Source organism: Megascapheus bottae, chromosome 9 (assembly GCF_031878675.1).
Source record: "Megascapheus bottae isolate mThoBot1 chromosome 9, mThoBot2.hap1, whole genome shotgun sequence".
Taxonomy (NCBI): Eukaryota; Metazoa; Chordata; class Mammalia; order Rodentia; family Geomyidae; genus Megascapheus; species Megascapheus bottae.
This window is the reverse complement of record NC_143517.1, coordinates 41,786,647-41,930,825: the sequence shown is the minus strand read 5'-3', so window position 1 is coordinate 41,930,825 and position 144,179 is coordinate 41,786,647. Positions and strand designations below refer to the sequence as shown.

The 144,179-nt window shown below is 39.6% G+C and overlaps 1 protein-coding gene across 6 annotated transcripts; it reads left to right on the top strand.

The window, feature by feature from the left end:
- Window positions 1–25,046: 25,046 nt before the first annotated feature.
- On the top strand, window positions 25,047–143,462 carry Ubr5 (ubiquitin protein ligase E3 component n-recognin 5). 6 transcript variants are annotated; one of them, XM_090339165.1, is made up of 60 exons: window positions 25,047–25,612; window positions 58,247–58,291; window positions 58,909–58,990; window positions 59,646–59,722; window positions 62,592–62,711; window positions 63,729–63,918; window positions 64,992–65,151; window positions 65,536–65,685; window positions 68,033–68,226; window positions 73,704–73,820; window positions 73,903–74,013; window positions 74,761–74,915; window positions 76,170–76,287; window positions 79,549–79,733; window positions 84,115–84,224; window positions 86,671–86,783; window positions 87,905–88,048; window positions 88,135–88,246; window positions 88,483–88,637; window positions 89,129–89,326; window positions 92,258–92,468; window positions 93,865–93,991; window positions 97,687–97,838; window positions 98,255–98,350; window positions 100,448–100,571; window positions 101,209–101,306; window positions 103,199–103,347; window positions 103,964–104,055; window positions 105,941–106,087; window positions 106,175–106,293; window positions 106,383–106,509; window positions 106,596–106,725; window positions 107,784–107,944; window positions 108,059–108,298; window positions 108,971–109,094; window positions 110,075–110,186; window positions 111,307–111,438; window positions 111,940–112,197; window positions 112,675–112,943; window positions 113,114–113,325; window positions 114,681–114,911; window positions 115,846–115,919; window positions 116,922–117,094; window positions 117,179–117,292; window positions 118,141–118,361; window positions 120,683–120,803; window positions 120,883–120,987; window positions 122,717–122,960; window positions 124,884–124,995; window positions 126,002–126,146; window positions 127,100–127,230; window positions 129,835–129,895; window positions 131,014–131,189; window positions 132,101–132,185; window positions 134,092–134,247; window positions 134,535–134,648; window positions 136,991–137,135; window positions 138,022–138,072; window positions 139,094–139,179; window positions 142,830–143,462. In XM_090339165.1, the coding sequence occupies exons 1-60, from the start codon at window positions 25,551–25,553 to the stop codon at window positions 143,040–143,042; spliced, it is 8,436 nt and encodes a 2,811-aa protein (XP_090195291.1). In that variant the 5' UTR covers window positions 25,047–25,550; the 3' UTR covers window positions 143,043–143,462. The 6 variants fall into 6 exon arrangements, with proteins under 6 accessions (XP_090195291.1, XP_090195289.1, XP_090195290.1 ...); XM_090339163.1 differs by having other exon boundaries at window positions 68,015–68,226; XM_090339164.1 differs by having other exon boundaries at window positions 25,048–25,612; window positions 68,015–68,226; window positions 120,883–120,981.
- The last annotated feature ends 717 nt before the right edge of the window (window positions 143,463–144,179 follow it).

The following is a 144,179-nucleotide window of genomic DNA, read 5'->3' as shown; positions in this document are numbered from 1 at the left end:
GTTAGGTGTTCCTTAACATATTTTGTAGTTCAGTTGTTGGTACATATACATTTTGTATATTTTTGTGTATTTCGGAAGAGGTGAAGGTAGGTAAGGTCTTGCTACATTACTCGAGATGACCTCAAACTCCTGAGCTTCAACCTTCTCCTCCTCCTCCTCCTCCTCCTCCTCCTCCTCCTCCTCTTCCTCTTCTTCCTCCTCCTCCTCTTTCTTGTCTGTTGTGAGGCTTGAACTTTGGGCCTGGGCACTGTTCCCGAGCTCTTCAACACTCTACCACTTGAACCACAGCAACACTTCTGTTTTTTTGGCAGTTAACTGGACATAAGAGTCTCACAGACTTTTGTGCCTGGGCTTGCTTTGAACCATGATCCTCAGAACTCAGCCTTCTGAGTAGCTAGAATTACAGGCATAATTCACCACCACCCAGCTCAAACCACCTTTTTGCATCAGCCCTCCACATAGCTGGGTCTACACAATACCCCCCCATGCCTAGATTTTGTATTTTTTTTTCCAAACTGAGATTTACATTCAGGGTCTTGTATTTCTTAGATAGGTATTTTGCCACAGTCTGCCACTTCATTTATCACCAACACTTTTTTTTTTTTAGTTGGTTTGGACCATGATCCTTTGATTTACACTTCCCATGTAGGTGGGGTGACAGGTGTAAACAACCATATCCAGCTTTTCATTGTTTTTGTTTGTTTTGTGTGGTTCTTTCTTTCTTTTTCTTTCTTTCTTTCTTTTTCTTTCTTTCTTTTCTTTCCTTTCTTTCTTTGTTTCTTTCTTTGTTTCTTTCTTTCTTTCTTTCCTTCTGCCAGTCATGGGGCTTGAACTCAGGGCCTAGGCACTGTCCCTGAACTTCTTTGGCTCAAGGCTAGCACTCTACCTTGAGCCACAGTGCCGCTTCCAGCTTTTTTCTGAGTAGTTTTTGTTGAAGGTAAGAGTCTCCTGGAGACTTTTCTCCCCAGGTTGGCTTCAAACCAGGATGATGAGATCTCAGCCTACAGGCATGAGCCACCAACATCCAGCTTATTATATATTTTTGATTGAACCTTTTATCATTATACTTTATTAATGTCTTTGGTTTCTGGGACTGGTCTTTGCTATATAATCTACTGATCTAGTATTAAAGCAGGTATTCTGCTTCCCTATGATTGATCTTTGGAATGTATCTTTTTCCTTTGTAGCCTTGTTGCTTCTGGACAGCAAGGAAACCCTCTGACACCACTTGTGTGGGAAGGAAGGGGTGTCTCATTACTATGAGTGTGGTGGGGGGGCGGAGGAATCCAGCTTCCCCTGTGTGGTCTCTGTTGTTTTCATAAAGAGGTCATTCCAAGACGAGGTCTATTCCTTCTTCCCAACTAAGACATTCCAGCTCCTTCTCTGCTGTCTTCTCTCATACCACTCGGGCAATAGATTTTCTATTGTACACCCACAGTTTACATCACAGCCTTATGAGGGTGGACCTCTCAGCTCTCATCCAGCCTTCACTCACACTGATGGTCCTTGATGGTACCTATGTGTCTACTATTGAACAGCTTCCAACTCAAAGTGTTCTTTTCTGGCTTGGCTGCCCCTTTTCACATCCTTTGGTGGCAAAAGCTTGTTTTTGTTGGGGCTTTTATTTATTTTTTTGTCTTTTCTTAGCTTGCTGGCATTTCTAGGTGGCTGGCTTGTTTCACTCCAAATCTGAGATATGTGAAGCTTTTTAGAAAGAAATCCCAGGGAACGTACCCAGCATGCCATTCTTGGGGTCACAGTGTTCCTCACTGATCTGCCTACCTCCAACCTCTCAGAGTGGCTTATGCTTTTGCATTTAATTTTTTTAATTTTTACCATAGTTTATTTAGTTTTTTTCATCATGGCGGGGATCAGACTCAGGGTCCTTCCACACGCTAGGTAAATGTTCTGTCACAGAGCTATTCCTAGCCCCATTATGTTTGATTCTATAGCGTGTTCTCAGATTTTAGTTGCATTTAATGAAAAAAACTAAAGGGGGGGTGGTGGTGAGGAGTGGCTATTCCTCTTCCTAGAAACAGAGATGGGGTTGTTGGGTATTTTGAGAAATAAACAACGTCTGCCTCCTGGGTCAACACAGAGAGCTAAGCCATGAGGTTCACACTGGTGGCCAGATTGCTGACCTGGTTGCAGGTCATTTGAGCTGACTGCTCTGGATGGCCCTTCTAGTAACTCTAGGGGTGGACAGAGGCTAGAATAGCCTAGAATCTCCTCCAGCCTCTTACTCAGCTTGAAGTTGTTGATCAGCTACTGAAAGTGGGTTTAAGCCCCAGGATCAGCACAAAGAAAGAAGAAATGAAAGAAAGGGAAAGAAAAGAGATGAAAGGAAGGAAAGGAACAGGAAGAGAAGAAAGGATGAAAGAAAGAAGGAAGGGAAGAAAGGGGGAAGAAGGGAGGGAGGAAAAGAGGGAAAAAGAAAGAGAGTTTTGTCTAATCTAAAGTATGAATTCTAATATGAGGAATTTGTTTTTAGGATTAGACTCAACCACAGTTCTGCTCCAGCAGAGCTCCAGGATCCTTCCAACTTCTTGCTCTTCTATCGTCAACATATGGTTTTTATGTTAAGTATAACATATCCTTTCTCCATGATGATACTTTTGAGACATTCTTAACATCTCATACTAAATCACAGGTTACAGCTTGTTGCTAGGAAGGTTGGAAAACACAGTACTTCTCAGTGGCTACGCTCAGGAAGAAAGCAAGAATGAAAGACTTGTATCTCAATGAAGAGCATATGAATGGGACACAGATACCTAGGTTCAATCCCTAGTACTAAAAATAAAAAAGTGTGTGTGGAAGTTGCGGGGAGCTGGGGGGGGGGAGATATTGAGACAGATAATTCTGGCATTCATGCCATTAATGCCTGTAATCCTAGCTACTCAGGAGGCTGAGATCTGAGGATCAAGGTTCAAAGCCAGCCTGGGCACAAAAGGACCTGAGAGTCTTATCTCCAATTAACCTCTAGAAAATGGGAAGTGGTGCTTGGCTCAAGGGAAGGTAGGTAGCCTTGAGCTGAAGAGCTCAAGGACAGTACCCAGGCTAAGTTCAAGCCCTCTGACCCACAAAATAATAATAATAATAATAATAATAATAATAATAATAATTCTGGCACAGAAACTGGCAATAAAAATGTATATGACTACGTATTGTTGGCTACCACAGCCCCAAATGACTTTCTCATATATCATCAATATATTAAGAATCTGTTTGCTAGATTACTAAACCTGCCTTTAAGAGAAGGGTAACCCAACCACCAGCAGGCTTAATGTTCAGCTCAGCTTCCAAGAATGATCAACTCTGCCATGCAATCTATGAAATAAATACTAAATAAATACCATGGCAAAGGCATCACAAGTCCAAGCAAATAGCATTGCCCTCAGTAGGAAAAATACAAATGTTAGCACAAATCAAATCCACTTTTCCAAGCTGCCGGATCAGACTGTAGGAAGCTCCCGACTACCTGAAATTAGCAGAGGTTTGAGGAACCAATCTACCCTTATTTTAATTTCTCCTCAAAAGATGGAGTTGTGATATGAGGAATGTGCTGAAGCCTAGATTCGCTGTAAACATTTAAAGTAATTACCCACTTTGAAAATCAACATTAAGTGGCCAGGAGTTGGGCCTAATGGTAGAGCACTTGCCTAACATACATGAAGACCAGGGTTTGGTTCCTCCATACCGCATACATAGAAAAACCAGTTCAAGTGGTAGAGCTCTATCTAGCCTTGAGAAAGCCCAAAAGGCACAATGTACAGGCCCACAAGCTCTGGGACTGGCAAAAAAATTAAGGGGCTGGGAATGTGGCTTATTGGTAGTGTGTATGAAGCCATGGGTTTAATTCCTCAGTACCACATAAACAGAAAAAAACAGAAGGGTTACTGTGTCTCAAGTGGTAGGGTGCTAGACTTGAGCAAAAGAAGCTCAAGGACAATGCCCAGGCCCTGAGTTCAAATCCCAGGACTAGTAGAAAGAAAGGAAGAAAGAAAGAAAGAAAGAAAGAAAGAAAGAAAGAAAGAAAGAAAGAAAGGTGTGGGGGGGAGATGGGGAGGGAGGGAGAAAGAGGAAGAGAGAGAGAGAGAGAAAGAAGAAAAGAAACATTAAAAATGTCAAGCTGGGGGGCTGGGAGTTTGGCCTAGTGGTAAGAGTGCTTGCCTAGCATGCCGGAAGACCCGGGTTCGATTCCTCAACACCCCACATACATAGAAAAAGCCAGAAGTGGTGCTGTGGCTCAAGTGGTAGAGTGCTAGCCTTGAGAAAGTCCAAGGACAATGCTCAGGCCCTGAGTTCAAGCCACAGAACTGGCAAAAAAAAAAATGTCAAGCTGGGCACCAGTGGTTCTCTCCTGGAATCCTAGGTGCTCAGGAGTATGAGATTTGAGGATTGAGATTTGAAGCCAGCCCCAGACAGGAAAGCCCAAGAGATTTTTTTTTTAAAGATTTTATTAACACTGATTTTCACATCATATTTCAAATGTCATGTTTAACAAATAAGTATTCAAGAAGGGATTCTCTATATGCAATCACTGGCACATAGATTTTGGAACATAATTAAAATTAAGCTGAGGGTTTATATGTCATAGATACATATTAATCTGTATAATAAAACATTATGTCTATAGAATATATTATATCCCATCATAGATTTTTATGTCTATGTAGTTATGTTTATATCTCCAAGACCATGTCTATAACCTTGGGTACACAAATATTAAGTCATCACTCTCATACTGTTTGGATCTAATATCCACATATCCAGGAGACTATGTGCCTTTTGTTCCTTTGGTCTTATCTCACTCAAAATGATTCACTCTAGTTTCATCCACTTCCCAGAGAATGCCATTATTTTATCTTGTCTGTTGGCTATGTAGAATTCCATTGTATATATATACCACATTTTTGTATCCATTCATCTGTAGTGGAGCATCTGGGTTGTTTCCTTCGGTTGGCTATTGTGAATAGTGCAGCGATGAACATGGCCGAGCAGATATCCTTATCATACCCTGGGTTATGACGTTCAGGATACTAAGAGACTTTTATCTCCATTAAAGCTACTCAGAAAAAAAGGCAGAGCTGGGGCTCAAGTGGTAGAGTACTAGCCTTAAGCAAAAAATTACTGCGACAGTGTCCAGGCCATAAGTTCAAGCCCCAGTACCAACACACACAGACATATACACACAGAGACACACACAGAGTTCATAATTTTAGAGTATTTACTTGCCAAGGCATTTGGGAACTGATAACTGTATCTGGAATTTACCAAACGCAAAAGTCATATGTTGATACTATTGTGTTTTAAATGAAAGTTTACCTATTTCCAACCTCTCCCTTCTCAGGAACTCAGCAACCTGTCCCTCTCAAGAACACAGTTAAGAAACAAAAATTAACCACATGTCTATGAGAAATGTTAGCATGTTTGAAGTGCTGGTTTAACCTGAAGTTTTGCAAGAAAACAAAGAACTGAAGAGAAAGTATCTATGTTGTGTGATTTAAAACAAAACAAAACAAGGGGCCAGGAGTTTGGCCTAGTTGTAGAGTGCTTGCCTAGCATTCACAAAGACCCAGGTTTGATTCCTCAGTATCACATACATAGGAAAAAAAAAAAAAAGCTGAAAGTGGTGCTGAGGCTCAAGTGGTAGAGCTCTAGCCTTGAGAAAGTCCAAGGACAGTGCTCAGGCCCTGAGCTCAAGCCCACGACTGGCAAAACAAAACAAAACAAAACAAACAAAAAAAACCCTCTTGGAAAGATGGTGACTGAGGGCCCTGACTGGGAGGAAGTTGAAGACATTCTCAGCAATCAGCAGGCTGTTGACAGGGTCTTTGGTCCCAAGACATGCTGGCAGACATGTAGAGATGCTTTCCTCTAAAGGCAGCGCAGCCAAATGGGTTGCCAAGTTTCACAGGGTGCCTCTTAGGTCTAAGCTGCAATTGTCCCTTGTTCCAAGTTTGCCTGGCAAAGACTTCATAGTTCTGAAGAAGTTACTGGATCTATCCTCCCTCCCTCCCTTCCTCCTTCCCTCGTTCCCCCCCCCCCGCCCAGAGTGTGTGTGTGTGTGTGTGTGTGTGTGTGTGTGTGTGTGTGTGTGTGTGTGTGTGTGTGTTGCTACGAGGGCTTGAACTTAGGATCAGAGCACTGTCCCTTAGCTTCTTTGCTCCAGGCTGGCACTGTGCAACTGTTCCATTTCCAGCTGTGATTAATTGGAGATAGGAGTCTCATAAACTTTCCTGCCTGGGCTGGCTTTGAACTGTGATTTTCAGATCTCAGTTTCCTGAGTTGCTAGGATTACATGCATGAGCCACCTGTGCCCAGCTCAGATAATCTTTTCTTGGTGCTAGTCCTGAGGCTTGAACTCAGGGCTGGGGCCTCATCCCTGAGCTTTATTTTATTGCTCAAGGCTAGCATTCTGCTACTTATGTCATAGCTTTGCTTCCAGCTGTTGGCTGGCTGGTTGGAGATAAGTCTCATGGAATTTCCTGCCCATGCTGGCTTTGAACCATGATGCTTAGACCTCAGTTGCCTGAGTAGTTAGGTTTATAGGCATGAGCTACTTACTTAGATAATTTTTTCTTCTCCTCCCTTCTTTCTCTTTTTCCTTCTCCATCTCCCTTCTTTCCCCTCTTCAGTGTGTGAGATAGAAACCAGTTCCTTGTATATGCTAGACAGATTCTGTACCTCTAAACAACCCCCACTCCCAGAAAATACTTTTAAGGTCTTGCTCAATATGCAAACTATATTCACATACCAGCATATCTCAGAAAAGAATTTGCAGTTTCTTTTCCATGTCAAAAGGAAAGGATATAGTTTCAATTAATTGTCAATCTGCTTCAAAATATAAGACGGAGCATACATTTTGGACTGGGTAAAATATTCTCAAGTGAAATATTCTGCCTCAGTCTCAAGTAGACCAGCGTCTTCACCAAGGCCTTGTCAATCACAGAGAGACTGTGGCAGGAAAAACATTACAAAAGGCTTCAAAGTAAGGTTTTGATTGATGAATCCATTAACAGTATCCTAACCTTTCCAAACTGAATTTCTTTCATGAATCTCCACTCTATGAGACATATTTTAGGATGCAGAAATGTCAAGTGCCCTTTACTTTTCTGGGCTCAGTTTCACATGGGCACCCGCCTGTCTCATCTCTGTACCAAGGCAAATCCTATCTCATTCAGCAATGCAAGTAAGCCAGGAAGCAAAAGATCTGCCTAATCACTATTAAACTGTGTGTGTATGTGTGTGTGCGTGCGTGCGTGTGTGTGTGTGTGTGTGTGTGTGTGTGTGTGTGTGTGTGTGTGCGCGCGCGCCAGTCCTGGGGCTTAAACTCTGGGCCTGGGTACTGTCCCTGAACTCTTTTTTACTCAAGGCTAGTTCTCTACCACTGGAGTCACAGCTCTACTTCTGGCTTTTCATTGTTAACTGGAGATAAGAGTCTCATGGACTTTCTTGCCCAGCTGGCTTTAAACCTTTATCCTCAGATTTCAGCCTCCTGAGTATCTAGGATGTGAGCAACTGGTGTCCAGAATGTTCCTAAGCTTTTTCACTTAAGCCTGGTACTCTACCACCCAAGTCATACTTCTTATTTATATTTTTGCCTATCTTGTGGCTTGAACTCAGGGCCTGTGTGCTATCCCTGAGTTCTTGTGCTCAAGGTTCAGGCTTTCTTTCTGGTTAACTGAACCTATGAGTATCACAGACTTTCATGACTGTGTTGGCTTTGAACTGTGATCTTCAGATTTCAGCTTTCTGAGTAGCTAGGATTGCAAGTGTGTACTATTGGTGCCTAGTCTGAGTCACACTTTTGGGTGGCTAACTGGAGATAAGAGGCTTATGGGCTTTCTTGCTCTGGCTGGCTTTGAACTGTGATCCTGATATTTTAGCTACCTGAGTACCTTATATTGGCATTGGCTAAACTCACTTGGTTCTCTTTCAGCCTCTTTCAACATTTTTGAAGTTAGGATAGACCTAACAAAAGAAAAGGTAGATATTTGTATTCATGTGCTCAAGTATATTCTATTTTATTCTCATTAATGATGAGCTATTTTAGAAATCTTAAAATGGCAACAATGACAAGAACACATGAAGAAAGTTCTGGCCTCTCTAATTTCCACATGACTCCAGCTCTGTCAGCTTGCCATCTCTGCAAGCATTAGAGACGTGACATAATCTTGCATGCTGTTCCTATTTGCTCTGGTTTTCTGCAAATGATTCTATTAACCATGGAGAGTGTCTTCTCTGTGCCTTTACCATCAATAAAACTTTCTTTCCTTCTTTCTCCCTCTCTCTCTCTCCCTCCCTCCCTCCCTCCCTCCCTCCCTCCCTCCCTCCTCCCTCTTTCTCTCTCCCTCTCTCTCTCCTTCCCTCTCCCTCTCCTTCTCTCTCTCTCTCTCTTTCTTCTCTCCCTCTCTCTCTCTTTTGCCAGTCCTGGGCTTAAGCTCAGGGCCTGAGGTCTTCATGCATGCTAGGCAAGCACTCTTCCACTAGGCCAAACTTGCCCCCACCCCCTCCTCCTCCATCTTCTCCCCCTCCTCCTACCTTTGCCTTTGCTAGTCATGGGGCTTGAACTTAGAACCTGGACACTGTCCCTGAGCTTCTTTTGATCAAGCCTAGTGCTTTATCACTTGAGCCACAATACCACATCTGGCTTTTTCTGTGTATGTGGTACTGAGGAGTCGCATCAGGGGCTTCATGCTTTGCTAGGCAAGCACTCTACCACAAAGCCACATTCCCAGCCTCATCAATAAAACGTTAAAAGAAGGTTTTGGTGGGCTGGAGATGTGGCCAGATGGTAGAGTGCACACTTAGCATGCATTTATTTCTGGGCTTTAATTTCTAGAATCAAATAAATAACACAAAACAAAGCCAAGTGAAGTGGAGCACACCTGTAGACCCAGCTACTTGGTAGGCTAAGGTGAGAGGATCATATGAATCTTGGCATTTGAGACCAGCAGGAACAATGTAGTTTCTTTAAAAACAAAACAAAAACAAAGGCATACTTTGAAGCTGGTTCTGCCTGTGATCTTAGATGCTCAGGAAGATGAGATTTGAGGACGGCAGCTCAAAGCGTTTGAAGCTAGACCAGGCAGGAAAGTCCGTGTGACTATCATCTCCAATGAACTACTCAGAAAAAAAATCAGACGTGGTGCTGTAGTTCAAGTGGTAGAGCCAGTGCTAGCCTTGGGCACAAAGAGGCTCAGGGAGAGTACTCAAGCCCTGAATTCGGGCTCCAGGACTAGGGAAAAAAAAATCAAGCTTTGATGTTTCCTGTGACTATTTTACACAAGTCAATAATATTTTTCTTTGTGCTATCAATCATCTTAAAAAGTAGTATTGATTAAGCTGAGGAAAATGATCTTGTTCATGGCATCGAATGATTCTCTTGTCTGTATTATTCCGATGACTATGAATTTGTATATTTAGGGAAATTAATTTGAGCACTCTAAAAATCACTTTCATATACAGATGAAATAAACTCTTAAAAGTAAAAGTTATTTTCTAAAAAAATACATTCACCTAATATCTCAGGAATATTTTATTCTTTTTCAGTTGTCTTGAATAAATGGCTCAATTACATTAGAGCATTAGCATGGATGTACTTTGAACATTTAAGTGTTAGCAGTTTTAGAATAAGGTTTCATTTTGTTCTACATAGCCTGCCAAACTCTGGCTGAAACAAAGCAAATAGTCCAGCAGTATAAAATTAGACCCAGTGACATGGCTTCTTTCATAAAACCTATTATAAGTAGAAAACTGTGAAAGAAAATTACTGTGTTGTAATGTTAAAAAGAGCTTAAATGAACTGACTATAATGCATCAAAACCAAAAGCCAGGAAACAGCCTTGCTTTATGGGTCAAGCAAACAATAACCTAAAGGTTAATTTCATGATTACATTGTATTTTAGAGTGTTACTGAAGTTATTGAAGATTAAGAATATTCAATGATAGCTGGTGCTGGTGGCTCCTGACTTTAATTCTTGCTACAAGGGAGGCTGAGATCTGAGTATCCTAGTTCAAAGCCAGCTAAGTAGACAAATCTGAGAGATTATTATCTCCAATTAACTAGCAAACATTTGGAAGTGGAGGGGTCCCTACCAGCCTTGAGCAAAAAAGCAAGACAGAGTGAAAGGCTCTGAGTTAAACTCCCAGTACACACATACACACACACACACACACACACACACACACACACATACACACACACACACATCAATTATAGGGAATGTCTTGTGATGTTTTGTAATTTGAAGGAGGATGTGATTAGGCGGTAACTTTTCACTACAGAAAACAGAGACAGGAGCATCTACAAAGAAAACAGAATTATTAATAAATCAATTATAATTTGTATAACTCAGGAGTTAATTATTAAGGATAGACATATTTGATAACCTAACCTGACAAGTAGATGAAAATGAAATGTGGTACATAGTAGTGATATTCAGTTTGTGACATTTTATGATCTATGGGTACTTGTACGAAAATATTTTGGTATGATTATTTATAGCAAGTACTTAGAAACTACTTTCACTACAAAACACTGCCCCTTAATAGTATTGGAGTTGTAATTTTATAAATCATTATAGTTATGAAATAATAATCATATATATTAATGTACAAATTAAAAAAAACAACAACAAAACAAAACAAACACTGCCCCTTGAGCAGGGCGCAGTGGCCCACATCTGTAATCCTAGCTACTCAGAAGGCTGAGTGAGATCTGAGGATCATGGTTCAAAGCCAGCCCAGGCAGGAAAGTCTTTGAGACTCTTATCTCCAATTAACCACCAGAAAACCAGAAGTGGGGCTGTGGCTCAAGGGGTAGGGCGGTAGCCTTGAGCTGAAGAGCTCAGGAATAGTGCCCAGGCCCAGAGTTCAAGTCCCATGACTGACCAAAACAAAAACACTGCCACCCCTCCTTGGGCCCATTTGGAGAAGAGCTTGGCATCCCTACCTCCATTTTGCATCTGTCTCCTTTTGATCTGAGTCCTCTGAAGTCACTTTGGATTAAGCATCCTCAGGACAGCAGATTGAAACCATCCTTGGGCTGGGAATGTGGCCTAGTGGTAGAGTGCTTGTCTGGCATGTATGAAGCTCTGAGTTCACTTCCTCAGTACTACATACACAGAAAAAGCCAGAAGTAGCACTGTAGCTCAAGTGGTAGAGTGTTAGTCTTGAACAAAAGAAGCTCAGGCTCTGAGTTTCAGGCCAAAAAAGAAAAGGCAATGCTTGCAAAACAGACCATGCCCCCTCATAAGGGAACAATCACGAGTAGTACTCACATCTTTAGTACCCAGCACAGACCCAGAACAGATAATGATCAACCAGGCTACACTTTGCCCAGGACTGCTTACTTATGTGGTTTGCATTAGAATAATGTTTTTCAAAATTCAAATGACCCCTATTGAGGTAAAAGTTCACCTGTACTGAGAGGCACTCTCTTTGGGGGGCATATAAAATGAATTGAAGAGCCTAGTTCACTAAGCTGCCTTTGACTCAACTGCTTTGATACACTTCACACCTATTTGGGTGAAATTTACTTTGTTTTTTCTTCTTTTCTTTTTTTTCTGGCAGTTTCAGAGCCTTATTAGCAGGCACTCCACTGCTGAGCCATGCCTTCAGCCCTTTTTTTTGGTTGGTCATGGGACTTGCCACTCTAGGCCTGGGCGCTATCCCTGAGCTCTTCAGCTCAAAGATAAAATTCTACCACTTGAACTACAGTGCTACTGTTTTCTGGTGGTTAATTGGAGATAAGAGTCTCATGGACTGTTGTGCCCAGGCTGGCTTTGAACATAGATCCTCAGATCTCAGCCTCCTGAGTAGCTAGGATTGCAGGTGTGAGCCACCAGTTTCCGGCTCTTATGTACTTTTATCTTCATCTTTCTGTTTATCTATCTATCTACACACACACACACTCAGAGAGAGAGGGGGGGGCGGGGAGATCTATATATTTTTGGTAGGGAATACTGAGTTTTGAATTCATAGCCTTCAGTTTGCACTCTACCCCGAGCTGTGTTCCCAGTCGGTTGTCTGTTAAACATTTTAGTGGAACTCAGGGCCTAGTCCCTGTTAGGAAAATGGAGGCGAGTGGGAAAGGAATAGGCTGGACCTGATTGTCAACAAGTAAGGACTGTTTATTGAGAAACAGCAAGGGGCACAGACCTATCTGTCGGATTAGAGGTTGTGCATCTGAGCTGGGACAGGACCTGGGGTTTTATGGGGTCTAAGCAAGTGGGGCAGAAGTTAATGCAAAAGCCATGGGGTCAAGAGAGGTAGGGGCTTCCTGGTTGGGCCCACACTGGGGTGTTTACAGCCAGGGCTAAGGTAGGTCACCCTGATGGAGACAGGCGGTCTCCACCTGATGGTGGCTTGCCTGGTATCTGTATGCACCTAGGGAAAACAGGATACCAGTCAAATCTTTCCTATCTTTAGCCTTTTTTTTTGCTTCAGGCTGACATGCTACCACTTGAGCCATACCTCCAGTTCTGACTTTTTGTTGGCTAATCAGAGATAAGAGTTTTCACAGACTTTTTCCCCTCAGGATGGTTTTGAAAGGTGATCCTGATATCTCAGCTTTCGAAGTAGATAGGATTACAGATGTGAACCACCAGTGCCCACAGTGCCACAGTGGCTTTCTGAGTGGTGAGTCTCCCTTCTGTTTCCTGTATGGTCAGATGCCCAAGATTTATGATTTCCTCATTCTTTTGTCCTTGTAGTCCCTCTTTGCTTTGTAGCCTCCAGTTTCCATTTCATGGTCTGGCTAGCTTGGGTTTATCAGCTTAACTTGCTACCTTCAAGGTTTATAGGTGAATTTCCCTGCTGGGCTCCTTGTTTCCTAACTCATATCATGGTTGACTAGGACAGTGGACTATAGGACAGTCCCATAGTTGTGGCCTCCAAAGGAATGCAATCCTTGTGAAATATTGATGCAGGAGAAAAGTAATTGGGAGGAAAAAGTCAGAACTCTGTCTCTCCCTACATCTACACATTAGCCTAATGAGACCAGAACCCAGAGTGGAAGGAACTCTCATTGCCCATCCACGCCATTCACAGAGGACGCCTTCTCAAGGAAAGAGCACTGTGGAGGGTGAGGATCTATCCAATACAGGTGGGGGCTGTTTGATCTGCCAAGAAAAACAGCCCCTCCCCCTTCCTCTTCATGTATCTGGAACTCGTAGTCACCTGACTTGGAGTCAGCAAAGGATGCTGAGTTCTGAGGTCACTTCCTCATCTGCTGAGATCATTTCCTGATCTGGTCTGGTCATGCCACCCTGGGGTAATGAGAGGCTCATTAGGCCCTGAGATCACTTCTGCATCTCTCTACCTTTCCCTATACACACACAAGTCTCACTTTTTCCCTTTCCTTCCCTTGGTTTCCCCTGGCCTCCATCTTACATGGGCCAGCACTTTGTTCTGTCCCCCAGTAAACTTTTTTCTGCCTGAACCATGTGGCAGGTTTCCTTTCTGGTGAACCTTACAGGGGCTGAGGGTTGGAATGTATGGGGGTTAATGGGATGTAGGGTAAACACACAAAATATCATTACTCTTTGACCTTTCCATTTGTCCCAGTCTTTGCTTCAATATGCTGCTGCTAATGACTTTGACTGTCCCCGCAGGACTTTAACGATTGTTTGGGAGATGACTTCAGAGGGTCTAAATGCTCCCTCACACACTCCTCCTGGATAAGCTCCTTATGGAAAAGTAACAAAAGCCAAACCTATCTCATGGCAGTTGTTGAGCATCATCTTCATGATCATCAGAGTGCCACTGAGCAAGAGGAGCAATGCCTCGCACTGTCCTCGGATGGGGTGAATTACCAGGGCAAATGTAGAACTATGCCAATTTCCTAAGGGAGTCTAGCCTTTTTCCAGACCACTCCTGTCTACTCTGCCCTCTCTAGGTTAGTCTCTTGGGTCCCCATTTAATCATTGATCTTTCCTCATTGGGTACTAGAAGAAAGGAAACATAAAGAGAAAGAAGCAAGGATGTGTGTGAAGCCTTTCCTTCTTCCTTTAGTAGTTGAAGTAACAGTATTACTCTTGGGACCTTGAAAACTTGAACCCCTTCAAAGGAGGGCACCCAAGCTGATCTTTAATCCTTTGTTGATTCAATAGTTAACTCTCTGTAATATTATTCTCAGCATTGTAAAGATGGCATTACTCATAATTATTGGTATCTTTTTGTGTGCACAGGGCTGACAAGTAGAGGCTAATGTTCCTTTTTAGACAGCACATATAAAAATCTATTTTCTAGTCTTTGGAAACAGCCATTTATTAAAGCATCTGATGCCATTTGTGAACCTGCCTTATTTATCTGATGGTAGGTAACTTGTCACCCTACTTCTAATCTGAAAGTACCAAGGCTAGTCTATCGTCCCTTGCCATTTTCCGGCAAATCATAAATCTAATGCATTGATTCTCGTAACAGGGCCAGCAAAGTCCTGAATGCAAAAATTATGAGCTCTTATCACAGCATAGGAAAGTCTTACCAATAGAAATTCAAAAACATCTGTTGAATAAACAAGTGTATAATCTAGAGAGTTACATTTACTACTCCAAGGTTTAAGAGCAGAGTGAGAGGGGCGGGGAGTGTGGCCTAGTGGTAGAGGGTTTGCCTACCACACATAAAGCCCTGGGTTTGATTCCTCGGTACCACATAAACAGAAAAGGCCAGAAGTGGTGCTGTGGCTCAAGTGGTAGAGTGCTAGCCTTGAGCAAAAGAAGCTCAGGGACAGTGCCCAGGCCCTGAGTTCAAGCCCCATGACTGGCAAAAAAAAAAGGAAAAAAAAAGAGCTGTAGCAGATTAAATGAACACATATATGTGGAAATGCCCGGTAAAACATTGCAGCATTATGTCATACTATTATCTTTATTATACAGAGCTAGTGTAGACATCTTTTTGGAAAGAGTGTAGATTTGGAGTTAGAAGATAACCTGTCAGCACCTCTTACTGGGAAAGTTGCTCAGAGTTGCTGAGACTTTTCTTTTTTGTGTCAGTCCAAGGACAGTACCCAGGACCTGAGATCAGTGCCCACGACTGGCAAAAAAAAAAAAAAAAGTTTATAGGGGCTGGTAATGTGGCTTAGTGGTAGAGCGCCATGTAGCATGCATGAAGCCCTGGAGATAGAGGTATACTTTAGGTCTGGTAAGCTAAGGAAGGCCGTGTGTTCCCTGTGTACCTTTTGCTCCACCCCCCAAACGATCATCCTAAGTTTATTCAATGTTACCAGTCTTACCCTGTATGACACCCCCCCCCCCCACACACACATAAGGTCTACAAGATGCCATCTGGGGGCTGGGAATGTGGTCTTGTGGTAGAGTACTTGCCTTGCTAGCATGTGTGAAGCCCCAGGCTTGATTCCTCAGTACCACATGCACAGAAAAGGCTGGAAATGGTGCTGTGGTTCAAGTGGTAAAGCTCTAGCCTTGAGCAAAAAGCAGATCAGGCACAGTGCCCAGGCCCTGAATTCATGCCCCAGGACTTGCAAATACATAATAAACAAACCAAACAAAGTGCCATCTGGCTGAGTTTATAACTAAGTGGGTCACATAGCTCTGCTCCACATCTCTTAAGTACAGAAATCTCCCAACCTATGGTCCAAACACCCTTCCTCTGGCCACCTCTGAGTAGTTTTCTGTGAAAATGGTACACAGCTATTTGCCAAATTCCCCACAGTCACCCTGTGTAGACTTGGAAAGTATTACTTTCCCTCCCATCCATCATTGTCTATAGAGCAAATAATCTCTTTGGCTTTCCTCACAGCCCCATTTTCTAGCCATTGAAGTGCCGTGAGGGCTTTATGTGAACAACCAGCTATGTCTGTATGATTCAGGAGCTAGTTCATCCAGTCTGCACATGTCCCAGACTCCTCTCCCCTTCCCACTCCCTCATTCTCTTCTTCTTACTGATATGTGAGGAAATTTCACTACTCAGTAAATTTCCTTTCATGTCTGGGAAGAATACTTATACATTTGGTTTAGTGCCTTGCAGTCTGCAAAATGACATTCTATATACAAGTTTATTTTAGCTTCCTCAAAGTCCTGACTTGCCAAAGAGATTTTTATTATTGTCTTTTCCTAGCTAAGTCATGATAAGTGACTTATCTGCTGTGACATGGTCACAAAGTACAACAATCCAATCTTGTAGCTAGCTCCAGGGTTGCTACTGTTAAACCCGTGGGGAAATGTAAATTTCCCCTAGTTTGCTACTCATTGAAGGCTGTTTGGGAGAATTGTTTCCTGTTGCTTACTATATGGAATTACTGACAAATTTAATTCTGTCAACCTCAAAGGCTAGAATATTCTAGCCTGGTAACTGGGATATGACATCCACTCTTGGGTGATCCACAGCTTCAACAACTATTTGTCTTGGCCTCAAATGGATACATTTTCTGAAAAGTGTATATTTTCTTTTTTCAATTTAATTTCACTTAATTTAACTGTAAAGGTAACATACAGAGGTGTTACAGTTACATAAGTAAAGCAATGAGTATGTTTCTGGTTGAACATTGTTACCTCTTCCTTCATTTTCTCCCCCACAACTCCCCTCCCCACCAAGATGTAAAATTCATTTCAAACATAATGTATTGTGAGCATCGTTGTTGCATTGGTTCACCTTAATAAAAACCTAAATATAGCATAAAAATTGGAAAAAGACTTTATTTATTTATTTATTTTGCTAGTCCTGGGCTTGAACTCAGAGCCTGGGCACTGACCTTGGGCTTTCTCAAAGCTAGTACTCTACCACTCGAGCCACAGCACTGCTTCTGGCTTTTTCTGTGAATGTGGTACCGAGGAATCGAATCCAGGGCTTCATGCATGCTAGCCAGGTACTCTACCACTAGGCCATGCTCCCAGCTTCATTCATTTTTTTTTTATTAACCAAGCTGGCATACATGATAATAAAACACTGATAGAAAAACTAGGTGAGCTTTCCCCCCACTCCCCTCCACCTTATACCTGTAATCCTAGAGGATTATGGTTCTAAGTCAAAAAGGTAGCCTAGGTAGAACTGTCCAAGAGACTAATTTCCAATTAAACAACAAAAAGGAGGAAGGTGTGGCCCAAGCAATAAAGCAGCAACTTTAAGGGAGGGAGGGAGAAGCAAGAGTTCCTAATCCCCAGTTCAAGCCTCCATAATGGTACCAAAAGCCAATCAACCAACCAAACAAACAAACAAAAAAAGACAGAGAGAGCGAGAGAGAAAGGGGGTGGAAGCCAAGATGAATATAACTAATTCTTTTTTTTTTTTTTTTGTGGTGCTGACACTGGGGCTTAAACTAGGGGCCTAGACCCTGTTTGTGAGCTTCTTTTGCTTAAGGCTAGTGTTTTACCACTTGACAGGGTCAGTTCTGAATTTTTCTGAGTATTTTTTGGGAGATAAGAGTCTCATGGACATTTTTGTGTAGGCTTTAAACCATGATCCTTAGGTCTCAGCCTCCTGAGTAGCTAGTATTATAGGCATGAGCCACAAGGACCTAGCAATTCTTATCTCTTTATTACTGTTTATTAATTGTACAAAGTAAAAAGTTTCAGTGTGGTATTCTACGAATGCATATAATGTACTTTAATCATACTTACACCTTTATGTTACTTTCTTATACCCTTTTAAGTATTGCTTATTGTATAGTAGTCATTTAATCAATTATTTTTACGTGAATTATAGAGACTTGCTAAAAACTGCAACAAGGAGCTAAGTGGTACTTAGTGGTAGAAAATATGCTTAGCATGTTCAATAACTAAGGTTCAATCTCTAGCATCAAAAGTCAATACATACCGTGAATTAAAAAAAAAGAAATGAAAATGTGATGCTAACTTAGTTGAGTAAAAAATGATATAGGGCAGGACCGGGAGTTTGGCCTAGTGGTAGAGTGCTTGTCTAGCATGCATGAAGACCTGGGTTCGATTCCTCAGTACCTCATACATAGAAAAGCCATAAGTGGTAGTGTTGCTCAAGTGGCTGAGCACTAGCCTTGAGGAAAGTCCAAGGACAGTGCCCAGGCCCTGAGATTAGTCCCACGACTGGCAAAAAAAAAAAATGTTTATAGGGGCTGGTAATGTGGATGAGTGGTAGAGTGCTCATGTAGCATGCATGAAGCCCTAGGTTCTATTCTTTAGTACCACATAAACAGAAAAAGCCAGAAGTAGTGCTCAAATGGTAGAGTGGGCCTTGAGCAAAAGAAACTCAGGGACAGGGCCCAGGCCCTGAGTTCAAGACCCAGGACTGGAAAAAAAAATAATACAAGCTGGGCACTGGTTGCTTATGCATGCAATCTTAGCTATTCAAGAGGCTGAGATCTGAAGCTTAGAGACAGGGCCCAGGCCCTGAGTTCAGGCCCCAAGACCATCACACACACACACACACACACACACACACACACACACACAAATTATATCAACCTAAAGTCAATATACTGCTAGTGAAAGTATTAAGTCATATGACCATTTTTCCTCTTTATAAATAAATATATATATATATATATTATTTTGTGCTGATACTAGGTCTCCAATTGAGTGCTTATTTACTCGACTGGTGCTCTACCATTCGAGCCACTGCTCCATTTCCAGCTTTTTGCTGGTTAATTAGATAAGAATCTTACACAATTTCTTGTTCAGGCAGACTTTGAACCACAATCCCCAGATTTCAGCCTCCTTTAGCTAGGATAACAGGTGTGAGTCATTGACACCAGCCCTTCTGCTTGGTTTGCATTCAACTGGCATTCTGTCACTTAAGCCATTACTGAGTAATGGAGATAATAGTTTATCAGATTATTCTGCTCTTGCTGACTTTGATGTAGACTCCTCAGATCTCAGCCTTCTGAGCTGAGCATCACACCACATAAACTACAGGTGCCCAGAAATTTCTCTGGAGGCTGAGAACCGAGAATCATGGTTCAAAGCAATCCAGGACAGTAAAGACCTTTATAAATCTAGGCAGCAAAAGAGTTAAAAGTGGAACCATGGCTCAAGTGGTAGAGCACTATCCTTGAGTGTAAAAACTAAGGAAGAATGCTAGATTCTGAATTCAAGCTTCAGTACCAGCACATACACACACACACACACACACACACACACACACACAAAGATGGAAAATAAGGGTTTGAGCATATGAGTTAATGGTACTGTGTTTGCCAAGCTTGTTAGGAGTGTCCACAAATTCCTCTCTCTCTCCCTCCCTGCCTTCCTTTCTACCATTCTTCCTTCTTTCTTTGTTTAATTTATATAGTTTTTGTTCTTGTACAGTTAATATAATGGCTACCTTTGCTTACCCTTCCTACTTTCAATCTTGTCCCTCCTCCTACTGCCCTGTTTCTGCTTCTTGGTATTTATTTTGCTGAACAGATCATTTAGCTGTTCATTTTACTAACAGTTTGTTAAACAGTTTACTTCTGTCTTTATCTCTAACCTTTCTCCGTTTCATTTAAGCACTATGTGACAAATTATTTATTATTATTATTATTATTAGCCAGTCATGGGGCTTGAGCTCTGGGCCTAGGTGCTGTCCCCGTGCTCTTCAGCTCAAGGCTAGCACTCTACCACTTGAGCCACAGCATCACTTCCTGTTAAACAGTTTATATATATATATATATATATATAATTTTTTTAAATTTTAACTCATATAATTGTCAGTCATCAGTCTTGAACTCAGGGACTGGGCACTGTCTTTGAACTTTTTTTTTTTTCTCAAGTATAGGGCTCTACCATTTTGAGCCACAGCTTCACTTCTGGTTTCCTGGTGGCTAATTGGAGGTAAGAATTTCAGTCCTCAGACCTCAGTCTCCTGAGTAGCTAGGATTATAGATGAGAGCCACCAGCATCCAGCCTATTTTTGTGAAATATATTCAGATTTTGAAAGACACTATAATTAATTGAAAGTTTTTGGTGTATGGTATTACATTGAATGTAAATACCATGGTAGTCCCATTTTTGATGGTTGTGATAGTTAATATTAGGTGTCAATGTGACTCAGATAAGAACACCAAGAAATCTAGTAGAGGGTTATTTTGGGTGAATCTATGAGAATGTTTCCAGAGGAGATTAGCATGTGAGTCTGAGAGTATTTGGTAGGGAAGATCTTCTTTCAAGTGAGCCCCTCTCCAGTGAGGGCAAGGAAGGATGATATGAAGAGAACAAACTGAGGACATGATGGTCTCCTCTCTGAGAACTGTGATATACTTTTCTAGTATACGGATATTGAAACTCCAGACTCAGCCAGGTACTGGTGCCTCAGGCCTATAATCCTAGTTACTCAAGAGGCTGAGATCTGAGGGTTACTGTTCAAATCCAGCCAGGCAAGAATGTTTGTAAGACTCCTATTTCTAGTAAGCACCCAAAAAAGCTGAGAGAAGGGCTGTGGCTCAAGTGGTAGAATACTAGCCTTGAGCAAAGAAAGCTCAGGACAGCACCTAGGCCCTGAGTTCAAGTTCTACTACCTGTACACACACACACACACACACACACACACACACACACACACACACACACCTGTCTCCGTCTCAGTGTCTCTGTCTTTCTCTCTGTTTCCCTCCCCGCCTCCAGACTCTGCAGCAACTATGCCTGTGACTGGGAGTTACACTGGTAGCTTCCCTAGTTCTAAGGGCTTTGAATTTGGACTGAGCCATGCATCCCAGAGTTTGTAGCATATAGATGGCACGTCATGGGAGTTTTCAGCTGCTATGATTTCATGAGCCAAGTCCTAACACCGCTCTCCTCCTTTATTGATTATGCTTCTCTGAAGACCCTTACTAATATAATCATCTGAATTATTTCCAGGCTTAGACTTTCACAAATAGTGATGCTATGAATAATTTTTCCCTTTATCTCTTACCTTAGAGTAGAATTTTTAGACTGGACTATCTTCACTTTAATAGGAAATGACCAGATGCTTTTTCAAAGTGATTGCTCTGATTTGTGTCTCATCAGCTCTAGAAGTTCTTGTTTGTTTGTTTGTTTGTTTTTGCCAGTTGGGGCTTGGACTCAGGGCCTGAGCACTGTCCTTGGGCTTTCTCAAGGCTAGAGCTCTACCACTTGCACCTCAGCACCACTTCTAGCTTTTTTTCTATTTATGTGGTACCAAGGAATCGAACCTGGGCCTTCGTGCATGCTAGGCAAGCACTCTACCACTAGGCCAAACTCCCAGCCCGAAGTTCTTGTTTTTTTAACCTCATTAAACACGTGTCATTTTTTCAGTATGGTTTCAGTTTGCTTTTCTCTGATGGAGATTAATCACTTTTTGTAATGTTTGCATACTTGTTTATGTTTTGATGGGGTACTTGGTAGACTAATACCTACTGAAATTCTTCTTTTTTTTTTTTTTTGCCAGTCCTGGGCTTGAGCTCAGGGCCTGAGCACTGTCCTTGGACTTTCTCAAGGCTAGAGCTCTACCACTTGAGCCTCAGCACCACTTCCGGCTTTTTTTTTCTATGTATGTGGTACCGAGGAATCGAACCCGGGTCTTCATGCATGCTAGGCAAACACTTTAACCACTAGGCCAAACTCCCGGCCCCCTACTGAAATTCTTTTAGTTTCCTTTTTCCTTTTTATTTATAGACATTTAAAAATATATGATCAGGGCTGGGAATGTGGGTTAGTGGTGCAGTGCTTGCATAGTATGCAGGAAGCCCTGTGCTCAATGCTTCAGTACCACATCAACAGAAAAAGCCAGAAGTGATTTTGTAGCTCAAGCGGTAGAATGCTAGCCTTGAGCAAAAGAAACTCAGGGACAGTATCTAGGCCCTATGTTTAAGTCCCAGGACTGGCAAAATAAATAAATAAAAAGTATGTATATAGATATGTATATCTATATATACATATATAGATATATATATTCTGGCCAAGCACTGTGGGCCATACCTGTAGCCTAGCCCTTTCTACTCAGTCCAAGATCTGAGGTTTATGGTTTGAAGCCAGGGAAATCCATTAGACCCTTTTCTCCAATTAACCACACACACAAAAAAAAAGCTAGAAGTGGAGCTCAAGTGATACAGCGCTAGCTTTGAGATAAAAAATTCAGGGAAGCACTCAGCCCCTGAGTTCAAGCCCCATCATCACCATCACCACAAAAAAAAAAAAAAAAAAAAAAAGCCAGGCATGGTGGCTCACACTGTAATCCTAGCTACTCAGGATGGGTATCTCCAATTAATCATTAGATAACAGGAAATGGGACTTGGCTCAAGGGATAGGGCGGTAGCCTTGAGCTAAAGAGCTCAGGGATAGTGCCCAGGCCAAAGTTCAAGCCCATGTGCCCCCACCCCCACCCATATATATATATATGTGTGTGTGTGTGTGTGTGTGTGTGTGTGTGTGTGTGTGTGTATACACACACACGTATATTCATATATATTCTAAATGAGTCTTAGAATCGCAAATATCTTTCTATTTTTGTCATATTTTTAAAATGTCTTAATATTGGTTTTGTTTTTTTTTGACTTTGAAGATTTTTTTTTTTTTTGCCAGGACCTGTGCACTGTCCTCTAGAGCTCTCCCACTTGAGCCACAGTACCACTTCTGACTTTTTTCTATGTATGTGGTACCGAGGAATCGAACCTGGGTCTTCCTGCATGCTAGGCAAACACTCTACCACTAGGCCAAACTCCCGGCTCCGACTTTGAAGTTTTAATCCTCATGAGCCTACCTCCAAAGTGCTGGCTGTTAATACAATTTGGGGGGGGGGGGGTAACCAGGGTTTGAGTTTGAATTGAGGGCTTCATGCTTGCCAGGCAGGCATTTTAACACTTGAGCCATGTTCCCAGACCTTAATGATGTGTTTTTGGTAATTAGAAATTGTTATTCATAGAACTTTTTTCTATTTAGGACGTTTTCTGTATGCTAAGGACCCTCTGTATTACCTTCTTAGAGATTTTATTATTTGTCTGTAATATCTATAATCCACCAGGATATTTTTACATGTCATAATTAAATGTTATGATTAATCTTTCAGGGCTGGGAATGTGGCTTAGTTGTAAAGTGTTTGCCTAGCATACATGGAGCCCTGGGTTTGATTCTGTAGTACCAAATAAACAGAAAAAGGTAGAAGTGGCTAAAGTGGTAGTATGCTAGACTTGAGCAAAAGAAGATGAATCTTTCAAGGCCTGGTGCTGGTGGCTCACATCTGTAATCCAATCAACTCAGGAGGCTGAGATCTGAGGACTTAGGTTAGAAGCCATCTCCGGTAAGATTTTTACCACTCAGTCTGAATAGTTTGAGAAGACTAACTTGCAACCTGGAGGCAGCTCTCAATTACAGGAAAGTAGAAGTGGGCAAATCAGACTGGAAGCAGGATGGAAGCTTGATGAAAAGATGAAGGGCAGAATTAGAAAAAAGAATTGTGGTAAGGTAATGCGAAGGAGTTGTCTGTTCAGGAGCAAATCTAAAAGGAAATAGCCAGGTACGTTATTTGCCTAGAATATTCTTGAAAGCTCAGCCTAAATGACTTCTTAATTCTCTTGGCTAGAACCACTTCCTCTTTTAATTTTTATAGCACTCTCATTGCATTTATTATATCATATTTTTCTATGGGTTGTGAATAGTTCCTCCTAAATTATTAACTACTTAGTTGGTAACTGTGATAAGATCGTAAGAGCAATGGAATAAGTCAAATCATGAAGGTTTTAGTCTCCGTTTCAGGACTTCTCTAAGGTGTTTGAACCACAGTATCTTCATTTGTTTGATAGGGACAATACTATTTATTCCACAGTGTGATTTGAGTATTTTGAGACATAAGGTATATAAAGTAGAATAGAGTGAGCTCATGAGTTGATTTTATGTATTTGATATACATAATATATGTTAGTTTGCTGGATGTACCACTTTATCTCTCACAAAAATTGTGTATGCTACTGTTATTCAGCAACAACAAAAGAAGCTATGATTGGGTAATCAAAGCCATACAGTTAAGTAGGAGCAACAAGGCTCAAATTCAGGTCCCTCTGGTTGTGAATCTAACAGTGTCCATTAGCCTACCCTGCTTCTTCAAGTGCTCATGTGAACTTGAACTCACCTTTTTGAAGCTAATCTGGGCCAATGTTGGAGACGTTGACCTACTAAAGTGCCCCATTATCTGTCTCAAGGGGTAGTTTATCCTGATTTATAATAAATTTTCATATATTTTACTCAAAAAAACTTCCTAGGTCACAGCATGTGTGCACTGCATTAACAAAGGAAAAATGTTCTAATATAACCTCTGATTTATGAACATACAAAAAGTCACTTAATTTTTAAAAAAAAAATCTATTGCAGAAATCCTTAAGAAGAAAGGTAGGAACCAATTCCAAAAAGGGGGGGTGGAGGGGACGGAGAAAGATTTACTCAGCAATCTGCCATTATGAAGTATGGAAGAACCTCTTTACAGAACAGGTCTATCATCTTCTATTTAGGTGTACACAAACAATACCTTAAACGTCTACATTTTGTCTTTGTATAGGATCATGATGGTGGGGCCGAAGTCGGAGACTGGGGTGACTGTAAAGTCACGCATTGGCTCCACCAGGCACTCTTTGATGAAGCCCTTACATAACTACCGTGCAAAGCAGTGCCCGTCCTTTCCATTAATTGATTTTACAGTTCCGCTTTACATACGACTGCGGAGAAAGGATGAGAAAAACAAAAACAAAATGCCCCTTAGGATCTGCAAAATAATTAGGGATGCCCCCAGGGAAATCAGACGGAGCCCGGAGCCCGCAGGAGCAACCTTATCCATCCCCCTCCCCCCTCCCCCCGCCTCCTCAGGGACGCAGGCGCACGCGCACGCCCTTCCGGATTCCCTAGCCAGGCCATCCCTCCCTCCCCACCTCTCCCTCCATCCCTCCGGCCTCTTCCCTCCCTCCCTAACACGTGCTCCCGAGAACACTCACTCGCAGGCGCCCCGCCCTCCGGGGGGCGGGCTCGAGGGCCGAACACGCCAATCGGCACGCGCCTTACAACGTCGTGGCTCGACAACGTTAAGCCGCCCAATGGCAAGGGCCTGGCCGCCCGTTTCCCGGAGCGCCGCCCCTCGCGGCCGTACCCCCGCCCGCCGGTCTCCTCCCTCTGCCTCTCCCGTCCGCCCCTCCCCCGCCGCTCCGGCGCGGCGCCTGCGAGACGGAGAAACTGGGGCAGAAGTGAAGATGGCGGCGGCCGCGCTGGCGGTCGCTCCTCGCCAGTGACGCGCGGTGCGGGCTCCTCTTCCTCCCCAGCCACCCCTTCCGTTCGACCCCGTCCGCCGTCCGGACCACTCCTGATCTCCGCTCCCTCCTTCGCCGCCCCCGTTCCCGACGACCGGCTGCCACTGGCCGCGGCGCGCCCCCGTCCTGGCCCCGGCCTCGCGCCCCGGCGCGCTGCGGCCGGGCGAGCGGGTGGCGCGTTGATCCGCCCTCCTGCCTGCCCCGCCGGACCGCCGGGCCGCGGACACACGCCCGGCAGGGAGGCGGCGGCGGCCCCTCAGCGTTCGCGTTCCTCTGTTTGGGGACCGGGAGGCGGTGGCCGTGGGCTTTGGGGAAGGGAAGGGACTCGGGGAGGGCGGCCGAGAGCGGGCGGGGGCCGTCCTCGGAGCGAGGGCGCGGAGGAAGCACCATGACGTCCATCCATTTCGTGGTTCACCCGCTGCCGGGGACCGAGGACCAGCTCAATGACAGGTAAATGGGCGGGCGGCGGGCGGGCCGGCGGGGGGGGGGGCGCTGCCCTCCCTCCCCACTCCCCCACCCCGGGCCCTGCTGCCCCCTCCCCCGGGCTGCGCCGCGCAGCGCCGCGCCGGTGTTTACGCGCCGGCCGGCCGGCCGGGCCGGACTGTGGGGGATCTTGCTGCCCCCCTGTAGACCCCGCTCGGGGGCAAACTTCTGCTCCGGGGAACCGGGGCGGGGGGCGGGCAGCGCGGGGCGGGCCGGAGACCCCGCGGCCACCCCCCCTCCCGCGCCCCCGGCGGCCGCGGTGAACTCGGCGGCGGCGGAGGGGGGGGGGCAGGCGGTAATTACCGCCCGGCCCCTGCCGGAGGAATCCATATTAGTCAAAGTTGAATTGAGACAGACAATGCGGATGGGGGATGGTGGAGGTAAAAAAAAAAATAGAAGGAAGCGGGGAAGCCGGGCCCGGGCCTCGGTTAGGTCGGGCCGACTTGGCCCAGAGTCCCCGCGAGCGCGGTCGGGTGGGGTGGTCCGGGCTGCGCCAGGCCTCGGGGGGGCGGGGGGCCGGCGCGATTCCCGGCAGAGCGCGGGGAGGGGCTGGAGAAGGGGTGGCAGCGCCATGATTATTATTGTTATTAAATTAAATTTCAGCCCCTGCAGTGAGGTCCGCCTGCCCCGCGACGGCGTGGGGGTGGGGGAGTGGATTGGATTCCCTTTGCTCTCGTGCCTTAGAAATGGCTCTGGCAGCTCCAGCTCCCCGTCCCTGTGGTGCAAGCTTTTTTTTTTTTTTTTTTTTTTTTTGGGTTCCTTTTTTTATTCTAACGATAGTGTTTTCCTGAGTTGTAATTTGACAGCTGAAAACCGTGCGTAGAGTGTCAAAGGAAAAAAAAAAAAAGAAAAACCTCTTACGTTTGCAGTTCGCAATGCTGCTTTTCTTCTTAACACGCTGTAAATTTCTGGGTTGGGCTTTTGGGCTTGCTATGGGCGGAGGAGGAATTTTGATTTACTTAAAAAAAATTTTTTTTTCCTTGGTCTTTTCATGAGGCTGTATTCGTTTTGGATTCCTACCCTCCTTCCAACTACTATTGCTTTTCAGTTTAAGATGTTGAATTGCTGGGCCTTGTGCTCTCTGGCAATTGAGATAATGCAGGAAAAGTTCCTTCCCTGTTGCAAAACAGACTTAAGAGGTGGAGGAAGCCTCCCTGAAAGCATGTTTCAGAATCTAGGACTCATCTAATGATGGGCCAGATTTTTACAGGTCAGAAAGAGGAATATTTTAAGCCTCCTCTCTCAATGCTTCCTTGCCCTTTATACTTCTTCTGAGTATGGAAAGCCATCTGGTTAACAGATTTAGAAATTAGGTGTAATTTTTGCTAAGTGGCTGGGTGACTTAAGTTGCATGACACCCTGTTTGTCATGTGCTTCCTGTGGAGAGGAAGAGATTTTACTTGCCAAGACACTGGCCTCTGTTTTAGCGTGTCTAACCCCCTCAGTGGGGGCAGATAGTTCTTAAATCCAAAGCTGGCATTGGGTTTGAACTTGCCTAATGTTTGCAGTAACCATATTGTTTAGTACATACTTGTGAAACTTGGAATAGGTTTTGAAAATATTTTTTGGAGTTATCTTATAGCTCCATTAAAATACAGAAATAGCCTTACCTTCAAGTTGACATTTTATATGTCAACTTTAACTTTTATTTCATTAGTGATCCCTCTAAAGACCTTCACATAATATGTTTCTGTAAATTTTAGAGCCAGGCTAGTTGGTGCCTCTTCTGTCAGTCATGAAAGCATATTGTAATGTCGTCTGTAACTTGTTTTGTGTCTTAGAAAACTGCATCAAAGAGGGAAATTGGGAATTTTTTTTTGTAATGGTTCGAACTTTATGTATCAAGAACCCTCGCTAATATATGCATACTGGCTTTGTATACCAAAACTTGTTTTGCAGTTGTTGAGGACACTTTGATTCACTTTTTAAGTTTTCTTTTTCTTCAAGTGTTTGAGAAAGTTACAGGTAATAATGTTTTTTAAAGTATTTTTTCTACTATAAATAAGTAATTTAGTTCTTGTAGTGTCACTATATCACTAACTAGAATTTTGAGACATATATAAGGATAAAGGCAACTGGATTACTATGTGTTGCATACAAATAGGTGAGAAAATAGAAGAGTGCTCTAGGTAATAGAGATTTATAGTTGTATCTGGTAAATTTGCCTGGTTTGTCGTAAAGTACCATTTGAGACAGTCAAGACATCCAAAGTTTTGAAGCTTTCTTTGTGACAGAAGCTGTTGTATCCACTCTCCCCCCCCCCCGCCCCCCATGGGGCTTGAACTCAGGGCCTAAGCACTGTCTTTAGACTTTTTTTTTTCAAGGCTAGCACTCTACCCTTGAGCCCCAGCACCACTTCCAGCTTTTTTTTCCTATGTATGTGGTGTCGAGGACTTGGTCGTTGTGCATACTAGACAAGCACTTTAGCACTTGGCCAAACTCCTGGCCCTGTATCCAGTCTTTAGGAGGAAGATCTTTATTGTATACCTGCTGAGACGAGAAATGGGATACATGGCTTGAGATTCCCCTCTCCTTCCAGTGACACAGAATTTGAACTCCGGATCTCTTTGTTTTCTGCTCAGCTGGCACTCTACTACTTGAGCCAGTCTCCCCTCCCCTTTCCCCCTCTCTTTTGCTGGTTAGATAGAGATTGAGTCTTATGGCCTTTGCCTGCCTGGGCTGGGTTTGAACTGTGATCCTCCAGATCTCATCCTCTTGAGTAGCTAGGATGATAGATAAAAGTGAGCCACTGACACCCAGCTTTTCTGTAACTTAACTGATTGAAACTGGAAGCCAAAATTTTTTTCCATTTACAGATAGAAACTTAACCAGGTTTTGGAGTTAGAAAAGAATGCCTTGGGGCCGGGAGTGTGATCTAGTGGTAGAGTTCTTGCCTAGTATGCATGAAGCCCTGGGTTCAATTCCTTGGTACCATATACACAGAAAGGGCCAGAAGTGGAGCTGTGGCTTAGGGGTAGAGTGCTAGCTTTGAGAGAGCCCAAGGACAGTGCCTAGGCCCTGAGTTCAAGCCCCAGGATTCCGTCCGTTCCCCCCCCCCCCAAAAAAAAGTCCTATTGTAGCTTTTTTTTTTTTTTTTTTTTTGCCAGGTGGTCCCAGGTCTTCATGCATGCTAGGCAATCACTAGGCTAAACTGCAGCTCAGTAGCTTTATTTTAATAAGGGTCATGTTTTAGTCTAGGACAGTCCAGGAGAATTACCGATCATTTTAAAGGAAAGAATATAAACACACTTTATTCTTTACACTAAAAGTTCAAAGGTTGGATATGTATGATACTTCAAATAGTGACTTGCTTAGCATGTATAGGGTTGCTGGGTCAGACCCCAGTCTTGTCAAAAAAGGGAGGGGAGGAGAAAGTTTGGGGTCTGAAAACATCAATATTTTCTTATTCAAATTTGCTTTTGTGAGATTCAACCTTTTTCTGGAGGTGGTGGTGGTGGTGGTGGTGGTGAATTTCTTCAGTTAGTGCTATCTTCCTGCTTAAATACTGTAAGAGAAATAGAACCATGCCAAGAACATAGAGCTGAATATTGAATTTGAAGGAAGTACTGGAGGTGTTTACTAATACCTGGGAAGATATATAGATCAGTCTTCTCCCCAGTGAGCTAAAGAAACCGACCCAGAGGTTTATGGAACCTCAGAGTATGAGTTACTGAGATTCTTGTGATACTCTTCTGATACCTCCCCTTCCCCCAGATCTCCCACTTAAAACCTTTTTAAAGTCTAGGAATCTTTGCAGTATTTCCTAGGGCTTATGATATTCCAGAATATTTTTAGCCCAGCCATTAAGCAGTCACCTGTCTTTAGAATTTTGATTGCCCTTTCTGCAACCTTTTCCAGGGCTCTAGATTCAAATTTGTTTTGTAGGGCTTACTCTGAAACCCTTGCCCAGTACTAGAAAAGAGAGACTGAACTCTTGGCCAATACTAGTTAAGGTGTGTGGTTTGGCATGGCTTATCCCCAAATTACTCTTTAGAATTCATGTTGGTTCTAATACAAACCAGTTCTCATTGTATGTGGAATTTTCTGTGGTCTTTTGCCTTTTGGTACTATAATGTCATGCAATTCTAAAGGTACTATACATAAGTACCAACACGCTTGTTGGAGGAAGGTCGCTCACTTAATCTTTCCCTTCCTGCTGCTCTCTGAATTAGGCATCGTACCCCCTCAAGGTCTGAGAATAACATACAAAATATTAAATAGAAAAACATAATGTGAATTCTGTGGAAAACATGAAGCGATAGTTACTTGTAACAACTTTTATGTAGTGCTTGGTTCCCAAGTAGAAAAGCAGGCATTCAAAGAATGTGTCGTACAGTTTTCTTGGTATTGAATGATGATGCCAGGCTCTTTAACACTAGTATTTCTTTTTTTCTTTTTCTTTTTCTTTTTTTTTTTGTGGGTCATGGGGCTTGAACTTGTCCTGGGCGCTGTCCCTGAGCTCTTCAGCTCAAGGCAACTGCCCTACCCTTGAGTCAAGCCTCACTTCTCATTTTCTAGAGGTTAATTGGAGATAAGAGTCTCAGGTCCTTTTGTGCCTGGGCTGGCTTTGAACCTTGATCCTCAGATCTCAGCCTCCGGAGTAGCTAGGATTATAGGCGTGGGCCACTGCCCCTCCCGGAGTGTTTCTGATTTTTAACTGATAGTAAATTTACTTCTCTAAGTGACTGTGTTTGTGTGTGGCTAGAACTCAGGGATTGGGCACTTTTTTTTTGCTTCAAGGCTTGCTCTTTGCCTCTTGAGCCACATCTCCACTTCTAGCTTTTTGATGGTAAGTTGGCAATAGACCTTCCCACCTGGACTGGCTTTGAACCTCAGTCCTTAGAAGTCAGCTTCCTGAATAGGATTACAGGTGTGAGCAGCTGCTACCTGGCTGCAGATGGTTATTTGGCTGTGTTCAGATGGACCTTAGGGCTTTAGACATGTAAAGTATGCATGTGCTGTACTACTTGAGCTATTTCTGTAACCTGGGTGGGCTCTTGTTTTGAAACAGGGTTTAATAACTTAGACTGGCCTTGAATTTGAAATGTTCCTGCCTCGGTTCCGGGATTAGAGGCCATGCCTCCTAGAACACATTTTTTGCTGCCACTGCTGGGACCTTGCTAGCTTTGTATTAGTCAGGGATGGACCAAAAGTCTTGTAACGCACAAGATCACCCTCAAAAATATAACTTTAAGCCCAAAGTGTTAGTTGAACTGAGGCTGAGAATCACTACTTAGATTTCTGTATGCATGTAGATATAAAAATAAATGGAAATGATTTTTTTTTTTTTTTTTTGCTAGTCCTGGGCTTGTAATTAGGGCCTGAACACTGTCCTTGGACTTTATCAAGGCTAGAGCTCTACCACTGGAGCCTCAGCACCACTTCCAGCTTTTTCTATGTATGTGGTACTGAGGAATTGAACTCTGGCCTTTGTGAATGCTAGGCAACCACTCTACCACTAGGCCAAACTCCCGGCCCCTGGAAATGATTTTTTATGAACAGTTTAAGCAACATTAAGTTCTTGTTCTCAATACATGACTGTTTAACGTTAATTAAAATTACATAAAAATTAAAGTCAGTTCTTTGGTGACTAGACATGCTTCAGGTGCCTTAAGGCCACATGTAGTTTTGTTTATTACCTTATTGCACAGTGTAGAGAAGATGCTGTTGGAGAGTGTTTACAGAAAAAAATAGGAGGGTAAGCCAGGCAATTGGCTCATGCCTGTAATCCTAGCTATTCAGGAGGCTGAGATCTGAGGATCACGGTTCAAAGCTAGCCTGGTCATAAAGTCTGTGAGACTCTTATCTGTAATTGACCTCCAGAAAACAGGAAGTGGTGCTGTGGTTCAAGGAGTAGGGTGGTAACCTTGAGCCAAAGAGCTCAGGGCCAATGCCCAGGCCCAGAGTTCAAGTCCCATGATGACCAAAAAAAAAAAAAGAAGGTTGTGGTACTATGGCTCAAGTAGTAGAAATCGTGCATTGGTCAAACAAAATTCAGGAGCAGTGCCCAGGCCCAGAGAATTCAAGCCCCAGGACAGGCATAGAGTAAGACATTTAGTAAATGCTTATTTTTCTTAGTTTTTCTTAGTCTTTAAGAATAAGATGTGATGTATCCTTGGCCTTTCGTTAGCAGCCAGAAAGTGTGCCAGGGAATTTACACTGAGCTGAAAAAAATCATGAGAAGTTATAATGAAAGCTGCTTGGAATTTCATTGTGCTGTACTAAAACCAGAAAGAACCACCAAACTCCTAAAACCAAATAAAACAGAAGTAAGCAAACAAAAAATCCCACCAAGAATATAGCCTAATCATTAGGTTGTGTGCCATAGAGCATCACATAATCAGTGAGAAATCTCATTGTTTAGACAGTTGAGATTGTTATCTGAAATCTGGACTAGGAAAGTGCAGTCATAGTTAGAAAGATTAAAATATAGGATATGAAATAAATAGCCAAACAAAAAATTAAAAGTAAAAACAAGCAGACCAATTTTATAAACCAAGTCAGTGATGAAATCATAGACCTAGGAAGTATACAAACACTAGTGAAGGAAATTACAGGTTACACAGAGTGCAGTTAAAAATAATCAGATGGAAGTGGCAAAGGATTCCCCCTCCCCCAACAACTCAGTTATTTAGAACATGGTTTCTAAAGACTAATAACTGAAGACTGTCAAATTAAATTAAGTACATCCTATAGGGTATATCGAAGGGAAGTTTTATGCTACTCAAGGATGTACATAATATCTTTATTCTATTTCATGTACATCTGGTTAAGAAAATGATAGCTGCTACCACCTGTATTTGTTATTTTGATACCTTAGCAGTCTGATCAATTTGATTCTTCTCCTAGCTTGCCATGATTATGAATTGTTGATTTATTTATGTTAAGTTTTTCTCTGAATTTTTTTTTTTTAGCTTTTTTACTATTGGTAATTGCAAACATCTGCAAAGGAGAATGATATAGTGAACATCCATAGATCCACCATCCAGTCCCAGCAATTATGAATTCCTGGCTAGTCTTATTTCAGTATTCTTTCCATTTATGCCTTAAAAAAAAAACTAAAAATACCTTAGTTTCAAAATTCAATCTTTTCAGATTTGCCTGTTGTCTCTTTACTCCTTTTTTTCGTTGCTGTTGCTGGTGGGGCTTGAACTCTGGGCCTGGGGGCTTCTCTGAGCTCTTCAATGGAAGGCCAGTCCTCTCTTATTAGAGCCACAACACTACTTTCAGTTTTCTGGAGGTTAATTGGAGATAAGAGTCTCAGGGACTTTAGTGCCCTGGCAATCTTTGCTGGCTTTGAACCCTGATCCTCAGATCTCACCCTCCTGAGTAGCTAGGATTATAGGCATGAGCCACCAACACCTGGCTCTTTACTGCTTTTTGATAGATAATTTTGGTAATTTTAATAAAGTTGAGTTCTAGCGTGTTATAAACTTGACCTTCTTTGGAGAAAACTTGTTCAGATTTTCATCTTAAAAGAAGCCTGGCACTAAGCTCATGGCTCTAACATGCTAGGCTCTACTGCGCTATACTCACGCCTCAGTCCTTCAACTTACTCTCTTCCAGAATGTCAACATTTTATTCACAGCCATTTGTAGTTATCTAATTACTGATGCTAACATAAGATTCTTGAAATCAAGTGATTTCCTCCCCCCCATGGTAGTATTTCGAAGTATAAGAGTAAGTCATGTGAAAAGTTAATTTGGAGATGATAGTAAGTACAATTTTGCTTTAAGATAGTCTCTAATGAAATATTTCCCACTTTTCCCCTCCCTGTCGTCGTGGGCGTTGTCCCTGAGCTCTTCAGCTCAAGGATATTGCCCTACTCCTTGAGCCCACAGCACCATTTCTGGTTTTCTAGTGGTTAGTTGGAGGTAAGAATCTCACAGACCGGGCTGACTTGAACTGAGATCCTCAGATCTCAGCCTCCTGAATAGCTAGGATTACAATTGTGAGCCACCATACCCGCCTTCCCACTTTCTTGACATAGTTTAAGGGTAGTATAATTCTTTCAAAAAGAAATATGGCAAGGGGCAGGAGTGTGGCCTAATGTTAGAATGCTTACCTAGAGTACATGAAGCCCTGGGTTTGACTTCTTGGTAACACATACACAGAAAAAGCCGGAAGTGGTGCTGTGGCTCAAGTGGTAGATCCCTAGCTTAGCTTTGAGAACAGAGCCCAGGCTCTGAGTTCAATCCCTAGAACTGGGAAAAGTAAAAAGAAATATGGTAAATTCTTACATTTTTATTTCTGCTATGATAGTAAAATGTTAACATTTAATGTTACCACATTTGTAAATGCAGTTTATCTTGTTTGCGTTGCAGAAAATATATTCACCTTAATAAAATATGTAACTTTGTTATCATCTTTGAATTATATTTTACATACAGAGCAGTTCATCCATCTCATGTATATGGTTTACATTTGAAGACTATATACAGTTGGGTAACGGATACCACAGTGCATATAAGGGTCATTTTATACCACCCAATGTTATCTTGCACTTTTGTTTGTTTGTTTGTTGTGGGGCTTGGACTCTGGGCCTGGGCGTTCTTCTTGAGCTCTTTAGCTCCTACCCTTTGAGTTTCAGCCCCACTTCCCATTTTCTAGTGATTAATTGGAGATAAGTCTCATGATCTTTAGTGCCCAGGCTGGCTTGGAACCAAGATTCTCAGATCTCAGCCTCCTGTGTACTAGGATGGCTGGCCCAGCTGGTATTCCTTTTTTTTTTTTTTTTTTAGAGTTTTATAAGCATGAAATCACAAGTCTATTTTGTTTTGTTTAAACATAGCACTTTTGGGATACATTGTGCTACAGCGCCATAGTGTTTCTTTTATATTAATGACTAGTAGGTATACTGCAGTTAAGTTACATTGTTTATTGTTTATATGATGTACATTGAATGTAAAGACTACTTTTGCTCACCCTTCCTTCAGTCCAACTTCTCAAAACATGTTTCTACTTTGGTTTGTTTTGATAAACATATATTAGTTGTTTTGGAGAGTTACTCCTTGGATTTCTCCCCTAAGTAATATCCCACCATTTTAAAGTCTAATCTGTTTTCTAGTTTATGTAAATTTTAGTGGTTTTCTGTTGACATGCATTCCCTTATTGCCTTTTTTTCCCCCTTGGTCTGGGCCTAGGCATTGTCCCTTATCTCTTCAGCTCAAGGCTAGGCTCTACCACTTGAGCCACAGTACCAGTTGGAGATAAAAGTCCAATTGGAGATGAGACTTCCTGTAGGCTGTCTTTAGATCTCAGCCTCCCAGGCCTTGTTTCTTTCTTTTGTTTTGTTTTTGCTAGTCTAGGGCTTTAACTCAGGGCCTGGGTCTTCAAGCTTTTTCAAGGCCTAGCACTCTACCACTTGAGCCATAGCACCACTTCCAGCTTTTTCTGTGTAGGTGGTATTGAGGAATTGAACCCAGGGTTTCTCATATGCTAGACGAGCACTCTACCACTACGCCACACTCCCAACTCCTATTCCCTAGTTTTTATTTCCTTGCTGGTGATCCTAGCTATTAGGAAATGGATTGGGAGGATTGAGGTTTGAGGTCAGTATGGCAAAAAGTTATTGGATCTTCTCAATCAGAACAAGAAAGTTGGACATAGTAGTGTGTCCCTGTCATTTCAACGCTGTGGAATTGTGAGTGGGAAGGTAATAGCGCTGAGCAAAAAACTTCTGTAGGAACTTTTCCTGAAAAATAAGGCAAAAAAGGGTTTGGAGTGTGGCTCACATGGTAGAGGTTTGGAGTCCTGTGTTCAAATTCTTACTGTCCCTGTCTCCAAATCTTTGTTATATTAAAAACAGGAGATTTGGAAAACCTAGGACCTAATTTTTGTAGTGTCACTGTTAAGATTTTGATGATTGCCCAGATTTTTTCTTTTTGGAGCAGAGATCAAATCCAGGATCTCATGCAAAATGTCTTTGTTGTGTTTGGTATGTATAGTTTATTATGACATAATTTTATAAACTTTACATTTTTTCTTGATTTTAACTTGTTATAATACTTTAATAAGAAAAAGTTAATCATAAGAATTACTTTGTTATTTTTATTTATTTTTTTGTCAGTCGTGGGGTTTGAACTCTGTGCCTAGGAACTGACCCTGAGCTCTTCAGCTCAAGGCTACTGCTCTACCACTTGAGCCACAATGCCACCTCAAGAATTACATTTTGACAGCAAATTTTCATATTAAAGTTATATATTAATTGTATATAGAGATTTTAAAATTTCATTAACTGTAAACTAGATTATAAAGATCACAGTAGCATCCAATCTATAGAGCAACATGATGAATAAGTAGATTTTTTATTCTGCTTTCCATTAAATCAAGCTATGTGGTGCAAGAGAAAAAGTGTTGAGAATGTACAGTTTCAAGATATTGGCTGTGTTCCAGGGTAAATCTCTTTTCAGAATTCAGGTTTCAAGATATTGGCTGTGTAAATCTGCTCTTTTCAGAATTCAGGTGACTGTTTTAGCTGTCCACCTGAACTCAAAAAAAATGTCTACTTCAGCTCAAGGCTACTGCCTTACCCTTGAGCCAAGCCCCACTTCCCATTTTCTATAGGTTAATTGGAGATAAGAATCTCAAGTCCTTTTGTGCCTGGGCTGGCTTTGAACCTTGATCCTCAGATCAAGTTAAGAAAGTTAAGAAAGCAGAGATAATTTAATAGGGTTATTATCATATGTAGATGATAAAAAACAAGTTTTATATAAAAGGTCTTCGGTATTGGATTTGTGCATTGTTTTTTTTTCTTTTTTCTTTTTGCCAGTCCTGGGGCTTGAACTCAGGGCCTGAACACTGTCCTTGGACTTTCTTCAAGGCTAGCCACTCTACTACTTGGGCCACAACGCCGCTTCCACCTTTTCTTTTTCTTTTTTTTTTTTAAGTTCTTGAAAGTATTTTACTTCAGATTGAAAACTGAACAGTGTCTCCACTGTTCATTGCAAGATACACAGCATTCACGAATACAGTCACTTCCACCTTTTCTATGTGTTATGTATATGGTACTGAAGAATTGAACTTCGATCTTCATGCATGCTAGGTGAGCATTATACCACTCCCTGCTCCCCCCCCTTTGAACGCAGAGCCTGAGCACTGTCCTTGGGCTTTCTCAAGGCTAGAGCTCTGCCATCTGAGCCACAGCACCACATCTGGCCTTTTCTATGTATGTGGTACTAAGGAATTGAACCCGGGTCTTCCTGCATGCTAGGCAAACACTCTACCACTAAGCCAAACTCCCAGCCCTCTATCTTTAAGTCATCCTTTGTTGTATTGTATTTTATCTGGGTTTGAACTTGGGATCTTAGTGCTTGCTTGGCTTGCTTAGCTGACTTTGTACTACTTGGGCCGTGCTTCTAGACTGGCTTTTTTGGGGGCAGGGATGGGGAGGTCTTATGGACTACAAGATCTCAGCCTCCTGAGTAGTTAGAATTACCTGTGCGGGCCATCAAAATGTGTTGCTTTTTATTGTTGTTGTTGTCGTCGTTGGAAGTGGGCTTGAAGTAAGGCATGGTCGCTGCCCCTGGGCTTTTCAGCTCAAGGCTGCTGCGCTGCCACTTGAGCCACAATGCCACTTCCCAAAAGCGGTTTTTTTGAAGTGGAATTTTATTTTTCAAATTTCAAAAGTTGTACAAAGGAATTTTAATACAACACGTTAATATATGAGTATGGTGCATCTTGATCAACGTCTCCCTTTTCCTTTTATCTTTTCCCAACCTTACCTATCCTAAGTTACCTGGTTCAATGAAGTGGAAAATTTTTCTGACAAGAATATTTCTTACAACTAACAAAACTAGCGAAGTTCCAGTTAAGTCACTTACTTGGTGGCTTTTTCCAGTTAAGCATTTCCTTGATTTAAAACAATGCTTTATGGGCCGGGAGTTTGGCCTAGTGGTAGAGTGCTTGTCTAGCATGCACAAAGACCCAGGTTCAATTTCTTGGTACCACATACATAGAAAAAAGCCGGAAGTGGTGCTGAGGCTCAAGTGGTAGAGCTCTAGCCTTAAAGTCCAAGGACAGTGCTCAGGCACCAAGCTCAAGCCCAGGACTGGCAAACAAACAGACAAACAAAAGACAAAACAAAACAAAAAAAAACAGTGCTTTTCATCATGTCTGAATGGCCTGTGTTCATTGGGGAGACCACTGTTTGAACAACACCTTTAAAAAGGCTCTTCCCAAAGGGATATCAGTGTTCAAGAAGTAATGTACCCACTACCTGATGGAAGTAACTAACCCCTCTATGTATCACCCTGACAATAAAATACAGTTTAAAAAGAAAAAGAAAACTTAGAAAACCTTTAAAAAAAAAAAAAAAGAAAGACAGGGCTCTTACCCCAGGGGCTGGGAGTTTGGCCTAGTGGTAGAGTGATTGACTAGCATGCACGAAGACCTGGGTTCAATTCCTGGATACCACATACATAGAGAAAGCTACAAGTGGTGGTGTAACTCAAGTGTCAGAGTTGTAGCCTTGAGAAAGTCCAAGGACAGTGCTCAGGCTCAAGCCCCAGGACTGGCCAAAAAAAAAAAAAAAAAGGCTCTTAACCAGCTGGTCTCCATTGGCTAATACCTGGTGATACCTAGTAGTAAGTCATGGGGCTGAAATCCAAGGATCCTACTATTGAAGCCAGACTGGGCAGGAAAGTCTGTGAGACTCTTTATTTCCAATTAACTACCAAAGAGGTGGAAGTGGAAGTGTGGTTTAAATGGTAGAGAGGAATAGTTAAGGAGAGTTCAAGCTCCAGTACCAGCACAAAAAGAGGTGAGGACTTTTCTTTACCTTCCCCCCCCCCCCCATTTAAAAAAAGTTAGCTGATGGTGGCATAGAGGGGTGGCTAGCCTGCACAAAGCTGAGGTCATCCTCAGCACCACAAAGACAGCAGGAAGGGTCCAAATTACAAATGCTTTACTGCTGTTAGCTTTCTTTTCCTCCTTACATTAGAGGCTCTAAGTTGTTTTGAGGATGGTATTTTCCTGCTGTCCTTGATTTTGTTTATTTCTCTTTGTAGATGTGCAACTGAAACTAGAATTATTTGTCATAATTCATCCTTGTTAGATTTTTGTTACTACCTTGAAAATTAAAAAATGTTCAGTGAGGTTGCACAGATACTAGCTAGTCCTTCCCTGGAACTGTAGACATGCTCAAAGGACAGCTCTGAAAAACCTGTGCTGTCCTTATAAGCTTACAGTCTAGTTGTAGAAAACAAACTGTTCCACAGACCAGTAGTAGCACATTATGAAAGACTGGTAAATGAGGTACTTTAGCCTGTGCAAATATTTGTCATGCTGTTGCCTGAACAGACCTTGAGAACACTATAGATTAACTTTTCCTTGTTCAGCAGATGCTGTGTACCCTCATGTGCAAACATCATCAGCCAGGGGCTGGTTGCTGTGTTTCATTCTTTCCTGGAACTTTGCCTTGGTCTTGGGGCTTGAACTCTGGGCCTGAGTGCTGTCTATGAGCCCTTCAGCTGAAGACTAGCTCTCTACCACTTGGAGCCACTTCTGGTTTTCTGGTGGTTACTTAGAGATGAGTCTCAGGCTTTTGTGCCCCAGCTGGCTTTGAACTGGATCCTCAGATCTCAGCCTCCTGAGTAGCTAGGATTACAGACGTGAGCCACTGTTGCCTGGCTGTTTGAAACTTTTGAAGGAATGTTTGAAAAGAGTAAGGCTGGTGGGTTCAGCGAGTGGCTCTAGGTAGTTGTGCCTTATATTGTTTTTCTATTTTTTTTTTTTTTTTGTGGGTCTTGGGGCTTGAACTCTGGGCCTGGGCATTGTCCCTGAGCTCTTCAGCTCAAGGCTACTGTTCTACCCCTGAGCCACACAGCCTTACTTCCCATTTTCTAGTGATTAATTGGAGATAAGAGTCTCATGGTGCCTGGGCTGGCTTTGAGACTCTATCCTCCGATCTCAGCCTCCTGAGTAGCTAGGATTACAGGCATGAGCCACCATGTCCAGCTGCATTCTGTCCTTCCTTCCTTCCTTCCTTCCTTCCTTCCTTTCTTTCTTCCTTCCTTCCTACCTTCCCTCCTTCCCTCCCTCCCTCCCTCCCTCCCTCCCTCCCTCCCTCCCTCCCTCCCTCCCTCCTTCCTTCCTTCCTTCCCTCCCTCCCTCCTCTCTCTCTCTCTCTCTCTCTCTCTCTCTCTCTCTCTCTCTCTCTCTCTCTCTCTCTCTCTCCTCTCTCCTCTCTCCTCTCTCCTCTCTCCTCTCTCCTCTCTTTCTCTTTCTCTTTCTCTTTCTCTTTCTCTTTCTCTTTCTTTCTTGTCAGTCCTGGGCTTGAACTCAGGACCTGAGCACTGTCCTTGGACTTTCTCAAGGCTAGAGCTCTACCACTTGAGCTTCAGCACCATTTCCAGCTTTTTTCTATGTATGTGGTACCGAGGAATCGAACCTGGGTCTTCGTGCATGCTAGGCAAGCACTCTACCACTAGACCAAACTCCCGGCCCCTCTTTCTTTTTTTTAAATAGAGATTTTAGCTCTTTATTGCTCTATCCATAGTCCATACTCCAACAAACAGAAATCTGAGCATAACATCCATGTTTTTCTCCACATTCTCCTCTGAAACCATGGGGAGAGATATGTTTCTCTTTTCCTTTTGATGTTCTCAGTAATGTGCAGAGTTCAAAATATTGGCTTTTATTTAAAATAAAAGGAAACTAGGCAAGCAATGTTAAACATGTAGAATTGTCAGGAAGGAACCTTAGGTTCATCACACATCAATTCTCTTAGGGAAGGGGGAGTCATGGTTATGGTGATTAATTTCAGTTATGTTGTTACAGACAGTAAAGATGCTGGGGATGTAGCTCAGTGGAATGATTGTTTTTCTTGAGTGATATTGAAGCAATTATAGATGGTTGAGATGTTCCAGAAATAGTTTCATGTGTCCATCACCCAGTTTTCCTCATGCCAACATTCTAATGTATTACGCAAATATGCCAGTTTCTTTTTTTGGCATCTTCTGGCATTCTTTTTTTGTCACCGCACTAAAAGTACATTTTCCCCAATATACTTTTTTTATAGAATTATTTCTCCTGAGGTAAGAAGAAATTTAGGTGTGTTTTTAGAGAGTCATTTAAATTGATAACATGAACATTGTACAGTGATTCCCCCCCATCCCTCGTGCTTGTACTGAGGCTTGAAATTGGGGCTTTTTTTTTTTTTTTGCCAGTCTTCGGCCTTGAACTCAGGGCCTGAGCACTGTCCTTGGGCTTTCTCAAGGCTAGAGCTCTACCACTTGAGCCACAGCACCATTTCTGGCTTTTTCTATGTATATGTGGTACTGAGGAATTGAACGCCGGTTTTCGTGCATGCTGGGCAAGCATTCTACCACTATGCCGAACTCTCTGTTCCCTGGCCCCGAGCTTCTTTTGCTTAAGGATAGCTAGCACTCTACCATTTGAACCATAGCTCCACTTCTGGCTTTTTTTTTTTTTTTTAAAGTTTGTCCAAGCTGGTTGCCAGTGGCTTATGCCACCTAGCTACTCAGGAGGCTGAGGTCTTAGGATCACAGTTCAAAGCCAAGCTAGGTACAAAAGTCCCTGAGAATTTTAACCTCCAGAAAATGGGAAGTGGCTCAAGTGGTAGCACACTAGCCTTACGCTAAAGAGCTCAGGGACAGCACTCAGGCCAAGAGTTCAACCGCCATGACTGACCAAAAAAAAAAAAGTTTGTAAGTTTGTCCAGCCAGGTGTGGTAGAGCATGCCCATAATCCCAGCACGAGGGAGACTGAGTCTGTGCTACATAGTAAAACCCTGTGGCCACCTGCTCTCCATACCCCATTGTTTTTTTCAACAATGTTCTGCTGTAAATATTTTGGAAGAAGCAATAAAACTGCAGGAACGAACAGGGAATTCTGTGGTTATCTACTTTGTAGATTAGTAAATAGCATTTGCTCTATTTTCTAAGTATGCATATCTATCTATCTTGTTGTTTGAAATCTTCAGTCATTGTGAAACTTAACCATTTATTTATTTTTTGTCTGTCAATCCTGGGGCTTGAATTCAGGGCCTGAGAGCTGTCTTTGAGCTTCTCTGTGCTCAAAGCTACCACTTGAGCTTCGGCTTTTTCTGTTTATGTGGTACTGAGGAATTGAACCCAGGGCTTCATGCATACTAGGCAAGCACTCTGACACTAAACCACATTCCCAGATCCGAAACTTAACCTTTATAAATACATATTTTGGTAAATACATGTCTCAAAAATGATTCATTTCTGTACAACTGGTGTACCATCATTATAACTTGGAAAATTAATAAAAATTCCTCATACCAATTAGTAACCAGAATATGTTCACTTTTCTCCACCTTTAAAAAAATAACTATATAGTAGTGGTTTTTCCAAGTGGAATTTGGTTCATTGAATTTTATCATGGTATCTTTTTCTGTGTGCTGGTCCTGGGGCTTGAACAAAGGGCCTAGGTGTTATCCCTGAAGTTTTTTGCCGAAGAGTTGCTGGCTACCACTTGAGCCATAGCTCCACTTCTGTCATTTTTTAGTTGGAAGGAAGAGTCTCAATAGACTTCCCTGCCTTCATTGGCTTTGAATTGAGAGCGTTAGATGTCAGGTTCTTGAGTGGCTAGGATTATAGCATGAGCCTTTGGTGCCTGATGATGGTATCATTTTAATAACATACTTGCAACTTTTTCTTGTGCCATATGTAATTCTTGGGCTCCTGAGCTCATGCTTTTCTGCCCCTCAACCTTCCCAGTGCTGGTGTAGCATGGCAGTTGCTTCATTAACTTTTACTTAATCTACATATAATATTGTTTTATTGTCAGTGATGTGTGTATTTTGATGAATTCCTAGTATTTCTGTAGGCCTCACATAATCTTACTCTCGTGCATGATTTAGGTTCATTTTGTAAATGTTTTGATTTGGACAGTATTGTCAGCCTCCTACAGTATGTGGCATCTTGACTTCAAAAGATTTGAAAGTGGGAGCCTGGAGTTTGGCCTAGTGGTAGAGTGCTTGCCTAGCATGCATGAAGACCAGGGTTTGATTCCTTGGTAGCACATACATAGAAAAGCCGGAAGTGGTGCTGTGGCTCAAGTGGTAGAGCATCAGCCTTGAGGAAAAAGCCCAAGGACAGTGCTCAGGCCCTGAGTTGAAGCCCCAGGACTGACTCCCCTGTCTGCCTTCGCCCCCCCCAAAAAAAGATTGGGAGTGATAGGGCAGGTTATGTACTTGTTAGTCTTATACGAATATTTGGAGGAGACCTTTTTTTTTTCAAGAGATGATTGGTTGGTGAAGGTTTCAGCCTTGTCAGTTTTTTGTCTCCTTATGCAGCTTCTTTGTTGTGAGAATGAGGAAGTGAGAACATTGTTAGTACACGTTACCTTGTATGATTGTTGAATTGGCTGGTCAGTTTTGAGTATATACACAAGTGGCTTTCGGGGGAGGGGGGGATTGTGGGACTTGAATTCTGGGCCTGGGTGCTGTCCCTGAGCTCTTCAGCTCAAAGTTACTGCCTTACCCCTTGGCCTGGGCATTGTCCTGGAGCTCTTCAGCTCAAGGCCACTGCCCTACCCCTTTAGCCATAGCACCACTTCCGGTTTTCTAGTAATTGATTGGAGATAAGAATCTCAGACTTTTTAGGGCCCAGGCTGGCTTTGAACCCTGATCCTCGGATCTCAGCCTCCTGAGTAGCTAGGTTTACAGGCTTGAACCACTGCGCCAGGCACAAGTATGGCTTATTTTGTTTATAGATAAGGATCGGAACTTACTTCAAGCAAAAATTTAATATTCAGAAAAGTTTAATATTTGAGGAGCTTGTAAATAAGTTATTTGAAATAGATATAAAGTTTATAGGTATTGATAATACAGTCTGCTTTTTTGTGAATGATCAGGGCCTGCTGCATGCTAAACAAATCCTCCACCACTGAGTTGCACTTCAGCTGCATAGCGCAACTAAAGGAAGCTAGAGAGGAAGGTATCAAAGGAACACAATTACTGAGTCTTTGATCAACAAGAAAGGAAATGCTATGATTGTCTATGATCATCATCCTGATTTTTTTTTTTACTTGCTGAATAATAAACCACCTGTCAACAATGGGTAAAAAGAACATATTTTTGTTATTATTTCATTCTGGGGATTTATAATGCTCAGCTAGATTATATTTTGAGTTTCTTATGTAATTACAACCATATGGTAGTTGGAGTAATGTAGAATACTAGTATTTGGAATTACTGAGGTTCCTCAGGCACTTTTGTATGTTTGTGTGGTCTTTTGGGACTGGAGGCATCAAAGCACCTAGACTTTTTTTTTTTTTGGCCAATCCTGGGCTTGGGTTCAGGGCCTGAGCACTGTCCTGGGGCTTTCTCAAGGCTAGAGCTCTATCACTTGAGCCACAGCACCACTTCTGGCTTTTTTTTTTCTATGTATGTGTTATAGAGGAATTGAACCCCGGGTCTTTGTGCATCCTAGGCAAACACTCTACCACTAGGCCAAACTCCTGGCCCCAAAGCACTTTTTATGTGACAACTCCGAGTTTCAAAGGCCCAAGAAAGAGGTTGACTGGCTTGCCTTCAGAATCATGTGACATCATTCTTGCTTCATGCTCCTTTTGAGAAGCAAGTCCCAAGCCCAAATTACAGAGAAGAGTAATTATAATGTACATCTTGATGACAATAGTGCCAAAGACTTTCTAAGTCACCATTAAGAAAGATGATAAACTAACAACAGTAAAGATTTGGGGGCCATGAAAAGACTGATGCCATGTGAAAATGGAAATGTGTGAAGGCTTGACATTTATGGCACTAGACATTTTACTAAGGTGTAATTATTAATGAGCCTAGAATTTCTAGACAGAAATATTGAACTTGACAGTTCAACAGTTTAGCATTACAGAAGCCCTAAAAAGCACATAGACAATAATTACAAGGGAGATCAGCGTCTTTCCTTTTTGTTGTTGTTTTTATCATCACTGGTATTATTCCTATAGTTAGGTGGTTGATCCAAATGCATCATTTAGGAAATGTAAACATGTGCTCTGAGACTTAAGTTGAAATGCAGACTAGTGATTAGATTTTTTTACTTTGTCCTCACTCTTTTGATGTATTTATCTATGAAATGATATTTTCTTTAGATAAAAACAATTTGATTTCATCATCCTTTTTGATTAGTCAGTTTTAGGACTGACTTTTTTTTGTGTTTTCTTAGATATATCTGTCCTGACCTGAACTGACTAGGCATTACTGTTTCTATGTTAGGTTTTTTTTTTTTTTGTTTTTTGTTTTTTGCCAGTCCTGGGCTTGAGCTCAGGGCCTGAGCACTGTCCTTGGACTTTCTCAAGGCTAGAGCTCTACCACTTGAGCCTCAGTACCACTTCTGGCTTTTTTCTAAGTATGTGGTACCGAGGAATCGAACCCGGGTCTTTATGCATGCTAGGCAAGCACTTTAACCACTAGGCCAAACTCCTGGTCCTCTATGTTTTTAAAATCATTTGGCTGCCTACTTGTGTGCTAGCTGTTGATTTGGGGTATGTGGTGATATTCAGAAGAAATACAGTAAGTTTTCAAAAGGTGAGGTGGGAATGTTATTGTTGAAACAAATGTGTAACTTGCCATTTTGATTGAAATGAAGAAGGCATCTGTTTATTAGAAATAGGGCACGAGGTATCTAGTTGGCAGAAAAGAAAGAAGCATGCATAGACTCTATAGATTTGATCCTGATAGCACTGCTAAAAACAAAAATAGTTTATTAGAAATAGGCTTTATTACATAGCCTTGCCTGAAAGGAGGGAGTATATTTGATATTATTTGTGGTAAGTTTTGAAAGTGGTGTTAGTGATGTGTCATTTTTCTTGGAGTTTTGCAGTTTATTTAATGGAATTGTAGTAACCATTGTGTGATTATTAAAAGACCTTATAGTTTGCATGCACACTGATCTTTGTTATATTGGTACCCCTCCTCTCCTTTCCCATTATTAATCATAGTGATGCTGAACTATTTCTATTTTTATGTATTTAGATGAGAAAGATTATGAACAGTTCCTCTCTGTTTTTGCATAATATATAGCACCATTAGTCAGTCCATGTAAGATTTACTATTTAGAATACCCAACTGTCAAAAGTTTTGTGATAGGCCTTATTTTATAATTGAGGATCTTACTGTATACTTTGGAAAATAAGACTGAAATGTAAAAGATAGAATTGGAATTCAGGCATAACATTTCATTTATTTTATGCTTTTGTGTGTATGCTGGTCCTAGGGCACTCGCCTGAGCTTTTATGCCCAAGGCTGGTTCTCTTCCACCTTTGCTAGCCCCCCTTGTGGCTTTTTTTTTTTGAGATAAGAGTCTCAGGGACTTTCCAGGAGCCTTGGCTTTTTAGCCTTCTGAGTAGCTAGGATTACAGATGTGAGCTACCACACTTAGTCAGACTTAACATCTCAAAGCAATAAATGATCAGTTGCAGAGTTGAATAGAATTGTTGAGACATCTGGAGTAGGTCAGAAGAGACATTTCTCACTAGACTGTAATAGCCTATTAAAATACTTTTTGTACCTACAGTATTTGGTAGTAACTTGGGTAGAGAAGTTTGTTTCTGTTGTTGTTTTTGTTTTGTTTTGTTTTTGCAAGGCCTGGGCACTGTCCTTGGATACTTTTTGCTCAAGGCTAGGGCTGCCACTTGAGCCACAGCTCCACTTCCAGATTTTTCTGTGTATGTGGTACTGAGGAATAGAACCCAGGGCTTCGAGCATGCTAGGCAAGCACTTTATCCCTAGGCTATGCTCCTGGCCCGAGTAGTTTTAAATATTTGAATTTGCAGAAGTGGAAATTACTAGGATTTTGATAGTTACCATGGTGTTAAATAATAATCATCATCATTATTGATTATTATTGCCAATTCTAGGGCTTGAACTCAGAGCCTGAGCACTGTCCATGAGCTTCTTTTTCTCTCTACCACTTCAGCTATGGTGCAGCTTCAGCCTTTTCTATTTATGTAGTTCAGAGGAATTGAACTCAGGGCTTCATGCATGCTAGGCAAGAACACTACCACTAACCCACCTTCCCAGTCTTTATTTGTGTGTGTGTGTGTGTGTGTGTGTGTGTGTGTGTGTGTGTGTGTGTGTGTGTGTGTGTGTGTGTGTGTGTGTGTGTGTGTGTGTGTGTGTGTGTGTGTGTGTGTGTGTGTGTTGGGGCTTGAACTTGAGGCCAGGGTGCTGTTCCTCAGCATCTTTGTGCTCAAGTGCTCTACCACTTGAGCTATGGCACCACTTTCAGCTTTTTTGAGTATTTTTTTGAAGACAAGAGTTTCATGGGGACTTTCCTGCCTGGACTGGCTTTGAACCATGATCCTCAGATCTTAGCCTACTGCGTAGCTAGGATTACAGGCATGAGCCACTGGTGCCCGGCTAAAAAAATTCTTAAGAATAAATTTTAGGTTCTTACTATGTTCTTGTGGTTTAAAATTTATAAATTAAATTGCTGTGAAGTCTTTCTTCTCTGTTCTTTCAACTTTCCTTTCTGATAACTTTATTAATAAGATGCTTCCTTCTGGAGATATTTCATATATGTACTAATATTCAGCCAAGATACAAATCATTGGTTTCCCTCCCTCCCTCCAATGATTTAGTAGGTTTGTATGGGGCATCTGAATATGCCTTTTAAACGTTCAAAGCTTTTATGATGGAGTAGAATTATGGAATTTTTTTCATTACTTTTAAAACATGTTACTCATTTTTTCCTAAAACAGTTTTGTTAACCATGATAATCATTTTGGGTAGAAATGGAAACTTTCTGGGCTGCTTAGATATCTGGATGCAAGGTTACAAATGCTAATGATTGGGCAAAACAAATGAACAGAATTTAATATGTATATTTTGTATTATACTTAGTTTGGCTCAGCATTGGCTGTTAAAGTATTTTATTACATTATTTACCAATAAAGCTGTCTAACAAGTAGACTTTGGGTAGTTTGCCCTTAAAGCATGTTGTCAGTTGACAACATATATGTACGCTGGTTGCACGTAAATAAGATTTCATCTGTGTGTTTCCTCTTCCCTTTGCTTCTACCTTCTTATTTTTCATATTTCTCTCAGTATTAACCCAGATTAAACTACAGGACAGGAAGAGCAGACTAGGAGAATATCTCACAATTTATAAAGGATTGCGTGATCTTCCTGTCTGTTCAATTCTTTCTCGGGCTTGTTATTAAAAGAGTGTAAAAAAAAGTTCCTCATAAGAGCTGGTCATGGTGGCTCATTCCTGTAATCTAAACTACTTCGGAGACTTCATCTCACTCAATAAAAGAAAATTAGGGACTGGGAGTGTGGCCTAGTGGTAGAGTGCTTACCTAGCATGAATGAAACCTTGGGTTCGATTCCTTGGTACCATATGCACAGAAAAAAAAGAAGTGGTGCTGTTGTTCAGGTGGTAGAGTGCTAGCCTTGAGAAGGCCCAACAACAGTGTCCAGATCCTGAGTTTAAGCCCCAGGACTGGGGCTAGATGTGACTCTGAGCGCTTGTCACCTCAACTATACAGGTGAGAAATGTAAATAGGATCACAATCCAGGCTTGCTCAGGCAAAAAATGTGACCTTGTGGCTGGGAGTGTGGCCTTGTGGAAGAGTGCCTGCCTAGCACACAAAAAGCCCTGGATTTGAGTCCTTGATACCTCATATACAGAAAAAGCCAGAAGTGGTGCTGTGGTTCAAATGGTAGAGCTCTAGTCTTGAGAAAGCCCAAGGACAGAGCTTAGGCCTTGAGTTCAAGCCCTAGGAATGGCAAAAAATAAATAACTAAATTGTGATCTTATTTATAAAATACTAGAGCAGAACGGGCTGGAGCTGTGGCTCCAGAATTAAAACCCCAGTATTCTCCCCCCCCCCCACCTCATAGTCTCAAAATAGTAGTCAGGAGCTGAGCATTTAAAGTTCTTTTAAAAGTGAATATAAAAAGAAAAAAAACCCCTGAAACTTAACTATTTTGCGGCCAGTGTAGGGATTAGGGCTAAGACATGAATATCCATTTCTTCCTTAACCAGTTTATAGTTATGATGCATTAGCTATATGACAAAATTTTAAAATTTTTGATTTTATTGTTATAGAGGTGATATACAGAGGGATTACAGTTACATAAGTCAGGTAATGAATACATTTCTTTTGGACAGTGTGCAGCAGGGTTTATACGTTAACAAAACACAGAGTTTGTTGGGCAGTGAAGGAGACAAATATTTCATTGGACAAATAATAACAGTTGAAGAAGTGCTGTGGAGGAAGGAGGTTCTGGGTATAATTGAGTTCAGACCACAGCCTAATTAATCCTAGACTGAGTTAAAGTTTCCTAGTAGCTGGTTATGCAGAAAGCCATGGAGGTGTAGTTGTTAGGACAGGCTGGGGAACAGATATGTTTTGTTTTTGTTTTTTTAAAAAAAGGGAGAGCCTGGGAGTTTGGCCTAGTGGTAGGGTGCTTGCCTAGCATGCCCAAAGACCTGGATTCTATTCCTCAGTACTACATACATAGAAAAATGTCAGAAGTGGTAGATCTCTACCCTTGGGAAAGCCTAAGAACAGTGCTCAAGCCCTGAGTTCAAGCCCCAGGACTGGCAGAACAAAACAAAACAAAAAACAACACCACAACTAAAAACTTATTAAGCTGGGTGCAGTGGCTCACACCTGTAATCCTAGCTACTCAGGAGGCTGAGATCTGCTCATTGTGGTTCAAAGCCAGCCCAGGTACTAGTCTGTGGGATTCTTATCTCCAATTAACTACTAGAAAACTGGAAATGGCACTGTCGCTTGAGGCACTGTCGCTTGAGGGCCGCAGCTGAAAAGCTCAGGGATAGCACCCAGGCCCCAGAGTTCAAGTCCCATAACAACAACAACAACAACAATAAAAATACATATGTATATATATATGAATGAGAGTTAGTTTGCTAGGACAATTTAGTTAAGGAATTGTGACAGGATAGGGATCTTTGGAGAATAGGCTGTTTACTGAAAATGCGATTAAGAGGTACATTGTAAGGACAAAAAGAAAATCTCTGTGAGACAAATTCATACACAAGAACTAAGAGTTTCAGTACATTTACAGATTTTTGGGGGGGAGGGGGGCTTGAACTCTGGGCCTGGGTGCTGTCCTTGAGTTCTTCAGCTCAAGGCTACTGTCTTATCCTTGAGCCTCAGCCCTACTTCCGTTTTCTAGAGGTTAATTGGAGTCTCAGGTTCTTTTGTGCCTGGGTTGGCTTTGAACCTTGATCCTCAGATCTCAGCCTCCTGAGTAGCTAGGATTTACAGGTGTGAGCCTCTGAGCTTGGCTATATTTACAGATTTCTATTTCCAAAGAATTCCCAGACTTAACAGTTATTCTCTGGATCTTCTGGATTCTTACCAGATCACAGGATTCAGATTGGGCTTTATTTAGTTGGGCTGTCAGACTTGGCAGATTCTGAAGGTTGAAGTATGTGTAGCATGCTATCCAAGGATGAAAAATATAGTTCAAGAGTATTGATAATGGCTGTGATTTATCCTGTATTTAAGTGCTTGGTTCTTTCCAAGGTATATTACAAAGTTACCTTTTTGGGAGGAGGAGGTGCTTGGCCCTGAGACTTCAACTCAAGTCCTAGGTGCTGGTCCTTATCTTTTTTTTCCTGAAGGATAACACTCGGCCGCTTAAGCCACAGTTCCACTTCTGGGTTTTTTGGTGGTTAATTGGAGATGAGTTTCACAGACATTTCCTGCCCAGATTGACTTGAATTATGATTCTCAGATTTCAACCTCCTAAGAACCATCTACACCCAGCCCACAAAATTTATCTTTGTTGTATAGGCCAGAGAAGGATGGAAAGTGCATACTGGCAGTTCTGTTTCCATTTAACTGAGAAACGTAAACTCCAAGGAGGTGGACTGAGCCAGATGGCAGTAGGGAGGGACCCATTGTTTTGTTTGACACTTGTGCACTTTTAGTTGACTATAATACCCCTCACTAGAATGTAGGTGTCGTTCCTGGGGTTGGGGTGGAGATAGCACCTTTGGACCTATATGGCAGATCAGCTGCAATTCTCATCTTTGTTAAGTGCAATAAGTCTTAGTCAGAGAAACTCTTCAGAATCTAGTGACATCAAGGTCTGTGTTAGGTAGATAACCTTTTATAGAAAAATAGATTTCATTACAGCTATTTTATTTGTGTATAGTTCTCTATCAAAAGATTGAAGTGTTTGTGCAGTTATCTCATGAAGCATTTTGTTTGTAGAGCTGAAAGTGGGTTTATAATGATTTGAATACATTATCTGCCTTTGGCAGATATTTGATGTGAATGAAGTTAAAGGTATTCACAGTGTAGATTTGGCATAAAGGTGAAGAAATGCCAAATGTTTCTCTTGAAATTTTGGCTGGTGTTACCCTTTTGTGTGGGTGTTGAGAGCTCTAAAGACATCTTACCCAGTTAGCACAGTTAGATTCATGCATGCATATATAGTTTTCCTGTTAAAATGAAGCTAGATGAGACAGGAAGGCTTAAGGAAGTTAACAAGAATTATGCATAAAAGACCGTGCCTTTTATCTTTTCCTACCAAACTTTCTTGTCCATTTGGCATGTGTATTTTGCATTTCCTGTTTTGAATGAAAACAACATGGCTGATTTTGCTTCAAAGGAAAATGGCTTTTTCTTTTTTCTAAGAGATGTATTTTGTAAATGGCATAGTAGTTTGGGATTTTGTCTTTCACTTTTATTATGAAAAATCTCATTCATGATGTTATATATTAATAGGAATTTACAGGTTGGGGGATGAATTATTTGTAGGCATAACAACTTTTCTTTTTCATAGCAGATTTTTCTTAGAATTTGGATTTTCCATTTTATTCTATTTTTAAATTTTATTTTATTGTCAGGTGATGTATAGAGGGGTTACTGCGGAAGGTAGTGAGTACATTACTTCTTGAACATTTGTTTCCCCTTCCCATGTTTTTCTTCCATTTTCAGATTTTGCCATTTTATTTTAACAAATCTTTTGAAGTTTCAATCAAAAGCTATTTTGGGGGAATAGGTTAAAAGGTTCAGATTTAGAACTTATCACTTTTTAAATTTATAATATTTATTTAGAACTTAGCGGGTTTTTTGGGGGTCAGTCATGGACTTGAACTCTGGGCCTGTGTGCTGCCCTTGAGCTCTTCAGCTCCAGGCTACCGCCCTACTTCTTGAGCTACAGTGCCACTTCTGGTTTTCCTGGTGGTTAATTATAGGTAAGAGTTTCACTGATTTTAGTGTCTTGGCTGGCTTTGCACCTCCATCATCAGCCTCCCAAGCAGAATTACCGGTGTGAGCCACCTTTCCCAGCCTTAAATCCAATCCATCTTTGAAGGTAAATTCCAGTATCATTTAGGGTAAAGCAAAGACTCAATGTAAGTTATTTCCTGCTATCTTTATAAGTATTTAAGTAAGTAGAAGTCCTCTGTATGTATGTAGTACAGAACAATTTAAGAGGCTGATTAATTTTTTTCTTTTTTTTTTTTCTTTTTTTTTTGCCAGTCCTGGCCTTGAGCTCAGGGCCTGAGCATGTCCTTGGACTTTCTCAAGGCTAGAGCTCTACCCCTTGAGCCTCAGCACCACTTCCGGCTTTTTTCTATGTATGTGGTACCAAGGAATTGAACCCGGGTCTTCGTGCATGCTAGGCAAGCACTTTAACCACTAGGCCAAACTCCCGGCCCTGATTAATTTTTTTCTGTACAAAAGCCATACTTTATGTGACTTGTAGTTAAAGTCAGATGTTTGTTACTATTAAGCACGCTTTCTTTGATTAAGCAACAAATAGGAAGAATTTCTATTGCTAATTTGGACATTGTCAAGCTAAAGGAAACAAAAATGTGATTAAGCTGGTGACTGAGCAAAGACTGTCTTTTTTTTTTTTTAATTGTATTTTATTGTCAGTGATGTAAAGAGTTCAAGTTACATTTGTCAGGTAGTGGATACATTACTTCTTGAACATTGATACCCCTTCCAATGTTTTTCTCCTGGTGTCCTTCCTCCCACCCCTCCCAATCATCTTGTTTTCCCCCTTCCCTATTTAAATAAACAAGTATGCCAGGTACCAGAGTCAGATACAATGACAATATGAAATAAATCATAAAACAAAACCAAAAACAAAATAAGCCAAAAACAAAAAAGAAGGAGGGGGGTGGGAAGAGAGAGAGAGAGAGGGATGTATATGCTGAAATCTAATTACAGGACTGATTTGATTACTCGTCAGTATGGAAACACTTTTTCAGTGAGTGGAGGAGTAATCCTACATTAACTGTCCCTAAACCAGAAGCATCTAAGAGTCATCACTAGGATATATGTTTAGTTGCTAGATACTAGTTTTTAAGAGGCGCTAGAAGTCTGAAAATTATTTATGAAATACCCAATTTTGAATGTTGACCAAAAATGTTAAAAAAATTTTGGAAATACCATATGGTTCTAGTATATCTGTAAGCTGGCAATTTGTGTCTTCTGTTTAACTCCTTGGTCCGTCCGTCCTTCCTTCCTTCCTTCCTTCCTTCCTTCCTTCCTTCCTTCCTTCCCCTCTCTTTTTTTTTCTCTGTTCCCTTTTCCCCTTTTTTCCTTTCTTTTTGGATGCGTTTAAACTTAAACTCAGGGTCATAAGTACTTCCTTTTCCTAGGCTGGTGGTCTGTCTGATCCATGTAAGTCCATACATCTTGCAGAGGTTTGTGTGTTCCTGCAGCTTGCCCCACTTCTGTTGAAAGGCATTAGTTGTTAATATAACTTGTATAAATTTTTAAACATTTTTTAGGGGGTGTTAGTACTGGGGATTGAACTCAGGACCTCAAATTCTTGCTTGGCTTTTTGGCACAAGGCTGGCGCTCTCATCGCTCGAGCCACACCTCTACTCCTGGCACTTCTTTTTTCCTGGTTTATTGGACATGAATCTGATTTGTCTGTGGAGCCTGGTTTGAACTGTGATCTTAGATCTCAGCCTCTTGAGTAGGTAGGATTAGAGGTATGAGCCACCAGCACCTGGTTTGAAAAAATTCATTCATAGGTTTTCAGATTCTACATTGCAGCCAACCTTTAAGAAACATTTTTTAAAATTTTGGTGTATGACAGAGTAATTTGAAAAGCACATTAAAAATATACAATGACCTTATTTTGGTTAGTATTTTTTGGCTGTTGTAGTAAGAAAAACAATAGTATTTCCTCAGTTTAGATCTAGTACTGAATATTGTAATGGCACTGTTCATCAGAAAGCACAGCAGTGTGGTCTGCAGATCCAGGAGGTCCATGAGACTATTACAGGGGTTCTGAGGTTAGAGCTATGTTCACACTGCAGTATTGAAGGCCAACTTTTTAGTGACTTTGACCTTTGTGTTATGGTTTTAAAGAAGTTGTTGGGGACTGGGAATGTGGCTTAGTGGTAGAATGCTTGCTTAGCATGCATGAAGCCCTGGTTGGATTCCTAAGTATCATATAAATGGAAAAAGCCAGAAGTGGCACTGTGGCTCAAGTGGTAGAGTGCTAGCCTTGAGCAAAAGCAGCTGAGGAACAGTGCCTAGGGCCTGAGTTCAAGCCCCATAATAAAGCTCACACCTGGAATCCTAGCTACTCAGGAGGTTGGGATCTGAGGATTGTGGTTCAAAGCCAGCCTCTTGTCTCCAGCTAACCACCAGAAAACTGGAATTGGTGCTGTGGCTCAAGTGGTAGAGTGTTATCCTTGAGCTGAAGAGCTCAGAGACAGCGCCTAGGCTCAGAGTTCAAGCCCCATGACTGACCCTCCCCCCAAACAAAAAAAATGCTCAATAAAGCTGTAAAAATTGTCAGTGTAAGTCTGCCTGTGAGTAGGTCATTTTAACACTCAGTGTGACACAATAAAAAGATCCCTAGTTGTCTAGAAGAAAGTTTTTTAGTTGCTGGTTCATGGAAACTTTATTTGAAAGAGTTAATGACAAATTGTCAGTCTTAGGTGCTTAAGTTTTATTTTTAAGGACAGTCACTAATGAAAACAACTGATGGTATATTTGAGCTTTTAGGCAGATATTTCAAGTTCTTCAAAAACTTGAGAAATCTGTGTTCATGGCAGGTTTGACATTGTAGATTGGTGATATTGAATACAATCTTGAATATCTGTGGATATGCTCTTATAGTAGAATAATGCATGAGTAAAAGATTTATTCAGAATTCATTGAGAAATTATTTTACTAAATTTTGATGTGTAGACAGAAATACAAATGACTAGAATATAAAGTGGAAGTAATGATCTGATAGTAATAACTGTAAGTTCTAATTCTGTATAAATATTTCACACACATACACATTTCCATTCTCCATGGATCCATTTGCATATCGTACATTTATAAGAATTTTGGGACTCCAAGACATGTGAAAGGGTATCAATGTATGTGAATTAATGCACCTTCTATCTGGCAAATATCATGTAACCCTTTTATTAATTACAATAAAAAAAAAGAAAAAAAAGAATTTTGGGACTGTGAAGGGCCAGAGAAAATTTACACTGATGAGAATGTAGCTCTGGAGTAGATTAGCTGGAAGAAAACCCTGGTATACTTTTCAGATGTGATTCAAGGCAGTATGGTTTTTTTTTGGGGGGGGGGATTAGAAAATTATTTGACTAGTTAGTAAGAACCATTTTTGTTCTTGAGTTCTTATTTGCTAGCATTTTAATATCTTCCAAACTTATTTATAATTTTGTAAATAATAATCAACTGAAATGATATTTGGAGTCCAGGAATAAGAATTTAATTGCTTCATTATTACTCAGTTTTGTAAAAAAACAAAAACAAAACATTCCACAAATCTGTACACATTCCCAACCTGTTATTTTGTGAAAACTCTAGAGATAGCTTTGGACTAGTAAAAAAATGAATGGGAAGCCAGGTGCGGTGTTTCACACCTGTAATCCTAGCTACTCAGGAGGCGGAATTCTGAGAATCCCAGTTCAAAGCCAGCCCCAGCACTAAATTCTGGGAGACTCTTATCTTTATTTTATTTATTTATTTATTTATTTTTTTTTTTTTTTTTGCCAGTCCTGGGCTTGAGCTCAGGGCCTGAGCACTGTCCTTGGACTTTCTCAAGGCTAGAGCTCTACCACTTGAGCCTCAGCACCACTTCCGGCTTTTTTCTATGTATGTGGTACCGAGGAATCGAACCCCGGTCTTCATGCATGCTAGGCAAGCACTTTAACCACTAGGCCAAACTCCCGGCCCTGAGACTCTTATCTTTAATTAACGATTAGAAAATGGGAAGTGTTGCTGTAGCCCCAGGGATAGGGCAGTAGTCTTGATTGTTCAAGCCCTATGATCAGGAAGTTCAAGCCCCATTATTGGGAAGGGGGGATTGGAGGGGGGAGTTGGGCAATGGGGTTAGTTGTATTCTAGTGAGTGATCTACTTTGTCACTACTGTGGCTTTTGGGGATTAAACCCTAAAACCTTTATCCTTTCTCTGCACTGTGCATTTTGGTGAAAAGTTTTGCAAATTACTCATAATAAATGTGGGTTCAGTAAAGAAGGTGTTTTCTGCCTCAAGGTTACTGTTAGTCTTTGAATAGGCGCCATTTTGTCTTTGATTTTAGTCTGCTTTCTCCTACAAGCTGATGTTCCACAGTGCATTCCTGTTACGTTTAATCTTGACTTGAAATATAGAAGTGTACTTTGTAAAGAAGCAAACTAGAATTTGGTAGAAAACCCCAACCCATCAGGACAAATAAAACATGTTTTGTTAATGAAAGTAACACGGGATTACAAAAATAAAATTGCATTATTGTATTATGTACTATAAATAAGACATGATCAGATGTTCTTTGGTAGGATAAAGTTACCAGTGAATATCTGTACTTAACAGACATTAGACCATAATTTGAAAGTTCTTGTAGTCATTCAATGCAGGTTAGTGTCAGGCAGTTAAAATTCAAGTTTTTTTTTTTTTTTTTCTCCTTTTTTTGCCAGTCCTGGGCTCTGGGTATGAGCACTGTCCTTGGACTTTTCTATGTATGTGGTACCGAGGAATCGAACCCGGGTCTTCATGCATGCTAGGCAAGCATTCTACCACTAGGCCAAATTCCCAGCCCTAAAATTCAAGTTTGCAAGCAAACTTGAACAGAGTTGAATAGAGGATAGAGCTTACAGGATAAATTAAAATTGATTCATATTTAGAGCCTCTTGAAATAAATAATTATTTACCAAGGGTGTATGATTTGGGGGCATCTTTCTATTTTGCCATTTTTTAAAGCAAAGTTTGGGAAGTAGGGCTGTGGCTCAAGGGATAGGGCTGTAGCCTTGAGTTGAAGAGTTCAGGGACAGCGCCCAGGCCCAGAGTTCAAGCTCCATGACCCAACAAAGAAAAAGAAGAGAGCAAAGTTCATGCTCACCCATCCCCAACTGTATTCTAAAATTCTGATTATAGAAGCATTATTTCTGAAGAGGTTTGGAAATATCAGGTGGATTTTTAAGTGACTTGTTGGGAAAATTAAACTTTAAAGGGTGTGACTCACATCTGCAATCCTAGCTGCTCAGGAGGCTGAAATCTGACAAAGTTCAAAGCCAGCCTAGGCACTAAAGTCTAAAGTCTGTGAGACTCTTATCTCCAATTAACCACCAGGAAACCGGAAGTGGTGCTGTGGCTCAAAGGTTAGGGCCATAGCCTTGAGCTGAAAGAGCTCAGGGACAACACCCAGGCCCAGAGTTCAAGGCCCACAACTGATCCAAAAAAAAAAAAAAAAAGAAAGAATGTGGCTTTATACCTGGGGTTCATACCTATAATCCTAGCTACTCAGGAGGCTGAGATCTGAGAATTGTGATTTGAAGCCAGCCCAGTATGAGATTTCAATTAACTACCAGAAAAGCTGAAAGTGGAGCTGTGGCTCTACTAATAAATAGAGTGCCAGTTTTGAGCAAAAAAACAGACCAGGGATGATGCCCAGGCTCTGAATTCTAGCCAGGGCCAGCACACACATATACACTCAAAAAATGTTTGAATTACTTCCTTAGGTTTAATTTAGCTGACTATCACAGTACTTTATGTTAATTTCTTGAAGGAAACAGCAAAATCATAACCACTAATATGTATTAATATGTCTTTGTTACATGGTCCTTTGAGATTTTTCCAACCACGTTTGATATTCCTAGAAATGGGGCTATTAGCCTTAATTTTTACTAAGGGGCAGTGAGACTATTCAGTTTTGTGACCTAAGACACTTGTTGAGGCTGTGATTGATTAGGCTTTTGGAATTTTTCCCCATTATAATAAATTCTTAAGAGCTCTGTTTCAAGATTTTTATTGTATGATATCCATAGATATTCAAGAATTTGTTTTGACATAGATAGTGGGTTTGTTTTTAATCTATCCATTGATTGGGCATTGATTCAAGTACCAACTGTACTGACTTGCAAAAACTCTAGACTATTAATTTCTTTAAATACATAGTGGGACTAACACAATTATTGTTAATGAAGTTGCCAGTGGTTAAAAAAAGAAGTGAAAGTCTGCTTGTGATCTTTTTGGAACAAAAGCAAAACAATATAAAAAAAAACTTGCCATAGCAATGGTTTTTATATGCTAATATTGGAAATCACCCAAATGTTACAGTTACAGTGCTTGTTAGGAAACAATTTGCTTACAAAAGATTTGAACATGTGTTTTATTAATTTTTTTTAAGGTTACGAGAAGTTTCAGAGAAACTGAACAAATATAATTTAAACAGGTAAGAATATTAAGATATTTTTTTAAAAAAATAAGACAGCTTAAATATAGACTTTTCAGTCCTGTTGATTGAACCCAGGCCTTTGTGCACGGTAGGTAAATGTAAATTATTCACTGAATTATATTCTTAATTTATGATAGCTTTATTCTGACAACAAAGGAATTTTATCGAAAACCAATTTGAATTCTAGTTTCCAATCATACTGGTTTTTATACCATCTAGCATACCATGGAGCTGTAGTGATTATGGGGATACAATTATTTTTAATTATTGCTTTAAAACATGTAGATTAAAAAAATAGATTTTACCAACTTTTTTCTTTTGCTAGTGGTATTTAAGAAGCTCCTAAAATGTGTTTACCATTTAAGAAGTAATTTTAGTTGGGTGCTGCTTGTAGCTCATGTATACAATCCTAACTTTTTAGGAGGTTGAAATTTGAGGTTTGTGGTTTAGAGCTAGATTGCTCAGGAAAGTTTGAGAGACTCTTTATCTCCAAATAACCACCTAAAAGGTGGGAGTAGAGCTTAGGGCATAAGAGTTCAGAGACAGCATAAGCCCCAGCACCAGCATACACCAAAACGATTTTACTTACATATTTTGTTGTTGTTGTTCTGCAGCCATCCCCCTTTGAATGTATTGGAGCAGGCTACTATTAAACAGTGTGTGGTGGGACCAAATCATGCTGCTTTTCTTCTTGAGGTAAGGTACTTATTCAGAGTAAAGAAATAAAAACCAGTTAAAGTACAAATGTGCATTTCTTCTACTGATTGATTGATTGTTGATCATGAGTCATGAGGCTTGAACTTGGCCTGGGCACTGTCCTGAGCTTCTTTGTGCTCAAGACTGGTGAGCTACCAGTTGAGTCACAACACCATTTCTGGTTTTTGAGTTGGAGATTTTAGAAATTGTTTAGCCTGCTCCAGCTGCTTCAAACTACAATTCTCAGATCTCAGCCTCCTAAGTAGCTGGGATTACAGGCATGAGCCACCAACACTCAGCTTATGTCTTTTAACTAAAGAAAACAGGAGGTACTTTAGAAGAGTTCCTTCCAAAATCACCTATTTCCCTTTCCTTTTTATTCAAATTCTTTGGCCTAGATTGGCTTAAATGATTTACTTGGGCTTGAAAGTAATGAATAATAGATGGAGAGGATACTGAAGTCCAATTGTTTCTTTACCCTGGATTCTGTGAAATTGAGATGCTTTGAATTTTCTTTTTCTTGGCAATATATGTATATACTAATTCCCAAAGTCAGATTTGACACATTTTGTTGTCTTCTCAGTTCACAATAGATGGGTGAAGCCTATGCTTGTTTTGTACGTTCAGATTTTAATGCATATTTATTTGCTTTTAGGATGGTAGAGTTTGCAGAATTGGTTTTTCAGTACAGCCAGATAGATTGGAATTGGGAAAACCTGATAATAATGATGGGTAAGACATTGTTTTTTGTGTGCTTGTTTTTTATTTATATGTAACTATATTTCATTTCATGTTTATTAGCTTACATTAATTGTGCAGGGAGTGATTTATTTTATTGTTACCTTTCAACATGCATTTACAATATGTTCCAATCAATTTAACACCCTCTATCGCCCTGTCGCTTTGTCTCTCTTCCCAAAACAAGTGTGCATGTGTGTGTGTGCGTGTGTGTGCACGTGTGTGTGTGTGTCTGTGCGCGTGTGTGTATATGTATTTATTTATTTTATGGGTTTAAACTTAGCCTGGGCACTGTCCCTGAGCTCTTCAGCTCAAGGCTACTTCCCTACCCTTGAGCCAAGCCCCACCTCTGTTTTCTAGAGGTTAGTTGGAGATAAGAGTCTCAAGTCCTTTTGTCCTCAGGCAGGCTTTGAACCTTGCTCCTTGGAGAGCCTCCTGAGTAGCTAGGATTACAGGTGTAAGCTACTGCACCCTGCTCAACAGGTTTTATTGTTACAGTTTTATATAGTTGCAATCACCAATTTTAACTGTGTTGGACTGCCTTCATCCTCTTTGTTAGACCAATCCCCTCTGGTTAGTACTTACAGAAGTCTGTTTCCCTCCCTATTCATCCATTCCTCCATTGATCAGAAGCTTTCATTGAGATTTAAGTGTGTGTGGGGTGGGGGGCGGTACTTCTAGGGCTTGAACTCAGTGCCTGGGTACTATCCTTGATCTTTCTCTAGGTTAAGTGCTCTTATCACTTGAGTCACAGCACCACTTCTGGCTTTTTTTGTGCATGCAGTACTGAGGAATTGAACCCAGGGCTTTGTGCATGTTAGACAAACACTCTGCCACTAGACAGACCTATTACTTTGTTTTTTAAAATGCTTCTTTCAAATATACTTACATTACATTACAAAATTATTCACTTTTTTATCAGAACTTATTTTCAAAATGATTCACTTCCCTCTTCCCCCTCTTCAGATTAGTTCATTGTTTGATTTATGGTCTTTGTTTATCCATGTAAATGTGTGCATATTTTCATAAAAGTATTAAATAAGGTGCTGGGAGCATGGCCTAGTGGTAACTTGCTCACCTAGCTAGCATGCACGAATTCCTGGGTTTGCTTCCCTGGAACCACATACACAGAAAAAGCCAGAAGTGGTACTGTGGCTCAAGTGACAGAGTGCTAGCCTTGAGCAAAAAGTGCCCAAGGACAGTGCCCAGACCCTGAGTTCAAGCCCCAGGACTGGTTAAAAAGAAAAAAGAAAAGCCAAGTTTTTCTCTTGGTCACACTCAATTAAAAAAAAAAAATACATAACAGTTGGAGGTTTAAATAACAGTGTAATGGTTAGTTTGCATTTTAATTATTAATCAAGCAATGATTTATAGACAAAAGGTTAACTTTAAAATTAAAAGAATTAATTTTCACTTGACTGGAATATGCTATCAAAAGAATGATTTTACATATTTTGTTTTTAAATAAGGTTTATTTTGTATAGATTTTTTTTGAGCTTGAACTCAGTGCCTGTCTCTGAGCTTCTTGAACCACAGTGCCACTCCTGGCTTTTTTCTATTAGTATAGTAATAAGGGATCAAACTGTGACTTCATGCATGCTAGGCAGGTATTCTACCACTGAGGTACATTTTGAGCATCTAGGAAAAAAAATTTTTTTTTAAAGATGAGAGTCTTCCTATGTTGTTCAGCCGGGTCTTGAACCACATGGGTTTTAGCGATCCTTTGAACATTAGCTTCCCAAGTAGCTAGAAATGCCAGCATGTACCAGCTGACTGAAATGATTTCCCACATTCTTTCCTTTTATTATTTCCAAATTGAATAACTCACTTTGGAAGCATAATTTTTGTTGTTGCTGTTGTTTTGCCCGTCCTGGGGACTAAACTTAAGGACTGAGCACTGTCCTTGGGATTTCCTCAAGGCTACAGCTCTACCACTTGAACCACAGCGCCACTGCCAACTTGTATGTATGTGGTACTGAGGAATGGAGCCCAGGTCTTCGGGCATATGCTAGGCAAGCACTCTACCACTAGGCCAAACTCCTGGCCCCTGTTTGTATTTTTTTTTTTTTTTTTGCCAGTCCTGGGCTTGAGCTCAGGGCCTGAGCACTGTCCTTGGACTTTCTCAAGGCTAGAGCTCTACCACTTGAGCCTCAGCACCACTTCCGGCTTTTTTCTATGTATGTGGTACCAAGGAATCGAACCCGGGTCTTCATGCATGCTAGGCAAGCACTTTAACCACTAGGCCAAACTCCCGGCCCATGTTTGTATTTTTTAAACCACATTTTGGTCTTTAAAATTTTTATCATGTATATCATATATACATTATATATGTATATTATATATAAATATAATGTAAAAAGGTTACTAGGTGCTGCACTCTGGTGGCTCATTCCTGTAATCTTAGCTACTCAGGAGGCTGAGATCTGAGGATTGAAATTCAGTACCAACCAGCCTGGGCATGAAAGTCAAATTAACCACCAGAAAACCAGAAGTGGTGCTGTGGCTCAAGTGGTATAGCACTTGCCTTAGCTGAAGAGTAGAGGGATAGCACCCAGGCCCAAAGTTCAAGTACCACAACCCACCAATAGAAGAAGAAGAAGAAAGGTATTAGGTTGCATGCAAAAAGTTTGACTTGATTGCTTCTAAGGAAAAAATGATTAATTTTAAAATCTAAAGAACAGTTTACTATTCATTTATAGTTGAAATGCTAACATAGTTTGAAGTAGAAGAATGCTGAAAGAATGTTTTAAAGGCTACAAAGTTGATGAGTGTATTCTAGAGTAGCAAGGTCCGGAATTGTAGATTTGATTCTCAGCAGCTTAGAACTGTTCTGTGATTATTCTTTCTCTTGGATCTTCCCTAGGTCAAAGTTGAACTGCAACTCAGGAGCAGGGAGGACTTCGAGGCCTGGTAGAACAAGTGACTCCCCGTGGTTTCTCTCAGGGTCTGAAACACTGGGCAGGCTAGCAGGCAACACCTTGGGGTAAGTTTGTGTACAGATGAAGGCACCCACTGTTCTGTATTCATCTTCAGTGCCTGCTTGCCTACCTGCCTACCTGCCTACCTGCCTACCTGCCTACCTGCCTACCTGCCTACCTGCCTACCTGCCTTCCTGCCTGCCTGCCTGCCTGCCTTCCTGCCTTCCTGCCTGCCTGCCTGCCTGCCTTCCTTCCTTCCTTCCTTCCTTTCTTCCTTTTCCTTTTTCCTTCCCCTCCCTTCTTTCCTCCCCTCCCTTCTTTCCTCCTCTTCCTCTCCCTTTACTCTTCCCCTCCCCCTCCACTCTCTCCCCTCTCTTCCCCCACCTCCACCCTTTCTTTGTCTTGTCAGTCCTGGGGACTGAACTCAGGGCCTGAGCACTGTCCTTGGGCTTTCCTCAAGGCTAATGCTCTACCAGTTGAGCCATACCTCCACTTCCAGCTTTTCTATATATGTGGCACCGAGGAATCAAACCTGGGTCTTGGGCATGCTAGGCACCAAGATCTTTTTTAACTTGAATAAATTGTTATAATATAGTTGGCTAATGAATTGGAGGGGGGGTACTCTTAAGGAATTGTACAAAGGGGTTACAATTCTATACAATGTGTACAATGCTTTTTGGACAATATCATCCCTTTCCTTAATTTCCCATACTTGTTACCCATAAGTTGCATGAAAATCCATAATTTTTTGAGACAGACATGAGTACCTTACCTCTAATTCTAGCTACACAGGAAGCTAAGATCTAAGGATTATGATTTGAAGCCAATTTACATAGAAAAGTCTGTGAGACGTTATCTCTGATTAACTGTAAAAAAAAGCCAGAAGTGAAGGAGATACGCTTGAAGTGGTAGAGTGCTAGCTTTCAGAGAAAAGGCTAAGAGTGCAGAGCCTTTCTGTTACTACTACAGAAAACATCATTTGAACAAATAATGAATCATAACTGAGAAGAATAAAGACTTTTAAGTGACCATTTTCAAGAATGGTTTAAAAGGCTAATTTTATACATTTCCCGAATATTTAGAAGTCGCTGGAGTTCTGGAGTTGGTGGAAGTGGAGGAGGGTCCTCTGGGAGGTCATCAGCTGGAGCTCGAGATTCCCGGCGGCAGACTCGAGTCATTCGAACCGGGCGTGATAGAGGGTCTGGACTTTTAGGCAGTCAGCCTCAGCCAGTGATTCCAGCATCTGTCATTCCAGAGGAGCTGATCTCACAGGTATGGCACTTATTTTAATTTTAATATTATTTTAATATACTATTTTAATATTAAGTCAAGACTCTACGACAACTTGAAACTTCACTGATTGAGGTAAAGTTTCCACACGGCATGACTCATTATGTGTGGAAGCATTTCTTTTTTTCTTGTATTACTATCTCCTCCCCCCCTTCTCCTCCCCCCTTTCTCCTCCTTCTTTCTTCTTCCTCCTCCTCCTCTTTTTTTTTTTGCAGTCCTGGATCTTGAACTCAGAGCCTGGGTTCTATCTCTGAATCTCTCTGTGCTCAAGGTTCTTCCCCTTGAGCCACAGTGCTGTTCCAACCTTTTCTGTACTAAGGAATCAAATCCAGGGCTTCATGCATGCTGGGCAATCACTCTACCACTAAGTCACGTTCCCAGCCTAGAAAGCTGATTCTGATAAAGAATTTAAAAAATTATGCCACTGTGTTTTGATGGATTGGTTGATTGATTTGTTGGTCATGGGGCTTGAACTTGGGGCCTTAGTGTTGTACCTGAGTTCTTGCTCAAGGCTAGTGCTCTACCACTTTGAGCCACTGTGCCACTTCTGGTTTTCTGGTAGTTAATTGGAGAGAATCTCATGGTCTTTCCTGTTTGGGCTGGCTTCTAACTGTGATCCTCAGATTTTAGCCACATGAGTAACTGAATAAAGGCATGAGCTACCAGCATGTGGCAATTTGGGTTTCTTTTGTGTGTGCTTATACTCTGGTTTGAACTCAGGGTCTGGATGCTTTCCCTTACCTTTCTTTGCTCAAAGCTAAGACCCTTTCATTTTCAGCCACACACAACTCCACTACTGGCATTTTGGTAATTTAGTTAAGAGCCTCCCAGTTTTTTCATGATTCTCAGATACAAGCTTCTGAGTAACTAGGATTATAGGTGTGAGCCACCTGTGACACAGGCTCAGTTATAGTGTCTATCTCTATTTCTGTTCCTTTTTTTTTTTTTTTTTTTTGGTAGTTCTTGGGGCTTGATCTCAAGTCATTGAACTTTTGCCCATGGTGTGTGCTTTACCCTCTAAGCCAGGCCTCCACTTTCCTACTTTTTTCTTGCAGGCCCAAGTTGTCTTACAAGGCAAATCCAGAAGTGTTATTATTCGAGAATTACAGCGAACGAATCTTGATGTAAACCTTGCTGTAAATAATTTGCTTAGCCGGGATGATGAAGATGGAGATGATGGAGATGATACAGCCAGTGAATCTTACTTACCTGGAGGTTGGTCCCTGTTATGTTACATTTTCTCATTCCTTGATTCCTTGTTTGAGGAATGCAGTGTTTATCTGTAGCTGACAGGTGATCCTGGAATGTTGCATTTTGTAAGTAGGTAGCAACTGGATTGCATTTAGATTTTGACTTTATCATCTTTGTGTTACAGATATTATATTTTAAAAAGTAAATCTTGTTTTCTGTGATAATAACTTGAGCATGTAGCAGTTAGGTATTTGCTGATCTTTAAAGTCTGTGTTAATGAAATGTTATTTTCTAGTTTCTGTTTTTGCTTAGATAGCATGTGTTGTTTGTTTTGATGTTTCTTCATTTTAGAAATCTTTTTAAATCTGATTTATAGATGTTATAACCTTTACTTATTTTTGCTTGTAGAAGATCTTATGTCTCTTCTCGATGCTGATATTCATTCTGCTCATCCAAGTGTCATTATTGATGCAGATGCCATGTTTTCTGAGGACATTAGCTATTTTGGTTACCCTTCTTTTCGTCGTTCATCACTTTCCAGGCTAGGCTCATCTCGAGGTAATTTTGTATTTATTTATTTATTTTACTGTTGAAGGATAGTGATGGCCTCACTGTACTTGTATATTAAACTAGACAATCTTTTAAGTGTTTTGTAGTGCTTTGACTTTGAAGCTTCTTGTTTTTATTTTTTGAAAAGCTAAATATTTAAGAGGTGGTCTTATATTGTAGAATGGATAATAAGAGTTACCTAACTATAAATTAAGAAGATGGATTCTGAACTAAAAGCAGAATTTATTTCCAAGGACATGCAGCATTCAGAAAACAAGTCTTTGATTAAAATAATCGAATGGTTTTATGTTTATTATTTTAAATCCTGGTTAGATAGATATAAATGTTTATTAAAGTGTTATTTGTAAAAATTTGAAATCTTGGGGCCGGGAGTTTGGCCTAGTGGTAGGGTACTTGCCTAGCATACACAAAGACTCAGGTTCGATTCCTCGGTACCACAAACATAGCAAAAAGCCAGAAGTGGTGCTATGGCTCAAGTGGTAGAGCTCTAGCCTTGAGAAAATCCAGGGACAGGGCTCAGTCCCTGAGCCCAAGCCCAGGACTGGCCAAAAAAAAAAAAAAAAAAAAAAAATTGAAATCTTAGTGCAGTACAGAGTAGAGGATAGAAAGATTTTGAAACCATTAAGTCAGCCTTCTCTATATTGGTGTAAGTTTTAGTGTATAACTCACAGTCAATATTTTTACTTTCTAGAATTAAATTTAAAACTTAGTAGACAAAAGTAAACTGCATTGGGGCTGGGAATCTGGCTTAGTGGTAGAGTACTTGCATGAAGCCCTGGGTTTGATTCCTCAGCACCACATAAACAGAAAAGAGCTAGAAATGATGCTGTGGCTCAAGTGGTAGAGTGCTAACCTTGAGCACAAAGAGGCCCAGGGACAGTGGCTAGGTCCTTAGTTGAAGCCTGATGACCAGCAAAAGAAAAATGAACTATATTTACCCAATCATTAACAAATTGGAAAAATTGCATACTATATTAAGACTTTGACACAGATACCTAACCCTTAAAATACTACTTTTAAAATAACAGATCTATGGGGTGATCTTCTGCACTTAATTAAATAGTAACTTTAAAAATTAAAAAAAAAGTATACTTGGCAGCCTTAATTATAAGTACTGAATTTTCAGTTATTTAATGTTGGACGTAAGTGATTCATAAATACCTCCTTTTTCAAATTTTCTCTTTCTAAATATTACTTTTTGTTGAGCCATAGAAACAAGTCACAATCTTGGAGAGTGATGTTGATGAGCATGCGCATGCGCATGCGCATGCATGCGTGTGCCTGGTCAGTCATTTGATTCGTGGGTCCTGGGGCTTGAACTCAGAGCTTGGTTTAGGAGCTCTTCCCAAGATTTTGTTGCTTAAAGTTAACCACTGTACTACTTCAATGAGCTACAACTGTTTCTGGCTTTTTGGTGGTTAATTGGAGATGAGTCTCATGGACTCAAGCCTGGGCTGGCTTTGACACATGATCTTCAGATCTCAGTCTCCTGAGAAATTATTTAGGATTATAGGCATGACCCATCAGTGCTCAGCTTCATCAAATTTTTTAAATGCAAGATTAATCCAGAAAAAATCCTGTCCATAGGGACTAGGAGTTTGGCCTAGTGCTTGCCTAGCATGCACGAAACCCTGTGTCCAATTCCTTGTGGTGCCACATACACAAAAAGCCAGAAATGGTGTTGTGGCTCTACCAGAAATGGTATTGTGGCTCAATTGGTAGAGCGCTATCCTTGAGAAATCCCAAGGACAGTGCCCAGTCCCTGAATTCAAGCCCCAGGACCGTCTCACCCCCCCCCCCCCCAAAAAAAAAAATCCCACCTGTAAAATTACCAGATTATTAAAAACTTGTTAGTGTATTTCTGCTTTAACCTATTAAAGATGTTCTGTGTCTGCATTAAAAAGAAAACTTACTGAAATACTTTTTGGTTTGCTTATAGCTAATGTGTTAAAATTTTAATTTATACACATTTTAAAATCATAAACGAAGCATTTTATATAGTGTATTTTCAAATGAAACTAAGCATTTTAGAGTCTGAATTAAAAACCCAAATGAAACTTAAAATCACCTTTGTGTCAAAAATACAATTAAAATAATGGAGCAAACTCTTGTATAGTTTATAAAATTATTAGCTTATAATTTTCATCCATTCATTTGAAAAGGGTTAATGTTTTGAATGTTGCATGTCAGCATTATTAGATTATACATTTATATAAATTTTTGTTAGTAGATAAACTGCTGATAGTTTCATCCTGAAGGGTCTTTACTAGAGAGTGGCTTACTTTTATCCCACTGGTGTGACCCAATTGCATACCAGTTCTCCTTCTTCCCTTAGAGAGAGACTCTGAGCTGTTGCGTGAACGTGAATCCGTTTTACGTTTACGTGAGCGAAGGTGGCTTGATGGAGCCTCATTTGATAATGAGAGGGGCTCTACCAGCAAGGAAGGAGAGCCAAACTTGGATAAGAAGAATACACCAGTTCAAAGTCCAGTATCTCTAGGAGAAGATTTACAGTGGTGGCCTGATAAGGTATTTAAAAAATATGTATATTGTCTTTTCCATTTAAATAGAATGTTCCTTTTGTCCTTACTTGAAAAAGTTAAAGCTTATTTAACACTTTCTTAGACTAATTGAAAGAAAAAGCAGACAAAGTGATTTTTATTTTGTTTTTAAAAGATAAGCATCTTTATTGATGTTGCATGAGGTATTTCAGTTACATTCAGTGCTGGTATTCTCACACAATGAAGTAGTTCAGAAATTGGGATAGTAATTATTCATTCTATTCTCTAGTAACTCATTTCCCATTTATTTCTTTTGCCAATTTTGAAATGTCAGATTATTAACATTTTTGTTGCTGTTACTGCAAGGCAAGTGTATGGTCAGTTTGTGTAACATGTGGGTCAGGAAAAGATCAATAATCTTTTTTTCCTTGGTTGTTTAACTGTAATATTTATTAGACAGTGAGTTGGGACAAACCTTTTGTCCCAACCTATGGGACATAGAATAGGCAGAATAGCGATAAACTGAGGGAGTTGTGCTCAGCATCTAGAGAAATAGTGCAATGAGAAGCGGGAGTTGGGCCTAGTGGGAGTTAGCCTAGCATGTATGAAGATCCAGGTTTGATTCCTTGGTACCAAATGCATAGAAGAAAGCCAGAATTGGTGCTATGGCTCAAGTGGTAGGGCTCTAGCCTTGAGAAAACCCAAGGATAGTGCTCAGGCCCTGTGCTCAATCCCCTAGGACTGGGGAGGGGGGGGGGAAGAAATAGTGCAATGAGTCAATTTCAGAAAGAACCTAGGATTTGATCATTTGAACCTTAAAAAAGTCATTACTGCTGGGTGTGATGGCTCATTCCTGTAATCCTAGGTACTCAGGAGGCTGAGATTTGAGGATCCTGGTCCAAAACCAGCCTGGGCACCAAAAAGTCCGAGAGTCTCTTATCTCCAGTTAACCGCCAGAAACTGGAAATGGTGCTGTGGCTCAAGAGCTTTGAGCACTCAGCTCAGGGACAGCGCCCAGGCCCAGAGATCAAGCCCCACAACTGACCGGGGGGGGGGGGGGGGGGGGTGTGGAGAGGGCGGGGATCATTACTGCTGCAAATGAAATGGAGGTTAAAGCTATGATGTGTTTGTCTTAGTGTCTTTAGGTAGTTGATAATGCATCTCCAAATGCTATCATAGGAAGAAATATATTTTTACTGATTTAGAAGTGTACCTGTTGATTCTTATTTCCACAGACAGCTGAGTAGGAAATATTATAAAGTATGATGAAAACTTTGAGGTTACCATCCAGCAGATATAGAGATTCTGAATTTTTTTTCTTTGAACCTCAGCTCAAGTTGGGGAAAACTGTTAAGTTTCCAAATTTGTTTCCATAGCTATTGTGAGTCTTGAAGTTTTTTTCATTCTTTATGTGAAAGTTTTTGCATGAAAGTTTTTACAATAGAAGACATGAATTTTAATCAGCCCCTAGGGAAGTAAAGGATTTATTCTTTCTGGTGGTTTTCTTTGGTAACAGCCAAACTTTTACCAAACTGTGTTCTCTTACTTTTATGAGAGAACTTCAACTTTTTTATTTTTTATTTTTTTGCATTTTTTATTGTAATTAGTAAAAGGGTTACATGATATTTGCCACATAGAAGGTGCATTAATTCACATACATTGATACCCTTTCACATGTCTTGGTACCCATTTCCCTCCCCCCCCTTATTTTTTATTTTTTTGGCAGTCCTGGGCCTTGAACTCAGGTCCTGGGCACTGTCCTTGGGCTTTCTCAAGGCTAGAGCTAGAGCTACAGCACTATTTCTGGCTTTTTTCTATGTATGTGGTTCTGAGGAATCGAACCCAGGTCTTCGTGCATGCTAGGCAAGTACTCTACCACTAGGCTAAACTCCTGGCCTGAGAACCTCAACTTTTTATTTTTTATTTTTATTTTTTTGCAAGTCATGTGGCTTAATCTCAGGGCCTGAGCACTGTTCTTGGACTTTTCTCAAGTCCAGAGCTCTAACACTTGAGCCACAACACCACTTCCAGCTTTTTTCTATGTATATGGTATCAAGGAATGGAACTGGGGCCTTTGTTCATGCTAGGCAAGCACTCTACCACTAGGCCAAACTCCTGGCCCCCAAATTCAACTTTTTTAAAAGGGGGGAAAACCCCCAAAACAAAATCATGATAGACTGTATCCCAAGAGCTAGGGTGGTGGCTCATGCCTGTAATCCTAGCTACTCAAGAGGCTGAGATCTGAAGATCATGGTTCAAAGCCAATGTGGGCACTAAAGACCAGGAGACTCTGTCTTTAATCACTAGGAAACAGGAAGTGGGGCTGTGTCTCCAGGGGTAGTATTGTAGCCTGGAGCTGAAGAGCTCTAGGACAGTGTCCAGCCCCAGGGATAGGGCAGTAGCCTTGAGCTGAAGAGCTCAGGGACAGCTCAGAGTTCAAGCCCCATGTCACCCCCCCCCCCAAAAAAAAAGAATGTATCCCAACAGGTCTTGGGGAAACACAAGAGTTCATCTCTATAGAGTGACCACGAAGGTTAGGCTCTGGAGCTTGATTACTGGATGTGTATCTAGCACTGCCTCTTTATTACTTTGGTCAAGTTCTCTAGAACTTAATTTTTCTCCGTTTTGAGAGAGATGATTTTTTTCCTTTCTAGATTGCCATGAAATAAAATGTGCTATACTAACACATTAATATTCTCTAAATAGGTAAAGTATAAAGAAGAACAAGAAGTGTGGTTTTGTTTTGGGAAGAGAAAACAAGTAGAATAGGAAACTGGTTGAGGGGTGGGTAAGAAGATCTGTGGGTCAGATAGGTACATTTAGCAATCTGTTTTGTGTTCAAAGTCTAATATTTGTAGTGAAATTATCCATAATAGTTATAGTTGTAATACAACACAATAGAGGAAATTAATGGGTCTGTACTAAATGAAGGGAGTGCCTAAGTGTCCAAATTTCTGATGGTTTCTGAAGAGTTGTACCTGGGAACATCAACTTCTTTTTCTTTTTTCTCTCTAATAATCCTACCTTTTTATTCTCCCACCTCTTTTTTCCTTCTTCCCTTTTTCCTTCACCAATTCCTCATTATAATCACTTTTCTTCACCTCCTGTTTCCTTATCCCTTCTTTATTCATTCAATAATCAAACCATCTATAGCCATTTATTTTCTTTTCTGTATCCAGTCAACTATCAAACTTACTTTTTCTGGCTCCTTTATTCTTTATACTTTGCAGTTTTGATAATATAATGAGAAGATGTTTAGCTCTGTGGTTATCTGTATTTTTACTTTTCTAGGGTTTTGTATTTAGAGTTTTTTTTGGTTGTTGTTGTTGTTACTGTTTTTACAAATTTTTTCTAGCTTTTTTTGTGGTATTGGGGCTTGAACTCAGTACCTCACAGACATGTGAGGGTTTATGTAATTCATGCTTGTTTTAGCAATGTGATATGCACATTTACGTAATGGAAGATAAAATCACTATGGGCCCTGGTGGCTTATGTCTGTAATCCTACCTACCCAGAAGGTTGAGATCTGAGGATTACAGTTCAAAACCAGCTCTGGCCAAAAAGTTCATGACTCTTCAATTACCTACCACAGAGCTGTAATTGGAGTTGTGGCTCAAGTAGTAAAGTGCACGGCCTTGAGCACAAAAACTCAAATTGTAATACAATTGAGAAATTAAGCAGGCTTTCTGCCTGTACCAAAGTGAAGAATGAAGAAGGGATTGCCTAATTGTGCTATAGGGGCATATTCTAATCAGGAACAGACAAGGCACTGACTTCAAGCCCCAGAACTGGCACAAAACCCAGCAACAACAAACACACACATAAAAATCCCATGATCAAGCCATGGTGACTCATACCTGGAATCCTAACTTCAGTCCCAGACCTGGAGTACTTTGATTTAAAGATAGCCCTGGCAGAAAAGTCTATGCCATCTCTAACCATCAAAAAGCCAGGCTGTGGTTCAAGTGGTAGAGTGCTATCTGTGAACAAGTAAGCTAAGCCAGCATCATTTATTTCTTCTTCTTCTTTTCCTTTTTCTTTTCTTTCATCCCTTTTTTGCCAGTCTTGGGCTTGGGCTCAGGGCTTGAGCACTGTCCTTGGACTTTCTCAAGGCCAGTACTCTACCACTTGAGCCTCAGCACCACTTCCGGCTTTTTGCTATGTATGTGGTACCGAGGAATCGAACCCTTGTCTTTGTGCATGCTAGGCAAGCACTCTACCACTAGGTCAAACTCCTGGTCCCTCTTTTTTAAAAATTTTTTATTTTTAATTTTTTGTGAGTCAAGGGGCTTGAACTCTGCCTGGGTATTGTCCCAGAACTCTTCAGCTCTAGGCTACCTACCACTCTACCCTTGAGCCAAGTCCCACTTCCCATTTTCTAGAGGTTAATGAGATAAGAGTCTGGGTCCTTTTGTGCAGCCTGGCTTTGAACCTTGATTCTTACTTCTTAGCCTCCAGTGTAGCTAGGATTACAGATGTGAGCCACCACACCCGGCAGCATGCGCGTGCGTATGCACGTGCGTGTATGTGTGTGTGTGTGGTTTTTTCTTTTTCTTTCTTTTTTTTTGGCAGTCATGGGGTTTGAACTCAGCTCCTGGGCACTGACTTTTGCTCAAGGCTAGTGCTTTGCCACATGAGCCACAGTGCCACTTCTGGCCCTTTCGGTTCATGTTGTACTGAAGAATTGAACCCAGAGCTCATGAATGCTGGGCAAGCACTCTACCACTAAGCCATACACCCAGCCAGCCAGCATCATTTCTTAACTAAAATCTCCTTATAATTTAGACTTACTGGGAAAGTTCCTCACTAATATAATGGCCACTTACGAAAACCTCACAGCCAATGTCATAATCAATGGGGAGGGCGCCTGATTTTTCACTAAGGATGCCCATTTTTTACTGTATTAAAAAAATAGTACTAGAAACACTTAGAAGGGCTTGTTACAGGGCAGGTAGTGAATATCATTCATAGGAATGGAGGCTGCAGGAAAGGAAAGCTTTTCCACAGATGAAGTCCTTTAGGAGCTGTTATGATGCTTTATTGTTGTTGTTTTTCCCCCTTTTTTGGTGCCTGTTGTGGGGGCTTGAATTCAGAGTCTGGGAATTGTCCCTGAGGTTTTCTGTTTAAGGCTAGAACTCTACTCCTAGAGCCAGAGTGCCACTTTCAGCTTTTTGGATAGTTGATTGGAGATAAACAGTCACATGGACTTTCCTGCATGGGATTGTTTTGAACTTGATCTGGGCAAAAAGTTAACAGAAATAGAGGGATAGAAGTTGAGTGGTGATCCTGGTGGACATAATTCTGAAGCATTGAGGTCACCATGACCTAAGGAAGGCCAGTTCATGGAGGGCTCCAGGGCCTTCTGAAAACTGGTATTCTTCTTGCAAGCTCTCAGATAGCTGTGATTTTTTGTGTTCCCATAATTTTAAAAAAAATCTTATTTTTTATAGTGGTTAAGTTGACAAAGACTTCAGCAATTTTCATAGTATTATTTTTACTTTGCAGGATGGAACAAAATTTATGTGTATTGGGGCTCTGTATTCTGAGCTTCTGGCTGTTAGCAGTAAAGGAGAACTGCATCAGTGGAAGTGGAGTGAGTCTGAGCCTTACAGAAATGCCCAGGTATTTCATTATATTAAATCTCACATTGAAGAACTCTACATATCAACATAGTATAGTAATCATTTTTTTTATTCTTTTAAAGAATCCTTCATTACATCATCCAAGAGCAACATTTTTGGGGTTAACCAATGAAAAGATAGTCCTCCTGTCTGCAAATAGCATAAGAGCAACTGTAGCTACAGAAAATAACAAGGTAGGAATCACTTTGTGCTTGTAAGCATTTCATGCCTGAATTCTTGGTTTTCTTTCTCTCCTTGCTCCTTTTCATCTTTTCATTTTCTATCTTTTTGTTTAATCAGGTCCATAAATACAAATTTTTGAACCCTTTAGTGGTTGATCCAATGCTTTTGTGGAGGGGAGGGGCTTGGTAAATATAATAAAACTAGCATTCTGCTTTAAGAAAAAGAAAAAAGTGAGAAAAGTGAAAAGCAACGTGTTTCCTTTTGAGAGAGATGTTGAAGCTATTAAAAATACTAGATTAAAAGTATGGATCTTAAACCTCAAACAATCCAATCCATTTAGCTTTCAAGTCACTAACTTCTATTAAACTTTGTTGGAGCAAGTCAGGCCTTGTAATCCTAGCATTTGCCTAGGCTTTATAGTGAGATAGTCTCTCTTCTCTCACTGCTCTCCCTCCCCCAATCTCTAGTCCTATTTTGCACTGATTATTTTTGAAACAGGGTTAGATGTGTGCCTGGATTACTAATGGGGTAAAAGGCAACTAGCATCCCTAGCTGGGATGCCAAAGACATTTGTATTGGAAGTCTTGATCCTTAATCTCAGTTTCCCACGTAACACCATTTTAGAATACCATTCTAAGAGTATATATGCCCTTCTCTCATTTTGATCACAGTTCTTTTGGAAAAAGATTGTTCAGGCCATCCTTGATCCTTGGAAGTACTACTTATTTTGTTTAAACCTTTACTATTTCATTCCTTAGGTTGCTACCTGGGTGGATGAAACTTTAAGTTCTGTGGCTTCTAAGTTAGAGCACACTGCCCAGACTTACTCAGAACTTCAAGGAGAACGGATAGTTTCTTTACACTGCTGTGCTCTTTATACCTGCGCTCAGCTGGAGAACAATTTATATTGGTGGTGAGTCTGTAGAGAGGAGAAATTTCAGTTAATTCTTTTATGTTCATAGAGGGCTGTTTTTGAGGAACGTAGAGAAAGAAATTATACTTTAAAGTTACGTTAAAGAAAACTTACATGTAAATGTATGAAAGTAATATGCTATTAAATTTTATGAGAGCTGCTTACATTTGGGGATTTTTTTTTTTTTTTGGAGAAGGTCAGTCGTGGGCTTGAACTCAGCTGGCTGCTGTTCCTGAACTCTTCAGCTCAAGGCTAGCCCTCTGCCACCTGAGCCACAGTGCTACTTCCAGGTTTTGGGTGGTTAATTGGAGCTAGGAGTCTCGTGGACTTTTGTGCCTGAGCTGGCTTTGAACCGCTGTCCTCAGTTCTCAGCCTCCTGAGTAGCCAGGATTACAGGGGTGAGCCCCTGTTGCCCAGCGCATTTGGGGATGTTTTTAATTCCTCTCTTTAATACATTTGAATTTTGCTTTCACATAATTACATGATATATGATATTTAAAATTTTGTTGCTGAGTTTTGTCTTAATTGTAAGTTATCTGTTAGAAGGATCCAGATTTTTTCTTTTATTTAAGGTGATACCAGTAATTTTTGTTTTGTTTTTGTCAATTGTGGGGTTGAACTCTGTCCCTGAGCTCTTCAGCTCAAGGCTTCCGCCCAACCCCTTGAGCCATAGTGCCACTTCCACTTTTCTGGTGGTTAATTGGAGATAAGAGTCTCTTGGACTTTAGTACTTAGTTCCTGGACATGCTTTGAACAGTGATCCTTAGATCTCAGCCTCCTGAGTAGCTAGGATTATAGGTGTGAGACACTGCGCCCAGCTTCTTTTTTTTGGGGGGGGGGGGGGTCTCTGAGCTTGAACTCATGGCCCAAACATGGGCTTTCTCCAGGTCAGAGCTCTACCACTTGAACCATAGCACCATTTCTGGCTCTTTCTATGTATGTGCTTCTGAGAATTGAACTCTGGTTTTTGTGCTTGCTAGGCAAGCACTCAACTATTAGTCCAAACTCCAGTAATTTTTGCTGGCAAAAACAATGTTTAGGTAAGACTTTCAGTGAAGTTTACTTATGTGTAACAGAAATATCCTAAAGGTTTATTAAACTTACATAGAAGTTGCAGTTGAGAATAATTGCATCTTAGTATTCTAGGATAAAAATAATAGAAAAGAAATATATGTTATCCTTAAATGATTTTTGTTGTTGTTGTTTTTGGTTATTTTGGCTACTTATTTGATGAGTTGATGGTTTTCTTTTCAGGGGCGTAGTCCCTTTTAGTCAAAGGAAGAAAATGTTAGAGAAAGCTAGAGCAAAAAATAAAAAGCCCAAATCCAGTGCTGGTATTTCCTCCATGCCAAACATCACTGTTGGTACCCAGGTAAGTAATTAGTATTAAGCTTGTCTTATGAGACATTTCTCTTACACATTACTTTCTTCCCCTGTAAGCTATTCCTCTAGAAGCACTTTTTTAGGTGAATATCATTTGAAGGACCAGATTCTAAATTATGTATCACATACTTACATATTCATACTTACATATTCAGTAGTTGGTAACATTTTTATAGATTCTGACTGAATTTCAGTAAGCTTCCTTATAGTGTGGGGTTACTATATTACTTTAAAATCTTTTGATATTTTGGAACACAGCCACCCTCACCAAAAATATTTTTTACTTTACCCTGATTATATGGCCAGACCTCAATGTGTTTAACAGGCATCACTGATTATGACTAAGCTGTTGTTGAAAGATGTTGCTCAATGGGGATCAGTGTCTTATACGAGTCTTTGTCAGATCTCTGCATTTCTACCCGTTTCTGTTTTTTTAGACATGATTTCAGGCTCATACAGGTACAATTTTCTAATACCAGTATTCAAACTGAGCTCCTGTTCTAGCAGTGCCCTTTGTTTCATAACCCTGTGTCCTTGTGGAACCCCATATGCTTCCAAGTGCTTGTAAACAGCTTCAACAGCTAGTTGAATGCAGAAGCAGACTGTCTTTATTAAGTGAGAAGTCAGCCATCTAATTAAATCTGACATTAAGACATGTGTAAAACTGCAATGAATATCATTTCTCTCACTAATACTCTTAAACATCTAGTTACAAAATTGTATTAACATGAGGTTTTTTTATCTAAAAATTTTCAAATTTATGTGTGACATACATAAACAGAGGAGTTTGAGGGGACTATAGTAGTACTGGAAAAAAGTTCTGAGATGAAAAGGGTCCTGTTAACTGCAGTAGATGTTTAGTTACTTCATCACCCTCAAAACTTAGAGAATAGCTGAATTTTATTACATAATATGGCATTTTCTTATGAAGCATTTCATTTCCGGATTTTTTTTTTTTTTCCTTCACCAAAAGGTACTTATTCCCTAAGCCTCCAATAGTAGTTTGTCACTGCTGGGATTTTTGATTTTTTTCCAAATACACTTAAATAAGTACTGAATTTTTTTTGCTTGTGAATCTCTGTTTTGGGGTGGGTTTTTTTTTTGTTTTCTTTTTGCCTTTTTGTTAGCACAGTTGTCTTATTTTGACCCTTGTTAATATTCCAAATAGAAATTTCTCACTGATTACTCACTCTTCTATACATTATTGCTGACTTTTTGTTATTTATGTTAGTTCATCAAAAGCCTATTTCTTGGATACTCAAAATCCCTTGTCAACTGGTGGACTCATACATTAGCAATATGTGGCAGCTGCCTCTTCAGCATATTGGATGACATTACTGTAGGCAAGAAGGGGATGACTATATTGGAGAAAGGAAAGCTTTAAAATGCCTTTGTGTACAACTGAGATTTTATTTCATAGCTTTAGAAAACCTGAGATTTATTGTAGTGATAGCCAAAGGCAAGGATCATTGCATTCCACAAATCATTGTAGTTGAAATTTATGTAGACCTAATTGCACGTTATTTTTGTAAAAAGGCATTAATTAATAGCTACTATTGTAGCATGCCACAATTCTCCTTTAAAGACGTTTTTGTTGAATACTCCTTTAGGGTTTAAATTTTCACCAGTCTTTTCTGAAAAAATCTGATGAAACTTCCCATTAAGCAGGATAGAACTTTTCTAACAAGCCTGCTCCTGTGAACTGTTTGTCTATGCCACTGATCTGTAGTAAGGGTTATAGCTATAGTTTTGGATACCTGTTCTTTGGTACATTTGCAACTCTAAGCCAGTAGTTTCATTTCCCGTACATCTCAAGTGTACCATCAACTATCTTCTATCTAATTTTAGTTATAAGCTATCAATAAATATGATCTTCATGGTATGCCAACAGTTTAGCATAACACCATCTTTCCCCTCCTCCCTCCTTTTATTCCACCCCCCCCCCCCCACTCCGGGGCCTTGACGTCAAGGCCTGAGCACTGTTTTCTCAAGGCTAGAGCTCTACCACTTGAGCCACAGCACTACTTCTGGCTTTCTCTCCTCCTCTGCCCCCCTTCTATGTATGTGGTACCAAGAAATCAAACCCGGTCTTGGTGCATGCTAGGCAAGCACTCTACCACTAGGCCAAACTCCCAGCCTCTAACACCATCTTTTATTTTAATTCTTGGACATCTGAACAGAAGAAGGTCAGTATGGTTGTCCTGTTAGAGACATCAGATGAGATCTCTAGAGAATGCTTAAGTTTCATATGGAGCTGTTGGTGATTTATTGATTTATTGATTTATTTATTTATTTGTTATTGTTTTTGTTTTTTGGTGGATCACATGGCTTGAACTTGGCCTGGGCACTGTCCCTGAGCTCTTGAGCTCGAGGCTACTACCATACCCTGGAGCCAAAGCCTCACTTCCTATTTTCTAGAGATTAATTGAAGAAAAGAGTATCAGGTCCTTTTGTGCCCTGGATGGCTTTGACACTTGATCCTCAAATCTCAGCCTCCTGAGTAGCTAGGATTACAGGCGTGAGCCACTGTGATAATGTTTGACAATGCCATTTTTGCAGGTTTTCAGGGTATGAACTGAGGGGATAGACCCTCAGAGTACAGAGTATTTGCTGCTAAATTGAGTTAAGCTTCTGACATGAATGTCCGTTTCTAATTTTAAGAGAAGAATTGCAATATTCACTGAAGTGTCTGGGTAGTATAAAGCAGCAGCCTTCCTGGGGGAAACATCCATAGAAACCAAGTTACAAAGTCTCTGTAGCATCATGAATTAAGGAAGAAAATTAGAACTATAGGAACTGATAAACCTTTTTAGTCTCTTCTATTTTCTTTTGGGCAGAGCTATTGATATCGCTGCTGTAATTTCTTAAAGTTAATCCTAAACATTTAGGAAAAGTTACTGGTCCTTGCAATTTTTCAGAACAAAGTTTTATTTATTTATTTATTTTTGCCAGTCCTCAGGCTTGAACTCAGGGCCTGGGTACTATCCTTGAGCTTTCTCAATGATAGTACTCTTATCAGTTGAGCCACAGTGCCACTTCCTACTTTTTCTGTGTTGTGGTACTGAAGAATCCAACCTAGGGCTTTGTACATACTAGGTGAGCACTTTACCACTAGGACATGCTCCCAGCCTCAAAGCCATTATTGATTGTATAAGATTGTACTGGAAAACCTAGGAAGTAATACTGTTATATATTACATTTCATATACTTGTTCTAAAGTTATGTCATCTTGGTGATTTCCTTTTACCAGGTATGTTTAAGAAATAATCCTCTTTATCATGCTGGAGCAGTTGCATTTTCAATTAGTGCTGGGATTCCAAAAGTTGGTGTCTTAATGGAGTCAGTTTGGAATATGAATGACAGCTGTAGATTTCAACTTAGATCTCCTGAGAGCCTGAAAAGCATGGAAAAGGCTAACAAAACTACTGAAGCTAAGTATGTATTATGGTTTTATATTATTTTCTACTTGATATATTTATGAATGTGGGTTATAAAATAGAATTTAAAAGATAGAACAATCAGGAATCTAACTTTTGCTAATTGCAACTTAAGTACTACTTTTTTTTTTTTTTTTGGCCAGTCCTGGCTTGAACTTGGGACCTGGGAACCGTCCTTGGGCTTTCTCAAAGCTACCACTCTACCACTTGATCCACAGCTCCACTTTCAGCTTTTTCTTTTGTGTGGTGCTAAGAAATCAAACCCAGGGCCTTGTGCCTCCTAGGCAAGTATTCTATCACTAAGCTACACTGCTGGCCCAATAATTTGTTCTTGATGGTAGGTGTAGCATATGGCAGTATAGCTTAGCTTTTCTGATTCTGCTCCTCTCAACCCCCACCATTAGTTTGCATTCTTTGAAGATGTTACATAGCAATAAATTTTTTTGATGGGTGTGGGGTGGAGTAGTTAGTCTTGGGCTTGAACTCAGGACTTTGTTGCTTTCCCTGAGCTTTCTACTCGAGGCTAGTTCTCTACCACTTTGAGCCACAACATCACTTCCCATTTTCTGGGTGTTAATTATAGATAAGAATGTCATGGCCTATCCTGTTTGGGCTGGCTTTGAACCATGATCCTAAGATCTCATAGTAGGCAGGATTATAGGTATAAATGAGCAACTGGTACCTGGCTGTAATAATGTTTTTAGCCTTGGGCCAGGGAGCGTAGCCTAGTGGTAGAGGGTTCACCTATCATGCACGAAGCCCTGGGTTCAATTCCTCAGTACCACATGCTCAGAAAAATCCAGAAGTGTTGCAGGGACTCAAGTGGCAGAGTGCTAGCCTTGAGCAAAAAGCAGGTCCTGAATTCAAGTCCCAGGACTGGCAAAAAAAAAAGTTTTTAGCCTTACTATTAGGCAGACTTAGTCTTCCCTTCCTCTGCAATCCTCTTTCCTCCTCCTCCTCTTCCTCCAACTCTTCCTCTCCCTCCCCCCTCCTCCCCCTCCCTCTTTCCCCTCCTCCTCTCCCCTTCCCCTCCTCCTCTGTCTTTATTCCTGGGGCTTCAACTCAAGACTTGGACACTATCTTTGAGACTCTTTGTGCTCAAGATTAGTACTCTACCATTTGCTATGACATTTCTTCTAGTCTTTTCATAGTAGCTGATTGGAAATAAAAAGTCTCAAAGGCTTTTCTACTCCCCAGGCTGGATTCAAACTGTGATCCTCAGATCTCAGCCTCCTGAGGAACTAGGATTACAAGTGTGAGCTGCTGGTACCTGGCCTGTCTTGATTTTTGAGACCAGGGCTTGTTATTTTAGCCCAGGCTGGCATTAAACTCATGATCCTCCTGCCTTTGCCTTCTAACTTCTGGAATTAAAGCTATGTTCCATCGTATCTAAAATTTTAAACTCTTGTTTATGTTTTAGATCATCAGAAGGTTAATGTACTAAAGATAGGAATAATAAAGGATTTGTAACTTTGAGGTCGAAATAGGGAGATTTGAGGGACATGTGTAAAGAAATAATTGAATTTTAAATTGTTGGTAAGGCAACTATGGACACCTTTTTTTTTTTTTTCCAGTCCTGGGCTTGGGCTCAGGGCCTGAGCACTGTCCCTGGATTTTCTCAAGGCTATAGCTCTACCACTTGAGCCACAGCACCACTTCTGGCTTTTTGCTACGTATGTGGTACTGAGCAATCGAACCCGGGTCTTCGTGCATGCTAGGCAAGCACTCTACCATTGGCCAAACTCCTGGCCCAACTATGGACATCTTAATGTTCATATTCTAGAAACAATTGACTAACCTTTAAATATATATACAATTTTAGTTTCTAATAAAACTTATTTTTGAAAACATATTTGCTCTGTGGGTCCTGTCATGTTCCTTAACTTAAAAACAAAATATTATAAAGATGATCCCTCAACTTCTTCCCACCCCCCCACCCCCCTCTCTTTTTCTTTTTTTCCGCCAGTCCTGGGCTTGAGCTCAGGGCCTGAGCACTGGCCTTACCACATGAGCCACAGTACCACTTCTGGCTTTTTCTATGTATATGGTACTGAGGAATTGTACCCCAGTCTTCATGCATGCTAGGCAAGCACTCTACCACTAGGCCTAACTCCTGGCCCATCAACTTTTAATCTTGTAAATATATGTGACCCTTATTGTAACATGGAAGAGTATATTCCATAAATGACGTTTTAAATATTTTTGGTTTCTTTTTTCTAAATACTTGGAAGCATTGAAAAAATGGTTGAGATTACATTGTACGTATAGGTTTTTAAAGATCCTTGTTTGCTTTTCATTTATGCTCATGTGTGAAGACTTATGTTTGGCTCTGGCATTATTTCTCCTAATATTAAAAATGAAAACCGAAAAGCCGGTTACTGGCTTTTTATAGGTGGTTCACACTTATAATCTTAGCTACTCAGGAGGTTGAGATCTGAAGATTGTAATTCAAAGCCAGTCCCAGAAGGAAAATCCCTGACTCTTTTCTCTTCTAATTAACCTGTACAAAAAAGCAGAAGTGGAATGGTACCTCAAGTGGATAGTATGTTAACCTTGATCACAAAAGCTCAGAGAGGTAGTGCCCAGGGTGTGAGTTCAAGCCCCATAATTGCCACCAAAGAAAAAAATCCCAGTCACAAAAATCTGAACCAGGTGAACCAGGTACCATAGGCTTATACCTGCAGTCCTGAGAACAAAAGAGTTATGGTGTGAAGCCATCTTGAACAGAAAGCACTAAGAGACTTCATCTCCAGTTGGCTGTCAAAAAGCCAAATGCAAGCCTAGCTCAAGTAGTAGTTCTAGAAGTAGTAGATCAAGTAGTAAATCTAGAAGACCAAGCAAGAGTGAGTGAGACCCTAAGTTGAAATACTAGTACCACCAAAAAGAAAAAAAGAATTTTTTTTTTCCTGGAGCAAAATTTAATAATGTGTATGAAAAGACTTAAATGCAAGCCACTTAATTGAGGAAATGTTTAGCTTAGCCAGCACAAGGCCATGAGTTTTAGTACTGGCAAAAAAAAAAACCCCAAAAATCCAGCAATAAAAAACCCTTGAAGGGGCCGGGAGTTTGGCCTGGTGGTTTAAGTGCTTGCCTAGCATGCATGAAGACCCGGGTTCGATTCCTCGGTACCACATACATAGAAAAAAGCTGGAAGTGGTGCTGAGGCTCAAGTGGTAGAGCTCTAGCCTTGAGAAAGTCCAAGGACAGTGCTCAGGCCCTGAGCTCAAGCCCAGGACTGGCAAAAAAAAAAAAAAAAAAAGAAAAAAAAAAAAACCCCTTGAAATATAGAAACACAAGGATTGTTATTATATAAGTTGAGGACATAATTTCTAACAAATCATACCTGCAGTGCACTACCTCTTGGAAACCTCCCTCAGACTCCAGAAGGCTGGGATTACAGGCTTGAACTACCATGTCTGGTTCTGTTAATGTCTCAAGTGGTTCATTAGTGATATACCTCATTGAAGAGGGATTTTATTAATAATTATCACCAGATTGTTTAGATTTTCATAAGCCATTGTTAGTACATTCTTTTTGTCAAACTAAGAAATCAGTATTTTTGGGGGGCGAAGGCAGTCTTGGGGCTTGAACTCAGTCTAGGCACTATCTCTAAGCTTCTTTGGCTCAAAGCTAGTACTCTACCACTTGAGGTACAACAATACTTTAGGCCTTTTCTGTGTATGTTTTGTTGGTCGTGGGGCTTGAAGTCTGGGCCTGAACTCTTCAGCTCAAGGCTCCCACCCTACCTCTTGAGCTACAGTGCTACTTCCAGTTTTCTAGTGGTTAATTAGAGATAAGAGTCTCATGGTTTTTAGTACCCAAGGGGGCTTTGAACTCTGATCCTCACATCTCAGCCTCCTAAATAGCTAGCATTACAAGTGTATTCCACCTGTAAAAAGCCAGTAACCGGCTTTTCAGTTTTCATTTTTAATATTAGGAGAAATAACAATGCCTGGCCCAGCTTTTTTCCATATTTTTGTACTGAAGCCAGGGCTTCCTGCATACTGAGCAAGCAGTCTTATCACTAAGCCACATTCCCAGCCCATTGATGTTGTTGTTGTTTTTAAAACTTGCTTTTTATTTTATTTAGTTCAGTTGCTTTGTCTCAGTCCATGTTTAGTGTTGCTGAGTGAGCCTTGCTTGCTCTGAAGACATATGATAAAGCTAGTTTGATGATTGTTCTTCCTGGATACAGTGTATCTAAGCTTACTAAGTGTTGTTGATAGCTTTGTTAAGGGATGTTTTCCTTATATTAAGATGTTGAAATTATGTGTTAGATATATTTCATATTTCCCTTATAAAGGTAAATTTGTCTTATTACGTTATTTGAAAAGTTCTTTAATTTTCTTAACTAATAGGAGTATCATTTGTTATTTTAGACCTGAAAGTAAGCAGGAACCAGTCAAAACAGAAATGGGCCCTCCACCGTCTCCAGCATCTACATGTAGTGATGCCTCTTCAATTGCAAGCAGTGCATCAATGCCATACAGTAAGTTTTATATATGGAGTGCTTAGGCCAAATAAGAGCCTAGAGAGACAGCTCCTATTTGCATTATTTTTGACCAGACTCAAGTCATAATGCCTTAAAAAGTACTTTTCTGCCAGGTTCTGGTGGCTCACGCCCATAATCCTAGCTGCTCAGGAGGCTCAGATCTGAGGATTGTGGTTCAAAGGTAGCCCAGGCACAAAAGTCCAAGAGATTCTCCTATATCCAGTTAACCACCAGAAAACTGGAAATGGCACTTTGAGCTGAAGAGCTCAGGACAATGCCCAGGCCCAGAATTTAAGCCCTACAACCAAAACAACAACAACAAACATCCACAAAAATAAGAAATGAAAGTACTTTCTATATGAGTAACATTTTAGCCAGTTGAAGTATACCTTTTATTTAAAAAAAAAAAAAAAAAAAAAAAAAAGGTGAAATTGCCCAGCTTCACTGGCTCATGCCTCTAATCCAAGCTACTCAGGATGCTTAGATTTAAGGCACACAGTTTGAAACTAGCCCAGACAGGAAAGCTTTTAACTCTTAATTTTTGCAAGCTCACTCAGAACTCTTGCTTATGATCTGTGGAATTTGCAAACTGGATTTATAATTCACTGTGGATTTAAGGAATTTTTAAAAAGTAACTCAAAATGTATGTGACACTTTGTGAAATGTATTACCTAGCAGTTATCTCCCTCTCCCTACCACTCTTCCCTCTTTCTTCCCCTCCTTTCTCTAACCCCCCTATCCTGGGATTTACACTCGGGGCTTCGGTGCTGTCCTTGTGCTTTTTCACTAAATACTGTGACACCCTCTACTTCTGTCTTTTTTGGTAGTTAACTGGAAATTAAAGTCTCACAGTTATTCCTGCCTGGGGTGGCTTCAAAGTATGCCCAGCATAGCATTGTTTAATTACTTTTCTGGGCTAGAATTTAGGCTTCATGTTCTTGTTTTTGTTGTTGTTTTTTAACTGAGCGTTGGTACTCTACCACTTGATTGAGCTACATAATTCCGCTAAATTTGTTTGTTTTAAAATTTTTATAAGTCTCTTTTTATCTAGGCTGACCTAAAACTTGTCACTCTTCATAGAGCCTCCCAAGTGCTAGAATTGCTAGTTTGTGTCACCAAACCTAGAAGGACTCTATCCCCCTTCCCTACCCCCTCACCTTTTTTTTGTTGCTGTGAATTGATTGTTTTTGCGATAAGGATCTCACCTCACCAGCCAGGTGCTTGTGTTTTCTTGTGGCCTTGGAGTTAACAGGCCTACCCTTCTTCACCCACTCCCTGTCCCTTTCCCTTAGCTAGGATAACAATAGCTCAGCTCTATTCCTTGCCCTTGGTTGAGATGGAGTCTCATTGTCGGTTGTGGGGCTTGATTTCTGGTCCTAGGTGTTGTCCCTGAGCTCTTCAGCTAGCGCTCTACCACTTGAGCCACTATCACTTGAGTCATGGCTCCATTTCCAGTTTCCTTTCCAGTATCCTGGTTTTTGGTGGTTAACTAGAGATGAGTCTTATGGAATGCTGTGCTCAGTAGCTCACACTTCTAATCTTAGCTACTAAAAAGTCCATGAGACTCTTGACTCTTATCTCCAGTTAACCACCAGGAAACCAGAAGTGGCGCTGTAGGGCAGTAGCTTGAGCTGAAGCACTCAGGGACAGCACCCAGGCTCATAGTTCAAGCCCTACTACCCACAAAAATAAGAAAAAGGACTTTTGTGCCTAGGCTGGCTTTGAAACGTGATCCTCAGATCTCAGCCTTCTGAGTAGCTAGGATTGCAGGGGTGAGCCATCAGTGCCCAGTTTGAACAATGATTCTTTAATCTCTGCATTTCAAATAGCGAGGATTGGAAGTTTGAACCATTGTGCTCATAGCTGATCATTTTAAACCTTGGTCAAATAACCTCAGAGTTTTTTTTGGGGGGGGGTGCGGGAGGAGTCAGTTATGGGGGCTTGAACTCTGGATGTTAGTTTTGTGCATCCAAAAATGTGTAATTTTCTTTTTCTTTATCATTATATATAAATCTGTTAGTATAATTAAATATTAGCAATTATATCTGTTATTTCCTATATTTGAAAAAGAAGCAGGTTATTAAACTATGATTTAGAAAGGGAAGAGACATAAATTTTTTTTTTTTTTTTTTTTTTCCAGTCCTGGGCTTGAGCTCAGGGCCTGAGCACTGTCCTTGGACTTTCTCAAGGCTAGAGCTCTACCACTTGAGCCTCAGCACCACATCTGGCTTTTTTCTACATGTGGTACCAAGGAATTGAACCTGGGCCTTCATGCATGCTAGGCAAGCACTTTAACCACTAGGCCAAACTCCCGGCCCGAGACATAAAATTTTAACTAAAAAACTATCCCTTTAAAATGGTTTTTGTTCATATATTTAGATAAAATCTATAAAGTCTCTTTTACATTTTCTTTTTGGTACTTACCATTTTGTTGTTGTCTAAGAACGACGCCGCTCAACCCCTGCTCCAAAAGAAGAGGAAAAAGTGAATGAAGAGCAGTGGTCTCTTCGGGAAGTCGTTTTTGTAGAAGATGTTAAGAATGTTCCTGTTGGCAAGGTTTGCTCACAATTGCTAAGAATTAGCTGCTAACGGTACTATACTTGTATTGGTTATCCAAGGAATTTTCTTTTCTCTAAAGCTGCCTTTAGATCACCACTTTAGTGTTCATTCCTTTAGTCCCATCCTAGAATCTTATGTAGGTTGGCCAACAGATAAAAAAAGGATGCCTTGCCTTGAGAATTTATCATAATGTCATCATTTGAAACACAAACACCCGAGCAAAAACTTTACTTTGGGGTCATTTTAGATTTTTTTAGAATATTGTACATTGATATGTGTGTTTGGGGGGGTGTTTTGGGAATGAGCCCCAGAACTTTGTATTTGTTGGGTAAGCATACCACCACCTACCTACACCTCCAGTACTGGTTGATAATTCATTTATTGGGACTGTTAAGATCAGAGAGGGAAATCATCTTCAGCCATTTAGGAGGCTGAAATCTGAGCATCACAAATTGTAGTTAACTCAGGCAGAAAACTCTGTGAGACTCTTAATCTCTAATTAGCTTAAAAAACTGTAAGTACATATATGACTCAAATAGTAATTGGGTAGCTTTGTGTAAGAGCACCAGGCCCTAATGTCAGGCCTTCGTAACAGCGCAAAATAATATTAAAAAGTTTGTTTTTCAGTTTTATTAATTCCATTTCATTACTTAATACCTGCTTTACAGTTATTGCACAGTGTTGATATTAAACTTTGCCGTCATTCAGAAAGTTGTCAGTGTTTTTTAACTCAGAAAAAGGAAAGATGAGATGATTTCAGAGATTATACTTAATCTTTTTCTGTTTGAATTCACTGAAAAAAATACAAGTGAACAATTAAAATATATTCCACATTAATATATTTTATTTATTTATTTTTCCCTCCCACCAGGTCTAGGGCTTGAACTCAGGGCCTGGATACTGTCCCTGAGCTTATTTTTACTAAGGCTAGTACTCTACCACTTGAGCCACAGTGTCACTTTTGGCTTTTTTTCTGTTTATGTGGTATTGAGGAATCAAACCCAGGGCTTCATGCATCCAAGACATATTCTCAGTCCCATGTTAATATATTTTAATGGATATAATTTGTGTATTTATTTCCTGTAAGTTGTCAGTATTCAGTTTGTGTCTGTTTCTAGGTGCTAAAAGTGGATGGTGCCTATGTTGCTGTAAAATTTCCAGGAACATCCAGTAATACAAGCTGTCAGAACAGCTCTGGCCCAGATGCTGACCCTTCCTCTCTCCTTCAGGATTGTAGGTTACTTAGGATTGATGAACTGCAGGTCAGTATAACAGAGTCTTTTTCCAGGTGAATATTGGAAACCTTGTTAAGTTCTTCAGTGTGAGAGCAAAATCTATTGTCATGCAGGTTGTCAAAACTGGCGGAACTCCTAAAGTGCCCGACTGTTTTCAGAGGACCCCCAAAAAGCTTTGTATACCCGAAAAAACAGAAATATTAGCAGTGAATGTAGATTCCAAAGGTAAAAATTTTATAACTATTTTCAGTTAGCATTCTCTATCAGTTTTCCTTGTGTGATAAACGGGAATAGTATAGCATAGTTTGAAGCATTGACACGGCTTGTTTTATGCATAATATAAAATGAGCTGAACTGATTCACAAGGGTAGCCAGAGAGGTAAACATTTGGTTGCTACACATTGGAAATTACCAGAAATATACTGACTTTTTTTTTTTTTTTTAATTTGTGTGCTCTGAAGGTGTACATGCAGTTTTGAAGACTGGGAACTGGGTACGGTACTGTATCTTTGATCTTGCTACAGGAAAAGCTGAACAAGAAAATAATTTCCCTACCAGCAGCCTTGCCTTTCTTGGTCAGAATGAGAGGAATGTAGCCATTTTCACTGCTGGACAGGTCAGAGGTTCTTTTTTTCTTTCCAGAATTGTGACATAATACATTTTGCTTAGAGGTTGTTTTGGCTTGTTTTTAGTAAACCATCATTGGATTTAGAATATTCAGCAAGTTCTGGGATTTTTTTTAAAAAGTTCATTATTATTGTTTTGCTTTTAGTGGTGGTACTGGGGCTTAACCATCTAATTTTGAAATAGGCTTTTTAGCGGAACACCAGTGGCTCATGCCTGTAATCCCAGCTACTCAGGAGGCTGAGATCTGAGGCTTGTAGTTCAAAGCCAGCCCAGGTAGAAATAGCCAATTAATTGCTAGAAAAATTGAAGTGGAATGGTGGCTCAAAGGGCTAGAGCACTAGCCTTGAGCGAAAAAGCTCAAGGACAGTACCCAGGCCTGCATTCAAGTTCCATGACTGACAAAATGTATTAATAAACCTTTTGTACAATCTGTTTTTGTTTTTCATTGAGAACCAAACTACTATTTTCTCTTTGTTACAGGAATCTCCCATTATTCTTCGAGATGGAAATGGAACTATCTATCCAATGGCCAAAGATTGCATGGGAGGAATAAGGGATCCTGATTGGCTTGATCTTCCACCTATTAGCAGTCTTGGAATGGGTGTGCATTCTTTAGTCAATCTTCCTGCTAATTCAACAATCAAAAAGAAAGCTGCCATTATCATCATGGCCGTAGAGGTAATTTGACGTTTGAAACTGCTTGGCCTGTAATCTATAAGGCCAAGGAAAAGTTTTGAAGAGCTCTTTTATTACCCTTTACTTTTCTACAGTAAAAGCCAGTAAGTAGTGTGTTAAACAAACAGAAAAGCAATCAGTGACTATGATATTTTATTGGCAGTAATCAGTGATGGGGAGGGTCAAGTAGACAAAAGGACAGGCCAAAAATCAGACTGACCACACAGAAGGTTTCCTTGAGAAGAAGCCATACTTGTGCAGATCCTTGAATGATGGGATAGGGGTGATAGTGGAAAGTTGCCAGAAGTTTTTAAGAATCATAATTGTTGGAAGATTATGTATACTGTTTTTGTTGTTGTTTTGGTTTTTTTTAATGTAATGTAAAGGGTAGAGACCAGTGAGGCACTGGTGGCTCACACTTATAGTTGTAGCTACCCAGGAGGCTGAGAACTTAGGACCACAGTTTGAACCCAACCCAGGCAGGAAAGTCCCATGAGACTCTTACCTCCAACTTAGCACAAGGATGCTGGAAGTGGAGCTGTGGCCCAAGTGCTAGCCACCTAGACCCTGAGTTCAAGTCCCAGAACCAGGGCTCATATGTGCACATGCATGTGCTTGTGTGCATGTATGTTTGTGTATGTGTGTGTGCGCGCACACACACATACATACACAGTGATCTTATTGGTCAGTGGATAATAACAGGTCATTTTGGAAAAAAGCACTAGTATACCTTGTCCTTGTATGATGCTAACCTTAATGGGTCACAGATTTCAGACTGGTAAAAGACATTCATCATGGTTTTAAAAAAGATTAGTGAAGTGTAGATTTTTAGGGAAGAATCAATTCAGACTAAAGTTTAGAAACCAGATAAAGTATTAATATCATAATATGAGAAACATTAATAGAGTAATCTGAGAAACAAAGCAAACTAAGCCTTGGAAATGAGGAAAAGGGAATGAATTTAAGCCGACCTTAAGGATGTAGGGATTTTATAAAGCTTGGTAAGGTACAGTAATCATTAAAAGAAAAGTTGTAATGCTGTGGTTGATTAAGAATAAATACAGGAAAAACAAAGGGAGTGAAGATAGAGGAGGCGAGTGTGCTGTGGGGATTAGTATGTGGAGGCAGTCATTAGAAACTGCTGATTCAGTTTTAGTAGAGACTGACTTAGATTTGAAAGGATCAACACTTAAAATGCTTAGGGTACTTGTGGGTGGAGTGGAAGTAGAGGTATGTTTAGAAGCTATTGAAAAAAAACAGGTTATATACAGTGGTGACTAAAGCACTGTTATTTTAAAATTAAAAGATGGCTAGATTTGCTTGAAGATAGCATCAGAAGAATTTGCTTCTAGTAGGGGCCAAATGGAAAAAATGAGAGCAGAAGGTTTTAGAATGAAGCTGTCATTTATTAAGGTGAAAATTATAGAAATGGTAGAGGAATTTGCTTCTAAATGTATGAAGTTGAGATTGCCTATTAGATATCCAAGAGGAGATAGTGATTAAAATTAGATAAATCTGAAAACCAGGAGAGAAAGAACCAGTCTAAAGGAAGGTATATGGAATTTGCTTAAAAAGAATTATACTCAGTGAGATCCTCAACATTATAGGGGAAAAGTCTTGGGCCTGAATCATGTTAGAGCAATCAATGCTAGAGCAATAAAAGAATGTAAGGGGCATAAGCAATGAATAAAAGCTGGAATGAACCGTGTATTGGTGGCAGCTGAAGAAATGTCAGGCATGATTTTAGGCATCAACTATCTGATGCAGGTCAGGAACATCAGCACAGAATATTGACCACTGGATTTTTGTCTCCATGTAGGTCATAGTTGAGAGTGAAGATATGCCTGGTAAAGAGTTAGCTAAGGAAAAAACAAGATTGAGGAACTAAAGATAAATATAACTAACTATAAGGGCTACAGATCAGGAAGAGGTGTTTTTTTAGTTTGAAATTGATACCTAGAAATACTGTTCACATCTTTTCTCCCCTCCCCCCAGTGGCCCTTTTGGATATGAGATTATTTATTTTTTAAAATTGTTATTATAAAAGTGCTGTAAATGCAAGTTATAAAAGTAAGGAAGAGTACATTTGCTTTTGGACAGTGTCCCCCCCTTCCCTCCTGAGGGCCTTTTTTAAAAAATCATTTATTAACGTTATGGGTCAGACCTACATGATTCTTGCCAAATTCCTTTGGCCATCTGCCTATATTGATCATTTTTATGTCCCAAGAAATACACACAATACACACACACACAAATGGTTCTTGGCCCCCTATATTGATCATTTTTTTATGTTCCAAGAAATACACACACACACGCACACGCACACACCCAAATGGTTCTTGGCCCTCCCCAAAAAAGTTCTTCGTCATTGACACACACACACACACCCCAAATGGTTCTCGGTCCTCCCCCAAAAAGTTCTTCGTAATTGACAGAGCCTAAAGGTGGTCTTTTCTACTTTTGTTGTGGTCCTTATGACCTGTAATTGAATCCAAATAGTTGTCTTTTATTGTATTACTTTTTTTTTGGCCAGTCTGGGGGTTGTACTTAGGGCTTGAGCACTGTCCTTGGGCTTTCTCAAGGCTAGAGCTCTACCACTTGAGACACAGCACCACTTCCGGCTTTTTTTCTATGTATGTGGTACCGAGGAACTGAAACCCGGTATTTATGCATGCGAGGCAATCATTCTACCACTAGGCCACCTTCCTGACAAAACAATTTCAACTTTACAGAAAGTTTTCATTCTCTTTTCCACTCCTAACAATTGAGTGCTGTGCTTGGAGTACCTGAAATTTGGAACTTCTTTTGTCAGATTATCTGAGATTATGTTTACTTAATGAAAAAAAATGTTTTAGTGTTAGCCACAGGCATATTGACATATGTAATATGCTATTTAACCTCAAGTTTTTCTCCCTAATTTTATTTTGAGTACAGAAACAAACCTTAATGCAACACATTCTACGCTGTGATTATGAGGCTTGTCGTCAGTATCTCATGAATCTTGAACAAGCAGTTGTCTTAGAGCAGAATTTACAGATGCTACAGACGTTTATAAGTCACAGATGTGATGGAAATCGGAATATCTTACATGCTTGTGTTTCAGTTTGCTTTCCAACTAGTAATAAGGAAACTAAAGAAGAAGAGGGTAAGATTAAAAACTACACAATGAGATCTTTCAAAGAGTTTTGATGACTTTTAAAATGCACTGTTAAAAGCAAATCACTATAAAAAATTTGTTTCCTTTTACTTCGTTGTATAAAATTTTGTCAGCTTTAGCGAGGCAAGGTGGCTCATGCCTGTAATCCTAGCTACCAGGAGTCTGTGATCTGAGGATCTCTGTTCAAAGCCAGCCCAGGCACTAACGTCCCTGAGATTCTTATATCCAATTAACCACCAAAAAACAGGAAGTAGTTCTGTGGCTCATGGGGTAGGGCAGTAACATTGAGCTGAAGAGCTCAGGGATAGTGCCCAGGCCCAGAGTTCAAGCCCCATAACTTCAGCTTTCTCAAAAAATTCAACTTTCTCAAAAGCTGAAATCGCCTTTCATTTTGTTATGTGAAAGTCAAATCTTTTCTCTGTTTTTATTACTTTTGAGTCTTTTCACTATCATATAATCTAGGTTTATAATACTGTTTGCTTTACTGATTTTTGTAATTGCAAATAACATTACATGTATTATAAATTTGGCAGTTTAGTTAAGCTATGCGAATTAGAGGGGAAAATTAAGTTAGTAAGTTGTTAGATTTTATTTTAGTTTTAGAAAAAAGATTTGTTTTTTTTTTTTCTGCCAGTGAGGTTTTAATTGGTTAAGTAACTACACACTGAAAACCCAGTGTGTAGTATGTATAATTTAAAATGTATTTCCTAAGTCCAGAGGTAATCTGAGCACATGAGAGTATAGGTAGGGTTACACAGTGACTCAGTCTCCTCTTGCCCCATCTTTTGAAAAAAGAAAGAAAGCTAAAGGTACTTTAAAAACAACTTCTGACAATAGTCTGGTGATAGCTACTTTTTTTTTTTTTTTTTTTTTGCCAGACGTTGGGCTTGATCTTAGGGCCAGGGCACTATCTCTGAGCTGCTTTTACTCAAGTCACAACATCACTTCTGGCATTTTCTATTTATGTGGTACTGAGTAATGCTAGGCAAACATTCTACGACTAAGCCACATTCCCAGACCAGTTAGCTACATTTTTGAGTAGTAATTTGCAGTCTTGTCACCATCGTGTCACTGTCACTGACATCACTAGAAAATTAAACATATATCTCTATATATAAACAAATATGCTAATACGAAGCCCTTTTTGTCTCTTAAAGGTTACCTTCTGTTTGCTCTTTTTTTTTTTAACCCTTGTGAGTGGAAAAGCAACACAAAATAAGAAAATTAAGTATATTTATTCGCTATAGGGGGAAAGTAAGCCATTGGTTGTCTACTATGTAAACTGAAATGTGTATACTGTAATAGTATGTATATATATTCTTGAAATATTGTATATGTATTTTTGAAGCTTTGATTTATTTTTATTTTCTCCCTTATGTTTCAGAAGCAGAACGCTCTGAAAGAAATACATTTGCAGAAAGGCTTTCTGCCGTAGAGGCCATTGCAAATGCAATATCAGTGGTTTCCAGTAATGGCCCAGGTAATCGGGCTGGATCTTCAAGTAGTCGAAGGTAATGTGATTTTTACAAGGAAACTTTAATTGGAAGAAAAACATTCAAAGTACAGAAAGCATTGTATCTTACATATATCATATACTTAAATTGGTGGATCCTGTTTTTTTCTTTTTTATTCCAATGACAGCGTGACAAAAAAACTTGGTAACTAAATTAAAAGTTTAAGTGTAGAACAGTAGGATCTCTTGACAATTTGGAAATTTGAGACAAGTCAGTCAGATTTCCTTTTTGGAAGTGTTTTGAATTCATCATTCTTATTTCTAGGACGTTCATTTGGAGAATACAGTAATTGAAATAAATCTTAATCTTTTAATTTTCAGATCATTTAGATCAGTTTCTCATGATTTAGTGAACTTGAAACAAATGAAAATTGCATGATTGGTGTTTAGATTTTCAAGTTTTATTAGATAATTAATATGAATTTTGGATATAGTTTTCTTTCTAGGGAAAAAAGCATTTTAGATAAGAGATTGCTAAAATTCTTGGTTATTGACAGATCATTAATGGAAGCACTGCTCATGCCATGGTATTAAAATAGGTGGTCTGTTTGCTGCTTCATAATCATCTTTCCCTTTGAAAAATGGTTATTCTTTAATTGGCACCAGGAAAGCTCCCAAGTTGATAGCTTCCGGGTTCGAGAACATCTAAAAGTGAGATATATCAAAATCTGTTTGTGGGGTGGTCCAATTATAATTTTAAAAATATAAGAATATATAGACTACACAGAATGGAAATTGTCCAGCTTACCTAGGACTTCATTAGGTAGACAAAGTGTTGGGTCTAAAATGGGAAGCATCTTATTCTTCATGAAGAAATTAGTGTCTAAATTATTTTCAGGTATTTTATTTCCTCAGGGAAGTTACAGGTACAAATCAAGTTGGACTCTGATATGGTTGGTCCAATACCAGTGCTGCCATCTTTTTTTTTTTTTTTTTTTCATGTAAGGATTATTTTGAAGGCAAAGACTAAAAGGAGCTTCAAGAGTGGGTGATGTGTTGCTCACAGAAATAATTTGCAGAGTAAGCTCCTTTGAGGAATTTGCCGAAGATTTCACTGCAGTGCTCTTAACCAGTTCAAACTCAGGGCTGCCGGTTGAACAGATGAAAGCACAGGAATGTTATTATCCACGCCGGGCAGTAGGAAGTCCTCCAGACTGCTTCATTGAAGTGAAACCCTCCTCTAGCCTACAATGGATTTTCTAGGCGATACCCCTTGATGAGTATGCAGGCTGTGATTCATGAGCTGTAAGCTCAAAACTGATGCAGTTTCACTATTGGAGTACTGTTAAATGCCTTCAGATGATCATTTGACTCAGAAGTTTTGTTATGTGACTCTAGTTCCTGAGTACAAAGGGCAGATTTAGTGGAAAGCTTGATTGATGCATCTGATTGTACTCTAGAGATTGTTAATCTGGAAGACACATGACCTTCGCTTTTTTGTCACAGTGTTATGTTTGAACATGACTGGATTCTAAGGCTTCTGTAGCATGGATATAACGTGCTTACAATGAGGAAATTACATCATCCTTGAATTCTTCCATATTGTCAGAAAATACGATGACTCCAGGCAAGCATATGTGAAGAAATGTCAAAACTCTGAATCTTAGCAGCCAAGGTGGTATCTTCTCAGTATTGTCCTCAGCCACTGAGGATCCAGGTGAATCTTCATGAATTGTGTACAGCATCTTGAAGAATAATTTCCTTTTTTTGTTTTTTGTTTTTTGTTTTTATTTTTTAAGAATCTATATGAGGAGCTGGGCAATACTCTTAAAATGTTCCCAAGACCTAATGAAGAAAAAGTGGTTAAGGACAATCTAAAAAAATGACAAGGAATGACCCCTCATTTAATATTGAATTGACTACAATACATCACAGCAACAGAATTGGGAGTTTGCAAGTTCAAGATGAGACTCTGGTCTCAATTTATCTTCATTCTTAATCTACACTAATCTAGAGATTGGAGAATAGCCCTCTTATGTTTTTGTTTGGCCTGTGCAGTGTTTAATTTTTTTCCTTAATTTGAATACCTTTAGATGAGCATGTATGCCTCTATTTTGCCATTACTTCTTAATTTCTTACACCTGACATCCCTCATTTATTTTACATTTCTGGCCCACTAAGCATTTGTTTGTGACCCTGGTGTAAGGATTTCTTGATACGCCCAAAACATTTATTTTCAGGTTATTTACAGTACCTCCCAATTATTGCTGATTTTTTTCTTCTGTGCTTTGAGTACAGCACATTAGGATACCCAGTGTCTGTCAAGCTTAAATTAATTTGTAAAGGAGCATCACAATGTGAAAAAAATCACTATGATGTGTGATGTGACGGGTAAGGATCCTGCCCTTGATGATGACTCTGGACAGGGAAGTGACCTTGAACGAAACCTTCACTGTGCCCTGATCCCTTCTGTATTACAAAAACTCTTAAATTCTTAATTGGGAAAAAGAAGATAACTGATAAAAGACCACATTATGTTATTTTTTTTACTAGTAAGTAATAGCTAATGTATAATAAGACAGTAAAATTTACTGTTTGCCGGATATTCCAGAGAGATTTTTCTGTCTTAAAAAGTATATAATAAATAAGCCTTATATAATACATGTGTTCCTGAAAGTAACCTTTAGTAGAAATTATTTTAAATGAAAATACGTTTGTGGAAAAACATATATACCCACAGATGAAGTAATTTTTACAGATGATTCAAACACTACATTTTTAAAAACTTTCAAAATTAGTTATTCATAGATTGTGTAGCATGCTTAGCCAGTGTGGTGTTAGGTCTTTCAGGTCAGAAATATCCTGTCGGGGTAAGTCCACATGGGAGCGTATGTTGTCTTGCCCTTACAATTGACCTTTCCTCTATTTAGAAGCTCTAAAATTGTGGTCTAGTGGAAGGGATTTGTGCTTTTAATTGCTGTTAGTCCTAAATATGTTAATTTTATAGCTTCATAAATTACAGAGTAAAGTAATGAGGTAAAGTACACACTGCCTTTGTAAAGGTAGTTTCTAGTTCCCCTAATAAGGGTCTGTGCTTATGATTGTCTTTTTAGTGATGTAAATACCTGTATTTTTTTTTATAGATGGAGAAGTAAATCATGCCCAGACATTAATTTGATAATACAATTTAGAAGTTCTAGTTTCACTTACTCTTTGGGATTCAAGTTGTAATGTCAGAATGTTTTTTTTGTCATTGAAAAGAAAAAACAGAACCTAAATTGCTCTTTGCTTTACAACTGCCTATTGTATAGATATTAGTTTGCTTTTGAGATCACAGAAAAAGGTAGGCTAACTAGGTTTTGTGTTAATATGTTTGCTAATATCTGTTATTAAACGTAAGTTTTGCAGATTGTAGACAGAACAGAAAAACTTGGTTTTAATATGTAGCTGTTTATTCTAACTGTATGAAGATTATTTCTATATCTTATTTTACTACAATTTTGTTCCCTGTGCTTAAGTTTGTATGGGAGCTTAATATAATGATTTCAGTTTTGAACTGAATACTAGAACTCCCTAGTTGCATCTATCACTCACTGATTGTAATTTCCAGAATTAGCATTGCGTTTCATTTCTCTTGCCTTCACTTCCTTTGCTTGTAGAACATAAATGAGCTTCTCAGATGAGAACTTCTGTGCACTCTTGGTTATAGTTGGATAGTATAGTGAGCTCTGATTTTTATCCCTGTTCTTTCAGTTTGAGATTACGAGAAATGATGAGACGTTCACTGAGAGCAGCTGGTTTGGGTAGACATGAGGCTGGAGCTTCATCCAGTGACCACCAGGATCCTGTTTCACCCCCCATAGCTCCCCCTAGTTGGGTTCCTGATCCTCCTGCCATGGATCCTGGTAAGAGCGCTTACTGTTTTTTAGTATTAATAAAATGGCAAGGTCATGGATGAAAAAAAAAATGTGAACATTTTGGTGGAATAGTTAGAAATTTGAAAGCAGTGATGAATAGCATGTCTTATTTAGTTATCAAAACTTGCTTTGAGGCAGGTATTTTAGAATTTTCTTATACTGGTACATTTATTTCTGTGCTGGTAAGAAGGTAGATAGTCCCATAATTGGTAACATAGCAAGATAAATGGGTAATTTAACTAGTGGATTCCTTCTCTCATAGTTTGCAAAGGAAGTTTTCACTTGAACTTCTCACAGATTTTGACCTGTGGCTTACAGAGAAAAGCCTTAAGGCCAGTTAAGAGAACATGTTAGGGGTGTGTTGCCTATAATGATGTACATCCTGCTGTTCTGTTTACCGAAAGATGGTGACATTGATTTTATCCTGGCCCCTGCTGTGGGATCTCTTACCACAGCAGCAACTGGCAGTGGTCAAGGACCAAGCACCTCCACCATTCCAGGTAAGAATCTGTACTATTTGTCTGCCTAGGCTTTTGGAAGAGAAAAAAAGGACACTCTTTGGATATAGGTTTCTACAGATCCAAACTTCAAGACTCTGTCTGAAACAGCACTTTGGGTTCTGTGCAACTTCAGTAAGCCCAGAAAGCCAACTATAAGGGAGTTTGAAGGACTGGATTTTAACTCTTCAACTTCTTCCAATAGAGTATGGAAAAGAAGTTGTTTCACTGTCCGTGACTGCCACATACCCTGATCACGCTCAACGTCTGAATGGCATTGGCAGCCAGATCCTGGCAACACAGGCAGGAATGCATTCACTCTCAGTATATGCAAGACCACGTGCATTATGCTCAATCTGTCTAAACAGACAACTAGTTATACTTGCCAGATCCACTCTCAAGATTTGTCTGGGTCAACCCAGTATTTGTGGAGATAGCAGACTGGATCATTTCAATGCTTCTTAATAGAGGATGATAAATGTGGGCTAAGTGTGATAAAAAATGCTCTGGTATTGTTGGGAGCAGTGGTTCAAGCCTACAGTCCTACTTGGGAAGTTGAGATTGGCGATCACAGTTCGAGGCCAGCCCAGACAAAAATAACAAAAAAAAACCCTCCCAACTTTGAAACCTCTTACAAACTAATGGCTAGGGGCAATGGTGAGTGCCTACAGTCCCCAGCAGTTTAGGGTAGCACAAGAAGGATCACAGCCGAAGCCAGCACTGGGCACAGAGTGAGTGTCCCCCCTCAGAAATGATTAATACAAAAAGAAGCTGGAGGTCTGGCTAGAGAGGTAGAGGACTGCCTATCAAGTGGTAGAGCTCTAGCCTTGAGAAAGTCCAAGGATAGGGCTCAGGCCCTGAGCTCAAGCCCAGGACTGGCGGAAAAAAAAAAAAAAAGATACAGTGAAATAGAGCTAGTTATGATTAGGTTTAGAACTGTTTCACTCTGGAATTTTCAGTATTGATTTGGATACTAAGATTATCTGAGAAGTTACAAAATAAAAATTTAAAACTATAAACCCACCAAACTGAATGGGGTTCACCTCTAGGGTATGGTTGCCTTCTGATTTTGAAGTTTTTCTTGGTGATTATCTCAGCTGAGACTGCCACCACAAATGACCACAGAGGGGCAGACTGTGAACCACAGAACTGATTTCTGCAACACCATCATGCTTGGATCAATGAGAGACGCAGACCACCACGGGCCTGCAGGGCTGATTGTGAATGAAGCCCAGTGTGGACTGAGCAACTGTCTTCTTTTCTGTCAAAACTAGGACGCCATTTTCTAAGATAGAACAGACATTTCACTCACGTACTTTTTTTGTGTGTTGCCATCTCAAGACTAGATTCATCAGAGAGGAAACTGGCATTTTACTGGTTTCCCTACTATGCTAGTTATTTGGTTGTTGTTGTTTCATTGTTATAGGTATGTGTTACATTAAATGTAAAAACTAATTTAAGAAAAATCAAAAGAGCCCAGGGCACTGGTGGTTCATACCTGTAATCTTAGCTACTCAGGAGTCTGAGATCTGAAGATTATAGCTTGAAACCAACCTGGGCAGGAAAATCCATGAGTCTCTTACCTCCAATTAACCAAAAAGCTGGAAGTAGAACTGTGGCTCAAAAACTCAGGCACAGCGCCCAGGCCCTGAATTCAAGCCTCAGGGCTGGCACCAAAGAAATAGTCTTAGTAATCTGCATTAATCTGTGTCAGTTGTTTTTTTTTTTTTTTTTTTTTTTTTCTTTTGGTGGGTCATGGGACTTGAACTTGGCTTGGGCGCTGTCCCTGAGTACTTCAGCTCAAGGCTACCTTCCTACCCTTGAGTCAAGCCCCATTTCCCATATTATAAAGGTTAAATGGAGATGAGTCTCAGGGTCCTTTTGTGCCCAGGCTGGCTTTGAACCTTGATCTTTAGATCTCAGCCTCCCGAGTAGCTAGAATTACAGGTGTGAGCCACGGAGCCTGATTTAAAATTCTTCATAATATATTTCTAGTACTAGAATATTAATTTGGTTATTTATTTAATGTGTGCCTGATAGAACCTTCATTCACTTGGTGTTTTATTTACTTTTTGTATCCAATGATCTGCTTACTTATAGGTCCTTCCACAGAGCCTTCTGTGGTGGAATCCAAGGATAGAAAGGCAAATGCACATTTTATATTAAAGTTGTTGTGTGACAGTGTGGTTCTGCAGCCCTACCTACGAGAACTCCTTTCTGCCAAGTAAGAAGATTTAGTAAACTTCTCATACAAAGATTTTTGCCTAGGGGTGGGGAGTTTGGCCTAGTGGTAGAGTGCTTGCACGAGGACAGGGGTTCAATTTCTCAGTACTGTATACATAGAAACAGCCAGAAGTGGTGCTGTGACTCAAGTGGTAGAGCTCTAGCCTTGAGACTACCCAAGGTCCCTGCTTAGGCCCTGAGTTCAAGCCCTAGGACTGGCCAAAAAAAAAATTTTTTTTTTGCCTCGTGACCTTTACTGTTGTTGGTTTTGCTGGTCATTTATCTTTGAGTGTTGAACCAGTTTATCAGAGTCCAGTGTTTTCTTTGCTAAAGCTTTCTCCAATTTAAGAGTTTTCCTACCATCTTTTGGTATGCCAACTTTTATGTTAGCTTGATTATTTCTAGGTTCCAAAAATATCACAGAATAAGCTAGACTTCATAGTGCATAATCTTTGAGAGGTCTAGATAAGAGGATTCTGAGATTGAGATTGTGAGTTTAAGGCTAGTCTGGGTTACATTTCAAGAACCCCTCTCCAACTTCCTAATATTCGCCTCCTAGTTGTGAAACAGTTAGTTTTGTGTTTGACACACTTACTTTAAAGTCAAAAATATTTTTATCTAAAATGTTCTCACTTTAGGGATGCAAGAGGAATGACTCCATTTATGTCAGCTGTAAGTGGCCGTGCTTACCCTGCTGCTATTACCATCTTAGAAACAGCACAGAAAATTGCAAAAGGTAAATTAATAAATTTCATGTTCTAAGTGTGTTGATTATTTTCAGTTTGAATAGATTTTATTTTGTATATATATCTAAAAAACACAAATTTTGCACACTTTTTTTAAAAGATTGCTGGTACTGGGGCTTGAACTCAAGTTCTGGGTGCTATCCTTGAGCTTGTTTCCCAACAATAGTGCTCTACCACTTGAGCCACAACTCCATTTCTGGCTCTCCTTTTTTTCTCCTTCCTTCCTTCACACCTTCCTTCCTCCCTCCTTCCTCCTGTGATTAATTAGAGACAGACTTACACCAGCTCAAACCCTTTTTTTTTGTTGCTGGTGATGGGGCTTGAACTCTGGGCCTGGCACTGTCCCTGAGCTCTTCAGCTCAAGGCTACTGCCCTACCCCTTGAGCCACTGCCCCACTTCCCATTTTCTAGAGGTTAATTGGAGATAAGAATCTCATGGACTTTAGTACCCTCAGGCTTTGAATCTTAGTCCTCAGATCTCAGCCTCCTGAGTAGGTAGGATTATAGGCATGAGCTACCACACCTGGCTTCAAACCGTATTTTTGTATACAAAAGTGGTACAACTTAGGTACCAGAGGCTGACACCCGTAATCCTAGCTTTTCAGAAGGCTAAGATCCAAGGATCAAGGTTCAAAGACAGCCTGGACAGAAAAGTTCCTGGGAGACTAATCTCTAAATAATCACTCAACAACTTGGAAGTGGTGTAGCTTCAAAGTTGTAGAACACTAGCTTTGAGCAAAAGTGCTCAGGGACAGTGCCCAGGTCCTCAGTTCAAGCCCCATGACTAGCAACAACAAAAGGGGATACAACTTTTTTCCTCTTTGTTTTGTTTTGCTTTTCCTTCAGATATTTATTACTTTTTATTAAACATTTATACAAAGGGGCCTGAATTCCACAAGTCAGATTATGAGTACAATGTGTTTTGATCAGTGTAACCCCTTCTGTTGTTCTCCCTCATCCTATCCCTAGATAGAAACTTTTTGAGTTACCGACTACTCTATTATGAAGCTGGATGCAGGTGACTCAAACCTGTAATCATAGCTACTTGGGAGGCTGAGGTCTACATATCCCAGTTCAAAGTCAGCCCAGGCAGGGAAGTCCATGATACTTTTGTCTCCAGTTAACCACCAGAAAACCAGAAGTGGAACTGTGGCTCAAAGTGGTATAGCACTAGCCTTAAGTCAAAGGTGTTCACAGACAGTACCCAGGCTGTGAGTTCAGCCCCCCTCAGAGCAAAGAAAAAGAATACTTGGTTAAAACATGTCCTTTAAGAAATAAAGGTGGATTGCTGATGTAACCTGTTAGCGCTTGATGGATAGTTGTAAATGGATACTTAGAGAAATAATAAGTGAATATCTTACTGTAGTTCTTTCTGACTTGTGATGCCAGCTTGATACAAAGCAAAAATATTAGTTTCTGGACCAGTGTAACAAGAATAAGTAGTTATGCTTTTAAAACACTGGTGATTGGAACTAGAGTCATGGCTCAAGTGTTAGGACACTAGCCTAGCCATGAATAGAAAAAGCTAAGTGAATACTGCCCTGTGTTCAAACTTTAGGACCCATCCTTCCCAACCCAAAATTATTTGAGTTTATGACCAAAATTTTATGATATGACCAACAATCTTAATATAGAGAACTACAACTTATTTGACACAATGCTAAGTATTCAGAAAGCTAAGTTGTGTATTGTCATCACAGGTGGTTAATATACTCATGCTTTCCTTTGCTCTAGAATTGACTCTTTGGATGTTAACTTTGAATTTTTTCTTAATGCACACACACGCACGCACACATATCACAGCAATATATATATACATATATAATTGTTGTGATTAAATTCATTCCTGATAAATAAATGCGAATGTTCTTATTTATTTTAGCTGAAGTATCCTCAAGTGAAAAAGAAGAAGATGTATTTATGGGAATGGTTTGCCCATCTGGTACCAATCCTGATGACTCTCCTCTATATGTCTTGTGTTGTAATGACACCTGCAGCTTTACATGGACTGGAGCAGAGCACATAAATCAAGTAAGTCGTCTTACATTATTACATTATATATACAGTGCACTATAAATGCTGTCTTCAGATTTACCTTTGAATATCACTAGAATTACAATAGCTAGCTTTCAATTTACATTTACATTTGGTATTTCCTTTTGTGCATTACAAATTTTTTTGAAAAATTAATTTTTATTTTATTTCCAAATAAAGGAGACATTGATTGCTAAATCAGTATGATACAATATGAAAAGTAGAAGTCTTCATTAGTATAATCTGATCTACAGCTCTTGATACTGATTTGTAATTACAATATCCTTTAGTACATATGAGTTATTTTTCTACTCCTAATAGTATTTGATTTTCTTATGTCTAGTGTTGGCATTTCTGTAATTACTGTATCTTCCTATAACTATGTTCAGAACACCTTAATTTTACTGTTGTCATTATTTTCTACTCGTAATAGTATTTGATTCTCCTGTGTCTAGTATTGTCATTTCTGTAATTACTGTATCTTCCTATAACTATCTTCAGAACATCTTTATCTTACTGTTCTATCATTATAATTCCATTCTTTTAGGACAACTAGAAATTATGAGTTAGACATGTAAACTATTGTTTTAAAAGTATACTCCTTTAATTATAGGATATTTTTGAATGTCGAACTTGTGGTTTGCTGGAGTCACTTTGTTGTTGTACAGAATGTGCAAGAGTTTGTCATAAAGGTCATGATTGCAAGTAAGTACAATTTTGTTTATTCAAGTTTTCCTACAATTTATATTTGTATTGCTGCATAAAGTATAGTCTGTCTAAATTGTGTTTTGATGGGATTTTAGAGTACCCGTGGTTTTCCAAAGTTTTCTTTTGGTGAGGCAATTTATGTGTTAAAAATGTTGTCTTTCATCTCTTATCAGTGATTCACACCTTTAATCCTAGCCCCTGAGGTAGCTGATATCTAAGGATTATGGTTCAAAGTCAGCCGGGACAGGGACAGGAAAGCTTTTCGAGACTCTCCTATTAACTACCAAAAGCTGGCTGTGCCTCAAATGACAGAGTGCTCGCTTGAGCTACAAAGCTTAGGCTGGCACTATGCCTTAAATTCAACAGTGGAGTGCTACCAGAAAAGGAAAAATCTTATTCGAGGCACATCTTTACTTCTTGGCCACGCATGTGAGTGAGCTTGTGTGTGTGTATGCCGCCCCTGCCTTTCCTGGGGCTAGAATTCATGGCCTACTTTATCCCTTACCTTTTTTACTCAACACTAGTACTCTACTTGAACTGTTACAACAGCTCTACTTAATATCTTGGGTTGGCTTTGAACTGCAGTCCTCAGATCTTAGCCTCCTGAGTAGCTAGGATTATAGGTGTGAACCATTAGCATTCAGCTTCCTTCTGGCCATCTTTTTTTTTTTTTTTTTTGGCCAGTCCTGGGGCTTGAACTCAGGGCATGAGCACTGTCCTTGGGGCTTTCTCAAGGCTAGTACTCTACAACTTGAGCCACAGCACCATTTCTGCCTTTTTCTGTATATGTGATGTGGAGTAATCAAATCCAGGTCTTCGTGCATGCTAGACAAACACTCTACCACTAGGCAAAACTCCCAAACCAATACTGACTTTGGGGGTAAGAATCTCATGGAGTTGCCTCCCTAGACTAGCTTTGAACTTTGATCCTCAGCTGGCTAAGAATATAGATGTTGAGTCACTTGAAACCACCTTAAGAATGCTGTTATTAATGAAACCGTGCTTTTTTTCTTTCCTTTTTTATTCCAATACATTAAGCACTTCATAAATAAAAGTAGAATAGTCAAGATGAATGTAACCAGGTTAATCTCTTTTTGTAGGGTGTGTGTGTATGTGTTGTGTTTTTCAGATTTGGGTTCAGACTCTAGGCCTGGGTGTTATCCTGAGGTTTTTTTGCTCAATGCTGACACCCTACCATTTAAGCCATAGCTGTACCACCAGTATAAGCCACCAGTGGTCAGCCAGATTAATCTTTAGAGAAGTATATCTCTAAATATTCTTGCTTATAATCTTTGGCCCAAATTTCAAATACCACAACTCCACATTATGGCATTTTTAAAGGAAGAAAACTACTGTAAGCATTGAGTCATATTAACTATTTGAATTGTGTCTTAATTTCTATAACTGAAGGCAGTTGCGGTAAGTAGATTTGTTAGCTTTTTAGATATAACTAATACAACATCCTATCAGTAATTAACATTCATAGTAGCTCAGGGCTGTTGAAGAACATCAGTTAATGACTGCATGTATAGAGGGGGGATATATATGTGATGGGTAATGTAAAATTGAGTTATGAAATCAAATTAAGCACTCCAAAAGCTGAAGCGGAACTGTTACTCAAGTGGTAGAGCATTATCCTTCAGAACAAAAGCTTAGGGACATCACTCAAGTCCTGCGTTCAAATCCCAGGACACACACACACACAGACCATCAAAAAGCTTTTCTCTGGTTTCAGCAAGTTGTACTTCTTTATGTCCATAGATACTTACATGTAGTATACACATGTATACACATGTATACACATTTACACACGTATGTATTATACATGTATTATACACATTTCTGTGTACAAAATATATATATTTGTGTGGATTCTTTTTAGACTCAAACGAACATCACCAACTGCCTATTGTGATTGTTGGGAAAAATGTAAATGTAAAACTCTAATTGCTGGACAGAAATCTGCTCGCCTTGATCTACTTTATCGTCTGCTCACTGCTACTAATCTGGTCACTCTGCCAAACAGTAGGCAAGTATATTTTTATAATGTAAAATAAGAATTGAGCACAACACAGTAACCCTATCCCACCCTGATAACACTTGTCTTGTTTTATAGGGGAGAGCACCTCCTGCTGTTTCTGGTGCAAACGGTCGCCAGGCAGACGGTAGAGCATTGCCAGTATAGGCCACCTCGAATCAGGGAGGACCGAAACCGGAAAACAGCTAGTCCTGAAGGTGAGTCAACCAAACATTTCTGTGTTTATGAAGAAGAGGAAGTTTTATGTTTAGCTTACTCATAATTTTGTTCTTGCTTTCTTTTTAAGATTCAGATATGCCCGATCATGATTTAGAGCCTCCAAGGTTTGCCCAGCTTGCTTTAGAGCGTGTTCTACAGGACTGGAATGCCTTGAAATCTATGATTATGTTTGGATCACAGGAAAATAAAGACCCGTATGTGTTAGTTAAAAACATTTTTTGATGGTTTTTCCCATTTTGTGTAGATTTTACAATGCATCTCTCTTTTTGTCTCCCTCCAGTTTGAGTGCCAGCAGTAGGATAGGACATCTTTTGCCCGAAGAGCAAGTATACCTCAATCAACAAAGTGGCACTATTCGGCTGGATTGTTTTACTCATTGCCTTATAGTCAAGTGCACAGCAGATATTTTAGTAAGTTCTTTGAATGTTTGTTTACAGGTACCGGAACAGAATAATTTTGTTAGATAGCATCCATGACTTTATTTATTTACCTACTTACTTATTTGCCAGTCCTGGGCTTTGAACTTGGGCTTGAGCACTGTCTTGGGCTTTCTCAAAGCGATCTCTACCACTTTTGAGCCATAGTACTTCTCTGACTTTTTCTGAGTATGTGGTACCAAGAAATTGGACCCGGGCCTTTGTGCATTTAGTCAAGGACTCTACCACTAGTCCAAAATCCCAGCCCCTACATCCCATGATTTTATAGTTTAGACTTATAAGTACTTGGTAAATTCTGACTTAGCAGTTCATTAAAAGGAATGAAATTTGCGGGGTGATACGGTATGACTATTTATTGTAGACTGTTGAATCTAATTAGTTCAACCATTTGCTGAAATGAAGTGTGACAATTGAAAGATAAAGGTTAAAGAATTTTTGGGGGGTGGGGGGGTCAGTTGTGAGGCTTGAACTCTGGGCTTAGGCACTACCCCTGAGCTCTTCGGCTAAAAGAGAAAGCAGAACAAAATGTTTCGTCTATAATAGTTGTGATAACTTGCACGGAAAAGAGACAAGAATCCAGATGCTAGTGGATTTGTAACCCTAACTACTCAACTACTCAATAGACTGAGATCTGAGGATCATGATTTGAAGCCTGCCCAGACAAGAAAATCTATGAAGCCCTTTCTTTGAGTTAAGTACCAAAAAAGTTGTTGCTCAAGTAGTAGAGCACCAGTCTTGAGCAAAAGAGCCCAAGGACAGCATCCATGACTGGCACTAGAAAAAAAGAGAGCCGAAACTAGATAATGGTTCATTGGTAGAGATGGGCTTGTGAACTTATATACATATATTTGAATCCTATATTTGGTTGAGAACTCTAAATGAGTAAAATATATTCTTCTGATTAGACATATCTTGTTATGGGACAAAACAAGAGGTTAAATTGGGAAAGTTAGAAATATTTGCTCTGTGAGTATCTGAACAGCCTATGAAATATCTTAACATTAATAGTTTGATTACATTTTTTTTTAAAGCTTTTAGATACTCTACTAGGTACATTAGTGAAAGAACTCCAAAACAAATACACACCTGGACGCCGAGAAGAAGCTATCGCTGTGACAATGAGGTTTCTACGTTCGGTAGCAAGAGTGTTTGTCATTCTCAGTGTAGAAATGGCTTCATCCAAAAAGAAAAAGTAAGATACCCTTTCCATTTGGGCTTTTATATCATTGCACACGTAAGTTTTTTGATAGGGATAGCATTACATATAAATACTAATAAAGTATTCCTGTTGCCCTTTTTATTCTAGCAACTTTATTCCACAGCCCATTGGAAAATGTAAACGTGTTTTCCAAGCACTGTTACCTTATGCTGTAGAAGAATTGTGCAACGTAGCTGAGTCATTAATTGTTCCTGTCAGAATGGGGATTGCCCGCCCGACTGCACCATTTACTTTGGCCAGTACTAGCATAGATGCCATGCAAGGCAGTGAAGAACTATTTTCAGTAGAACCACTACCTCCACGACCATCATCAGATCAGTCTAGCAGGTAAATTTTTACCAGAATGAGCTCCTGATTAATTTGTTCTATGTAAATGTCTTATTCCATTTATGGAAATGTGAATAAAACACTTAGTGATGAACGTGATTATTGAGGCTTAGCTCCTTCCAATTAGGTCCTCCTTCCTGTTTTCCCTTAACTTCCCAAGACGGTACCACCATCTAGGGACCAGGGGTATAAAACATGAGCATAAATTTACAGGGGCATTTCCTATTCACAAACCATAGCAGTTTTTGTGATACTGGATATCTCAGTAACTCTTCCAAGTAAGGTTTTGAGAGGCATGAAACTTGTACCACCCCAACTTTGTTCATTATTCTATTTTAAAACCGTGTTTAGCAAGTCATTAATTAACAAACTAGTACAAAAAGACCATCATGCTTTGTATTATTAACTGGTAAATATGCCATCTGAGCCTTCAGAATTGAGGACTGCTGGTGGGAAAGGAAACAGAAAATGAGATCTGTAAGTTAAATCTGTATGGTATTTGAGTTCATATGTTCTGATATACCAAATTGTTGGTTTCCAAGACAGGCTAATTAGCATCCTGGTAAGTGTTGGCACATATAATTGTGAGCTAAATGCTCATAGAGAGAAGCAAAAAGCTGCATGGTTGGGATGTGGAAGCATTATACTCAATCATTTCTTGGTTCCTTACAGTTCCAGTCAGGCTCAGTCATCGTACATCATCCGCAATCCTCAGCAGAGGCGCATCAGCCAGTCACAGCCTGTTAGAGGTAGAGATGAAGAACAGGATGATATTGTTTCAGCAGATGTGGAAGAGGTGATTTAATTTTTTTTCTAAAGTTATTATTATGATCACTATTTTTGTGCCAATCCTGGGGCACAACACCTAAATGGCTGTTCCTGAGCTCTATTGCTTAAGACCAGTTATCTACCACATGAGCCAGCTGCACTTTTAGGCTTTTTAGTGGTTAATTGGAGATAAGAATCTCATAGACTGCAATCCTCAGACTGCAATCTCAAACTGCAATTCTCAGATTTCAGCCTCAAATAGCTAGGATTACAGGCATGAGCCCCTTGTGACTGACCTAATTGTTTTAATCGTGGTAGATTCAAAACTTATTTGGAGGGGGGAATAGTCACTGGAAGTTACATTAATAGTAGCTTAAGACATTTAATAGACAGGCTTGTGTCCATCGTGTAGACTTGTTATGTGGTCTTTTTAATAGCCATTGACTTACTGGATATTTGACATATACAACTGTTGTTAACCTAAAGTAAGGCAGCATTCAGCCTGTGGGTCATATGAATCCCATGAAGTCATCTGGTGATTGACAGGACAAACTGCCAGCAACTGTCTGCCTGTATTGATAATTTTATATGACCTGTAATGATGTTGTTAATATCCAAAAGGCTCTCTTAGTAAAAAAACAGTTCCTGGCCCCTTCCCTAAAGGTTGAGAGTAAAGTATTCCCAGTGTTTTTAAAAAAAAAAAACAGCAAATATTACTTGGTAGCTTGATGCACTGTATTTGTAAGTAAAGATAATTGCACTGTTAAAGTGGTGGAAGTATACAAAAATCTTACCACTTACCCAATCCCCCAGAAAAGCTTTTATTCTTTTAACTGTAGGATTCAATGCAAAAATAATCATAAACTTTGGGATATGTTGATAAGACTTGATGATTTTTAAAGCTGTTCAATAGTATGTGTAACGGGGGTGTATTGTAGTTGGGTAGTAATTGTGGAGGAGCACCTGATAGAAATAGGAGTTTGGCTATAATTGATATTGTGCCTTCAGGTGGAGGTGGTGGAGGGTGTGGCTGGAGAAGAGGATCACCACGATGAGCAGGAAGAGCATGGAGAAGAGAATGCTGAGGCTGAGGGACAGCATGATGAGCATGATGAAGATGGTACACAGTGTGAATAAATCATATCTCTATGAAAGGAGAGATAAGCCCCATTTTATGTCTACATTTTCAACTTATTTTCTGCTAAGGGTTTCTAGCACTTGTTACAAAAGTTGGGGCTGGGAGTTCAGCCTAGTGGTAGAGTGCTTGCCTGGCATGCATGACGCCTTGGGTTCGATTCCTTATTACCACATACACTGAAAACCAGAAGTGGTGCTGTGGCTTAAGTGGTAGAGTGCTGGCCTTGAGGAAAGCCCAAGGATGGTGCTCAGGCCCCGAGTTCAAGCCCCAGGACTGGGGGAGGGGGGAAGTTCATGTGTTATATCTATGTTATATACATAATGCACTTTTTTTCTTTCTGGTTTAAGGAGCTTCGTCTTCTTAAACAACATTTGAAAGTAATGTAATTCAGTGAGAGAGATGGGGTCTTGGTAACTTTTGTCTAAGCCAAGATCCTTCTATCTCTGCTTCCTAAATAATGAGGATTAAGAATTAATGTTTTTATTTTTTGTCGGTTGTGGGGCTTGACTGCAGAGCCTGGGTATTATCCCTGAGCCTTTTTGTGCTTAAGGTTAGCATTCTACCACTTGAGCCACAGTGCCACTTCCAGATTTTGAGTGGTTAATTAAAGATAAGAGACTGATGGGGAATTTTCTGCCAGGCCTGACTCAAGGCTCCCACCCTACCCTTGAGCCACAACCCCACTTCCATTTTCCAGTGACTAATTGGATATAAGAGAGACTTGGCTTTGAACCTTGATCCTCAGATCTCAGCCTCCTGAGTAGCTAAGATTTCAGGCATGAGCCCCACTGCCCAGCAAAAATTGATAAAACATATAAAATGGAGCAAGTGGACCCAGTGGCTTATGTTTCTAAACACTTCTCTGCATATACTTATGTCTCTACAGGAAAGATTTTTGAATTGCAATGTAATCAGTCACTGACTTATCATGACTTACCCAGTAATTAATTCTTATAATCCTGAACACTCTGCCCTTTCCCGCCTACTTTTTTGTGGTCTTAACACTGTATTCTGTAGATACTAAGTTTTTGGCTTCCCAGATCTTGTCTTAACCGATGGCTTGTTCTCAATTTTTATATTACTATTCAAATATATTTCCTAGGAAGTGACATGGAGCTGGATTTGTTAGCTGCTGCTGAGACAGAAAGTGACAGTGAAAGTAACCATAGCAACCAAGATAATGCTAGTGGGCGCAGAAGTGTTGTCACTGCAGCAACTGCTGGCTCTGAAGCAGGTGTGTTTCCTCATTTGAAGTTCTTGCTGAAGCTTAGGTTGTGTGTATTCAACATAAATTAGTATAATGTGCATAAGGGGAAAGTCTTTATAATTTCATTTCTAGATGTTATTGAACCAGATTTTATTTTATGACATGTTCTCCACTTTCTGGATTTTAGATAATGGATTGATTTTAAAGTTTGCTTAAAGAAAATTATTTTCTAATTCAACTATTTCATATTTACTAATTTGTTTGTTTACTTATTTAGTTTTTGGTTGTGGGGCTTGAACTCAGGGCCTGGTACTGTCCCTGAACTTTTTCCGCTTAAGGCTAGCACTCTATACCACTTAGAGCCACAGAGCCACTTCCAAATTTAACTATGTTAGTTGTAGGCTTTGAAGACTATTGCATGGAACTTGACATTGTACTTAATATGTGTGCTTTTGCTGAATAAGAGTACATTTTAGTCTTAATTATCAAAAAACTTAACAGTGTTTTTGGTTTAAAAAAAAAATTTAGGAGCAAGCAGTGTTCCTGCCTTTTTTTCTGAAGATGACTCTCAGTCAAATGACTCAAGTGATTCTGATAGCAGCAGTAGTCAGAGTGACGACATAGAACAGGAGACTTTCATGCTTGACGAACCCTTAGAAAGAACCACAAATAGCTCCCATGCCAGTGGTGCTGCCCAAGCTCCCCGGTCCATGCAGTGGGCTGTTCGCAACACCCAGCACCAGCGAGCTGCCAGCACAGCCCCTTCCAGCACATCCACGCCAACAGGCAAGTCTGAAAAATCGTCTGTGCTTGGGGCTTCTTAAATTATTACTTCAAATTATGCATGTGTCATTTGGCAAATGGTTTTACAATAATAGTGCATTATTTGTTGAGTCTCATACAGGTAATTCTTTTTGTTTGGGGGCTTGTGTATTAGAGGATGCATGCAGCATCAAATTTTTATCCAGTAGGTGTCACAGCACTCCTGACCCACTTCTCCTTTCCTCATCACTTTCCCACTAAGAATTTCTGCAGAGGTTGTCAATCCCCTTTATCGATGGTGGGATGAACACTTTACAAAGGACTTGGGGTTGGAATTATTAACTTTTGTTCCCTTTAAGTCTACCTTCCCACATTAGTGTAGTTTAGGAAAATTTTGCTTACTTAAATATTATCAACTGACCATTTAGATTTACATAAATGCTAGAATAGCACAACAATCAACTGACATTAGCTCATTCTGATTGTCCTTTTTCCTTATAGCTAGTTCTGCCGGTTTGATTTATATTGATCCTTCAAATTTACGCCGGAGTGGTACCATCAGTACAAGTGCTGCAGCTGCAGCAGCTGCTTTGGAAGCTAGCAATGCCAGCAGCTACTTAACATCTGCAAGCAGTTTAGCCAGGGCGTACAGCATTGTCATCAGACAAATCTCCGACTTGATGGGCCTTATTCCTAAGTATAATCACCTAGTATACTCTCAGATTCCAGCAGCTGTGAAATTGACTTACCAAGATGCAGTTAACTTACAGGTATGGCAGCACTGAAAAGTTATTCATTCAAATATATTTTGGGGGCTTTAACTTAAGAGAATTCCAGCATAATGGGCATTTAAAATTACAAATATATAAATGTTGACATTTACTGTGTCAAATTTAGCTGTCTTTGGATAGTTTTAACTATTTTAGTTTGATCTTCATAGAACTATGTAGAAGAAAAGCTTATTCCCACGTGGAACTGGATGGTCAGTATTATGGATTCTACTGAAGCTCAATTACGTTATGGTTCTGCATTAGCATCTGCTGGAGACCCAGGACATCCAAACCATCCTCTTCATGCTTCTCAGAATTCAGCCAGGAGAGAGAGAATGACTGCACGAGAAGAAGCTAGCCTACGAACCCTTGAAGGAAGACGGTATGCAATTCTTTAGATTTACTGTGTTGAGCCGATAACCTAGAAAATCGGGTTGGAGCTTTTTGGGTGATAGTAATAGTTAAATCATACCTTATTTTGTAAAGTAGAAAGTGAAACTATCTCCAGTTAATCACAAAGATGGCCAGAAGTGGTACTGTGGCTCAAGTGGTAGAACATTAGTAGCATTGAGAACAAAGGAGCTCAGAGACAGTGACAGAGCCCCAGGACTGGGCCAAAAGGGGAAGTAAACATCTTATACTATCTCCCTTTTAATTTTAGGTATTTATTTTTGTGTGTGTGCTGGTCCCAGGGCTTGAATTCTAGACTTGGGTACTGTCCCTGAGCTCTTTTTTTCTTCAAAACACTCTTAACATTTGAGCCACAGCTACATTTTTGGCTTATTTTGGTTCATTGGAGATAAGAGTCTCATAGACTATCCTGCTCAGGCTGGCTTCAAGCTACAATCATCAGATCTCAGCCTCCTGAGTAACTAGGACTACAGGCATGAGCCACCTGTGATTAGCAATCCAAACAAAGTATTTTAAAGTAATTCCTTCATGTCATCTGCCTACATCTTTGTCTCCTTATATCTCATTCTTCCTCTATACCTTCCCCACCTGTACAAGGCATGTAGAAATCATGAAAAGATTTATTTTGACTATAATTGTACTTTGTGCCAGGAAGGGAAAAATATGTGTGATTTGTTTTCTCAATTCACATTTTTCCTACTTTCCCTTTCCTGTTGAACAATAATTAATTAAAATTTAAGTAACTAGTATCAAGAATTGCCCCAAACATTAAATTTAGTAATTTTACTATTTCTGATTACTTTATTGTATGGATATTTTGTGATTTTCTTACTTATTAGTTGGTGTACATGTATACCTTTTCACTATTGTTCATAATGCTCCCATGTGCGTTTGTGTTATGGGTTTTTATATGGATACACATTTTTTTTAGTCTGCTGGGGTAAATTGCCCACTTTTGGAATTGATGGGTGTTTAACCTTTTGAGAAGCTGCTAGACTATTACAAAAAGAAAATTATTCTGAAATACAGTGAGAGTGAGTCTTAATAGTTGGTGTGGCGTAGTATCTCAGCTTTTAGCTTTATTTTGAGACTTCTTTTTTCCTTCTGTGTTGGTAGTGGGACTTGAACTGGGCTTGGGCTTTTTTGTTCAAAGGTAATATCTACCACCTGACAAAAGCATAGGGATGTAAACCATAAACGATGCTGAAACTTGTAAAGCACAGGACCACACGCTCAATCAGTTGTGAATATTTCATATTTGTGATAGCCATACATTTCATATTTGTGTTTCTTAATAGACATTTTTATTTATTTTTGTTTCTATAGACGTGCCACATTGCTTAGTGCCCGGCAAGGAATGATGTCTGCTCGAGGAGATTTCCTTAATTATGCTCTTTCTTTAATGCGCTCTCATAATGACGAGCATTCTGATGTTCTTCCAGTTTTGGATGTTTGCTCATTGAAGCATGTGGCATATGTTTTTCAAGCCCTTATATATTGGATTAAAGCAATGAACCAGCAAACAACATTGGATACTCCTCAGCTGGAACGCAAAAGGTATTTTCATTCTTGGCATGAAATTGATTTAAGAAATACTTTCTTGGTAAGGTCTCCAAGTAAATTGTCAGATTTGGGAGGAAGGCATGCACACTGCAGAAAAGATACACTAGAGAGACATTTCATTTGGGAAAGCGGGCTAGTTTGTCCTGCATTTCTTTCTTTTTTGTTAAGCATTTTTTTTTACCATTTTACTTGAGGTTTTTTTTTTGTTTTTTTTTTGGTGGGGGGAAGGCATATATTTTGAATAAGCAGAAGTCCTAAGGTCCGATTTGTGGTGTACCGTATGCTAGAAATCCTGTTTAGAAATCAGCTAAAAAGCCAGGCACAGTGGCTGTAGCCTGTAATCCTGGCTACTCAGCAGGCTAAGATCTGAGGATCATGCTTCACCGCCAGCCAGGGCACTAAAGACCATGTGACTCTTATCTCCAGTTAACCACTAGAAAACCAGAAGTGGCTCTTGGCTCAATGGATAGGGTGGTAACCTTGAGCTAAAGAACTCAGGGACAGCACCCAGGCCCAAAGTTCAAACCCCACGACCAACAAAAAGAAAGAAAGATCAACTAAAAGCACAAGGAGACAGTTTCACAGGCCCTTTTGTCCAGAATTGTCCATTTCTGTGCCACAGTTCTTCACTGAAACAATACAGTTAGGCCTCATACTTAAAATACTGTCTTTTAGGTATCACATTTTTTGTAAGAGTTTGTGTAGGTAACATTTCTTGTTTGATTCTTCTGCCTCTTTTGTTACTGAAGTGCATTAGGTAGATTAGTCTACCATTTGCTAGTACCTGAACATAACCAATGTTGGATACTGCCTAGATTCTAAAGTGACTTCTTTTCAGTGTTTTGTTTATTGCCTGCTATTTACCTACCTTTTTGTCCTGATCATACTGCACAACTTGATTTAAAGTAACTCAATTGTCTTTTCAAAGGACACGAGAACTTTTGGAACTGGGTATTGATAATGAAGATTCAGAACATGAAAACGATGATGACACCAATCAAAGTTAGTGCACAGAAAATCTGCTAACCTACTTCAAGAACTGGCTGCCTCAGTATTTCCCCTTCAAGCTTTTTAACTTCATTAGTTTCTGTCTGGGTGGGAATTTCTCTTTTCTTCTCTATGTTTCATTTCTTACCTTTCTATTTTTCCTTTACTACCATTGTAACATATATCTCATAATTAAGGATGAGTTAATGTTTTGTTTTGTTTTTTTTTAGTCTCAACAGTCTTTTTCTTAATCTTTGATTTGCTTTTCTCTTAGTTTAATGCTTTTGATTCTTAAGTATTATATGGTCACTAAATTTATAGTCTTAGAAAAAGTATTTGCTAATGTCAGGGAATATAGACGTATTCATGAAAATAAAAGTAATTCCTGAATTTAGGAATTCATTTTTTTTTTTTTTTTATGAGTCTAAGTGCTGTCCCTGAGCCTAGTACTCTTGATACCTGAGCCCCAGCTCCACTTCCTCAGCCAAGGAAAAGACAGTTGATCTGACCGCTCTTCCTTTTGAGAACCTGGCCATAGCTTGCTAGTTTTATAGCACATTAAACCAACCCAAAGTTCTCTTTCATAAAGAAGAGTTGGTGCTGGTGTATTGCCTGCTATTGGGATATATGAGTTACTGTAGAAAGGAAGTGATCAGAGTTAAGTGGTTATCTTCTAGTGATTATCTTCTCTTGGACTAGGCAATGAGTAGGGTTCTGAATATGCCCAGGAGCCCACCGGATATTCTGCTTCAACTCCAGATAAAGTGAAGGAAGGATAGAGACATGCCAATATAGAAAGGAGTCATATTTGTTACTACTTTTGTTTTGTTGCTACAGCATACAATTTAGCATTTTAATCATATTAATCTGCTGCTATATTTGGAATTACCACTTAAAAATAACAGTATTTTGGATTATTGGTCTTGAGTACGTAAGATAGTAGTTCTGGATTGTAAAGGTTGATATTTTCTTACTCTTTCCTAATTTTTATTAAACATTCTATCCTTTTATGTTTAGGTGCTACTTTAAATGATAAGGATGATGAATCTGTTCCTGCAGAAACTGGCCAGAACCATCCATTTTTCCGGCGTTCAGATTCTATGACGTTTCTTGGGTGTATACCCCCAAATCCATTTGAAGTGCCTCTGGCTGAAGCCATCCCCTTGGCTGATCAGCCACATCTGCTGCAGGTAAACTGGACTATTTTTAAGATTGAACTAGCATTCTTGATAGTATCTTCAGTGTAACTAGAATGTCTCTTGTTACAATTTCAGCCAAATGCTAGAAAGGAAGATCTTTTTGGCCGCCCAAGTCAGGGTCTTTATTCCTCATCTGCCAGTAGTGGGAAGTGTTTAATGGAGGTTACAATGGACAGAAATTGCCTTGAGGTAAGAAAATACCTCAGTTTAATATTTGTTAACAAGAACTGGTCTAGATTTATATAAATTATTAACTCAGAAGATTTTATTTGTCCATCCCTATCATTAACTTGCTCCATAAAAGCAGCTTTATTAGTCTGGCTCACAAAGTTAATTATTTTATTATACCAAAAATCTAAATTTTCATGTCTGAGCATATATAGTTTTAGCTTAACCGGTTCTTTGATTTGCTAATTATTAATTTGTTAATGATAGAGGTGGATAAACATTAATGTCATTCAAAAGTTACTGGTTACATTGTGTCCCGGATACTTTCTTTATCTTCCTAACCATGTTGAATAGAAAACATAGTTTTATGAGTGAGAAATGAAGCTTTGAAGGGTTTATAAATTCTACATGTCTAGTGTCATATAGCTAGTTAAGTGGTAGATCTAGATTCTAGGTAAGGGTGTTACTTGAGAACCTAAAATTAAACTCTTGGTTTTTTTTTTTTTCTCCTTTCTTAAGATAGCATGTTTAAAAAGCAGTGTAGAAAAAATATAAATGAATAATTTTTTTTTTCAAATTAAACGGTGAAGGGGAATTCAGTATTAAAAACAAAAACACTGGAACTATGTTAGTGACCTAAGTGTGCCACGTATGTTTTAGATTCCTTTTGGAGACCTCTTAGACCACAATAGTGAATGCACTGGAATGGGTGATCTGCCAGGGGTTTGCTGTAGCTCTATAGCAAAAATTTCTGAAAGGGAAAAGAAGTTATTTAACATGACTTCTGTGGAGACTTAGGCACACATTGAGTTCAAAACAAAATCTACTTAATTTTTTTGGTTTGTAACTTTTAAATGTAAAATTGATAGGTTCTTCCAACTAAAATGTCTTATGCTGCCAATCTGAAAAATGTGATGAATATGCAAAATCGGCAAAAAAAAGAAGGGGAAGAACAGAACACGCTGGCAGAAGAATCGGAGAGTTCAAAGCCAGGCCCATCGGCTCATGATCTTGCTGCACAACTGAAAAGTAGTTTACTGGCAGAAATAGGTCTTACTGAAAGTGAAGGACCACCCCTTACATCTTTCAGGTACTCGTTACGTGCAAGTAGTGTTCCTCCTGTATTGCTTTTCTGCTGTTGTGTTTCTTTAAGGAAGTTTTGTTTAGAAAACTCTTACATAGAAACCATGAATTTTGTGAACTTGCTTTGAGTAATGGAAATATAAGTAATATAATTATTGCTATTATGACTTTCTAGTTTCCTAAACCTAGATTTTGTGACAGTGTTGTAGTTAACATTTTATAAAAAAATTTTTTTGAAAAAAAGTTCCAAGACTTTAGTTTTAGTGTTTAATTCACTGTCTTAAAATGTAGGAATATGGGCTTAATAGTAGAATGCTTGCCCAGCATGCATGAAGCCCTGGGTTCAATTCCTCGCTGCCACATAACAGAAAAGGCTGGGAGTGGTGCTGTGGCTCAAGTGGTGAAGCACTAGCCTTGAGCACAGAGAAGCTTAAGGACAGAACCCAAAAGAAGAAAGAAAGAAAGAGAAATAATTGTGTGTGTGTGTGTGTGTGTGTGTGTGTGTGTGTGTGTGTGTGTGTGTGTAGAGCCTAAGAGAAGAAAGAGAAATAATTGTGTGTGTGTGTGTACATACACATAGTAAAATGCCAGACAACTGTTCCAGTCACTCAGCTAAAGGAAACTTATAAATAATTAGGCAGTCTACTATTTTCGAGGAATACTATTCAGACTTGGGTTCCTTTGTCTTTGTATACAAATGATAATTCTCTTTAAAAAGGTGGGTGCTGTTATTAAATTAGAATTTGTTAACATGCATTATGTCTTAATGTGGATAATGGCTCTGCTCTAAAATGACTCTTCTTCACATGTTTTGGTTACATGGTATCTGCAATTTATTATTCCCTGAAGAAGTGAAAAAAAATGTGCTTAGAAGGAGTAAAGTTAATAAAAGGAAGATACACTGTGTATACATTGCTTGACAAACATAAGGCAGGAGATAGTTTCTGTGTTCTGGCTTGAGCTGTGTTGGCTGTAATGTATAGAAACAAATTGGTGAAAAGAATTAGAGGTAGGAAGACCAGTTGGAAAGCTGTTACTCATTCTAGTTGCAACAGAAATGGAGTTGAAGCTACTGTATTGGTTTAGGAATGGAAAGGAAATAGCTGAAAGGAAGAGAAAGTCTACATGGGCTTTTATCATTCTAGACAAGGGCGGGTGGAGAAAAGCTGCTTCCTCTCTGCAATAGGAAAATAAATGGTGTTCATAAAAAAGGAAAATCAAGGCCATGGAAATCTCACTTGAATTTCATTGATGGAGCTATATTTAGGAAATGGGAATTCTGGCTCTGAATGTCATAAAGGAAACTCAGTCGTATTCTAAGTGAAACTGGACATGGGACTTCAAGAAGAGAAGCTAAGATGAAGCTTGAACATGTTGGGGATATGTCTGTGGTGGAGGATATAGGAATGAGTGGCTATGGGAGAGGAACGTAATTTTATTGGTGTTACTAAGGTGTTTTACAGAGGGGTTACCATTTCATAGACCCTGACTGACTTTATTTTTTTCTATTAAAAGATTTTATTAATTAGGGGCTGGTAGTGCTTGCCTAGCATGCATGAAGACCCGGGTTCTTTTCCTTGGTACCACATATAGAAAAAAGCCGGAAGTGGTGCTGAGGCTCAAGTGGTAGAGCTCTATCCTTGACAAAGTCCAAAGACAGTGCTCAGGCCCTGAGCTCAAGCCCAAGACTGGCAAAAAAAAAAAAAAAAAAAGATTTTTTAACATTAGACTTCAAATGTCAAGTTTAACAAACAAGTATTCAAGAATGGAATCTCTATATGCTACCACTGGCATATGATTTTAAGAATAAAATTAAAATTATTCTGGGTTCTTCGTATGTCAAGATACATTGATCTAATATCAATATGTCTATAGAGTATATATAGCCCATCATAGACTTACGTCTATATAGTTATATTTGTACCTCCACAGTGCCAGTTCCAATTTTCTGGTGGTTAATTGGAGATTAGAGTCTCACAAACTTTTTAGTGCCAGGGATGCCACATCCTCACCAGTACTTGTTGTTGTCTGAATTCAGAATATTGATCATTTTAATTGGGGTAAAGTGGTATCTTAGGGCTGTTTTTATTTGCATTTCCTTTATGACCATGGATGATGAGCGTTTTTTCATGTTTTCTTTGCCATTTTTACCTCTTTCTCTGATCAGTCTCTCTTTAGTTCCCTTGCCTATTTAACAATTTGTTGGATTTGAGGGCAATTAGTTTCTTTAGTTCCCTGTACATATCGGATGGTTAAGCCTTTGTCTGATGTACTGTTGGTAAATATATTTTCCCAGTTGATTGGCTGACACCAACTTTATTTTTACAGACCACAGTGTAGCTTCATGGGAATGGTTATTTCCCATGACATGCTGCTAGGACGTTGGCGTCTTTCTTTGGAATTGTTTGGTAGAGTGTTTATGGAAGATGTTGGAGCAGAACCAGGATCAGTAAGTAGTGTTCACTTTAAAATTTTATCCGACATAATCATATTTCAGACAGTAATGTGGTTGTGCTTTTTCTTTTAAGATCTTAACTGAATTGGGTGGCTTTGAGGTAAAAGAATCAAAATTCCGTAGAGAAATGGAAAAACTGAGAAACCAACAGTCAAGAGATTTATCACTAGAGGTAAAGGTATTTAGATTTTCTTTTATTATATCTATAGGTGTGCCATTTTAGTACATGAATTTGAAAGCTTGTAGAATAACAATGTGCTTGTTAATTTTAAGTTTTTTTATATTGTATTTTACTGTTGGGTAATGTATAGAGAGGTTACAGTTAAATTTGTCAGGTAGTGGGTGCGTTACTTCTTGCACATTGATATCCCTTCTCATGTTTTTGTCCCCGTTTCCCTCTCTCCACATCCTCCTAATCATCGTGTGTTCCCCTCCTCCCTTCCTTATTTCAAATAAAATTGATTTTTATTTTTGTTACAGTAAGTACTAAGGCTTGGCGTGTACTTTGCTTTTCACTCAAGGCTGGAATTTGAATCCAGGGCCCTGAACTTTTTTTTTTTTTTTTTTTTTGGTTGGTCACCATGCTTGAGCTCTGGGCCTGGGCACTGTCGCTGAGCTCAAGGCTAGCATTCTACCATTTGAGAGCTGCAGCGCCATTTCCGGTTTTCTGGTGGTTAGTTAGAGATAAGAAGCTCACAGACTGGGTTGGCTTTGAACTATGCTCCTCAGATCTCAGCCTCCTGAATAGCTAGGATTACAGGTGTGAGCCACTGGTGCCCAGCTAATTTCAGGCTTTTTGATGTTAGGGATCTAAGAGTCTCATGGACACTTCTGCCTGGGCTGGCTTTGCCCCCGTGATTCTCAGATCTCAGCCTCCCGAGTAGCTAGGATTGTAGTTAATGAGCCAATGGCGCTGTCCTTACAATAAGAAGTACAATCACCAAATTTAGTTTAAAATAAGAACTTTATAGTTGTACATTGCTACTAGGTTTCTATTTATTTCTAGGCATTTTTGTTTTAACTGGATAGTTAGATTTCTATACATCTTAACACACACACACTCACACACACTCACTCACTCACTCTCTCTCTCTGCCAGGCTCATATGGTGCATGTCTGTATTTCTAGTTACTCAAGAGGCTGAGACATGAAGGATCACAGTTCAAAGCCAGCCATAGCAGAAAAGGCTGAAATTCTCCAGCTAACTAATAATCGTACTGGACTTGGACTCAGGAGATAGGGTGCTAATGTTTTTCAAATGGTAGTTCTTTATCTCTCGGTCCTGCATAGCTGGGATTATACAAATGTACTATGATATACAACTTGTTTTCCATATACATTTTGTTTTGTTTTTGGATGATCTAAGGTTTGAACTCAGTTTTGTCCTTCTTAGGCACAGACATTACAAGAGGAACCACACTTCTATTTTTTTGATAGGGTCACACATCTGTTCTGAGCAGGCCAAGGCTACTCTCCTATTTACATTTTTTACATAGCTGGGTGAGAGGTATATGGTACTGTGCCCTGCTTTTATTGACTGAAGGAATCTTACAAACTTCCTGACCAGGTTGATTTTGATCCATGATCCTCCTAATTCCCTAAGACTAGATAGGATTAGAGACTGATGCATTGTCTTTTATTGGGGATGGAGGTAGTGCAGTAGTGGGGTTTGAATTTAGGACAGAGCAGAGGCTCTTGTCACCTGAGCCAGTATATTGATATAAAGTCTTGTTTAAATTTATTGTCCTGGCAAGCCTTGAACCTTGACATTTACATTCTGCCTGGGATTTTTCTCATTTTTACCTGATTATAGGTGTGTTGCACTATGTGTAGCCTCTTTAGGTCTTTTACAGAAAAATGTATGGTTTCTAGCACTGAATTTACTACCTTTTGGCATGTTTTAATAGGTTGATCGAGATCGAGATCTTCTCATTCAGCAGACTATGAGACAGCTTAATAATCATTTTGGTCGAAGATGTGCCACTACACCAATGGCTGTCCACAGAGTAAAAGTCACATTTAAGGATGAACCAGGAGAGGGCAGTGGTGTAGCACGAAGTTTTTATACAGCCATTGCACAAGCATTTTTGTCCAATGAAAAGTTGCCAAATCTAGATTGTATCCAAAATGCCAACAAAGGTACCCACACAAGTAAGTACATCAAAACAATGATTTAAAATCATTTAAAATTTCAATGACAAAAGCAATGATGACCATTTGTGTGTGTATATCTACAATAGGAAATTTTTAGTACAGTTCTTATTTTAGATTAATGGAACTAGTTTTCATCTCAGTTACTTGTTGGGGACAGGTTGTTATAGATAGGTTAAGATAAAAATTCCATGAGCAAATTACAATGTTCCCTCTTCCTCTGCATTTGAGAACAGAATGCTGGTCTCAAGATAGGATATTGTAAATATGGTTTACAAACTTGGTAATAGTCCCAGTGAGATAAGAAAGTGACAATGCAATGTAAACTACCTACCCTATCCTCAAATTATAGTTAGCACATTTAACCATCTGTGGAAATCCACAGGTCTTAGAAGATAATTGGTAATTTATATCAAGTAGACTTAAAAGTTATCAACCCTTATGAGTACATTATATATAGTATAGTACTTGAAGGACAAAAAGTTTATAGACACTACTAAAAATACCATGAGTGTTACCTAGGCTACACTGTATGTTGGTCCTATAAACCGTTGTTATAGATGCTAAGTTATAAAAAGGATAGAGAGTTTTAAAAAAAAATAGTGGTGTACCCAGGTGCAGTGGTTCATGCCTGTAATCCTAGCTACTCAGGAGGCTGAGATCTGAGGATCAAGGTTCAAAGCTAGTCCAGGCACAAAAGGACCTGAGAGGAGACTCTTACCTCCAGTTAACCTCTAGAAAATGGGAAGTAAGGCTTGGCTCAAGGGTAGAGCGGTAGCCTTGAGCTGAAGAGCTCAGGGACAGCGCTGAGGCTGAGTTCAAGCCCCATGGCCCCACCCCACCCCCAAAAATGGTGGTGATCCCCAGCCTTTTAGCATCACGTTTACCATTTGAGTGAGTCTTGTGGCAAAAAATATATTGACTGATTTGGGCGAGAAAACATGGGCAGTCATATGGTTTTAAACTTTTTAGCAAATTGTACTCTGCCTTGAGTTTAGGTAAATAGGCTGGACACTAGTGGCTCCAGTCTGTAATCCTAGTTACTCAGGAGGATTAGCCTTTGAAACCAGCCTGGAACCTGTCTCCAAAATCCCCAGCAGAATGCTGCATTGGCGATATCACTCAAGTAGAAGAATGCTAGCTGTAAGCCAAACAAGAATATGAGCCTAATGTTAGCTCCCTCTTACTTCCTCAAAGAGAAAAACATTTAAATATAATAATTGCTAACAATCTTGGTAGTTTGTGATATTTAATGCCCACACCTAGGACAACAGAAAATATTGTTTGGCAGTACTCCTGTTCTCAACCTCAGGGCCTGAGACTAGGCTGTGCAGGTACTCTACCACTTAGCATTGTCCGGTCCCTTGTGCTTTATCTATTCAGATGTTTCAAGTTCTCCTTATAATTTCTATAATCCCTCTCCTTATAGGGATTATAGGTATGAATCACCACACTATAATCACTGACGGAGATTTGGTCTCTTTTTTTCCTTGAGCTGGTTCAAACTTGGATCCTCCACTGTGTACCTTCTGAATAGTTGTAATTGTAGGCATTCATTACAGTTTTGAGCCCCAGAACCAATAAGATATTTAAATGACTTAGTAAGCACATAAGAAATATTAGCATTATTTATAGTCAGTCTAACATAGTAACATAGCCTGTATGCTGTATGTTTCATATCCTTGGCATAAGTGCAAATGACATTTAACAAATTATTGAAGTAAACCTATAATGTGCCAGATACATTCTAAAGAGTCTGCAGTTAAAAATAACAAATGGAGAATGGGATAAAGACATGGGTAAAACATTGTAGGAAGATAAATTTGAGGGTCGTGTCTTATTTACATTTGACATAATTTGCAGTGACTGAAATTTAACTTAGTTATATTTGAATATATTTAAATGGTATTTCATCTTTTGTAGGTTTAATGCAAAGATTAAGGAACAGAGGAGAGAGAGATCGGGAACGGGAAAGAGAAAGGGAAATGAGGAGGAGTAGTGGCTTACGAGCAGGTTCTCGGAGAGACCGGGATAGGTACAGTAATTTTCTGTTTCATTGAATACTAACATTTTGGTTCAGTTGGACCTAGTCTTGCTAAAATCATAGAGTCAGGCCAGGAGTTTGACCTAGTGGTTGAGTGCTTGCCTAGTATGCACAAAAACCCAGGCTTGATTCCTTGGCACCACATACATAGAAAAAAGCTAGAAGTGGTGCTGTAGCTCAAGCGTAGAGTTCTAGCCTTGAGAAAAGTCCAAGGACAGTCCCCAGGCCCTGAGTTCAAGCCGTACAACTGGCAAAAATAAAAAACAAAATCTAAAAAAAAACTGTAAAGTTATAATTATGGGCTGTTTTGTAGAAAATTGAGGTTCTAATGTTTGGACATGTATGTAGTTTAATTAGTTACTAATAACTATTGCCTACAGTCTTTGTATTATTCTTTCCTTAGTGTATCTTAAAATACTACTTGTGGCAAATTGTGTTAATTAAACCTGATTTTTCTTTTGTTGAAGTGAATGGCATTTTACTTGTGCCTAACATTTCTAGGAATAATGAGAATTCTCTTCATTGCTAGTACTTTATAAAGTCGTATCTGCTATTAAATCATTTTGTTTATTTTGCCAGTGCTGGGCTTGAGCTCAGGGTCTGAGCACTGTCCTTAGACTTTCTGAAGGCCAGAGCTCTACCACTTGAGCCACAGCACCATTTCTGGCTTTTTTTTTTTTTTTTTTTTTAAACGTATGTGGTACCAAGGAATCAAACCCGGGTCTTCGTGCATGCATGCTAGGCAAGCACTCTACCACTAGGCTAAACTCCTGTCCCTTGCTATTAAATCATTTTATCAGAACCAAATCATTTTATACATTTTTAGACTTAAGCAACAAAAGTAAATTAATTTTTATTTTCCAAATATCTCTTTGGATGTCATGCCATCTTGGTACTAACTAAACTGCAACAATCTTTATGCTCCAGTTTTCTACTTTTTGTTCTAATTGTGCTGTTTAAAGGAAATAAGGTCATTAAAGCTTTCTTTTTCTTACAGAGACTTTAGAAGACAGCTTTCCATTGACACCCGGCCCTTCAGACCTGCCTCGGAGGGGAATCCTAGTGATGATCCTGACCCTCTGCCGGCACATCGGCAGGCACTTGGAGAGAGGCTTTATCCTCGAGTGCAAGCAATGCAACCCGTATGCACTGTACACTTAGCTGCCTCTTATTTGGGAAAATAAGCATTCAGCTGCGTACTAGTTACATTGTTTAGCTTAAGCACCATAGCAAGCATGCTTAGGAAGGAATATTTATTGCAGAGGGGGAGGGGGGCCGGCGGTAATGGGGCTTGAACTCTAGCCTGGACACTGTCCCTGAGCTCTTCAGCTCAAGGCTACCACCTTACCCTTTTGAGCCACAGCTCCACTTTGCGTTTTCTAGTGATTAATTGAAGATAAGAGTCTCTCTGGCTTTGTATTGCCCGAGCTGACTTTGAACTGTGATCCTCAGATCTCAGCCTCCTGAGTAGCTAAGATTACAGGTGTGAGCCACCATGCCCAGTGCCGATTTTTATTATGACCACTTTGAAGCAAGCATTAATTTGTTCATTAGCAATATCTAGAACACAGAACAGTGGTTTCCGGATGATAAATTCTGTAGGGAGACTTTTTAATTTTGAATGTAATGTAAGGTATCTTTCATAATGTGAAACCTGTAAACCAACTAATAAGTATTCAGAACTATATTTTGTAGCAAGAAAAAGTATAACAAATGTAATAAAATAATTTATGTCTTGCAATAAGTTCATAGCCTTAAATAATAGGTATTTCTCTTTCCTTCCCTTATTTTTTTGTTCTCTAAAAGAAAAGAGAAAAAGTGTGGAAATTGTATGTATATTTACTTACGTAATTAAAGCACCATAAGCAAGACTTGTCACAACAAACACAGTAACTGGCTCAGATAAGACTGTAGTACATGGGCTATTCATTCCCAGGCAGAGTTCTCTATAACAAAGTTTTTATTTCATATCTTTGTAGTTTAAGCAAAAAAATTAATAAAAAAAATTTTTTGAGCTTCTTACACTTTTCCCTGATTGTATGTTTAGACTAGCAATTTCAGACTAGGGATATTAACATTCGCTTAACATTTACAGGCATTTGCAAGTAAAATCACTGGCATGTTGTTGGAATTATCCCCGGCTCAGCTGTTGCTCCTTCTAGCAAGTGAAGATTCTCTGAGAGCAAGAGTAGATGAGGCCATGGAACTCATCATTGCACATGGACGGTAATGTGTGCACTTGGGACAGCAGTTCAGTGTAGCACCAATCAGTGACTTTGTTTTTAGTTTGTGTGTGCTACAATATCCTAAACTTTATACCATAAAGTACATTTCCTTTTTTTGGTTCTAACTGTTGATTTAAAATCTGTAAATTAGAGAATTTATGTTTTAGAATGATAGAGTCTTATTAGCACTTAAAGAGTCTTTAAAAATGTACTTGACATTGAGGGGCTGGGAGCGTGGCCTATTGATAGAGTGCTTGCCTAGTATGCACGAAGCCCTAAGTTCGATTCCTTGATACCATACATACACAGAAAAAGATAGAAGTGGCCCTTTGGCTCAAGTGGTAGAGCACTAGCCTTGAGCACAGAGAGGTTCAGGGGTAGTGCCCAGGCCCTGAATTCAAGCCTCAGGATTAGCTGGGGGAGGAGATAGGGTATTCTCTACCAGAATACCCTAGTATTAAGAGTCCATATTTTTTCCTTGAAGAAGTTTGAGGATAAACCCTTTAATTTAGGCCTTCGTACTCACCTTGGAAGTGTTCCAGTTTTTGTTTTAAATGTAAAGTCTAAAAGTATGAAACAGTTAAGTTACAAGATATGCCATACTTACTATGACTTCTATCCTTTACTCTTTAAAAGTTTTGAAGTATTGATTGTTTTTGGTGAATATTTTTGTAGTGCATGGGAATTGAACCCAGGGCCTTATACATGCCAGGAAGCATTCTATTGTTATCCTGAGATGAAAATTTCTGTTAGGAAATGAGATTACATGCAGTTGTGGAGGTACACAAACAAGGAGGCTAAAATTGTAATGGCCATTCTGAGAACCCTTAAATGGTTCAAACTAGACTTTATCTATTGATCCAATGTTATTATATTCATTCTTACTACTTTTTTCCCCCCTGGACCATTTTGGTTCGTTTGGTTTTTGTCAGTCATAGGGCTTGAACTCTGGTCCTGGGTATTGTCCCTGAGCTCTTCGCTCAAGGTTACTGCCCTACTCCTTGAGCCATAGCCACTTCTAGTTTTCTAGTGGTTAATTGGAAATAAGATTAAGCCAGGAAATGCACTGGCTCATGCCTGTAATCCTAGCTACTCAAGAGGCTGAGATCTGGGGATCAAAGTTCAAAGTCAGCCCTGGCACAAAAGGACCTGAATCTTTCTCTCCCCACCGTGTGCCTGGCTCCCCCCCCCCCCCCCGTCCTGGGCTTGAGCTTGGGGCCTGAGCGCATTGTCCTTGGACTTTCTCAAGGCTAGAGCTCTACCACTTGAGCCTCAGCATCACTTCTGCACTGCCGCCACCCCCCTACCCCCCCAATGTATGTGGTACCAAGGAATCATGCATGCTAAGCAAGCACTCTACCACTAGGCCAAACTCCTGGCCCAGGACTTGGGGCCTCTAGAAAACAGAAGTGGGGCTTGGCTCAAGGGTAGGGCAGTAACCTTGACCTGAAGAGCTCAGGGACGGTGACCAGGCCTAGTACAAGCCCCATGACCCACCAAAATAAATAAATAAAAAGTCTGTAAGACTTTAGTACCTGGGCTGGCTTTGAACCACAGTCCTCTGATCTCAGCCTCCTGAGGAGGTAGGATTGTAGGTATGAGCCACTGTGCTTGGCTTTCCTTGGACTTTTTATGTACAGTGTATTTGTTTCTCGTAAGCTATTACATAAATAGTTTTGGCCATTGCAGAAAAGGTTTAGAAGAATATGTTGTTTCTTTTTGAGATGGTATCTTGCTAGTTAGCCCAGGTTGGCTTAGAACTTGGTATAGTCTAGGCTGGCCTAGATCTTTGTATCTTCCTGCCTTAGTCTCCCTTTTCCTCTAGCCCCTGCCCTTGTGCCAATCTCAGAAAGCCCTGAACTCAGGACCTGAGCACTGCCCTCGGGCTTTACCACTTGCACCACAGTACCACTTCTGTCTTTTTTTCTCCATATGTGGTACCAAGGAATCGAACCCAGGTCTTGGTGCATGCTAGGTAAACATCAAACTCTCAGCCACTTCCTAGATCTTTAGTAGCAATTGTAGGGATACAAGGACAATGTGTAAGGACAATGTGGCTTTTTAATAAAGTGCAACTCATGAACTTCTATCACCTAGCATTATGGATTGAAGTATTCTAGAATTATTAAGTATTTTAGATTGCTAATGTGCTACAATTATGAAATATATTAGAGAATTTGATAACTGTTTTGACTGCTTCTTGAACATTTTTCTGTTGAGTTTTGTGTTAAATCAAGTGTCCTTTTAGCCCATTATCTACTATCAGATATAACAGTATCTGATGGTATTTTAGTTATGTTTGGTTTATTTTTGAGATAGCTTGCTATGTAGAGTAGGCTGACCTTAAAGTAACATTTGCTATGTAACCCAGGCTTCCTAGTGCTGGGAGCTTGTAGGTTTTAGAAAAATAAATATTAAAAAAAATCCAGCTTTTAGATTTGAAAAATACGTATTATTGAATTTGGTTCCCCTAGAACTTCAGTGTTCTGATTTCAAAACTTAAATGAATTTATAAATGTTCACAATTTTTTTAAATATGTTTTCTATACAAAGTTGTAGGTGTATCTGGAATGTGAAAAGGTAATTTCATTTGTTTTGTTTTTAGGGAAAATGGTGCTGATAGTATCTTGGATCTTGGATTATTAGACTCCTCAGAAAAGGTACAGGTAAGAGATGTTTTGAACATGTACTAATAAGGACTTAGAAGATTTTAAATGCAGGGGAAGTTCAAAAAAGATTGTGGGAAAGAAACAATTTAGGAAGCAATTATGTCTTTGCAAATAAAATTCATGATTATACTACAAAAAGAAAGATGAGCATATAATTATCTTATACAGAATATAAGATTGGTTTAGTTAGGGCTCTATTGTAACCTTAACAAGTACTTCTGTTTGAACAAACTGAATTAAACTGTTATCTCCAATGGACTGAATAGCAGAGAAGAGAAGTGGCATAATATCCAAGGGCCTATCATTCAAAGCAGTTGGTGTCAAAGGTGAAGAAAAAAAAAAATATGTAGTAAGGAAGCACCCCCTCCCCCTTTTTCTTTTTTCTTTTTTTGCTGGTCCTGGGTTATGAACTCAGGGCCTAGGCACTGTCTCTGGGTTTCTTTTACTCATTATTAGTACTCTACCACTGGAGCCACAGTGTACCACTTCCCGCTTTTTTTTTTTTTTTTTTTTTAAGATGTGATACTGAGCAATTGAATCCAGAGCTTCATGCATGCTGGGCATGTACTCTGTCATTAATCCACATTCCCAGTCTGAGAGCTTTTTTAAGGAATGTACTTCATGCCTTAATCCTACTTAATCACCTACTGGAGAACCTTCTGTGCTAACCATGAGAAGCAAATCCAGCTAATCTTACCCTCTTTCATTGATTACAACTAAAATTTTAATGCAAAATATATATATAAAGTGATTGCCTGTGAATTCTGGTAAGTAAACAGCAGTATACAGAGATAGTTAAAGTAGTTAGAACTTCAATAAATGGTGGACTGGTATAACATCTTTGCAGGCGGGAAAGTAAAGGTAATCCTTGTTACTTTATCTCACCTGGAAGGTAGCAAAAACTTGAAAGTTACTTTGCATATTTGTGCATGTAAAATTGTACGGTTTGTGTATAATTTTGAAACAGTAAATTAAAAGTTATCTTTAGTATTATATACATATGTTTAAATAGTGAGTGTTGCTTTGCCCTTTGAATGAGTTGGAGAGCCAGCTCATATAATTTTATTTAAAAACAAATGAATCTTGGACATTAATCTCTGATATTTCATTATTAGGAAAACCGAAAGCGTCATGGCTCTAGTAGAAGTGTAGTAGATATGGATTTAGATGATACAGATGATGGTGATGACAATGCCCCTTTGTTTTACCAACCTGGAAAAAGAGGATTTTATACTCCAAGGCCTGGCAAAAACACAGAAGCAAGGTTGAATTGTTTTAGAAACATTGGCAGGTAAAAAAATGTTAATGTTTACATTTTGGAGGGTGAGTTGGGCTAGAGACGGGGACACAGAAAGATCTTGTATATATTGAGCTTGTCTGCCTACTGCTCCCCTAACTACTGCTGCTCTACTATCCCCGCATAACTTTAGAAAACAAAGTAATGAACCCCACGATTGTGGCCTAGTGGTAGAGTGTTTGCCTAACATGCATGAAGCCCTGGGTTCAATTCCTTCATGCCACATATACAGAAAAGGCTGAAAGTGGTGCTGTGGCTCAAGTGATAAAGTGTTAGCTTTGAGAAAACCCAAGGACCTGGGAAAGCCCAGGCCCTGAGTTCAAACCCCAGGACTGGCCAAAAAAACAAAAACAAAAACAAACCCTGAAAGTAATAGTTTAATGAGATGTTTCTAAAATAGATTTTTATTTTAACATGTGGGGTTTGTGTATGTGTATAGGGGTGTGTGTCTTGTCTGTCAGTCAGTTATGAGGGTTTGAACCCTAGAGTCTTCTCCCCTTGTCCCCCTCCCCAATTTTTTTTTTTGTTTTTTTTTGTTTTTGTTTGTTTGTTTTGCTTAAGGCTAGTGTTCTACCATTTGAGCCATCTTGGTTTAATTGCAGATAAGAGTCTTACAGGCCTCCCTACCTGGGCTAGCTACCAACTGTGGTCCTTAGATCTCAGCCTCCTGAAAAATTAGTATTAAGCTATGTGCCACCAGTGTCCCTGCTTTCTAGTTTTTGTTTATTTGTTTTGAGATTGTCTTGCTTTGTAGTCTAACACTGACCTCTTATGATACTCCTGCCTCAACTCCCTAGTGCTGTTATAGGAGTGTGTTACCACACCTAGCAAAAATATATTCGTGTGTTTGTTATATGTATTCTACTATTAACTTTGAATTTAAATCATTCTGTTTTTACTTTTAGGATTCTTGGACTATGTCTGCTGCAAAATGAACTTTGTCCTATTACATTAAATAGACATGTAATTAAAGTATTGCTTGGAAGAAAAGTAAGTCATTTTAATAAGCATAACTATAATTATAAAATTTTTCTTTTATAAATCATGCTATCATAGTTATAAGAACTATAATCATTATAAGTAAAAGTTTTCCTACATTTAAATGATGTAGATAAAGATGATATAGTAGACTAACTGGGCTGGTTTTACATTTCTTTTTTGTTGTTGTTTGTCGTTGTTGTTTGTCGTGGGACTTGAACTCTGGGCCTGAGTGCTGTCCCTGAACTCTTCAGCTCAAGATTACTGCCCTATCTCTTGAGCCATAGCGCCACTTTCTGTTGGTTAATTGGAGATAAGAGTCTCAAGAACTTGAGTACCTGGCTGGCTTTGAACCTTGATCCTCAGATCTCAGCTTCCTGAGTAGCTAGGATTACAGGCGTGAGCCACCTTGTCCAGCTTACATTCCTATTTTTGTAGTTACTAGCCTTGAGCAGAAGAAAAAAAAAATTACAAAAACAAAAAAACCTCAGGGCTGGGAGTTTGGCTTAGTGCTGGAGTACTTTCCTAGCATATACAAAGGCCTGAATAGCAAAAGCTGGAAGTGATGCTGTGGATCAAGTGGTAGAGCCTTCTAGCCTTGAAGGCCCAAGTTCCAGGACTGGCAAAAGAAAAATTTAAAAAAACAAAACAAAAAAAATTCTCAGGACAGGTTCTCAGGCCCTAATTGAAGGCCAACACACACACACACACACTGCTTTTGTAACACATTTTTATTTGTTGGTGAGCCTGAAATTCTTAACCTCTTAATGGAGTGGAATTATACGTAGGTACTACCATGCCTACGAATAAGAAAACTCTTCTTTTTGCAGTACTGGAATTTGACATTATGCCCTAACACTCCAATGAGAACTGTAAGCTTGGCTTTATTAATTGGAGATATCTTTCAGACTTCTCTGCTGGGGCTAGCCTTGAAGTTCTATCTTTCTGCTCCATGTTTCCATAATAGCTAGCTAGTATTAACTTGATGAGCCACTGTCTGAGCTTAAAAATCCCCTGGTCTTGGACCCTGAGCTCAAGGTTAGAGCTCTTTCTGAATAGTTTATCGGAGATAAGAGTCTCACAGACATTTTACTGCCCTTGCTGGCTTCAAACTATAATCCTCAGATTTTAGCTTCCTAAGTATCTAGGACTACAGGTATGAGATACGTGCACCTGGGCAAAGAAATGCTATTTTATACTTTGGTTCTACCAATACATTTAAGTTTTAAGATTTATTCTACCTGTTTATAAAGCAGGGTTTTTTTTTATTAAAGAATTTATTAACATTGATTTTTACATCATATTTCAAGTGATGTATTTAACAAGTATTCAAGAAGGGAATCTTAGATATATACAATCACTGGCACTTAGATTTTAGAACATAATTAAAATTAGGCTGGGGGTTTGTATGCTGTAGATACATATTAATCTATGTAATAAAACATAGCATCTATAGAGTCATAGATTTTTATGTCTATGTAGTTGTGTTTATATTTCCAGTACCATGTCCATAGCATTGGGTACACAAATATTGAGTCCTCGCTCTTGTACTGTTTGGATCTAATAGCCACATATTAAGAATACCATGTGCCTTTTGTTCCTTTGGTCTTAACTTGTCTCACTCAATATGATTTGTATAAAGCAATTTTATATAGTGGAAAATTCTTTTTTTTTTTTTGTCAGAACCAGTTTGAACAGAGCTTTGTATTTGCTCTGCTGGTATTCTACCACTTGAGCCCAACCTCCAGTTGTATAGCAGTAGATTATCTTCAAATAAATACATAGTCTTTTGTAGGTAAAAGTTTATTAATGGTTTGGTATTCTGTCTTCAAATTAGATATATATTTATTTGTAGATAGCAGTGGTTTGAGTAAAGATTTTTCTTTTATAATTAAATTTCATATGATTATTTTTGTAGGTCAACTGGCATGATTTTGCTTTTTTTGATCCTGTAATGTATGAGAGTTTACGGCAACTAATCCTCGCTTCCCAGAGTTCAGATGCCGATGCTGTTTTCTCAGCCATGGATTTGGCATTTGCAATTGACCTGTGTAAAGAAGAAGGTGGAGGACAGGTATGTACTTTCTGATTCTGACAAGAAAATTGGGTTAATCTATTGAGCTAGTTTTATATAGAAATTCCAGTGAAGGACGGGGAGAGACAGATGTGTATATACATAACAGTGAATGTGTTAGATTGATAAAGAGTTAGTGAGATAAAGAAAGAACTGATTGTTTTACTTAGGCCTAAGATGTTTAGATGTTTGATATTTGCCTTTAAATATTAAGATTCAAAGAAGTTTTTGTACTGTTACTTATTGTTTTGGTAAAATTGCTTTAAATGTCACTGAATTTTTCTCAGGTTGAACTCATTCCTAATGGTGTGAATATCCCAGTCACGCCTCAGAATGTGTACGAGTACGTGAGGAAATATGCAGAGCACAGGATGTTGGTAGTAGCAGAACAGCCATTGCATGTAAGTGTTTTCTAGAAAGTATATATTGTCATGTGATAAGGCTATTTTGTCTTCATACGTAGTAAATGAGCTTAGTGCATTCAGCTAATCTACAGAAGATCTAAAATTTTAAGCCAAGCTGAAACTTGTTTTACTAAGTAAATTTGAGAGACCAGAATAAGTTCTCAGATTCTTTTAGATAAAACGGTTGGAAAAAGTCATCATCGGAAAGCAGCTTTACTTAGCAGATGTTGGAAAGGTCCTACCACACTCAGTACTTGTGGTAACCTGTGAGAAGGACTCCAAAGCATTCATACTTTTGGCAGGGCTATGATCATTGGGGAAAAGGATATGTTAGGCAGTGTCCAGAGACTAGGCAAGTGCCTTGCAGGGCAGATAAGTGCTGTCACGGGCAGTGAGCCTCTTCCTCCAGTGAGGAAGCACAGCAACCTGAAGGCGACATTCATGCTTGGGAAGCTCACGTCATAGAGTCCAGGGTTTCACTAGAGACTAGTCCGGCACATGTCCTGCACAGCACCAGCTTTGATACTGAAACTTTAGGCTCCCAGAGAGAGAAACATGCATCTATACCACATTTTATTAGTAGACATTAGAAAGAACATTCTCAAATCACTATTCTTGGACAGACATTAACCAGGGATTAGTCATGTATTCTAAAGTGCTGCATTGGGCCTGCTGTGTTAATTTTTGAAGGATTTCTGACTCTTAGGCTCCATTATTTCAGGCCTGGGATTATAAAGTCATTGTTCTACCACCATCTGCCTATATATGATGTTGGCTAATTACTTTGTGCCTGTTTCTCTCCTCTTCAAGATCAGTGTAAGATTAAATGAACTAAGACATTCAAGTTACATGGAATAATTCCAGGAACGTGATAATTAACTTCTCACTAAACTAGAGTTTGAGTTTGAGAGGACTATTGTCATTATTATATTTTGATTTACAAGCTAGAACTTTTTTTTTTTTTTTTTTTTTTTTTTTTTTGGTGGGTCATGGGGCTTGAACTCAGCCTGGGCACTGTCTCTGAGCTCTTCAGCTCAAGGCTACCACATACCCTTGAGCCAAGCCCCACTTCCTGTTTTCTAGAAGTTAATTAGATAAGAGTCTCAGATCCTTTTGTACCCTGGCTGGCTTTGAACCTTCATCCTCAGATCTCAGCCCTCCTGAATAGCTAGGATTACCAGCATGAGCCACTGCACTCAGCTTAGAACTTTTTTTTTTTTGAAAGATTTGATATTAACACTGGTTTTTATATCATATTTCAAATGTTGTATTTAATAAACAAGTATTCAAGAAGGAATCTCTATATGCAATCATTGACGCATAGGTTTTATTTTTTTTTTTCTTTTTGACACATAGGTTTTAGAATAATGAAAATTAAGCTGAGGGTTTATACTGTCATAGGTACATATCAATCTATATAACATTGCCTGTAAAGTATATATCCCATCATAATTGTTATGTTTATATCTCCAAGGCCCATGTCCATAAGCTTGGGTACCCAGATATTGAGTCATAGCTCTTGGACAATTTGGATCTAGTATCCACACATTAAGGATACCATGCACCTTTTTTCCTTTGCTCTTATCTCACTCAACATGATTCGCTCTAGTTTCATCCACTTCCCAACGAATGCTATTATTTTATCTTGTCTGTTGGCTATGATTGTGCGTGCATGTGTGTGTGTGTGTGTGTGTGTGTGTGTGTGTGTGTGTGTGTGTGTGTCTACCACATTTTTTGTATCCATTCATCTGCAGTAGGGTATCTGGGTTGTTTCCATGGCTTGGCTATTGTGAATAGTGCAGAAATAAATATGGCTGAGCAGGTGTCCTTATCATACCTTGGTTATGATACACAGGGTAGATGTCCTGAAGTGGTATGACAGGATCGTAGGGAAGGTCTATTTTCAGTTTGCTAAGAAACCTCCAAACTGCCTTCCAGAGTGGCTGTCCTAGTTTATATTCCCACCAACAGTGCAGTAGGGCTCCCCTTCTCCACATCCTTGCAGCATTTGTCGTTATCTGAATTCAGAATATTAACAAGCTAGAACTTTTGATAAATTAAAGCTTAATCACTATCCTGTTTCTTATTAACATAATTTTTAAATAACTTCAGTTAACTGCTATTAATATATACTACTTTAAAATCTAACATAATTTGCTATGCATTTTTTTCATTCCTGTGTTGCTTCTTTCTCCTTTAAATCTGTTAATTCAAAATACAGAAGTTTACTCTTCTCTGATTAAACTGAGAACTAAAGTTTTACGTTGGGTTTTACTAATGTAATATGTGGACAATAAAGTACTCATTGTAATAAAAGGGAAAATTTTGAAATTCTTTAGGCAATGAGGAAAGGTCTACTAGATGTGCTTCCGAAAAATTCATTGGAAGATTTAACAGCAGAAGATTTTAGGCTTTTGGTAAATGGCTGTGGTGAAGTTAATGTGCAAATGTTGATCAGCTTTACCTCTTTCAATGATGAATCAGGTAGGAAATTATTTAATATGTTCACCTGAGAAATAAATGATGAGTGTTCAGTGTGTGTATTGAGTTTCTAGTTCTTAGATCTACTTACAGTGCTTTGGAAATGTATTCTGTTACTCAGTGATTTGAAGGTATTACAGTATTTTAAAAGTATGATTGAACAAAATATTTTGATAGCTTAGCACAGTACATTATTAAGTCTATTAATTTCCTCCCCTCAGTTTTCAGGTTTTCTGTTGTTTAGGCAGGTGTTGTCATGTATGCTCACAACCGCACCTCAGTGGAGGCTGAGGCAGCCAGCCTTGTTTATATAGCACAACCCTGTCTCCAAAACAAAGTTCCCTAAACAAACACTCTGAAAAATACAAAGAGAACCTGTGGTTTTGAAAAAATACACTAAACATTTTTTTTGTATATGTTGAGCAGTGATTCATATAGGTTTCGTAAAGTCTAAAGAATTTGATAGTGTAATATTTGCTTTATAGAGTCAGACGCATATCACACACTTACAGAGACATTAGCATTCAGGACACATGAGAAATCTAGAAGTAAAAGAAGAGTATTAGTAATCCCTTAGGAAAAAACCTATCCTCCCCCACCCAACCCTCCCACCCTCTTTTTTTTTCCTGAATATTTATCAGGGTTTGAAATGATGGCTTGGTAGTAGGCAGACCCTCTTTTGTCTGTATCATACCTCCAATTCAAGAAACTTTATTTCCAGTGTTTTATTTGCTAAGTTATTCATTCATTCAGCTCTGAAGTCTAGTAATATTTTTAGCTGTGACTATACAGTAAAGCATTTGACGCTCCAAAAAGTTCACTATCACAATACTATACGTAGAGTCCAAGATTATTATATACCCAAAAATACTATTTTTTTCCCTTTTAGTTTTTTTATTTTGCAAGCAGCTTCAGCCAAATTATAGAAAGTTAAATTTGGGTAAGTTTTCTTCTTTTTCTTTTGTGTTTGACAATGTTTAGAGTGTTCTATAATAGTTTTTTTGCTGTTGTTGTTTTTTGGTTTTTGGTGCTAGTACTAGGAGTTTGAACTTCTAGCCTCCCATTCTTGCTTAGATTTTTTACTTGAGACTGGTGCCCTCCTGCCTGAGTCACATATCCACATCTGGCTTTTTGCTGGTTAACTGGAGATGAGAGTTATAGATTTTCCTGCCTGGGCTGGCTTCCAACTTCAACCCTCAGATCTGTCTTCTAAGTATCTAGGATTACAGGCATGAGCCAACAGTGCTCTGTTATAATAGTTTTTGAACTACTTTTTAATGTAATTTTCAGTTTTCATAAAAATTACCTCATTTATAAATATTCCAAGAAGCTGCCTGTAAAACTTTAGATCAGCCTTAGGCATCATCTGGAAGCTTTTTTCTGGAAATCTTTTCAAAATGTTTCCCTCCCTACTAGAGAATGAAGGAGAAGTCTGCCTTTTTTTTCCTCCTTTTTTTCCCTTTCTCTGTGCAAGTCCTAGGGCCTAAACTCAGGCCTGGGCACTGTCTCTGAGTTTCTTTTGCTCAAGGCTAGCATTCTACCACTAAAGCCACAGTGCCATGTCCAACCTTTTCTGTTTATGTGGTACTGAGGAATCCAACCCAGGGCTTCATGCATGCTAGGCAAGCAATCTACCACTAAACCACATTCCCAGCCCTACAAGTTTCCATTAAAAAAAAAGTTTTGCTTATTCATTTCAGCACTGGCCTATTGATCATGATTTACAGCTGAGACGAAAGTCATGTGATTATAAATTTTAAAGATAATTGATTCTTATTTTGGTCATCTTGAGTGGCTTGTCAAATATTCTTTATTTTTCAAATGTTTTAATTTCTTGAGATTTATTGAGAATGAGATTTCTCAGTTTGCAGCAACTTTAATTTTGTATCTCATTTTCCTATTATGTTTAAAAATGTAACAACTAATAAATACAGTGCACTGAGTATATTCTTCCTTCTTAGGAGAAAATGCTGAAAAGCTCCTACAGTTCAAACGTTGGTTCTGGTCTATAGTAGAGAAGATGAGCATGACAGAACGACAAGATCTTGTAAGTTAAGATTCACACAGTAAAAGGAGATACAGGGATATAGGTGTGTGCATGTTTAAACATACCCTCTACTGCTGGGCATCATCCCAACCCAGACTGTTAGCATTCTGTTTATTATAGGATTATGTTTATGATAAGATTGTGTTTTTTAATGGTTGGTCATATATTTTTGACTAATGGTAAACCTTTGCAAAATATCTCAATACTGCTTTGTTATCTGTGTACCAGAAAGGCAGTAGCTTAATTGTGATGGATAAGCCTTAAGACTGCTGTTTCTATCCTACTTAATATTAGCACAGAGCCCCCAGATCCTTATGAATAAAATTAAAAACCTCAATTATAGTAGCATATCTACTAGTCAGTGAAACCTATGTTTAGCCTCATACTCAAACTACATCAGCTCATATATTAATCTTGAAAAAGTCTGTTCCAGACTCTTATTTAAAACAAAATATAGTTCCTTTTTTTTGGGGGGGGGTGGTCATGGACCTTGAACTTTGGGCCTGGGCGCTGTCCCTGAGCTCTTCAGCTCAAGGCTACTGCCCTACCCCTTGAGCCACAGCCCTATTTCCCCTTTTCTAGTGGTTAATTGGAGATAAGAGTCTCAGTACTTTAGTGCCTGGACTGGCTTCAAACTGTGATTCTCAGATCTCAGCCTCCTGAGTAGCTAGGATTTCAAGCATGAGCCATTGCGCTTGGCTTTCTAGTTTATTCTTTTTTTTTTTTTTTTTGCCAGTCCTAGGGACTGGAACTCAGGGCCTGAATATTCTCCCTGGGCTTTCCTAAAGGCCAGTGCTCTACCACTTGAGCCACAGCACCATTTTTGGCTTTTCTATGTATGTGGTACTAAGGAATCAAACCAAGGTCTTCATGCATGCTAGGCAAGCACTGTGCCACTAGGCCAAACTCACGACCCCTATAGTTTATTCTTAACCCAGAAAACTCTAGAAAAACTTTTTTATTCACATTGCCTGTGTCTAACCAGGCTTCATAATGCTTAGTTATATAAACTAGACTACTCATGAGATGATTTAAAATAATTCAATATGTAAGTATATTCTCCAATTTATTTGAGAGTTGATAATATTTTTATGGGAGAACAACATGCCCACCACAGATATCCTCCTGTTAGATTTCTGAGTTACTGATAAATTGGATGTACTTCAGTACTGTTATACACAATAAATGAATGGATTGATGATAGATGGCTTATAGTCAGGAATAAGTATTTCAGGGAAGCATACTTTTTTTTTTTTTGGTCAGTTGTGGGACTTGAACTCTGGGTCTGAGCTCTTCACCTCAAAGCTAAACTCTGGGTCTGAGCTCTTCACCTCAAAGCTAGTGCTCTGCCACTTGCGCCACAGTGCCATTTCCAAGTTCTCTTGTAGTTAACTGGAGATAAAAATCTTACAGAGGGGGAGGGGGTAGGAGGTAGAAAGTGGGAACAAAGGCATGAAAAGGGGTATCAATGTGCTAGAAGTAATATACTCACTACTTGACAGTGTAACTGTAACCCCTCTATACTTAGTCGGGCAGTTTAAAAAAAAAAAAAAAGATTAAATATCAGAGAGTTTTGTGCCCAGGCTGGATTTGAACTGCAATCCTCAGATCTCAGCCTCCTTTGAGTAGGTAGGATTACACAGGGTGAGCCGCCAGTGCCTGGCTCGGGGAAGCATACTTTTGACTATTTAAAGTAGTGGCTGGGAGCCTAGCCTAGTGGTAGTGTGCTTGCCTAGCATGCAGGAAGCCCTGGGTGGTTCCATCCCCCAAAACCACATACACAGAAAAGGCCAGAAGTGCTGTTTGCTGTGGCTCATGCCTGTAATCCTAGTTACTCAGAAGGCTGAGATCTGAGGATTGATGTTCAAAGCCAGCCTGGACACTAAAGAAAGTAAGGCTCTTATCTCCAATTAGCCACTAGAAAATGGGAAGTGGGGCCTTGGCTCAAGGGGTGGTAGGTGATACCCTTGAGCTGATGAGCTAAGGGACAGTGCCTAGGCCCCATGCCCCCCCCCCCCCCCAAAAAAAAAGAGCCAGAAGTGGTGCTGTGGCTCAGGTTACAGAGTGTATCCTTGAGCAAAAAGTGTCCAAGTACAGTGTGCCCAGAGTTCAAACACCAGGACTGGCAAAACAAATTTTTTAAAAAGATGGGTAAAATAGAAATTGACGTTGTAATCATGTTGAATCTAGGTTCCCACTGTGTGTGTATTTGTGTCTCCTTTCTGGGGATTGAATTCTAAACTGGGTTCTTCCCCCTGACTTCTTTTCACAGCTAGTGCTTTACCACTAGCTCCACTTTTGGCTTCCTCCCCCACACCCCTCCCCAGTCCTGGGGCTTGAACTCAGCCTGAGCACTGTCCTTGAGCTTTCTCAAGGCTAGTGCTCTGTCACTTGAGTCACAACACTTCTTCCAGCTTTTTCTTTATATGTGGTACTGAGGAATCAAACCCAGGGCCTCTTCGTGCTAGATATGCACTCTATCACTTGGCAAGCACTTTACCTCTAGGCCATGCTCCTGGCCCCAACTTTCTGGTTTTTTTATTTGTTTAATTAGAGATGAGTCTTGTGGACTTTCCTGCCCAGACTGGCTTTGAACTGTCATCCTCAGATCTCAGACTCCTGGCTAAGTGCCTGGTTATTGTTCTTTTCCTCCTCTTTGTGTCCCCTCTTTAATTCTCCCCTCCTTTCTTTATTAGTAGGGCTTGAAGTTCAACCCTGGACACCCTTTAGCTTTTTTGCTTAAGGCTAATGCTCTACCAATTAAGCTGCCACAGCTTCTTTCACAGGTTTTTTGTTTGTTTGTTTTGGCCAGTCCTAGGCTTGAGCTCAGGGCCTGTCCTTTGACTTTCTCAAGGCTAGAGCTCTACCGCTTGACCCTCAGCACCATTTCCGGCTTTTTCCCCCTTTGTATGTGGTACCGAGGAATCAAATCCAGGTCTTTGTGCTTGCTAGGCAAGCACTCTACCACTAGGCCAAACTCCCAGCCCGATTCACAGTTTTTTACTCTGCCTCCTGAGTTACTAGGGTTGTAGTATGAGCCATTGGCACTCCACCATTTTATTTGTCCCTTTTCTGCTCGTAGATATCTTACAGAATTTAACCACAGAAAAGACCTTTAGACCACTTATCCCTACAGTTTCATATTACAGATGGGACCCCAAGATGGTAGTCTTTTTTTCTATCACCTTAAATGTACCATTATTATGTTTAGCCACTTTGAGGTATGATAGGACCCCCCCCCCCTTTTTTTTTTTTTTTGGTTGGTGATAGGGCTTGAACTTGGGGCCTGGGTACTGTCTCAGCTTTTTTGGTCAAGCACTCTTATCACTTTGAGCCACAACACAATGGTAGAGTGCTTACCCAGCATGCAGGAAACCTTGGGTTCGATTCCTCAGTACCACCCAGGGCCCTGCGTTCAAGCCCCAGGACTGGCAAAAAAAGGGGGGGGGGGTTCACAGGTTTTTCTGCCAGGGCTGACTTTCAACTGTGATAATTAGATCTCAGCCTTCTACATGCGCCACCAGTGCTCACGATTGATCCTTTCTAATGCAAGAAAATAAGCTCGGTTCTGTTTTTAATGTACAAAGGGGTTTTTTTATGTTGCTAGAACTAAGGTTTAAATATTATGTAATTGCTGTGTTTTTCTTTAGGTTTACTTTTGGACATCAAGCCCTTCCTTGCCAGCCAGTGAAGAAGGATTCCAGCCTATGCCCTCAATCACAATCAGACCACCGGATGACCAACATCTTCCCACTGCAAATACTTGTATTTCTCGCCTCTATGTCCCACTCTACTCTTCTAAACAGATTCTCAAACAGAAATTGCTACTCGCCATTAAGACCAAGAATTTTGGTTTTGTGTAGAGTATAAAAAGTGTGTATTGCTGTGTAATATTCTTAGCTAATTTTGTAGATTTTTTTCCATTTGTCTATAAAGTTTATGGAAGTTAATGCTGTCATATCCCCTGGGTGGTACTTCAATAGAGATCAATTGCAAACATTCCTTGCTGAGTTGCTTAAAGGCCTGAGAAGCACTAGCAACATTTGGCTATAATTGTTTGCTAGCCAATAACTTCTGGGTCTAACCCCAGCCAAAGATGACAGCAAAAAAAAAAAAAAACATAATTTACACTGTGATTTATCTTTTTGCTGAGGGGGTGGGAAATGTAAAATGTTCTCAAAATTCACTGCTACCTTTGTGGAAAGTTTCAGCAAAGGTTCTTGTATAGAGGGAATAGGGAATTTCAAAATAAAAAATTAAGTATGTTCTGTGTTTTCATTTAACTTTTTTATGGTGTTTAATTTGTGGTTGGCTGCAATTGTGTATTATGTATGTAGAACTTTTTAAAAGTTCTTAACATTCAGATCTTACAGATGAAATCACTTTTACCTATTAAAACCACTTTTATTGCGGTTTACTTTCGCTGCATTGAGTTCTAGGATATTAAGTGATATCACTAATTTTTTGCATGTAATGTGTTCCTTTGAGGGCACTTTTTTGTACATCTGGGCAATGCACAATACGTTGGTCACAATCACCTTTCTTTTTCTCTGTATCCCTATTTCAATGCAGTCAGTCAGGTTACTGCACTTCAGTTCTAATTAGACATTTGTACTAAGGTATTTCAGTTATGTATACTCAGCCTGGGCACTTTCTGATAACTGTAAAATGTTTTATAAAACCATGATAATTGAAAATACATTTTGGAAAGTTTTAAATGTTCGTGAGCAGCTTAACTACTTTTGTATCTAGCCTTTTTTAAGTATCTTGTTACATTTACTTTTTTAAATAAAGAAATTATAGAAGAAACGTCAAGTAACACTGAGGAAACAATAGTTTTTATTTATATAGTTGTACATTTTTAAATTAAGGGCAAAATACTGATGGTTATGTGCATAAACATTTTGATTTAAAAACTGAAAGTTTATATACACATGGAGTATAATAAACAGAAGAAAAGCCTTCCACATTTTACAGTTAGCAGAGAATCCTGAAGGAAC

Coding starts and splice junctions, on each gene's coding strand:
- Ubr5 (XM_090339163.1), top strand. CDS start 25,551: ATGACGTCCATCCATTTCGTGGTTCACCCGCTGCCGGGGACCGAGGAC. Junction 86,784..87,904: donor AGAATGTTCCTGTTGGCAAG/GTTTGCTCACAA, acceptor GTCTGTTTCTAG/GTGCTAAAAGTGGATGGTGC. Junction 129,896..131,013: donor ACTCCTCAGAAAAGGTACAG/GTAAGAGATGTT, acceptor TTTCATTATTAG/GAAAACCGAAAGCGTCATGG.